Source organism: Oryctolagus cuniculus, chromosome 7 (assembly GCF_964237555.1).
Source record: "Oryctolagus cuniculus chromosome 7, mOryCun1.1, whole genome shotgun sequence".
Classification (NCBI taxonomy): Eukaryota; Metazoa; Chordata; class Mammalia; order Lagomorpha; family Leporidae; genus Oryctolagus; species Oryctolagus cuniculus.
The window spans coordinates 42,040,207-42,171,184 of NC_091438.1; the positions used below are offsets into that span (position 1 = coordinate 42,040,207).

Sequence of the window (130,978 nt, forward strand, 5' to 3'; positions counted from 1 at the left end):
GATCTCCTCTGAGCACCTGCGTTCCAGGCACAGCTCGAGCCCTGGCTCCACTCTGCTCCAACTCCCTCTCGTGTGGCTGGGAAGGCAGCAGACAATGGTCCAAGTGCTTGGTTCCCTGCTACCCACGTGGGAGATACTGATGGAGTTCCAGGCCCGGCCTAGCTCTATTCTCGCAGGAATTTGTGGAGTGAACCAGTTGATGAAGATTCCCTCTTCCTCTCTTTCCTCTCTCCATCCCCAACTTGGCCTTTCAAATAATAATAATAATAATAAAAGATAATACAACTATCCATCCTCTGCTCCTCTGTTGTAACTGGAGCCAAGAAGCTGTGATATGAGGCCGGCGCCGCGGCTCACTAGGCTAATCCTCCGCCTAGCAGCGCCGGCACACCGGGTTCTAGTCCCGGTCGGGGCGCCGGATTCTGTCCCGGTTGCCCCTGTTCCAGGCCAGCCCTCTGCTGTGGCCAGGGAGTGCAGTGGAGGATGGCCCAGGTGCTTGGGCCCTGCACCCCATGGGAGACCAGGAAAAGCACCTGGCTCCTGGCTCCTGCCATCGGATCAGCGTGGTGCACCGGCCGCAGCGCGCCGGCCGCGGCGGCCATTGGAGGGTGAACCAATGGCAAAGGAAGACCTTTCTCTCTGTCTCTCTCTCTCACTGTCCACTCTGCCTGTCAAAAAAAAAAAAAAAAAAAAAAAAAAAAAAAAAGAAGCTGTGATATGAGTTGGTTACCTGGTGTTGAGGGCCAGAGCCCTGACTGTCTTGGAAGTTAAAGGCTGGTGTTGTACGTAGCAGGTTAAGCTACCACCTGCAACTCTGGCATCCCATATGGGCACCTGTTTGTGTCCTAGCTGCTCCACTTCCCTTCCAGTTCCCTGCTAACATGCCTGGGAAAAGCAATGGAAGGTGGCCATTCTGGAAGTGAACTAGCAGATGGAAGATCTCTCTCTCTCTCTCTCTCTCTCTCTCTCTCTCTCTCTCTCTTTCTCCCTCTCTGTCTCACCCTCTCTCTGTACCTCTGCCTTTCAAATAAATAATAAACCTTAAAAAGGGGGGGGGGCAGCATTTCCTTTGAATCTACCAAGCAGGTGAGCTTTGCTGGTCTCATTTAAAAAAAATATTTATTTATGTATTTATTTGAAAAAGTTACACAGAGAGAGGAGAAGCAGAGAGAGAGAGAGAGGTCTTCCATCTGCTGGTTCACTCCCCAAAAGGCCACAAGGGCCAGAGCTGCACCCATCGAAGCCAGGAGTCAGGAGCTTCTTCCAGGTCTCCCACGCCGGTGCAGGGGCCCAAGGACTTGGGCCATCTTCTACTGCTTTCCCAGGCCATAGCAGAGAGCTGGATAGGAAGTAGAGCAGCTGGGACTAGAACCAGCGCCCATATGGGATACTGGCACTTCAGGCCAGGGCGTTAACCTGCTGCACCATAGCAACCCCCCCCCCCCCCGTGGTCTCATTTTTACAGTGGAAGAAAATTATGTTGGGAAACTCCAGTTACATCATGCGCTCAAAGCTCTAAAGCCATTAAGTAGCCAACAGGACTCAAACCCAAGTCCCCTGACAAGCAAAACCAGTTGCCTCCGCTGCTCTAACTTGCATCCATTGTGCTGCTATCAACTCCTCTATCCTGACAGGCACAGAGCTAAGTTCACCATCCCGTGCCTTTCTACCCTGGCTCCTCCAGAGCTCACCCCAAGTGCCCCAGCTTCTGCCCTGACCTCCTTCCCTTCCCAAATGTAGAATCTTGCACCAGCATCCCGGAAAACACTTGACTGCAACATTTGTGAACTGCTTCCAGCTGTGCAGGTGGGCTGGAGGCTTGTGCCTGTGTTGTTTCAAGCCCTTGCTCTTCACATTGTGGCTCTAAGCCGCAGCAACATCTTGGAGCTTGTTAGAAATGCACACGCCCGCCCCAGCCCCACATTGTGGCATAGCAGGTAAAACCGCTGCCTGCAACCCTGGCATCCCACATGGGTGCCGGTTCCTGTCCCGGCTGCTCTACTTCTGATCCAGCTCCCTCCTAATGCGCCTGGGAAAGCAGCGGAAGATGGCCCAAGTCCTTGGGCCCCTGCACCCATTGTGAGAGACCCAGAAGAAGCTCCTGGCTTCAGCCTGGTCCAGTCCTTAGGAGTAAACCAGCTGATGGAAGATCTCTCTCTCCCTGTCTCTCCTCTGTGTAATTCTCTTTCAAATAAATAAATAAACCTTTAAAAAAAAACACACATTAAAAAAAAGAAAGAAGCACCCCCCAACCTACGAAATTAGAGTCTTCTTTTGACAGAAGCTTTCCAGGTGATTTGTTTGCACATTAAAGGCTGCAAACACTGAGACTGGAATCCCAGGGGAAGCAGGCTTGCGCCTGCCTGCCTTGTAACTGACCCTCTGTAGCTCCTGGCTTGGCTAGAAGAGGCAGCTGTGAGGTGGCTGATGATGTAAAGAGAACTTGGATATTAAACCGCAACCAAGGCCTGAGTGATTATTGCAACAGAAGGAACCCTGGTTGTATTACAGCAACCAGCATCTGTGTGGTAGACATTTGAATGGGAGGCCCAAGAGATTTGTTACGGCAAGAATTTTGAAGTCTCCTGCCTTTGCCAACAAAGCGGAAAAGTACATTTAGCTAAATTGCAAATAGTGCACTGGCACTGTGCATATGTGTAATACTGACCAGGACACTTAAGGAAACCTGTTGTGACACTGAACTTACTCTTGACACACCTTCAAGGGGCCAGTGTTGTGGTACAACAGTTTTAAGCCACTGCCTGTGAGGCTAGCATCCCATCTGGGTGCTGGTTCGAGTCCCGGCTGCTCCATTTCCAATCCAGTTCCCTGCTAATGGCCTGGGAAAAGCATCAGAAGATGGACCAAGTGCTTGGGGCCCCTGCTACCACATGGGAGACCTGGAAGAAGCTCCTGGCTTCTGGCTTTGGCCTGGCCCAGTCTCCAACTGTTTCGGTCATTTGGGGAGTGAGCCAGGGGATGCACTATCTCTGTCTCTCTCTAACTCTGCCTTTCAAATAAAATAAGTCTTAAAAACAAACTGCTTCAAGAACTTGTGACAAGATCCTCTCCAACAACAATAAGCACAAAGAAAAGGATCAGCCCGACAGCCTGGACTCCTGCACTGACTGCCTTTCAAACTGGAATGCATCTGTCAACACCAGCTGGAATCTAGCTGCTCTGTTGCAACAAGTTGGGATTTGCTATAGAAACAAATGGACAAGTCTGTGACCCAGCGGCCTCTATGGCTCTTTTATTGCAAGAGGACCTTGCCCAATGCCCCACGGTGCCCAGGGCCCTGCACGCCTGTGGACAGGGCCAGAGGGACTCCTACAGCAAGGGGGAACTACCCTAAGAGCCCACACTGTTAGAAAAGCAAGACTTGTGAAATGCATGACCACGGATGTTAGGACAGCCAACGGTGAGGCCGGCCTCTGCTGAGGATACTCGGCCTCTGCAGGTCCCCCAGGTTGGCAGTGCAGGCTTGTTATCCCACCTTACGGGGAGGGAGCAGAGCTTCAGGGTTCAGGGAGCCATCAGACTCTCCCGGGGATGTGGACGAGGATGTGGACCTGCAGCCTTTTGGCTACATCCTGCAGTCCTTGCAGGGAGACTTTGCATATGCTTGGAGACAGGATCAGCAACCTTGTGAAAAGGAAAACATGCGTATTTTTCCTATGCAAATCTAGCAGCATATTTTGTTACAAAATCTGCATATTTTGTTACAGAATCTTAAGGATCTGGATATGCTACAACGTAGGATCTGGGATCTGGTCCTTGTGTGGGTGAAGCCACAGCCTGATGCAGGCATCCTATACGGGTGCTGGTTCAGATTCCCCACAGCTCCACTTCCAATCCAGCTCCCTGCTAATGCGCACAGGAAGGCTATAAAACTGGCCACAAGTGCCAGAGCTGGGCCGATCTGAAGCCAGGAGCTTCTTCCAGGTCTCCCACGTGGGTGCAGAGGCCCAGGGACTTGGGGGGCCATCTTCTACTGCTTTCCCAGGTCACAGCAGAGAGCTGAATTGGAAGAGGAGCAGCTGAGACTAGACTGGCATCCCATATGGGATGCCGGTGCTCCGTGCCAGGGCATTAACCAGCTGCACCACAGCGCCCCCCCCCCCTTTTCACATAAATAAATCTTAAAATAAAAAAATCCAAATGCCTCGTTTCTCAGAGACCATAGGTGTCTGGAATTAGAAATAGAATGACTGCAAATCAAAGATGTAATTACAGTAAATTTTATTTGGCTTTATGGGAAGAGACCTCAGTTCAAGTGTTAGCGCTACCGTTTTCTTAGCTTATAACCTAGGCCAAAATGTAGTCTCGGATTTTGGCAAAAATCTTACTCTTTAAGGCTCAGCTCAAAGTCACCACCTCGGTGGAACCTTCCAGGACTCTGCCCCACCTCCAACCCGCCCCCTACTCGCAGGGTAGCACGTGGCTCCTCGGTACTCAAGATCTGCTGCAAGTGTTGGGTTTATAGGCATTCTACTGCCTTTTCCTACTATAACGGAGCTAGCGAGGCAGGCTAGGCACAGAGCCCGGCCCTTTGGCTGGAACCGAGAACTAATGCATCCGGAAGGTGGCCACTTGGTGCCACAACCCCCACGGACGCCTCTCCTGCCCACTGAACTCCAGCCTTTCCTTCACGGCAAAGGCCGACGCAGGGCTCCAATCCCCGACGTGTCCCGGGCCACGCCACAGTCTGAAAAGCAGGCTGAGGTCCGGGGCGGACCCCTTGTGGGCACAGCCGCGCGGTACCCACGCTTCTCGCCCCGGAAACCCAGCACGCTGCCAAGAACCGTGGGTGCCGAGCAAAAATATTCGTGGATTGGGATGGCGCAGAGGGCACCGAGACGCTGCGCGTAGACAGCCACACTTGACTGCCCCGGAGCCGGGGGAGGGGCCGGGACCGCTCAGTCCAGCCGCGCGCCAGCTCCTCCCGGGCGGGCGGGCGGGCACCCACCGACAGCGGGCACACAAAGCCTGCTCGGCGAGCTCGGCGATCGGCTCCTCCCGCCTGTGTCGCCGCGCGCCGCCAGGCGGCTCCGGATTGGGCATCGGGCAGCGGCAGGCAAGGGACGTCAAGAAGCCGCACGCATCAAACCGCCGCGGGAGGGAGCGCGCGGAGGGGGGAGGCGGAGGAGGAGTGGGCCGGAGAGGAGGGAGGAGGAGGAGGAGTGGGGAGCGGGCGGGGGGTGGAGGAAGAGGCCTCGCGCAGAGGAGGGAGCAATTGAATTTCAAACACAAACAACTGCACGAGCGCGCACCCACCGCGCCGGAGCGTTGCCCGCGATCCGCGCCCGCCCCGTCTGTGCGGCGCGCGGGCGGAGACGCCGTGGCTGCGCCGGAGCTTGGGCCGGGGGCCACCATCGAGGCGGGGGCCGCGCGAGGGCCGGAGCGGAGCGGCGCCGCCACCGCCGCACGCGCAAACTTGGGCTCGCGCTTCCCGGCCCGGCGCGGAGCTCGGGGCGCCCGGAGCCCCGCCATGTCGCGATCCAACCGGCAGAAGGAGTACAAGTGCGGGGACCTGGTGTTCGCCAAGATGAAGGGCTACCCACACTGGCCGGCCCGGGTGAGCAGTGCGGCCCGCCGCCCCCCTATTCCCCTGCGGACTTGGGTTGCATAACACCCGTGAGGGCACAAGGGTTCCGCGCGGAGCCGGTGAAGGTGGGGGGAGAACGGGGGGGGCATTCGGGTCCCCGGCCCTGTCCCTGTCGCCTTCAAGCCCACCCGCCGGTTATATAATGGTGGAGGCGGGGGAGGGGGCAGACACCTGGCGGCTGCGGCGTCGGCGCGCAGAGGCGTGTGCGCGGCGTGTGGGCTCCGGGCGCCGGTCACTGCCCGGGTCTCCGCTCCTCGTGCTCGGGTCCGCCCCCAGCCCCAGCACTCCGGAGCTTTCGGACGCGCAGTTTGGGTCTGGGCCAGTCGTGTAACTCCTCCGCCCCACCCACAGGCGCCGCCGCCGCCACCCCTCTGGGGACCCCTCAGAGACCCCCAGTGCCGCCTGTGGTTGTCGCTGCCCCGCCACCCCCCGCCAACTTCAGACTCCTTCCGTATAAACGGTTAGGAAGGGTCCCGGGCCAGAAGGGGATAGATGCAGGCGGAGTGCGCTCCTGGGAAACTTTGCTTTGGGGCATCCGAGAGAGTTCTGAAGTTGGAGGGTCGAAGAATGGTTGGGGGGCAGCGTAAGAGAGGATCTGCCTGGCTTAGAAGTCACCCGCCTGAGCCCATCAGCCTTAAGCTCCACGAGAATATTCCCCCATATGCTGCCAGGTCAAGTTGGAGACCTCGGGTGCTCCGGCCTCTAGTGGGATTGGAAGGTCCAGCGCCGACTTCTCTTAGTGGGGGTGGGGGGGGCCTCCCCTAAATGTGAGCCGTCTCCCGCCACACCAGCCCAGACGGCCATGTGGTCGACTCAGCCCGCCAACGTGAGGGCTTTTCCTCTCTCCCAGCACCTGGCCAGGTGGGAGGGTGGGGCCCCAAAGCCGATCTTGTGGCGGTTGCCTGTTTTCCCTAAGGATTGAGACTGATAAGTCAGGAGGCGGGAGAGGTGGCCGGCGGTGGGGGGTGGGGGAAGGGATGCCGTGCCTTTGGCAACTTATTTCAAAGTTGGTGTGTGGAAGGGCCTTTGGTATTGGGTTAAGGGCATGACTCAGTCTCTACCGTGTAGGACTCCCGCAGAGTGAAATCCAAGGGCAGAAAGGGGTGGCGGGAGGGGACCAGGTGCTGGAGGACGGCCTTATGGCTTTGGGTTGCTCTAATCAGGCATCTGGCCCAGACCCTGCTCTGAGCTTCGGAAATTGCCCCAGGCTTGCCTGGGTCTTACTCAGCGTGCCAGGGCAACTTTGGGGCCAGTCTCTGGAAGCCCAGGAAACCCCTCCCCACTCTGTAACCCTCTTCTGAGGAGTGTGCCTGGGGTCCTTGTTCCCTGAAACTTAGATGGCTCACGAGGCCTCGGCCTGTGGTGTAGGAAACCAAGTACAGAGCCGAGCAGGGCTCTTCCCACCTCCACAGCCTCCCTAAGGGGCTGGGGCAGGGACACGTGCGTGCATTTGCACATATGTGTGGGAACACTCATGTACTTTACCCTGCACCCTTTGATCCAACTGGCTTCTTGGTCCAGATGCCAAGGCCCAGGTGGGCAGGGCAAGAACTGAACCCAGATCCCTGCTGCTGCTGCTACCTCCTGGGGGGTGGGACAAAGTCCAGAGGCTGGGCTAAGGCCTGGGAGGAGCCCTTTCTGGATCCGGTAAAAGAGAAAAGGGGCAGGGGCACACAGGACCCACGTTGGCCCCGGTGGAGGGCTCTGGCGCCCCCCCCCCCCCCCCCCCAGCAGCGCTCAGGATAGACAGCAGTATCTAGTTGCTCTCCACACCTCGGGCTTCCAGACAGAAGGGTGGGATGCCCAAGGCAGCGGTTCTTCCTCTGTTGAGGCCTGGACCTTTTAGATAAAGTTAGAGTGGGGGTAGGAAGACCAGGCTGGATCTCAAAGAGACCATGTGCCCTGGCTCTGGGGTGTGACAGCCAGGGGGAAGGGGTACACTTAAGTCCCCTTAACCCCAGACCGTCTTAGTCCCTAGAGTGGCAGAGCATGAGGGGTACATCCCCTCCCTCTCCTGAGAGGGCTGAGGGGCCGGAGTCTCACTGACTGCCCCCTCCAGTCTTCAGCCACAGCGGGGGGTGATTCGGGGAGGGGTGATTAGAGCACACCGCGCGGGCCACGTGGTAGGCAGGGCCCGCCTGGAGGGATGGTGTGACTCCATCTTAACCTTCCCCTTCCCCTCTGCCTCCTGCCCAACTTCCCAGGGGATCTCCAAGCACTTCATTAGCCTCCAAACTCAGGGATTTCCCCCTCAGGTTCCTTCCTCCTCACCCTGCTTCCTGTTTCACAATCCCAGAAAACCTGAGCAGGCCAGGGACACCCCAGCTTTCCTCCCTCTGCCCCCCCCCTTGCCACACTTTCTTGTCTTCTGCCCCAGATTTTCCGGTCCTGGGTCAGGTTAGGCTCGGGCCCTGGGTGTGGTGGTCAGAACTCTGGCTGGCAACCAGCGTGTGCTCAGCCCTTCCTGGGGCCTTCCCAAGAGGTGATCCTGGACGCTGTTGACTCCTCTGCCCTCACCCCTCACCTGGAAACATCTGGTTCCTTCTCAGACCTGGGGAGGGGTCAGTGGGCTCTGGAGGAGGCGACTTTCTGCAGGAGTCAGGCAAACTTGGAAGAGTAGGGGCGTGTGGGCTGGGGCCTGCGGGGCATCCCTGCAATGGCTGCGAGGTGGCACAGCCCTGGTAGAGGGGGTACAGTGGGCTCCCCAGCACTGTCTGGCCCCGCCCCACCCCACTTAGCCCTGACTCACTGGTTCTGAGTCACAGCCTGGCTATAAAGACACCGCCTGGGAGATGAGTGTATTGGGGTACAGGGCTCCCTTGAGACCCCTTATATCCTCTGCGTCTAGGAGGAGCCAGACCTACCTTGCACTTCGAAATGCAAGAAAAAAAAATGTTTCCTTTGTAGCTTGAGGGATGGAGCTTCCACCCCTGAAGGGATTTCTCCCCCTTTGGGGTAAGGGGTTAGGGGCCCCCCAGGCCTCTTCCCTGAGGTGGAGGCAGGGGGTAGAGGCATCCTCTGGGGAAAGGGGCCCATGTGCTCAGGCCCTGCGGGCCCTCCCCTCCCAGACCCATCCTTTACGAAGCCAGAAGTCAGCAGGGCGGGTATATCTGGTATGTCTCATGCTATTTTTACTTCCATCCGTCCTTTTTTCTCCCCCGCCCCTGGGGCTGGGCAGCTGGTGGCCTTCTGGGTCCCCTGCCACACCTTTCAGCTCTCTGTGGCTGAGTTTGCTTTCCATGCAGACCCGGGCTGGCAAGAGCTGGCTGGTCGGGTAGCTGCTTTGCGGTCTGGGCTCCCAGAGCTCATGGCCGCTCATTTCTGACCCTTCGCTCCCCGCCCTCCACGCCCTCTCCTTGAGCCTCAGTTTCGACTCTGGCCCCACACCGACTGCCAGCGTGTTATGCCTTGGCTCAGGTGTGGGCGCCGAGGCCGCGGGGACCTGAGTTCCCTGCCGCCCTCCGAGCCGTATCCCCGCCCCCACCCGGCTCCTTCCGGGTGCGCACGGATCACCGAGAGGCCTGGGGAAGGGCCTTTGCTGTTATTGTCCTGGGCCCGTCTCCTGGGATCGCTAAGCCCTGGAGGCCCTCATTTTGTTTCTTGCTCCCCCCACCAGAGGAGGGTGGGGAGCTAGCTGGTAACAGGACCCAGGTGTCCTGCCCTGGGCCGGCTCCGCCCCCACTGCCCCTACCAGGTCTGGCTTCTGAGAAACCATCCCCCCACCCGCAGCGAGGTCCTCCTGCCCTAGCTGTGGTTTCAGGCGCAGCCTGGGACCCAGGTGCCAGACTCTAGGCCTGGGGGTGGGGTGTGAGTGTCCCCTCCTCCCCAATCCGGAGAGAGGACCTGGCGGGGGGAGGGGAGGTCACATTCCTGGTTGCTGAGTGGCCCTGGGGGCGGGGTTGGGTTGTCATGGTGATAGGGATCCTGTTTGTGGGGGGAACTGCGTGCCTTTCCACCCCCTGCTTTCACACCCCAGCGTCTTCTGGCTGTGGGGAGGGCCCAGTTTGTGCTGGGCCTTCCTGGGGGGAGGGGCTGGACCTCTGTCCCCAGAGGCCACAGGGCAAGGGGGGAGGTGCCCACACTGCTGAAGACGCAAAGACTAGGGCAAGATGCCCCTCAGATTCTTGCCCAGGGCCCCGCCCGGCCTCCTGGGTGTAGCTCCACTCATTCCTATCCACCCGGCCTGCCTGTCTCCTCAGGCTCCAGTCGAGCCCTCTGTCCCCCGTCCCTCTCTGTGTTAATCACTGCCTTGGCCTGACTGTCTCCTGTCTGCGCATGGGGCCCCAGTCAACATGGCCACCTGGCCTCTGTCCGGCGGGAAGCCGGGCTGCTGGGGCTGCTGCAAGTGTTGCTGGGAGTTGTAGTCCCCACTCACCCCACCCCACCCCCAGCTCAGCTTGGCCCCGACTTCCAGGGCCTCATTTGGAGAGGCTGGCTGGGCCAATTTCCCCACGGACCTCTGTCCCTCAGGGGTCCCCACCTCCAAGACATGGTGGGCAGGGGGTGAAGGCGGGAGATGTGATCTTCCCTAGCTTGCCCCGTGGTTTTGGAGGGATCTCTGGACTCAAGTTTCCTCATCTGTAAAATGAGTTTGACTATTTCAGTGGCTTTGAAAAGTGCTCCCCAGAAGCCTCTGGGGACTGCTGTTGGAGCGGGGTGTTGAACAGGCAGCCCTCCGGCCTCTCTCCTCCACTTCAGCCAGAGCAGTCTGCTCTTCTTTGGTTCATGGAGGCATTCAGCAAGTGTGTTGTGCACCCACTACGTGCTGGGCGCGGTGTGGAGGATAAAAGCAAGAGTGTGCACAGGCACTCATCGGGTGATAAGTAAAACCAGAACCCAGAGCGCTGCAAGGAGAGGTGTCAGGAGAGGTCTCCCGGGAGCTGAGGTGGGAAGGCTGGTGACAGCAGGTGCGCACAGGACGCACCGCAGGCCGGCTCACAGCCATTCAAGCCTTCCAACCCTGTGACTCAAGTACGGTGGCTAGCTCCACTTACAGATGAGGAGACGGGGGCCCAGAGAGCTTCCCGAAGCAGCCCATGCTCGCACACATGGTGACGGTTGGGATTCAGACCATTGCTGTCTGAACAGCTTGGAGCAGCTCCAAGAAGCCCACCGTGGCCACACTGGGGGACAGGTTATCGTGGGGGCAGGAACAGAGTCCAAAGCTATGGTTTTGGACAGAGCAAGAGATGACGGTGGTGTGGCCGGGACCACGACATGTCGGGAGGCTGGTTTGTGAAGGAGCAGTGAGAGCTCCTGGGTTTCTGATAGGCCTTTGTGTCTAACTTCACTTAGCAAAGTTCCGCTGACAGTGGCTCCGGGACCACGTTGGTGGGCTGGGTCCCTGTGTCTGGCTTGCTTGGCTACCGGTGTGTACCAGAGGATGCCGGCCCTGGGCTCACTTCTTTCTCCCTTGCCCTCCCCAGATCGACGAAATGCCTGAGGCCACCGTGAAGTCAACAGCCAACAAATACCAAGTCTTTTTTTTCGGGACCCACGAGACGTGAGTGAGGGGCCCCGTGGGCTCCCGTAGGGAGGGCCCTGGGAGGACGGCTTTGGGAAAGGAGGTGGTGATGGTGCCCCCCCTCCCCCCCTCGGGGCGGGGCTGTGCAGCTCGGCGAGGGGCCCGAGAGCACAGTCTCCCATCTCTCACCAGGGCATTCCTGGGCCCCAAAGACCTCTTCCCTTACGAGGAGTCCAAGGAGAAGTTTGGCAAGCCCAACAAGAGGAAAGGGTTCAGCGAGGGGCTGTGGGAGATCGAGAACAACCCTACTGTCAAGGCTTCTGGCTACCAGGTAAGCTGCCGTCCGCCCAGAGACCCCCTGGAAAGCGGGTGTGCTGGCCGTGGGCTCCCGGAGCCCCAGGTCCGCGGGCGACGCTGAGCGTTCAGAGACACCAGGGCATTCAGGGTAGGAGCAGATGGGGCTGGGGGGCCGGGGCGTCCTACAAGAGACATGGGGGTGTGGGTATGCCGTGTAGTTGTGTTTGGGGGCAAGCACACAGCATGGAGGCGGTAAGTGGGGCCAGGCCTCTGTTGGGCCCAGTGGGAGTATAGGACATGGCCTTGACTCTTTCCACGAAGGCTTCCAGGAGGAGGTGCTCGTGAGCCGGGCAGGATGAGGCGGGAGGGTGGGGGGCGGGGGTTGGCGGGGAAAGGGTCCCAGCTCCCTTTGGGAGAAGTTGACCCGAGGTTTTGCCTCCTGCTCCAGCCCTCCCCCCTCCTGCACAGAGCCCTGCCTGCCCGGCCAGTGGGTTTATCCCGGGGCTAATCTGCCAGAGGTGGGTCTCAAATCACTTGTGAGACTGGGCACCTGGGTGGGGGCGGGGGCGAGGTGGGGAAAGGAAGGAGTGAGTGGCCGAGGGCGGGGTCCGGGGAGGGGGCCCGGCCTGAGAGCCGCTGGTGCCACTCAGGCCCTGCTGTCTCCCGCCGCAGTCCTCCCAGAAAAAGAGCTGCGTGGAAGAGCCGGAGCCGGACCCCGAGGCCGTGGAGGGCGACGGGGACAAGAAGGGCAGCGCGGAGGGCAGCAGCGATGAGGAGGGCAAGCTGGTCATCGACGAGCCAGCCAAGGAGAAGAACGAGAAGGGGGCGCTGAAGAGGAGAGCGGGCGACCTGCTGGAGGTAACGGCCCCACCGCCGCATCCGCCTCCTGCGGGCGTCCCCAGCCGGGCAGGGGCGCAGGGGCCAGCACTGGCGCTGGAGAGGCCAGGCCGGGGCAGGACCTTGTGGAGGCGGCTCGGGGCCTCCCCCCAGCCTCAGCCCCGCCTTGTCTCTGCCAATCCTGTCTAGGACTCCCCTAAACGTCCCAAGGAGGCAGAAGACCCTGAAGGGGAGGAGAAGGCAGCAGCCACCTTGGAGACAGAGCGGCCCCTGCCCGTGGAAGTGGAGAAGAACAGCACCCCCTCGGAGCCGCCTCAGGAGGAGGAGGAAGACGAGGAAGAGGCTGCCAAGGAGGAGGCTGAGGCCCCCGGCGTCAGAGATCACGAGAGGTGAGCGGCGGGCCCCTGGGCTGGGAGGGCCTGGCCTGGGAGCCCCTGGGGACGCGGGCTGGGCTGTCCGGGCCCCCCAGTAACCTTCTCTCCTCCAACCTCCCCACAGCCTGTAGCCACCAGTGTTTCCAGAGGAGCCCCCGCCCCCTGTTCCTGCTGCTGTCTGGGTGCTACTGGGGAAACTGGCCATGGGCTGCAAACTGGGAGCCCCTTTCCCACCCCAGCCTGCTCTTCCCTTCCGCTCACTTCCCCCACTCCACGCCCAGCCCCTGGAGGTGGACCTGGATGGGGCAGGCCACCTGGCTCTCACTGCCAGGGCTTTCCACCCCTGAGATCAAGGCAGGGCCATGTCCTCAGCTCCCTAGGATGAAATGCGGCCATGTGTCCCATCCTGCTTAGAGCTGTTTCCACCTCCTGACATCCCTCTTCCCCTCCCCCAGGCATTCTGGGACCTCTGGGTTGGGATCAAGGGTAGGAGTGGAAGGGACAGAGCATAGATAACAGGGTGGGCTTCCGGGGCCTGGGAGAGGCAGTCCTCGGATGGGGGTGGGGCCATTGTTTGAGTGCAGGTTCCATCCTCCCACACCTTTAACCAGCTGCCTAGATTCAGGGAAAGTAGGACAGCTTGTGGCGGGGAGGGGGGGCCCTTCCATAAATCCTTGATGATTGACAACACCCATTCTTCCTTTTTGCTGACCCCAGGGACTTCTGGGAGTTGTAGTTTATCAGAAGATTTGGGGGCTACCAAGTTATTTGGGCCAAGGATCTGAGATCTGAAGGGTGGTCGACTTTACCCATGTGGGTGGGATGTTGAGCATCCTTTAGATCTCAGGGGCCAGAGATGGGATGCCCTGGGGAGACCCCCGGCTGCCCTTTCCCCTCCCCCACAGTGCTCAAGGCCAGCCTACAGTCATATTATATATCACCCAGACAAAGGAAAAGACACATTTTTTAGGAAATGTTTTTAATAAAAGAAAATTACAAAAAAAAAATTTTAAAGACCCCCCCCCCCGGACCCCTTTGTGTGCTCTCCATTCTCCTTTCTTCTCCACTGTTGCTCCCATTTTTGAGGTGCACTGGGAGGCTCCCCTGGTATTCCGGGGCTTGAAGACTTTGTTTCTGTAGCCGGGCTCTGGTGTCCCGGTGTCACTTCCCATCCACATGCCCCACTTGTCTCCCTCGGTGTTGTCACCAGATCTGATCTGTAAGCCACTGAGAGGACAGGGAAGTGAGTGCCTGCTCCCAGCCTCTTGCTAGTGGTCTCTCCATGCCTCCCTTCTGTCTCTTCACCCTTGCCCCTCCCCCTTGGGCTCTGATGAAAAATTGCTGACTGTAGCTTTGGAAGTTTAGCTCTGAGAACCGTAGACAATTTCAGTTCTAGGAAAATAAAACCCGTTGATTACTATATTGGATCCTGACTGATTTCCTTGGGGCTGAACCGATGAACTGAAGGGAGGTGGGGGAGCAGGCGAGGGGAATGCGAGTGGCTGCCAATCTTGGATTTGAGGGAGGGGTGTCCTCCCCCATTCCCAGGTGTTGGAAATCCAAAGTTCTATGTGAGGCCGGAATCCCAGAATACATCATGCCATCCACTCTTACCTCACATGCCCGGCCACTCTGCAGTGTGGGTTTCCCCCATGAGCACCAGGGAGGGTTAAAATAAAGTAAGCATGGGGCAGGCCTTGCAGCACACCAAGTAAGTACTGCAGCTTGGGACGCTTGCAGCCCCCATATTAAAATGCCTGACTCAGGTCCCGGCTACTTCGCTTCTGATCCAGCTCCCTGCCGACATGTCTGGGAGGCAGCAGATAATGGCTGGAGTACTTGAGTCCCTGCCACCAATGGGGCAGACCTGGATAGAGTTACCAGCTCCCCGTTCTGCCCGGGTGGTGCAGGCATTTGGAGGAGTGAGCCAAAAGATGGAAGATCCCTGGCTCTCCCTGTCACTCTGCCTTTAAAATAAGTTTGCACAGGAAGTGGGGTGTATGAGGGTACATACCAGTGTTGGCCACAGCCCATTATGTTCATGGTCAGTGGCTGTAGAAACCAGGCTGATCTCAGAGCAGACCAAAGAATGGAGAGAGAATACCGCTGTAGCCCTTTCTGCTTGCTAATGTTAGGAATGTCTGCCACCTTAATTGGGGGTGGGAGGCAGAAGGTTAGGCTGGAATCCTCACAGTACTCCCCAGTCACATGGAACCAACTCCACCAGCCCATCCCTGAGTTTCCTTCCAGATCTGACATTTTGTGACTGGATCATCTTAACAAACATCAGAAAAGTCCACGTTTCATCCCTTCCTCTGGAAAGTCGAGGAGTTTTTTTAATCAGCCCTTTAGCAGAGAAAGGCGAGGAAAGTATTGGCTGTGGTCTTGTCTCCAGCGAAATTTCCTTAGCTTTGAGCAGGAAGCCACAGGCACCTAGAAAATGGAGCCATCCTCTCTAAAGACTACAATTCCCAACGGCCCCCATGTAGAACATGCGCAGGAATGTGCTGATCGCTTCGGCCTATCCTGATTTGCCTTCAACTCCCGACATGCTTCACGGTGCTCTCAGGATTTCCTACTCGGGTTAGAGTTCCTGTTTTCAGCTTACCTCGTAGTGGCGGACTACAACTCCCAGCATGCGGAGAGGCTAAACTCGTTGAACTTCCGTTCTGCAATTGGACTACATTTCCCAGAAAACGAATGGGTCAGGTGGGTGGGGCTGAGGACCCATGTGCCAAGGTGACGGGCGGAGGCGCCAAAGTGCAGCGGGAAGCGGAGGTGAGGGCTGCGATACCCAGAGGTGTTGCACCTCGTGGGTTCGTCGGGAGGCGGGTGCGGGAAGGGCCTGCCTTTTCCCTGGCTGTGGCTTAGTGGTTTACCCGGGGTTTCTCTGTGCTGGAAGCTTGGAGTGGGTGGGTACTGAAGATGGCCCCGGGGTGAAGCTCGCGGCGGGAAGCCTTTGGAGCTGTGACCTGAGGGCGCAGACGTGCGACCTCATTACCTTGCCTGGCGCCTCCTGAACACGCAGTGAAAGCCCCACTGCGGAAGGCGGGGCTCCGGCCTCTTCCGATTTGGGGGAGATCTAGGGGCGTGCTCCTGAGGTCTTGCCGCAGCCTGGGACCTCTAGTGACTGAGGTGGAAGGACTGCTCGCAGCAGCCGCGCTGGAAGCCTTGGGGCTGGCCCCGCTAGGGCTGCTCATTCCCGCTGCCAGGCGTTGCGTTCCTTGTCTGTAAAGCGGGCCTTACCGTGCTTGTATCCAGCACCTTCGTTCCCTGAGCAAGGTGAAGCCCAAAGCCAGGAATACTGAAATCCCCAACACTAGGTTTGTCACATAGCAGGCCCCGTAGCACTTACCGGTTCCTTGTTTTTTCATTCTCTTCTTGCTTGTCTTACGCTCTTACCTCAACCAGCACTAATTAATAATAGAATCAGAACTTTTTTCATACTGAGATATAAAAAGAAGAAAAGTGACCCCCTATCTCTATTTAAATAAACCAGGTGATACTTTTATTTAAGATTTTATTTATTTATTTTTATTTTTGACAGGCAGAGTTAGACAGTGAGAGAGAGAGAGACAGAGAGAAAGGTCTTCCTTTTCCATTGGTTCACCCCCCAAATGGCTGCTAGGACTGCTGCCCTACACCCATCTGAAGCCAGGAGCCAGGTGCTTCTCCTGGGCTCCCATGTGGGCACAGGGCCCAAGCACTTGGGCCATCCTCCACTGCCTTCCTGGGCCACAGCAGAGAGCTGGACTAGAAGAGGAGCAACCGGGACAGAATCTGGCGCCCCAACCAGGACTAGAACCCCGAATGCCGGTGCCGCAGGTGGAGGATTAGCCAAGTGAGCCGCAGTGCTGGCCTATTTATTTATTTGAAAGTCAGAGTTACATAGAGAGAGGTCTTCCATCTGCTGGTTCACTCCCCAACTGGCCGCAACAGCCGGAGCTGCACTGATCAGGAGCCAGGAACCTCCTCTGGGTCTCCCACGCAGACCCAAGTTCTTGGGTCATCTTCCACCGCTTTCCCTGGCCATAACAGAGAGCTGGATCAGAAGTGGAGCAGCTGGACTCAAACCGGTACCCATATGGGATGCCGGCACTGCAGGCGGCGGCTTTACCCGCTTGTTCCACAGTGCCAGCCAGGTGATACTTTCTTTAATGCATGTGGTTAGACAAATGCAGACGTTGTGAAAAGGAACAAAAATGGAAATTAACAGTTTCTGAGAACAAGTACATTAGTTTGTTGTTTCCTTCCCATAAATATTTATCCCTGTGCCAAATACACACACAGACACATATAATTTACCCAAAAGAGAATACTGATGTTGCTGTGGTCACACGGGACAATAGCAGAGCAGGGATTAGAACCCAGCGGCCAACAGGGAGGCAGGTGGGCTGACCCCAGCCTGGGGCCCTTTATGCCGTGACGGTGCACTGTATTTGTACTTTGTAGTTGGGGTTCGTTCTGGCCTGAAGGATGAGATCAACGGTACCTTTGCTCATCTTCAGGCTAAGTTAGATGATACAGGAAGGCACTTAGCCCGGCCCCCGGCATGTAGCAAGTGCTCAGTCGACAGAAGCACTTTGTAATTTGCTCTCCCTTCTCTCACTGCCCAATGAGGTTAGTCTATCACCTAAAACTGGCAGGCTTAGAACACATATTAGTTGGGAATTGTAGGGCCCAGTAATCCTTGAGCCTGGGGTCTTGTTCCTTTAGAACAGCTATCTGCAGGAAGAGTGCTTATTTCCTGAGGATAGGGGTTGAAGTGAGATACGGACTTTAAAAAAAAAAAATTATTTGTTTGAAAGGCAGAATTACAGAGATGCAGAGGCAGAGAGAGAAAGTGAGAGAGGTCTTCCATCCGCTGGTTCACTCCCCAGATGGCCACAACGGCCAGAACTGTGCTGATCTGTAGCCAGGAGTCAGGAGCTTCTTCTGGGTCTCCCACGTGGGTGCAGGGGCCCAAGGACTTGGACCATCTTCTACTGCTTTCCCAGGCCATAGCAGAGAGCTGGATCAGAAGAGGAGCAGCTGGGACTCGAAATGGGATGCCAGTGCTGCAGGCGGCAGCTTTACTTGTTAAGCCATAATGCCGGCCCTGATAGGGACATTTTTAACCCGTTTTTATCTCTACTGCCGTTGGTTTGTTTTGCCTTATGACTGCCTTTTGACCCTGTGCCTGTATTTTTGTTCCCTCACCTACTCCTATCCAATCCTGTTGTTCATGCTTTCATTTCCTAACTTTATTGAGTACCTACTATGTGCCAAGCACTACTGGGATGTGCTGGCTTCAGGGTGAGGCAGGTAACATGGCCCCTGGCCTTCATGAATAGAACTTTGAGGTCAGCTGTGTGTAGGTTCCGACGCTGACTCCCTTTGTGGTGAGGTACTAGCCTGTCCCTTCCTCTCTGAGGTGGAGTAAGTGTCATCCTGTGAGGATTCAGTGAGATGAGGCCCTGAGGAACGTCGGCCCTGTGGCTGTCCATCCGCCCGAGCTGAGGAGCCTTCCACTGGTGGGGATTTCTCACAGCCTCCAGCCATGCGTCTCTCTGCCCTGCTGGCCTTGGCATCCAAGGTCAGCCTGCCCCCCCACTACCGCTATGGGATGAGCCGCCCAGGCTCCCTGGCAGACAAGAGGAAGAACCCCCCAGGCACCAGGAGGCGCCGAGTGGCCGTGGAGCCCATCTCCGATGAAGACTGGCATCTGTTCTGTGGGGACACGGTGAGCGCCTCAGGCAAGGGGCAGGAGGACTGGGAGGCTCGTGGGCAAAGATCTCCTCCCTGAGCCTCGCGTCTTCCCACAGGTGGAGATCCTAGAAGGCAAGGATGCTGGGAAGCAGGGCAAAGTGGTTCAAGTTATCCGGCAGCGAAACTGGGTGGTCCTGGAGGGACTGAACACAGTAAGTGAGGAGCGGGCACGGGGATGCTCAGAAAGCCGTCTCCACTGGGAGCCACCCAGGTGGCGGGAGGCTGGCTGAGACCACTGAACCATCTACTTTCCAACTGGGGCTGGACATGCCGAGCGGCGGCGGCGGCGGCAGGCCCTTCACAGCTGCCACGTGCTGACGCTCGCCCTCTCTTGGACAGCATTACCGCTACATTGGCAAGACCAAGGATTTCCGGGGAACCATGATCCCGAGTGAAGCCCCCTTGCTCCACCGCCAGGTCAAACTTGTGGATCCCGTGGACAGGCAAGCACACGGGGGCTCTCGTCTGAGGGTTTGTCAGCATCCGAGTCCACCAAGGCGCTGTCTGTAGCAGCCATTCCTCCACAGGGAGTGGGGGGTTTGGGAGCTCTGGAGACTGAGGGAGGCCGTCTCCTGGACATGACTCTGAGGCAGCCCCAGTGGAGGGGGAGAGCACCAGGTGGTGATGTTTCCAACCCCTGGCTCCACGGGGCTGGAGGGCGGCAGGAGGCCTGGCTTGCAGGCCAGGCTCACCTCTTTCCACCAGGAAACCTACTGAGATCGAGTGGCGATTCACTGAGGCAGGAGAGCGGGTTCGAGTCTCCACAAGATCAGGGAGAATTATCCCCAAACCTGAATTTCCCAGAGCCGATGGCATCGTCCCTGAAACATGGATTGGTGAGGCTGGGCGAGGGCCGGGGAGGCGGGTGCTGGGAGGGTCGGGTGTGAAGAAGCTGGCGAGCCTCCCACCCATCTTTCCTCGGACTCCACAGATGGCCCCAAAGACACGTCGGTGGAAGATGCTCTAGAAAGGACCTATGTGCCCCGTTTGAAGACGCTGGAGGAGGAAGTGATGGAGGCCATGGGCATCCGGGAGACCCGGAAACACAAGAAAGTCTACTGGTACTGAGCCGAGGACGGCGGCTGCCCCTCAGGTGCCAATAAAGAGCCAGGAGGCCTCGCGTGCATCGCTGTTGTCTCTGGCAGGAGGGCCCCCACTCCCCACACACCCATCTCGGGGCTCAGGGAAAAAAGCCTCTTCTTCCCGATGCTGTGACAGAGCTGATGGAGTCAGGCAACCTCGGGACAGACACCAAAGGCAGAGCCCTCTGCCGCCCGTCAGAGGGCCGTGGGGAATGGCGCCAGACCGACGGCACTTCTGCAAGCCTGCCTCGGTGGGAGGAGGGGGGCACAGCTCTCCTTCCCACAGCTTATGCACACAGAAGGGAAATACAGTCTTCCATTTTTTAATAAGTTAAAAACAAGATTTTACACACTATGATATCACACACAGAGGGGGAAGAAGTTATGACACACAAGCTGAGGGGCAGCAGGATTCCGGGAGGAGGCGGGGAGCTGGCTCCTGTGCTAGGTGCGCTGGGCCACGCCAGCATCCGGGTGCTTTCCTGAGGGACTGCACATGTCAGCTGTCTTCAGTCTCCAGGACAGAGAAAGCCTGACCCAGGGGCATCTTGGTGGCCACCAGCACCAGGTTTCTGGGAGATAGCTCAGGGCTGAAGATGGGCAGGAGCTCAGCATGGAAGCCTGAGGGAAAGGCAGGGCTAGTCAGAGGCGGAAATGACCTGACCTGGATACCGCCTCTTCAGCTGACTGCAGGCACAGCTCCCCGCAGGCAGGCTGTCCGTGGAGGAACACAGGTGCCTGAGGCACTAAAAGCGGGGTGAGAGGGTCGGGGGTAGCTTCCTGCAGTGGAGTGGAGGTTCTCGGTGCCTGGGATGGCTGCTTGGTAGGAATCTGCATTTTTTGTTGTTAATATTTATTTATGGAGGCCAGTGCCATGGCTCACTTGGCTAATCCTCTGCCTGTGGCACCGGCACCCTGAGTTCTAGTCCCGGTTGCCCCTCTTCCAGTCCAGCTCTCTGCTGTGGCCCGGGAAGGCAGTGGAGGATGGTCCAAGTGCTTGGGCCCTGCACCCCATGGGAGACCAGGAGGAAGCACCTGGCTCCTGGCTTTGGATCGGCGCAGCACGCCAGCCATAGCAGCCATGTGGGAGGTGAACCAACGGAAAAAGGAAGACCTTTCTCTCTCTCTAACTCTGCCTGTCAAAAAAAAAAAAAAAAAAAATTATTTATGGAAAGAGCGACGGAGAGACAGAAAAAGATCTTCCATCTGCAGATTCACTTCCCAAATGGCTGCAACAGCTAGGGCTGGGCCAGGCTGAAGCCAGGAACCCAGAACTCCATCTGGGTCTCCCATGGCAGGGGCCCAAGAATTTTGGCCATCTTCCACTGCTTTCCTAGGCACATTAGCAGGGAGCTGGATTGGAAATGGAGCAGCCAGGACACCAACCAGCACCCATATAGAAGGCTGGCGTCCCAGGTTGTGGCTTAACCTGGTTTGCCACAGTGCCAGCCCCATAAACAAATAATTTTAAAAAGAATCAACACTGTGGCAGAGCAGGTTAAGCCAAAGCCAGCATCCTGTCTCAGCGCTGCTCCACTGATGAGGCAGCTTCCTGCTAATGCACCTGGGAAGGCGGCGCAGGTGACCCCACTTCCCCCTGCCGTCCCCAGGAGAGACCAGAATGGAGTTCCTGGTGCTTGCAATCATCTGGGGAATGAGCCCACAGATGGACAATCTGTCCATCATTCTGCCTTTCAATTTTTTTTAAAGATTTATTTATTTACTGATTTATGATAGAGATTTTCCATCTGTTGGTTCATTCCCCAAATGGCCAGAACAACCAGACCAAAGCCAGGAGTGTCACTGGGGTTTCCCAAATGGGTGGCAGGGGCCCAAGGATTTGGGCCATCCTCCACTGTTTCTCAGGCACATTCAAGGGAGCTGGATTGGAAGCACAGCAGCCAGGACTCAAACCAGTGCCCACCATAGGATGCTGGCATTGCAGATGGCAGCTTAACCTGCTACGCCACAGCACCGGCCCCTTAACTCAATCTTTAAAAACAGTATCACCACAGTGATAAGACGAGCCGACCAGAAGCGGCAAACAGGACTTGAAGGAACCCCAAGACTACCCATGTGGCCCCGGGGCCCTACTGAGTCCACCCTCACCGTGCTCCTGAAGGTAGAGCAGCCGGTCCAGTAGGATCAGCGTCTCCACCAGTGGGGCCAGCAGCAGGGCCAGGCTGAAGAAGGCGACCACGCGGTTCTCCTGGGCCTGGTGGGCTTGAAGGGCAGCCAGGTTCAGCGGCAGCTGGGGGTCCAGGCCTACTCGCTGTAGTCCCCTCTGCACGTATCTGTGAGGTCCACCATGGACAGCACTCAGTGTGGTTTTAGGAACCTCCACCTCCCACTTAATCTTTGCCTGTTCCTAATTCAATCCCAACTGTGCTGATTCTCCACCCAGAAGTGCATTTGCGAACATTTCCATGTGAGCTGACTGTCCGGTAGTAAACCGGTCCAAAGTGTATTATCTGCCAGTTCTGTCCCATTAGTTGGCCACGTTTAGTATTTTAAAAACTCTGTTAGCCTCTTGGTGAGATGGGCAGCTCCCTTTTAAGGAAACTCTGAGAAGCTGCCCATGTCAGAAAACTCCGAACCGGCCCACTGACATTCTCTCTGGGCCAGGCTAACAAGGCAGAAGGCAAGCCTCCCAGACCTGTCTCCAGGCCCCCACTCCCCAAGCTCACTCTTCAATCTTGAGCTCGTGGACCCTGGGGATGCCCTGCACTCCTGGCCGCCGGAGCTCTGGCCGGGCACGTCGGATGACTGTCTCCAGGGCCGCTCGGTAGCAGTGGGTTCGGAGGCCGGGGCCGGCTTTCTGCAGCCGCACAGCATACTCCTCCAGGGCGTGGCAGGCCCCCTCACGTAGCCGGTAGGGCAGCGTGTGGCCAGGCAGCCCAGCCACCCACTGACTCAGCGGGTAGCCGCCCGGGTCGCTCAGCTTCATGTAGCAGCAGCCCACAGAGGCCAGTGCCACCACCTCAGGGCAGCAGCAGAAGTGCCTGAGCAGGGTGGCGCTCAGATCCCCGCACGCGTGCAGGCCTGTCAGCAGCAGGCGGGCTCCACCCCGAGCCGGCTTCTCCAGCGGACGCAGAAGCTCCTCGCACAGGGCCGTGGGGTCAACCCACCTGACCACGTGGTGAGGGCAGTGGCGAGGGCTGCTTCTGACCTGTGCAGGAGGAGAGGAGAGAGGAGGCTGGGCAACCTCAGGCCACAGGAAGGGATCTGCCCTCTGTTGCTTCCCAGAGAGGAACATGGGCAGGGAGGCAAGGCACGGGAGAGAGCTGGGCCGTCAATCAGGAGAACGTTTGGGTCCACTATGACTGATTGTCCATCTTTTCCTCCCGGATACCCAGTTTTCTTTTGTGTAGTGAGTCTAGTACCTGACTGGCACCTCACAGTGACAAGATACGGTGACAAGTCTGTATGGGTGGAAAGCACTTACTAACTAGAAAGTGCCGTGGAGACATGTCGGGGGGGTTAGGGAAGGGGAACCTTGGGAAGAGGTGGCAAAAACCGGGACCACGTCATCTCAGCTGAGAAACCGGAAGGCGGCTTTCAGCCTGCACGCCCAACTCCAGCCAGGCAGCCCCTGCTCCCGCAGCCCAGCCTGCAGGAAGGGGCGGCCCACCTGTGGGTTCCTCCTCTCCTCTTTCTCCAGCGCTTGCAGGAGCTCCTGGTCCAGGCGCTGGGCTCTCTCCACCAGTCTCTGATCCCCCTCAATGCTCTTCACTGTCAGTCCTAGCCCCAGAGCCATGAAGCGCGACAGATGGCCCTGGAGTCAAGAGAGGGAGGAGGGTGTTGTGGCACAGTGGGTTAAGCCTACATGTGCGATGCCACCATCCCATATCAGAGCGCCGGCTCAAGTCCTGGCTCCTCTGCTCCTGATCCAGCTCCCTGCTAATGCCACCTGGGAAAGCAGCAGAAGTCGGCCTAAGTGTTTGGGCCCCTGCCACCCATGTGGGAGACCCGGATGGAGTTCCCGGGTCCTCGCTTTGGCCTGGCCCAACCCAGCCCTGGCTGTCGTGGGCATTTGGGGAGGGAGCCAGCAGATAAAAGAGAGATGGCTGTCTCTGTCTCTCTACCTTTCAAATATATAAAAACAAATAAACAATTAGGAAAAAAATGAATTCAACAATGAACTCACCTGGCCTGAGCCCACGTCCACGACCTGGGTACAGCCCGTAAGGTCGCTCAGCTTCTTCACCAACTGAAAGAGGGGGGAGCAAAGGTGTCCTGGCCATGGGTTCTTGACTCCTGGGCCAACGCTCATAATAAGAGTGGAGGAGCTGAAGGTGACGGGGAGGGTGGACAGAGGGTGCCATGGAAAAGACAAGAGACGCAGGAAGCAAAGCAGAGGTGAGGGTCGCTGCTGACCCCAGGTGTAGGCCACTCTCCTGGCCCCTTGAGTCCCAGGGGACAAGAGCCCTGCTGTGGAGCCGTGAGTGGACTGCGGAGATGTGAAACAGGAAGAACACCAACTCAGAGCCGCCAAAGAACCCAGCCACAGGACGACGAAGCCAGGCGTGCAGCTCCGAGTACAGCAGCCTCTGGGCCTGCGTGTGAGCTCAAGGGGCACCTAGCTCGGTCACCCACGGGCTCACGGAGTCCCTTGCGCTTCCAGGTACCAGCTGCACTCCAGCCACCTCCTTACCTCTCCCAGCCTCCGGATCTCATGCTGCTTTTTAGGCCTGACATGTTTCCGGAATGGAGCTGTGAGTCGGGAGCTCTGGCTGGGGTTCTCCAGGAACTCTGAGGGGGTCTGGAAGCCAGGTGTCCGGGTGAAGGCCAGAGCACAGGCTGTGGACTTCAGGGCCAGCAGGGTGAGTGGCCACACTGAGCTGTACCTGAGATAGTCCAGTCCAGGCCTCCGTGAGCAGCCCTGTCGTATCCCAGGCGAACCAGCTTACAACCCAGGGGCCCCGGAGACCTTGTAAGACCCTCTGCGCCGTGGCTCACTCAGCGCCCCGAGCTCCCCAGCCCAGGGTCCCCGGAGCGCATACCTGGCCACCTCCCCTTCCCTAGGCATCCCCAGCAGCAACGTGGCCAGCTGTGGTGGCTCTAATCCATCCAAGGCTTCCTGCCATGAGCAAGGGAGTGTGCCCCACAGGTTGTCTGTGAAAAACTCCTGCAGGAGAGAGAGAAGCGGTCAGCAGGCTGCGGCCGAGTAACATCCCCATTCTTCCCACCACTTCAACGCCTCACCTCAGCACCTGCCTCTTTCCAGTACCGCAGCCACACAGGGCCCTGGCAGCGACCCGCGGGGACCTCCTGACCATCTGAATAGGCTCCTCCCTGAGGCCTCCTCCAGCTCCCCCAACTCCCAGGAGCCCAGACAGCATGCTGGGAACACAACCTCCCTTCTCATCTCTCTCCGTTTATTCCACACACTCCGAGTTTCTTAAGGGGAGGGATGGCGTGGTGTTCCGTCCCATGTGCACCCCTAGCACAGCTCCTGTGGCTGCCACCCCGTATTGGCACGTTACCGTCCAGTAAGCTGCCCTTACGTGTGTCAGGCACTTGTGTATTTGTGGCCTTCTCTGGTTTCTCCCAAATGCTGGGGCTATGTTCTCTTACAGGGCTAGCTCTCTTCTAGGCCCAGGCGATACAACGGTGAGGCAGACAGAGAAGGTTCTTGCTCTTACAGAGCTTACATTAAGAAACCCTTCACATGACACTGACACCACGTAGACAACAAAGCACCAATGACACAGTAATGCCATGAGCAGTGTGTGGGAAAACTGCTTCAGGTAAGGGTGAGGACAGCAGACTTTCTGAACAGCCGACATGTGTGAGCTGACACTTCAACGACGGCCAGGAATCAGATATGGAAAGAAAACACAGGAAGCCACAGATACACAATGCTTTCTATGTACTACTGTGAATATCTGACACGTATTCATACACTTTATAATCACCCCAACCAGGGAGGTGCTACTTTCTCTGGTTTTACAGCTGGGGAAACTGAGGCACAGCCATTAAGTGACTCCTCCATCAAAAAGCCAGCACCTAACAGAGTGGGCACGTGAAACCCATTTAACTCTAGAGTCCTTTACTCTAAAGGTGTAACCACCCCAAGGCGTTGCCTTTCTCTGCCGATCAGCAAGTGCAAAGGCCCGGATGCCCCCCGGGTGTGTGGAACAGAGACCGGGTGAGCACAGGCACAGGCCAGTGAATGTGGGAAGTCAGCAGCGTGATGAGGCTGCCAGAGCACCCACGGCCCTACAAGTACAGCTTACGAGTTAGGACTTCATCAACGCACCTAGGAAGCAAGGCCGTATCATGACAGGACTGACATTTGCAAGGCTTCAGCCTGGCTGCTCTGGGAAGAACTGCTTAAGGCAGGGCGGAAGTTAACATGGACAGACTGGCTACCTAACCAGCTGGGGGACTGATGACGGCAGCTTGGCCCAGGGCAGTAGCCGGAGCCAAACAGAGGAATCTGGGATCTACTCTGAAGGCAGAGCCAACAGGACTTGTTGACGGACTGACCATGAATCAAAGGAAGAGCTGACTCAACGCTTCTGGGCTCTGAACAACTCAGTGGGATAATTTATGTATCATTAATTCTTCACAATGATCCTTCAGATCAGGATCCATTTCACAGCTGAGAAAACCAGAGCTAGGAGAAGTGAAAAGAATGAATGAATAAATTTGAAAAAGCCTGAGGTTGGGGCCGGCGCTGTGGCACAGCAGGTAAAGCTGCCACCTGTAGTGCCAGCATCCCATATGGGCACCGACTGGAGTCCCGGCTGCTCCACTTCCGATCCAGCTCTCTGCTGTGGCCTGGGAAGGCAGCAGAAGATGGTCCAAGTCCTTGGGCCCCTGCACCCACGTGGGAGACCCGGAAGAAGCTCCACCTCCTGGCTTTGGATTGGCCCGGCTCCAGCCCTTACAGCCATATGGGGAGTGAACCAGCGGATGGAAGATCTCTCTCTCTCTGCCTCTCTGCATTTCAAATAAATAAATAAATCTTTAAAAACACAACAACAACAAAAAGCCTAAGGTTAACGACGCAGGGGAGACAGGATTGTAATCCAAGTCTGATTGCACAGCTGGAATGGTCTGCCCCACCACAAAACCAGGAATGCACTCAAAGCTTGATGAGCAAAGGTGTCTTCTCAGAACATCTCATATGCTCCTAAGAGAGCTCCAAGTAGTTGCAACCTGGCTGCTCTGTCCCTGTGTTTCTGTCGCCTAAGTATTTCTAAATATTAAGTGTATGCTCGAAAACAAGGGATCGTCCCAGTTTTAACCCCTCCCTGTACAGACCGACAGAAGAAAAGAGATCAGAGGCTAACTCTCTCCCCGCCCACACCCCTGTGGCCTCACGATGATGTAGGCGTCCAGGATGGAACGGTAGAGCGCCAGGACACGGGTGAGGTTCACAGCTAGCTGCCTCCTCTCCTCGTGAGAGAGGCCCCGGGCGGAGACGCCTGGCATCTCGGCGTCCAGACGGCGGCGCAGGGAGCCAGTGCGCCGTGAGGAGGGATCCAGCGTCAGTACCACGCATGTGCAGAACCCGGACTGTCTTCCTGGGAAACCATGCTGGGCGCCCCTCCGACGTCACAGGTGGCGACGTCCCACAGCGTCGGCCGCACGTGAGGCGGGGGTGGAGGCGACGGTGCCGTGACGCCACAGAGGCGTGGCGCGGCACCACCCCCAAGGGGAGGGGCGGGCCAAGCTCCAGGTCCCGCCCCTTCCCGCACACTGCTCCTCCTCTCCCGGAAGTGGAGGCTGGGGTCCCTGGCGCGCTGTAGTTCCGGTTTGTCGCGGCCTCACCACACCTTCAAGTTGTACCTCCACGGGGCTAGAGGGGCCGGGGAGCGGATCCCGCCCCCGCCCCCGCCCACGCCCCCGCCGCCGCCGCCGCCGCTGCCGCTGCTCACACACTCCGAGTCCTTGGCCTCGCTCCCGGAGGTAGGGGCGCTGCGGGCGCGCGCACGCCGGCCCCCGGCGCGGTCCAACCCGCGCGCCTGCCGTCCGGGGCCTCGGCGGCGCGCACCGATTTCCGCATCCGGCTCCGGGCGCTTCCGGTCCTAGCGGGGCCCGCCTAGGAGGTAGGTATGTGAGCGTGGGAGGACGAGGCGCGCCACCTCGGTCCTCGTGTCCTCGGCCCCTGGTGTGTGGTGGCAGGGGTCCTCGCTCTGGAAGCCTTGGGTGAAGTGTCCCTGGCGACGCCGCCTGACCTGGAGACGAGGAGGAGGGGTACCTGCACTTGTGTCCTGGCGGGCCCGGCGCCGCGGATGCCTGGGTCATCCTAGGGCATCCTGCCGTGCGTCTCGCTGCCATCAAGCGTTCCTCGACATTCTTAGGCGGGTCCGGAGCTCCCCCTCTTCGGCTTCCGAGACTCTCCCGAGTTCGAGGGCCATCGGGCCCAGTGAGCCTTCCATTTTACAAAGCTGATTCCTAGAGAGGGAGCGCGGACTTCCTAAGACCGTACGGCTGGCTGGTGCGCTGTGGGCCTTCGCCAGAATCCGGGCCTCCGGGCTCGTAGCAGTTGTTCCCTCACGGCGTGTCACAGATTGCTGCCCTGTATCAGAGGTTGCGCTGATGTCTTTCCTCCCTTCAGTCCCCCGTGGATCCGTCGTAGCTCATCCTCTCCCCCAACCCCCGAGACCTGTGGGCTCCGTTACCAGGGTCACTTTCTTCCCCAGGGCCCTACCACCAACCTCCACATGTTGGGGAGTGGGATTCGGCGGAGAATGAGCCCCCCATCTTGTCATCCATAAGTCACGCTTCCCAGCTCCTCTCCTACCGTCTGCTGTCCTCATGTCTTCATTGCTGCTGAACCTGGACTTTGGGGAACCTCCTCCCAAAAAGGCATTAGAAGGCAATGCCAAGCACCGAAGTTTTGTCAAGAGGCGGCGGCTCTTGGAGCGGAAAGGCTTTCTGAACAAAAAGAACCAGCCCCCTAGCAAGGCCCCCAAGTTGCACGCAGACCCTCCAAAGAAAGGAGAAGCTCCTAAAGTGGATGGCGCTTGGCAGATCCCTTCCCTGCCAAGAAAGAAGACAGGGGCCCCCAGCACCGGGGCAGAGCAGCCCCTGGGGAAGAAGGCTGCAGTGTCTTGGCTGACCCCTGCGCCTTCCAAGAAGGCCGACGCGATAGCAGCACAGGTGGATTTGCTGGGCGAGTTCCAGAGTGCCCTTCCGAAGATTAAGAGCCACCCCACCCGCCCCCAGAAGAAGGGCTCCCAGAAGAGTGCCGCCCCGACCCCCGCCCAGGCCCACTCCGAGAATAAGCTCTCCCGAGCAGCCCAGAAGGCTCCGAGCAAGATGGTGGCGATTGACTGTGAGATGGTGGGCACAGGCCCCAAGGGGCACGTCAGCTCCCTGGCTCGGTGTAGCATCGTCAACTACGACGGGGACGTGCTGTACGACGAGTACATCCTGCCCCCGTGCCGCATCGTGGACTACAGGACCAGGTGGAGTGGCATCCGGAAACAGCACATGCTCCATGCCACACCCTTCAAGACTGCTCGCAGCCAGGTACGGGGCGTGGGACTCGCTGGAGGCCGCAGGTGGGTGAGGAGAGGTCCAAGGCCAAGCAAGGGTGTTCTGGGAAGGCACCAAAGAGGGAAGGAGGAACTATGAGCTCCTCCTATGAGGAGGCCTTCTGTTGGGGTAAGGAGTGGCTGAAGTCCAGAGAGTCCAATTAGGGGGTGCAGCAAGTATTGTCAAGGCCGACTTTAGGTGCCAAGTTGGGGTCCTGACCTGGGGAACTGGGACTGTGCATAGCAGACCGCTACTGATACAACTAGACAGCAGGCATGGGTGCTGGGAGAGAGGGCTCAGTGCCTTGTAGGATTGGATCCCAGGGTTGAGAGCAGAGAGGTGGAGATGAGCGTCTGAAGCAAAAAGCCTGGAGCAAGTGCGGAAAGCAGTGGAGGAGAGCAGAATGGTGGGGACCTGGCGCACGTTTAAGTGGAACAGGTAGGGCATGAAGGACACGGTGGGTGTGATGAGTCTCATCGCACTCGTGAGCAAACCCACTCATCCTGTCCCTCTGAGACCACAAACCATCAGGAAAGGAGGATGAGCTGAGCAAGGCCTAAATGAAAGCGCGGGAACAGGGAGCCGGCTGGTCTTGGAAGGCCACCAGAGGGCGCTCTTAGTCCAATTTTGGCTCCGCATTGCTCGCCTTTGCTATAGACATCTCAGAATAATTCCCTCTATGCCAGAACCTTCAGTTTCAGGAAGTTCAGCAGAGGTGAAATGGCTGGTTGTTAGGGAAGACTGGGGGGAGGGGTGTTTGGGCTAATGGTTAAGACACCCACGTCCCATAGCAGAGTGCCTGGGTTTGTTTCCCAACCCTAGCTGCTGATCCAGCTTCCTGCCAACGCATACCCAGGGAGGCAGCCAGTGGTGGCTCAGGTTGTTGGAGAGGCAGGAGGTGGGATGGGACTGACGGCAGATCCGCTCCGCTTTAACGCGGGCTGTGTTGAGGGTAACGAGAAGTTAAGCTGGCGGTGGACAGCGAAGCCAGGTGGTGAGGAGCAGCTAGGTGCACTGTTCATTGGAGTGCGTGTAGTTCTGTCATAAAGCACTTCCCCGGTGCCCATGCCCCAGTGCCCTTAGGAAGCTGAGCCTGGCCTCTGCTGGGGGGCCGAGGAGGCCTGCGCACGTGTCTATGGCCAGCACGCTGGGAAAGCTGAAGGACTTCAGGTAGCAGGCAGCACTGAGCTGGGCAGTGCAGCGAACATCCGAAGCGTGAGTTTTATTTAAGGCTGAAGGCAGGGCCTGGCGCCATGGCTCACTTGGTTAATCCTCCGCCTGTGGCGCCGACATCCCATATAGGCACCGGGTTCTAGTCCCAGTTGCTCCTCTTCCAGTCCAGCTCTCTGCTGTGGCCCAGGAGGGTAGTGGAGGATGGCCCATGTGCTTAGGCCCTGCACCCCATGGGAGACCAGGAGGAAGCACCTGGCTTCGGATCAGCATAGCTCTGGCCGTAGTGGCCATTTGGGGAGTGAGCCAATGGAAGGAGGACCTTTCTCTCTGTCTCTCTCTCTCTCACTGTCTAACTCTACCTTTCAAATAAAAAAAGTTTTAAAAAAGGCTGAAGGTAGGTGAGTCGTCATGGGGGCAGAAGTTGATGAGAAGGAAGGGAGCCTCTGGCCGCCCAGGTGTAGGCAGGGTCCCACCATGGGGGTCACGTGCTTTATCCCAGGGAAGAGGAGACGGACTGCAGGGGAAAGGAAACCGGGAGAGGGCGTTTCGAGGACGGGCAGGTGGCCGTGGGTGAGAGGGACCCGGAAGGACCGTGTGGGGCTCTCAGGGTGCCAGGGCGCCGCCTTCCTCTCCACTTCTCTCCACGCCCTTCCAGATCCTGAAGATCCTCGCGGGGAAGATAGTGGTGGGGCACGCCATCCACAACGACTTCAAAGCCCTCCAGTACTTCCACCCCAAGTCCCTGACCCGTGACACCTCCCACATCCCCCTGCTCAACCGGAAGGCCGACTTCCCGGAGAATGCCACCATGTCTCTGAAGCGCCTCACCAAGAAGCTGCTGGACCGGGACATCCAGGTGCCCCTCCCGTCCTGACCCCGGAAGTCCTCTGGCTGCACTGGGCGGGGGGGGGGGGGGGGGTTGGGCTGAGTAACCCCAGAGGAATAATAATTCTCTTCTCTACCTCCCGGCATGTTCCAAAGGCTACTTTGGAAAGCGGAGAAGGCCGCAGTGGATAGAAAATTGTGACTATGGGGCAAGAGCAGGTGGTGGAGGTGGAGGAGCCCGTGGGGAATGCCGGGGCCGCTCCTCTGTTTCACGTGCCTGGCGTGTGAGGCGGCCCACCTGGTAGGAAGCTGCGTGCTTAGGTCTCCCACGTGGGACCCTTAGAGAGCTGGGAAGGTAGAAGACTTGCAAGGCCTGGCTTTGGTCTGGCATGTTCTGTGGCTGCAGGGTTTAGAATATGGCATATACACACTGCCACAGAAAGGACCGAGGAGACAGTGGGAAAGCCTTCCCAGGAGCTGAGAAGGGGCAGGGAGGAGGGCCCGGCCAGGGTTCTGGTTTCGTGGCCCACTAACTGCAGAAGAGTGGCGCGTGGGGAGCAGAGGGAGGAGCAGCCTCTCGCAGCCTCACGCTCTTCTCTTCCTCCCGTTCAGGTGGGCAAGAGCGGACATTCCTCCGTGGAGGATGCCCAGGCCACCATGGAGCTTTACAAGTTGATTGAAGTCGAGTGGGAGCAGCACCTGGCCCAGAACCCCCCGAAAGACTAGCAGTGGTGGGAACACTGGTGATGCGAGGGGGCAGAGGGAGAACCAGGGCGGTGGGCCATGGATGGGCACTCCACCAGCTCCACGCCGTTGGAAGCTAGACTCGTTGGGAAGAGAAAGGCTCGCCCTAGACTTAATACCCATTGAAACTTCACCTGAGCTGTTGTGTCTGTGTCTGATTGAGCATCCCACGGAAGGGGAAACGCCCGTCAGAACCCAGCCCCACAGTGTTTACCTTCTTAAATGGTGCTAACCGCAGGTCCCAGAGGACTTTGTGCCAGTCGGACGTCTTGACTCTCAAGGGGCAGGGCACACCGGGATGTGTAGTGTCCCTCACGGCCTTCTCGCTGGGCTCTCGTGTTTTATGCCTTTTGTTCTTGAGTAATCAGCAGCACCTTCCTCCGCTGTCGTCAGTGTCCTGGTCGGATGATGAAATGCGCAGTCCCAGTACACATGACAGACCTCACTTCCGGCTCCAGGTCTACCCCAGCCTGTGTCAGGTATCACCTGTTTCCTCCCCTTGATTCCACGAGAGCCATGCTGGTCAGGCGTAGTTCTCCGTAGCGTTCCAGGGCAGTGAGGCAAGAGTGTAGCTTGGAAATCAACTTCTGATTGAGAAAAGCAGTCTCTTATCCAAGATAATAGAGGCTTTATTTAATGTGGGTCGTGTTTAGTGGGTTTAAAAAGAATTTAATGGTTTTAATCTTTTACTTTGCTAAACCAAGCCTCTCAAAAATTCCCTTGATAAATTTTTATAATGGAAAAGCAATGGTGTTGGTGGCTTCTTTGTAACTGTACATTGAACAGCTTTGTCACAAGGCATGAGGGGGCCCTGGTTCTCTAACGGCATTCCCAGGGTGTCACCTTTGTGAGTGCATGGAGAGACACCAGCGAACCTTTGTTTCACACTTGACATCTCGTCCTCCGCCCTCCCACAAATCAAGCACACCTAAAAGGATGCCCCAGACCACGTGGAACACCTCCACAGAGGGTGTGTGACCGGGAGAGTGTGGTGTGGTGAATCAGAGAGTAGGCATGAGGGAGGGGCGGCGGGGGAGAGGAGCGCTGGGTGACGCCAGCCTGCTCACTGCTGCCAGCCCTTTGGTGGCACACACCCTCACATTGGGAAGGTGAGTCACGCCTCTGACTGGTGTCCAGGTCAGTGTCTGTCCTCTGTCTTGAGAGGATGCGGGCTCCATACCGACACCAGGACTTACGCCCTCTCCCAGGGGCCAGTCACAGGCATGGCTGCCTGTAGAAAGGCATTTCCTGTAGTCAAGTCAGACCCCAGCTGGCCTCGTCTGACTGCACTGCAGGGTCTGCTTGCACAGGCAGCGGTAGCCCAACAGCTGTAGTGTCCGTGTCTGCTCACAAGGAGGCGCCAGGCGTCCTTTCACAGCTCTGGGTGGAAGGGAGCCAGGAAGGGACTACACATAGAAGCAAATTTTAGTTACATTGTGGTTGGCAAACTGGAAGATTCTCATTGAGCTACTTTTTTTTTTTTTTAAGATTTATTTAATTATTTGAAAAAGTTACACAGAAAGAGGAGAGAGACAGAGAGAGAGAGGTCTTACTTACATCACTGGTTCACTCTGCAATTGGCTGCAGTGTCTGGAGCTGCGCTGATCCGAAGCCAGGAGCCGAGAGCTTCCTCAGGGTCTCCCATGCGGGTGCAGGGGCCCAAGGACTTGGGCCATCCTCCACTGCTTTCCCAGGCCATAGCAGAAAGCTGGATTGGAAGTAAAGCAACCAAGACTCAAACCAGCACCCATATGGGATGCCAGCACTGCAGGCGGCGGCTTCACCCGCTACACCAGAGCACCAGCCCCTAAGGTACTTTTGGTAAAGTAGCTATCAACTGTACGCTCCACTGCATGGCTAGAAAGGCACCTAATCTCTCCAGTCCAGTGAGCTCACCCTCACTCTCGGTCACCAAGAAGAACCAGGAACTGGGGTGCTGGGGTGGTAGGATATTTGGAGCAGCAGTTACGATACTGCTTATAACGCCCACATCCCGTATCAGAGTGCCTGAGCTGGAGTCCTGGCCCCGTTCTCCATTGCAGCTTCCTGCTAATGTGTACCCTGGTAGTTAGCAGGTAGTGGCTCAAGGAAGAACCTGGGACCTTACAGACATTTCCTTGACTGTTTATATTCATGGTCTTTTCTAGTCGGATCCCAGCTCAGCTTGCAAGGGTGCCTGGGAATCTTCTGCACTTCCACCCCCTTCCTTCTCAGTCCCTGTGTCCCCAGGGTCCTGGCTTCAGTTGATTCAGGACAAAGCTCATAACAGATTTCTGCCTGAATCCCCATCAACCTGGGACACCCACATCCCATGTTGGAAGGCCTGGGTTCAAGTCCTGGCTCTGCTCCCCATTCAGCTCCCTGCTCGTGCACAACTCTGGGAGGCAGCAGGTGATGGCTCAAGTAGTTGGGTCCCTGCCACCCTCGGGGGACACCAAATTGCCTTAAATTGAAGGTCCTTCAGAGTGGAGCTGTATGCATGATAAAATAAATACAAGCTCGTGTCCATGTGCGTTTTCATAGCATCAAGAGATTTTCTAATGCTCGGAGACCCTCTGCTGCAGGTGGTGGTGAGACGGTGAGAATCGTAACCTGCCAGTCGTACTTGTGATAGTCTAAGGCTTCAGGTAAGGAAGTGGCTCTCATGGCCTGTGTTTGGGATAGCGCTGCCCTTCCCTCTGCCTTAAGAACCACTGATAATGAAGGCTCCAAGGAGAATCATTTGACTCCTGAGTTTAATAGATGATTACAGCCAACAATAGGGAAGATCAGTACCGTAATTATGAACTTGCCTCAAGGCACATTAGCCCAAGTTCAAGTTTACGAACCCCTGTGCATGTAATATGCCTGGTGCAACTGTGCATATCCTACATCTACAGTAGATAGCAGTACGATAATCCTGTTGTAGTTCACAGAGCACTTTCTTGTACCCCATACCTCAGTCCACCAATAGCTGACGGCTTAACAGCAAGTTACATGGCATCGGGACTGGGTTTTAGGTCCGATTTTTACCTGAGTAAATTTGTGACAGTGAGTCACTTCTCAGAGTTTCAATGGTATAGTGTGAAAATCTTGGAATTCTTTTGTAATCTTGATTTTTTTAAAAAAAAATATTCATTTGAAAGAGTGACAGGGAGAGAGAAATGTTTCATCTTCTGGTTCACTTCCCAAATGCCTCTTACCAACCAGGCTGAACCAGTCTGAATCCAGGAGCTGGGAACTCCGTCTGGATTACCCACGTGGGTGTCAGAAACCCAAATACTTGGGCCATTGTCTGCTGCCTCCCAGGCATGTTAGCATGGAGCTGGGTCAGAAACGGGGGGTAGCCAGTACTGGAACCAGGCCTTCCCATGTATGATGCAGTTGACGCAAGCTGTGGCTTAACCCGCTGCACCACAGTGCCTGTGATTGCTGTCAGTAGCCATGATGGCAGTAATTTATTGAATGTTCCTCTGTGCCAGGCATCGCACTAAACCTTGTGCCATCTCATTCTCTGTGAGGTTGGTGGTAAGGAAACTGAGGCCGACAAAATGTAATGAATTTCCCAGGCCAAATAGCTGGCGGTTGCCAGTGCTGGCACTCAGACCTGCCAAGTCTGCCTGTCTGAAGTCTGCGGTTAGCACAGTCCAGGCGGCATCTGGTGAGACTTGGAATCCTTCCACTGAAATAGTTATTAAGCACCTGCCCTTTGCCAGGTACTGTGCTGGCCACTGGGGAAACAGCACATTGCCTTTGCCCACATGTTTATAGCAACCTGAAGACGACAACAGTAAGCAATTTTCAGTGTGCTGTGGCAAGTGCTGGCCGGAGTGACACAAGGATTTAAAGCAGGGGAGTGATGTGAGCAGATCTGTTTTTGGATGATGATGCTGGCAGCCAAATGGACGCTAGATTGGAGGAAAGCCAGGAGATGAGCTTTGCTGGGGTAATTTGGGTGAGCAATGATTGAAGCTTGAGTCAATGAAGTGGGAGGAGGCATGGGAGCATCACAGAGGAGGATCAACAGGACTTGGAGGCTGGGGCAGGAGGAGAAGAGATCGACTTGCTAGCTCTGAATTAGGGTACATAGACCGAAAGCTGCATTGGCGGGGAAGAGAGCAGATTTGGGGGCAGATGAGTTGAATCTTGATCTGTTGACTTTGAGCTGCCTGGAGAGGCCTAGTCAGCAGCTGGATTTAGCAATCAGAAGCTTCACAGAGCAGAGACCTGGGGCTAGAAACGAAGGCTTAGAGACGGTGCAGCGGTGGGATAGAGGTGTTGGGTTGGGATGTGGGCTCCTAGGAGGGTGTATAAAGACCAAAAGGTCAAGATCAGAATCTTGGGAAATACCTGTACCTACAAGCTGCTGGAGGAAGACAGGACTACCAGACAGGTAAGGGGACAACCAAAGAGGAGACTCCAGAAGGGAGATGACAATGTTGGGAAGGCCAGCAAGATAGCAGCACAGCAGACAGGCTGCTTGTAGCAGTGTGGTGCCCCTCATCTGAGCAGTGCCTGTGACGGGTTGGTGGGGTGGCAGAAGCTCCATTGCAGTGGACTGGAGGGAGGTGAGGAGAAGAGGGTGTGGGCTGCTCCTCCTTGACTCCCAGCGGAGGGGAGTCCCTACAGAGTGACAGCTGTGAAGATGCTGAAGGAGGGAGCCAGTGGATCTTAGTAAAGTAGCTGGGGAGGAAGGACATGAGTGGCAGAACGGACTCTGACAGTGTGCGGGGCCTGCAGTCCTGAGCTTGGCCTTGGCCGACATCGGGGACAGAAAGGGAAGAAGGGCAAATGGATATGAGAGGTCATCAAAAAGTTCATGGAAATGCATGTCATGGGGGCTGGCATTGTGGTTTAGCAGGTAAGGCCGCTGTCCCACAGGGACCCTGGTTCGTGTGCCAGCTACTCCACTTCCTATCCAGCTGCCTGCTAATGGTCTGGGAAAAGCCCGAGTGCTTGGGCCCCTGCCACCCACGTGGGAGATCTGGAAGAAGCTCCTGGCTCCTGGCTTCAGCCTGGCCCAGCCCTGGTTGTTGCAGCCATCTGGGGAATGAACCAGCAGATGGAAGATCTCTCTCCCACTCTCTCCTCTCTCCCTCTCTGTAACTATGACTTTCAAATAAATAATCTTTTGAAAAATTATGTATTATGGAAAAAAACTACACGTGGATTTCAAAACTCTTTTGCATGAAAATAGTTGCCTTTTAATTGTACTTTCCATTGACTTTTTTTTTTAAAGATGTATTTATTTTACTTGAAAGAGTTACAGAGAGAGAGAGAGAGAGAGATCTTCCACCTGCTGGTTCACTCCCCAATTGGCCACAATGGCTGGAGCTATGCCACAGCGCCGGCCCCTCCATTGACTTTTATGATTTATAAGCAATAGAGAAAGGATCTTCTATCCACTGGTTCACTTCCTAAATGACCCTAACAGCCAGGTCTAGGCCAGGCTGCCAAAAGCTAAGAATTCCATCCAGGTTTCCCACGTGAGTGGCAGGGGCCCAAATATTTAAGCCGTCTTCCACTGCTTCCCCAGGTGTATTGGCAGGGAGCAGGACTAGAAGCAGAGGAGTTGGAATTTGTATCTGTGCTGCTATGGGATGCTGGTGTCACAAGTGGTGGCTTAGCCCACTGTGCCACAATGCCGGCCCCTTCCATTGACTTTCCAAAGTGCCCTTGTACGTGTCTGGGTGGCTGATGGTGGAAGAAAGGGGTTAACGCCTGGTGACCGCGATCCTGCTCCTTACAGTGAAGGCAGAGTGGGCTGCTAAGTTTGAGGCGGTGGGCCTGAAGCTGGGGAAGAGGAAGTCTGGAGAAGCCACTGAGGAATGGGAAGGGGGGAAGCCGAGGAGCCGTGGCAGAGTTACCGACTAAGCTCAGAAAGTGAGCTCGCAATGGCACTGCAAGCTGCTTGTGATATTTTTTCCCCTAGCATCATTTGACAGCCCAAATATAGAAGTGGAGACTTTAAATGGCTGAGGTTGTGCAGGCTGCCGTGGGAGGCCAGGGTGTGGTCCCGGAGGCCAGTGTCTGAAGGGATGGGGACACAGACGTTGGCGTCTGTGGAGTCAGGGCCCTCGAAGGCTGGTGGGTGAACAAGTGTTGGAGGTGCCCCGTGGCTGCCAGGGGAGAAGCAGAGGAAGACTGGGACCCGCGATGGGCGCGTGCAGGAAAGGAGGAGAGGCCGGGGCCAGTCTGTGGCTCAGTTTGTTAACGCCCTGGCCTGTAGTGCCAGCAGCCCATATGGGTGCAGGTTTGAGTTCCGCCTGCCCCACTTTAATCCAGCGCTCTGCTATGGCCTGGGATAGCAGCAGAAGATGGCCCAAATGCTTGGGCTCCTGCGCTTACGTGGGAGACCCAGAAGAAATTTCTGGTTCCTGGCCTGGGATTGGCTCAGCTCTGGCCTTTGCAGCCATCTAGGGAGTGAACCAGTAGATGGAAGACCTCTCTCTGCTCTAGCTCTCTCTGTAACTCTGTCTTTCAAATAAATAAAAAATGAATGTTTAAAAAAAAAAAAAGAAAAAGAGGCCACGGCAGGTGCCAGGCACAAGCCTTACAGCTTTTGGGTGGGGTTTCTTAGGTGCAGTTGAGGCGGATGGATGCACTGCCTGCATTGTGGAGAAGCCTGAGGAGTCCGAGCTCGCCCTGCCATGCTCTGCTGCTTTCCCAGGTGCGTTAGCAGGGAGCTGGATTGGAAGGAGAGCAGCTGGGACTTGAACCAGTAGTCATATGGGATGCTGGTGTTGTGGGGCCGTGGCTTAACCTGCTGCACCACAAGGCAGGCCCCAGGCCATTTTTACTCTGCATAGAATGAATATGTCAGCTTTGGCCTAAACATTTAAACATTTACTCTGCATAGAGGGGTGGGGGGAGCATCTGACCTAGCACTTGAAGCCCCAGATCCCATATTGGGGGGCCTGGTTTGAGTCCCAGCTCTGCTCCCCATGCAGCTTCCTGCCAAGGCACACTCTGGGAGGCAGCAGGTGACGGCTCAAGTCCTTGGGTCTCCGCCACCCTTAGCTCTGGCTATTGTGGCTATTTCATGAGCAAATTAGCAGATGGAAGATCTTTCTATATTTGCCTCTGAAATGAAAATAAAATGGGAGCCACGGTAGAGTTCTGAGCAGAAGAGTGACGTGAACTGATTGAGGACACCTGCGGCTGCTGAGAGGGAGACAGTGGGAACAGAGAAGCAGTGCAGGGGGAAGAGACGATAAGCCGTGGTGGCGGCAGAGGTGGTGAGGAGAGGCCCGACTTGGACAGATGTAACTTTACACACACAGATGATCATTGTGTGGTTGCTGCTGCACGGCTGCTCCGTCTGGGGCAGGCATTTGGCCCGATGGTTACGATGTCTGTGTCCCACGCTGCAAGGCCTCAGCTCAAGCCCCAGCCTGCTCTGGACTCCCAGCTTCCTGCTAAGGTGCACCAGGCAGCAGCGGTGGCTCGAGCAGTCGGGTCTCTGCTGCTCACATGGGAGATCCAGGTTGAGTTCTGGGCTCCTGGTCCAGCCCTGGCTGTTGTGGGCATTTGAGGAGTAAAGTAATGTGAATGGAAGAACTCCCTGCCTTTCAATAATAATAAAAATAAAAGCAAAAAAATGTTTTAAATGTTTAAACCAAAGCTGACATATTCAGCCATTCAGCTCCCACTGGAGCCCCTGTACACCCTGGCCCACCAGCAAGTACTGAGAAAGTACACACACCCTGCGAAGTGGGGGACCCCAGTGTGCTGGGGGGTGGGGTCTGACCTCTTGTGGGCAGTGAGTCTGTAAAAGGATAAGTGATCTGCAGCTTCCCCCACCCCCGGGCTGAGGGGGGATCACATGAGCAAGGGCTCTCAACCCCTACCCCTCCGCCCTCTGTGGACCTGGTCTTGCATCTCCCCCATGCTCTGTGCTGCTAAGCTGTAGTGTTTGCTAGTTTGTTTTTTCCTATTTTGCACAGCTCCCTGCCTGCTAAGGGGCACCACCAACTCTCTAACGCTTTCTTTGGAAGGCTATATAAATATGTAGGCTTTTGAGAGAGATAGGACAGGGTGTGGAAAGGAATTTTTTTAAAGAGTTTAGCATGGAAAGACAAGCACACCTTAATCCTCTTCCAGGCTCAACCAGATTCCACTCTGAAGAGTTTAAGAGCAAAGCTTGGGAGGCAGACAGGCCGAGAACAGCACACAGAAAGCTCTAAGCTCTTAGACAGTGGTGGGCCCGGAGTCAGCCCAGAGCTGTACCAGGCCCGTGGCAAATGAGTCGTCCGGCACCCCTGGCCCCGGCAGCTTCCCCACACACCAGCCTCTTCACTCCCTCCCACCCCGGGGAATCCTGCTCAGTCGCTCTTTTGGAAAGACTCCACGAGAAGGATCCAGCTCCTAACTGAAGGAGGAAGAAGGCAGCTGACCGGGTCCCTGCCCTGGGAGCTGGGGAGGGAGCCGGGGCCCACACCCAGAACCCAGAGGGAGTAAGAGGCAGACAATCCCGCTTGGCAGCTCTCAACCCCAGGCCAGGGCTGGGCTGCAGGAGTGGGTCGTTCCTGAGAAGGGTTCCTGAAGGGTGGGAGGGTGGAGGTGGGTAGGAGCAAAGGCCTAGGACTGGGCCAACGGCAGAGCAGTCCGGTGTCTGCGTCCTAGGCTAGGCATACACAGGCCTCCACGCCGCCGGGGCAGGGACAGCCTCCTCCCTGCTCCTCCACCACCTGGGGTCAGGGAGTTTATGGGACCACAGGTGTCCACAAGCAGCAAGAAGGGCACACAGGTGAGTGTCGGGGGCCAGCACAGCTCCTTCTCCAGGCCAGTCCTTGTGTGCTCACTGGGAAGACTGATCCAAACCCCAGGTCATCTGGAAGCCTGGCCCTGATGTCCCTGAGCTCTAGGATTTAGGAGGCGTGAGACTGTGGCTGGGAGCTTGAAAGCCGTGAAATCCAGGAGCCACCGGTGCCTTTCATCCCCCAGGGACATGTCCCTGCGGATCCCACTTGGATGCCTTGCCGCAAGCTGGTAGAGGAGCCGCAGACGGGGAGGCCGGCGACTTCAGGGTGCTGTGTGTCCTCCGCCTGGCCTGCTGAAATCCAGGCAGGCTGCGGGGTGGGGGGCTCGGCGGGGAAGGAGGGGGAGACTGCTCAGTCTCTTTCTTTGACAGCTGACATTTTCCAGAGCTGGCGCCCGCAGGGGAAAGGAAATCAGAGCTTCCCACCTCACACATCTTTTTCCCATTTTGTTCATGCTGCCCAGAGACAGCCATTAGGGCTAGATCAGTCTGGGGCCTCCCCCCACCACTGCCCGGCTCTCACCAGCCGGAGGGGTGGGGACAGGGGGTCATTGGAAGGACAAGGCCCTAGCCTGGCTGAGCGGCCAGACTCTGAACTCTGGCATCCCTCCTTAATTCCGAGCCTGCTCAAGATGGCAAGATGGGGGCAGGGACCAGGAACCTTGGCTCCTGGGGCCCTCCCTTACTCTGCTGAAATCTCCCCACACCTCACTGCCACAGGGAGTCTGGCCCCACATCCCAGAGGACAGGGCCTGCCAAGCAGCAGTCCTGGCTCTGGCCTGCAGCAAGAGGAGCTCTGGGGTTGGGGAAGCTGGCTCTTACCACCAGACCCCTGGGACTCCAGCCTCCGGCCTGGAGCCAGCAGACAGTTCCCATAGGCCCCTGGGAGCCAGGCTGGGGGCTGAACTGCTGGGTCCCCTTGCCTGGAGACAAGAGCTGCACCGGGGGGCTTGTCAGGAGAGGAAATGGGAGCCTCAAGGAGCCTGACCAAGAAAAGCCACCGAGCAGCTGCCTGCTGTCAGCGCTGCCCATCAGCCCCTCCTGCGAGGCCCCCAGAATCAGGGGGCTCAGGGGCCTCTCTGTCCCCAGCCAGAATCTCAAAGCCCAGACCTGGGCCCCTCTCTGCCTCTCTCCTCGTCAATCCCAGAAGCCGCTTATCTGGCCCAGTGCCCACCCCCATCTCCTCTTTCTGCAGAAACTCCAGATCATGTCAGGGCTGAACGGGAGGTAGACAGGGAGGTCCTGGGGCCCCTGCTTTTCTTCCATTTGCCATCCTCAGACAGTGGGAGAGGAGGTATCTGAGAGCTGTCTCCAGACCCAGCACCCGGGGCCACATGGCAGGAACGTGGGCTTCGCTGCAGGCTGTGTGGCTCTTCCAGAGCTGGGCCCCCTCCCTGGTGCTGTGCAAACCCTGGCTATTTGGCTGCAGTCTTCTCGCTCCTGCCCTGAGCTGCCAGGGGAAGGGGCTGGCGCAGGCCAGGGATGGGAGTGGCAGAGGGGTCTTGCCCTAGGAGTTAGATTGTAAAAGCCAGGAGGAGTTTACCTGCGGGTCACGCTGGGGCTGGCTTCTCCATGCTGGGGACTGAGACTTCGTCTGGGCACGTCCTCAGCCAGTGCATCGCCACCTCCTCCCTCCATGAACCCAGCCCAGCCCTGAGGAGAACGCTGGCAGCTGGGACTGGGAACGAAGGGGCAGAGCCAAGAACAACAGGGCGCTGCCTGGGTGTTGCACAGAGCAGACGCTCTCCTGGCCAGACTGATCCCTGCCAGTCAGAGGTGATGCTGACGCTCCCCTGCACTAACTGTATCCCTCCTGCTCTGGCCTGGGCTGGCTCCAGCCCTCTGCACCCTCCCCTCCTCCTGGGCCACACCTGCTTCCCTTTGCGGGGCTCAGATGCTGGCTCTGGAGGTCACTGCCATCTCCCACCTTTGGGTCCCCAGAATCACTTGGGATTCTCTGCACTCGCGCTTTTTAAATCTCAGGGCTTCTGTGCACCCAGGTGTGTCTGGGAAAGGCGTTGGCCTCCCGGGAGCTCTCTGACCTTCTCTCCCAGCTTGCACTAGAGTTTGCAGGAAGCTCTGTTTGGTTTGCCTTCCATCCATTCTGCCGCAATGGCGGTTGAGTTGGGGGCAAATCGGGGCCTGGCCTTACCAGATTCGAAAAGGGCTGGATCCCTGAACCCAGGGAGACAGATAGGGACACATCACTCCCCTCTGGCCCACCAGGGCTCAGATGGGACGGGGAGGCAGGACGCTGTGTTCCATGCTGCATGGACGCTGAGGACACAGGGAAGCCAGGAGACACAATTAACTGTCTTGCCCCTGTGACTCCCAAACCCCCCTTCTGCTCCCAGTCCTCCCCACGGTCTGTCCATGGAGCTCCTGCTAGCTTTGCTGCTTCTGCACTGAGTGCCAGAGACCCAGGTGTCCAGCCCCACCTGCATTTAATTTCAACATGAGTCAGAGCCAACAAACCCTCCAACTGGCAGATGCAATAACACAACTCAGGGAGCAGCTCTTCTCCAAGTGCTGAACTTGGCCGGAGAATCTCCCAGGTCCCGGTTGGGGGTGAGGGTGGGGGCCTCCGTGATTCCCCTACTCTTCCCATCCTGTCCCCCTTCCAGGCACTCCACCCTCCTCTCCCCCCTCAGCCTCAAGGGAGTGATAGGGACCAAGGTTTTCTCTTTCCAAGCCTCCCCACCCCCGCCCCTTAGCTGTGCACACATCTGTACCCCTCACACTCACACACAGTCCTCACCTCCCAAAGATGACCCGGCCACCTCTCTTTCTCCTGGTGCAAAACCAGCCAGTATCCTCCTAGTCCCTAGTTCCTCTCTCAAGTACATCTGCATTCTCCCACCCCACTCCCACCCTGCCTTGCTCCCCCTGCTTTTCTCAGCAACTCTGTGTACCCCTACACACACACTTGAATCCCCCAAATCCTGGGGAAACCCAAGGAGGTTCCTGGAAAGGGGGAAGGGGTGGCCCCAGGCAGATCTGTAGCAGATTTGGTCATAATTAAAAGGGGGAAATTCCTTCCCTTATTGATCCCAGTGGGAAATTAAAGCCAGTTGTTTGTGACTCAGTGGCTGATGGTCGCCTGGTTCCAGGGTCCTGGTCCCTGCCCCTTGGCCCCGGGCTCCTCCATCCATCTCTCTTTGTCCCTCTCCCTGTCCCCTGAGCCCTCTCCTCCTCCACCCCTCCCTGTCCCCAACCCCCTTCCCCAGCGTCTTCCCTCACACCATGCCCTCACACCTGCCACTCCCCTGGGGTAACAGGACTGCTAGAGGCGGCCACCTCCACCCCCAGACCTTCTGCCCACCTCCCTCAACCGGGGTTGGGGTGCTGGGGCTGGAGCTCGGGGCCCAGAGCTGCCAAACCGCAAGCCCTCACATCTGGAAAGAATTCCCCTCCTGCCGACTTCCCTTTGTCTTACTTCTGTCTCTTTGGAAAAGCTGGTGGGGGAGTGGGGAAGTGGGGGGGGGGGGCGAGCCCGGGCCTCCCTCCCCCCACCCAGGGGAGACTCCCTCCCTGGCCCCCGCCTCCTCTTTATCCTGAGCAAGCCGTGCAGCCTGTGCTGCCCCCACTCCAGTGTCAAGGGACCAGACAGGGAGGTGACCCTCAGCCTGGGACCCACGCAGTCCCCAGGCTGCTGTGGGAGAGGGCCCGCGCACTAGCCCTTTTCTTTGGCAGTAGGAGAGGTGTCTAATGAACAGGAGACTCTAATGAGCCGGAGCCCAGCTGGAGTGGACCTGGGGGGAGAGACAGGGGCAGGGGCAGGGAGGGGGGAAGAGAGGCGGCAGGGATCTGCTTTCTGCCTGTCCCCTCCTCCAGCCTCTCGGCATCCCTTTGGCCAGGAGCCCGATTTGGCTGTCAGAACCTAATCCCGGTCCCTTACCTACAGCGCAGCTGAGCAGGGGCGGAGCTCTGGCTGCAGCCGGCGCCCTCCCTGCGGAGCCCCCTTCCTCCCTCCACCTCTGCTTTTGTCTGCGCTTCCCAGCAGCCCCCAGCCTAAAGGCATCCCCAAACAAGCCCGCCACACAAAGCCTGGACTCCTAAAGCGGGGCTCGAGTATCCGGTTCCCTTCCTCCAATCTGCTCCCCGGGCGGCCCGGCGAGGAGCCCTTTCTCCAGCGTCGGGGCCATCCTCTTGCAGCCCACTCAGCCCAGCTGCTTTATATTTCCTACACACCCATTCTTTAGAGACTTCCCTCTGCACTGCCCAGTGGCCTGGTCCCCAGAACATCCCCCAGCCTGGGGTTCTCGACGCAACCCACGTGAACCCTCCAGCCCACCCCCTCTCCTTAGGCTCCCTCCCTCCAGGGACTGGACGGCCCCTGGGCTCTAAGGGTAAGAGCTCTGAACGTCCGAGAGCCCGCGGCTCCACCCTTGGCCACGCTGGCAGGGAGGGGCCAAGGAGAGGACCCAGCGCCGGGACCAGATGTGGGGCTTTTCGTCCCGCCTCAGGAGGAGCCGGAAGGGCAAGTCCGGGGAGGATGCGGGGTCGGGGTGGAGTGCGGACAGCGGGGCCACGTGCACCGACTCGCCGAGGACCACCCGGCCTCAAGGTCCCCCCGCGCGGGGCAGGCCGGGACGGTTCCTCCCGCTCCGGACACCGCATCCCGGCCGGCTGCGTTCCCGGCGGTTTCCGGCTTCTCGACTCCCAGCCTTTCTGCGGGGCTCCCCGCCCGCCCGCGGTTCCAGTTTCTGCCTCCAGCCGGGTTGTGCCCACTCCCACCCGATCTCGGCGCGCAGCCGTGCCCTACCCACCCCCCCTCCTTTGATCACCCGCTTCAAAGCCGCTCCGAGGGGCGGCCGCTCCTTCCCCGCTTCTACAGCTCAGGAGGGTGACACCTGAGACCCGCTCCGCCCCCTGCCCGGGCACCCACCCTCCGAGCTAGGGGGCCGCGCGGCGTGCTTGGGCTCGGCGTCTCCGTCTCCACAGCCCCTCCCTGACGCCTGCCGAGACCCCCTCAGGGTCTGGGGAGAGAAGCGACAGAGAAAACGCCTTAATAAAGAGCTCGTGTCAAGTGAGTGGCTGTGACCTCTGCCCTCCCCAGCCGCGCGCCCCAGGCTCCTGCTTAACCCTTCGATGTCCGCCCAGCTCAGTAAGGGGAATGAGTCGCCTGGCGCCTACCTCCCGCGTCCCCTGGCATCCCCCAAGCCCAGAGCGAGGTCCGGGGGTAGGGGGACCGCGCCGCCCCCTCCCAGCCTCTTAGAGTCGTTCCAGCAGGGGGCGCCGTTGCCTCACTTCGTGCCCGACCCCGGGAACCCCCGGACTCCCCAACTTCGGAGTCTGGAGCCAGTCCCTCAGGATCCAGTCAGGTTTCTGTGGAGCCCAAGTTCGGTCGCCTGTTCCGTTCCCCAGCTCCTGCTCCAGATCTGGGGTCTCCTGTGTCTGGTGCCAAGGAGTTGAGTGCGGGTGGGGAACGGGCGAGGCGTGATCTCGTGGCCCTCAGAGGAGCGAGACCGGGACATTGGCGCCCGAATTCAAGCGCTCGCCTCAGTCTGTCCCCCTCCCATTCATTCACTGGCGCGGGAGAAGCCTAAGTTGTTGCCCTGCAAAACCCTGGACCCACCCATGGGGGCTTAATCCAGAGACTTGGGAAAGGGGAGGGTGAGGGTTGGTGGCCGGGGCGCAGGGCCCCCCAGATGGGGGGGCGGGGCGGGAGGCGGGGCCACCTCATTCCTGGGCAGGGGCGGGCTGCACAGGGTATAAAAACCGCCCGCGCGGGAACCCAAGCCAGCTTTGGCGGTGCCCTCAGACGTGTCCCGGTTCCCGAGTTTCCCGATCCGTCGAAAGCGGCGGCGAGGGCTCCTTGAACGAAAAGACTCAGAGTCCAGTGCTCCAGCCGAGGGGTCTAGGGGACCGCCACCCTCCTCGCCACCATGTCCAACTTCTCTGGCAACTGGAAGATCATCCGCTCAGAAAACTTCGAGGAATTGCTCAAAGCGCTGGGTAAGGAGGTGTTCCAGCTCCCAGGAGGGAAGATGGGGCAAGTTAGCGTCCTCACAGGCAGGCACAAGAAGGAAAGGGGGCCTGGGGTGTGGGGAGCTGGGAGCATGCATCTCCAAGAAGGGGGCCGGTCTCCTGGGTCCCGGGGCACACTGCCGGGCGCCCACCGGTGCCAGCCCCAGCTGTGACTCAGAGCTTGTGAGTCAAGTAGAAAGAAACCAGAAGCCTGAGGTCGGGAGGGGGCAGGGGCTAGCCTCAGCCTTGGCCGGCTGACCAGGGCACCTGGCTCCCTGCAATTCAGAAGCTGCTGGCTGGGAGAGCGGGGAAGGGAAGCGTGCCTGCAGCCAGGGACCCCTTGGAAACATTCCAAACTCCTTCCCTGTGCTCCGGCTGTAACCCAATCCCTGCCCAGGGTCCTGTGCCCTGCCTGCCAGGTGACCTGCATCCTGGGCCCCCCGACGCCCCTCCCCCCTCCTGCACTTTCCATTTGGCTCTCCCTATTCCACTCCACCCCCCCACCCCCGTCTGTGAGACAAATATTTTCCGACCGTGAGCAGCTCCAGAGTCCTAAAATCACTTGGGATAATTATCACTTTCTTGGATTTCAACAGATGGCTTCGTGTGAAACCCCAATCCCACATTTCCGAAAACCCAGGTTTCTCCTGCCTCCTTCCCTGCCCAGAGACTGGCGGCAGCCCAGCTGGGTGTGCTGGTGTTGAAGGTGGGGGAAGCTGGATGAAGTCAGGCTGCCCTCCAACTTGCCTGGCCCACCTCCTGTGAGCTCTCTGGGGTCCCACTGGGCTAAAGGGCCTGGGGAAGGGGCCAGGCCAGGCTGTGATGGCTGGGAAGACCCTGTAGATGGAGGTTAGTAAGGACCTCTGCAACTGGGAGAGACTGTGGCTGGCTCAGGAGCGGGGGGAGGGCATCCCACATGGGACAGGAGACCGGAGGAATGGATCTGGACATAAGAAGAGTCTGGAATGCCATGGGGAGAGCAAGGATTGTCGTCGCTCCTTGTTAGCTCTTCCTGCAATGTAACTACAATATTTCTTGCAGTCATTTCAAGTCTTCCTTGCAGAAATGAAAGACCAAAGGCTATACACCTTCCCTTCCGAAAACTGAATAGCCATTCCTTCCCCCACCTGCTGTGGATTCTGGCCCCTCTCACCAGGGGATGAGTTGTGGCTGGGCACACCCCCAGGCCCAGCTGCCTTCAAGATCCAAAGCCCAACCCTGTAATCGGTCTTCAGTCTGTTTGTCCTCTCTGCAGGCTCTCTCACAGAGCCACGTGCCCTCCTCCAGCCCTGCTAGGGGGCAGATTGAAAACAGACCCGTTAGACACAGTGCTGAGCCAGCCAAGGTTGGCGGAGCAGCTCCACAAGAAGGCGGTCTCCGGCGAACCCAGCCTGGCCTCTGCAGGACCCCCAGTCCGTCCTCACACGCCCCACCCCCACACTATTTACGGATCCATCTCCTGGTGAGGGAGGCCCTGGTGTTTGGGGGATGTCAGTCCATCAGGTATGATGGTCACACAGCAGATTCTGTCTGAGAACAACACATGTCTGCCAAGCTGGGTGAACTTCCCAGCTAGCAATGGAGTGCAGTCGCTTCGGTTCTCTCTCTCTCTCTCTCTCTCTCTCTCTCTCTCTCTCTCTCTCTTTCCTTCTAAGGTTTATTTATTTATTTATTTATTTGAAAGGTAGAATGACAGAGAGGGGAAAAAGAGATCTATCTGCTGGTTCATTCCTCAAATAGCCACAACAGCCAGGTCTGGGCCAGGCTGAAGCCAGGAGCCAGGAGCTCCATCCTGACCTCCCACCTGGGTGACAGGGACCCAAGCACTTGGGCCATCTTCTGCTGGTTTCTCTGGCATGTTAGCAGGGAACTGGATTGGAAATGAAGCAGCTAGGACTCAAACAGGCAGTTCAATATGGGTGCTGGTGGAAGATGGCCCAAGTGCTTGGGCCTCTGCACCCATGTGGGAGACCCCGAAGAAGCTCCTGGCTCCTGAATTTGGATCGGCGTAGCTCCAGCCATTGTGGCCAGTTGGGGAGTGAACCAGTTGATGAAAGATCTCTCAGTCTCTTCTTCTCTCTGCCTGTAACTCTGCCTCTCAAATAAATAAATCTTTAACATATATATGATGCTGGTGTTGTAAGCAGCAGCTTAGCCCAGTGAGCAACCACACCAAACCCTGCACTATCTTCTTTGTTCAAGGAGATGGGGCAGGGTGGGCTCCTGTACCAAGAAAACTGGGCCTGGGGACCTCAGTTCTTTCTCAGGAGATCAGCAGTCGTGAAGTGGGGCTCCTGGGTTTCCTGAGGGCTGGGGCGTCTGTTTGGCAAGAGGCTCTGTGCCCCAGGCCTGGGGGAGGACTGGGAAGTGGGGGTCAGCTTGGCCCTATGGCCCTCCCCATCACAACCCTGCAGGAGTGTCCTGCAGCCAGGACAGGCAGAGTGTGCATCTCAGACCCTGGCCCATCCACAGCCGCCTGCCTGTCATCCTGTCCTGAGACAGCACTCTCCTGTCTCCGCCACCCTCTTACCGGCTGGGGAGCAGAGGGGAGGGGTCCCATCTGAGAGAGGATACAGGGGCACACAGGGAATTCACAGAGGCTGAAGGAGGCCTGGCTACCGAGGTGGTGTGGGGGACCCTGGAGTAAGGGGCGCCTCAGGGTGGCAGGAGGGAGACACTGTTCCTGGCTTCTTTTCCTGGTCCCGTTCCCTCTGCTTGAGGGAGAGGGACCCGGGAGTCTGATGGCGGGAGCTTTGTCTGAACTCCAGCTCTGGCTTTTCCTTTAGCTTCCTTTTCTCTGTAAAGGCAATAAGAGCAACGGCCGCAGCTACTGCTTCCTGAAGCCCTAACGGGAGGCCTGGCACCACACAGCAGCCCCTTGATGCTGAGGAAGAAGCTGTCGCTTCCATTTGACAATTGAGGAATCTAAGGGGCAGAGAGCTCCGGCCATTTGCCCAGTTGCCCAGCCTGAAAGGGGGCAGAGCCAGGAGGGGGCCACAGCCTAATGGCCCTCACTGCAGAGCCTCTGGCTTCCGCAGGCTGTGGGCCACTCCGTGGAGGGGAAGCATGGCCTCATCTCTTCCCCGCTGAGGACCCCTGGTCCCCATCTGTGGGAGGGGGAGAGATTGGGCAAGCAAAGACCTACCTAGCACCCCCATGGCGTGGGCAGATAAGGGACAGGGAAGTGGGACCTCAGTGGTGAGCCCCTCCCAGCAGAACTCCAGGCAGGAGGATAAAAGGCCAAGAGTAAGGTGAACAGAGCCGAGGTGAGCCCAGCCCATGGCAGGAAGCAGGTGGGAGGATGGGGAGAAGCCACCCTTGAGAATTCTGGGAGTGCAGAATTGAGTTTTGGGGAACCCAGTCCAGGCTGGGGCTGCCGCTCGAGCAGGGCCCCTGGGGGCTGGGCACTGCCTCTCTGCCCCTCCTGCCTAAACCCTATCATGTTTCGGGACTGTAGAGCCCTGTCCCCCCTCCAAGGTACCCTCCAGGACAGCCCAGGCAGCCGCCTCCCCCGCCACCAAGCCACAGATCAGTCTGCTCCGACTGTGTCAGGGGCAGGAAGAGGTGAGACTGCTGCCTGGAGCCATCCCCTGTCCCCGCAGGGGTGAACATGATGCTGAGGAAGATCGCCGTGGCCGCAGCGTCCAAGCCAACAGTGGAGATCAAACAGGACGGAGACAATTTCTACATCAAAACCTCCACCACCGTGCGCACCACGGAGATCAACTTCAAGATCGCAGAAGAGTTTGAGGACCAGACTGTGGACGGGAGACCCTGTAAGGTGGGTGCCAGGAAGGGGGTCCCTCGTGCTCATGGCCTCTGTTGCCTGGCCTCTCAATATGCCACCTGCCAGGCCTTTCTAGATTCTTCCCTGCATTCCCATGGGCTGGGGGGCAGAGGCAGGGTCTGTGCTGTGTGCGCCGGGCTCACTCAGCCGCCTGTTCCTGCAGAGCCTGGTGAAGTGGGAACGTGAGAACAAAATGGTGTGCGAACAGAGGCTTCTGAAGGGAGATGGCCCCAGAACCACCTGGACCAGGGAACTGACCAACGATGGGGAGCTGATCCTGGTGAGTCCCTGGGGGACTGTCCAGGGTGTCGGAAGTCCAAGGACAACCATGGCTGGTGTCCCCAGCCTCCTGCTGGAGCTGCCTGCACAGGACTAAGCAGTCGGCATAGATTAGCAGCGGGTGCCCTTTTAGTGTGGAGCAAAAAGACACACGCAGCGGGGCCCCAGCTGCGTTCCAGGGACATCTTCCCGGCTTGGGGAGGGGGCTTTATTTCCAGCCTCCCTGTAGTGAGGCTCGGGCTCTCTGGGAGCAGCTGCCTGCCCTTCAGTTCTGAGCCAGGAAGCAGGTTTCCACCTGGAGGCCCAGCAAAGTACCTCCCCTCGACCCTCCTCATCCAGAGGCCCCCCAGGCTGACCATGACCTCTGTCCTTCCAGACCATGACGGCCGATGACGTCGTGTGCACCAGGGTCTACGTCCGGGAGTGAGCGGCTGTGGGCTGAGAGCTGCCTGAGCCCACCACCACCCACGCCCCCCACGCTGCTTCACTGCCCCACGGCTGCCGGCCTCCCCGCCATGCCCAGCTAGGTAGTTCCCCCCTTACCTGACTCACGTCCAGGGGTCGCTGGATGCCTCTCACGGGGTCTGGCTTTCTTGGACCCCTTGCCTCCTCGCACGTGTCAACAAAGAGGGCTGGATTGTGAGAGCCCAGATGGCCCCTTCCGAAATCACTCCCCACCCCCGCCCCGCCCCACCCCAAGTTAGCAGCCCCAGCCCCAGCTGTGTCTCTCTTTCTGAGACCTGAGGGCCTGAGTGGGGAAGGCTGGCTCTCTGGCTTCCACTCATTGTCCCTGAACCCTTTTCTGTTTAGAATATTTATTTGTAATTTTATTAAAATGTTAAAAAAAAAAAAAAAACACCTTGTTCCTGGCTTACTGGATCTCCCAAGTTCCACTTCGCCTCTGAGGCGGGGTGAGGAAGTTGATGCTTCAGCAATGAGCGGGGCCAACAGCGTGGAGCGGGCCTGCCCCACGCCCTTCCGACCATCACCCCCCTTCTATGCCGCTGGACCCCCCAGCCTCCCCCTCACCGCCTCTCCTCCGGCCACCACGGTCCCCTGCTCTGGCTTCCAAGGCCACCAACTCCCACCTCCTCGTCGATGGTGACTCTTCCTCCTCTCTCCAGCCTCAGTCTGTGGGTGCCCCCAGGCCTGCCCATGGCCTCCCACCTGCTTCCACGCACAAGCCAGCCTGCTCTTGCCAAGCTCTCGGGCAGAGGTCTCTTCCGGTCCATGGGTGAGACAAGCCTCTCTCTGCCACCACCCAACCTCCCTTCCTTGAAACTTCCCAGGCGCCCTTCCTGCCTCTGGCCCCGGGGGGCCCCGCCCTCCTCCCAGCACCCCCACACCCAGCTCCATAACCAAACTTCCCAAACTCCACCGTGACCTCAAAAACCTTTGCCTCCTCGCCGCCACCGCCCGTGCCCAGACCTCCGCTCACCTGGTCTGAGAAAGCAGCCGCTCCTAACAGGTTTGCTGTGGGAGTTAGTGAGTTTCCCTGAGCCTTAGTTTGGTGTCTTAAGAACACAGAGTGTAACTTAAAGGCTGAGTCCTCGGGGCTTTTAGCTGTGTCTGGCTTCAGGGCACAGAGCCCCCAACCCCCGTACCTGCACTGGCCACACTCAGTCCTGTCCCATAGTCGTTTTCTCCAGCTCATGACACTCACATAATCCCAACTTGCAACGCGATCCAGATATGCTCTTCCAGGCTCCAAACCTCCAACACCCCAAGATACTTTTGGGTTCTCACTGGGTCACATGGCTGCTCCTGGACCAGCTGCTGTTAAGAGGTGGGCCAGCACTGTGGCGTAGCAGGTGAGGCTGCCACCTGCGGTGCCGGCATCCAATATGGGTGCCAATGCACCCATGTGGGAGACCTGGAGAAGCTCCTGGCTCCTGGCTTTGGATCGGCGCAGCTCCGGCCATTGTGGCCATCTGCAGAGTGAACCAGCTGATGGAGGATTTCTCTCTCTCTCTCCACCTCTGCCTCTTTGTGACTCTGCCTTTCAAATAAAATAAATGAAAAAAAAAAAAAAAAAAAAAAAAAAAAAAGAGGACAAGAGGCCCAACGATGGGTCAGGCCTGGATCTCCTGCTCCCTCCACAGCCAAGTAGCAGCAGGACACTGACAATCCTCCGGGATCCCACAGGCTGGGCAGGAGCAGTCTCCCAAGAACGAGGGGCGCTGTGAGTCTTGGGTTTTTTATGTATGAAGCAGCAATACTAACAGACAACAAAGCCGAGCCTCCTCTTTGCCACAGTCCCTCTTTATGTCCAGAATAAAGTCACAAGCGAGAGTAGAGGCCCCTTCTTCGCTCCAGGCCTCCCCACTGGCTCCCTGCCCAGCCCAAACGGGCTCTCCCCCGACTCACACTGACAGCGGGCAGGGGGTCTCCTCCTCTCCCTGCAAGACCACCGGGCCGGGGCCAGGGCCTCCTGCTCCTGCCCCAAGAGGGGCCGCATGCTGCAGCCAAGGGCAGGGGCCAGGGGGTGGGGAGACACCAGCCAGGCCTTTGCACAGGGGACTCTGCTGTTTGAGTGTGGGGTGGAGGAGGTGAGGGGCTCTCTCACTGGTTCATCCAACTATTGTCTCCTGAGCCTCCCCCCACACTCACCCCTGGGAGCTCTTGGGGACACAGAAATGAATAAAATGAACCAGCTGTCTGCTTTGATGAGGCCTGGGCCGGGGTAGGGGGGCGCGGAACCGGCCTTTAGAGGGGAAAGGTGGACAACGAAGACAGGAGTGCCGCAGTAACACCTAACCGCATTGTGGTGAGCGCTGTGAAGGCAAGGGGCAGGGACAGGGAATCACTGTCAGAGCCGACCTCAGTCCCGGAGGGCAGAGGGGGGGAGGGTGCTCCAGGAGGAACCCCAGGGCCCGGAGGCGCTTGGCTGTCCTGTGCAGATTGTGCAGGACCCCGAGGGTCTGAAGGCGGTGCTGAACATTTCTGTTTCTTACTTTGTGTTTGAGAGGGAGAGACAGACAGTGCTCCCATCCGCTGGTTCACTCCCCAAATGCCCACAACAGCCAGGCCTTGGCTGAGCTGAAGCCAGGAGCCCGAAGCCAGGAACTCAATCTGGGTCTCTCATATGGGTGGCAGGGACCCAAGTACTCGAGGCGTCCGTCCCCTGCAGCCACCCAGGGTGTGCATCCGCAGGAAGCTGGAATTGCGAGCAGAGCCAGGACTGAAACCCAGGCCCCCGAATGTGGGACACAGGCATCTTAGCTGCGGGGTGAACGCCCGCCCTAGTCAGTTCTTACTTTAAGATCAACAAAAAGCCAGCAGAGGATCTTCTTAAAGGGGGCAGCCTTCCTGTGTGTTTTTGGTTCCCTGTGGCTGCCGGCAGAGACGGACTGGGGAAAGGGGGAGTGGAGACTGACCAGCCTAGGGTGGCGCGGTGCTGAGACGAAGCAGAGGGTGGGGAGAAACATGGTGGAGGGCGCACAGCTGGGGGTGAGGGGACGAGACAAGGGGGCGTTGAGAATGCTCTAGGCTCCTGGTGTGGGCACCGATGGCTGCTGGTGGTGTTTGCAGAGATAGGAAAATGCTTCAAGCTGGGTGGCCGCCATGAGGGTCCTTCTGGATGCAGCTGCTTGTCTGAACCCAAGGGAGCTCACCTCAGCCCGAGCCCTGGCACCCCCTCCTCTTTTCTGCATTACCTCCTTCCACCCCACCCGTCACTGGCTCCCAGCCCATCTGATCCCCGCCGGGTCTCTGGCTCCCACTCCCGGTGGCTGGAGCTGTCATCTGCCTCGGCTTCTCAGCCTCGCTCGTCTCTTTCTGGAAGGAAGTTGTTAAAAAGGGTCTCCTTTTTCCCAGGAGACCCCTAAGGGCAGAAGTTCCCTGGTCAGAGCAGGGGGTCCCTGAAGGCTGGGGCTGCGTCTTTCCCCAGAGACTGAAGCCCCTCCGGGACTGGAGCCAAGTCTGGTGCCCCTCCCCTCCCCTCCAGGTTCCTGGTGCTCTAGAACTTTCCTTCCCACCACCCCCCGGGGCGCAGGAAGTTACAGTCATGGACTGGGAGCCGGGATCAGGGAGGGGCCGCTCACCCTGCTCCTCCAGTCTGGGCCAGCCGTGAGAAAGTCCCTCCAGGTTCCCCTCCCAGCCTCCTCTTCCCGTTACCCAGGGCTTCCTTTCTCAGCAGTGCACCTGGGAACTAAAGCACGGGGCCCCCCCACCCACCACCGTGCCCAAATTCTGGAATGTCACCCTGGGCACAGCCTCCTCTTGTCTGAAGCCCAGGCCCCTGGGAGCCCAGCCACGGCCACGGGAGAGGCTGAAACACCTTGGGTAGCAGAGGGCCCTGGGCCTGAGAGGCTGGACCAAGGGCGGCCAGAGAAGGTGGAAGCGAGGGGCATGCGCAAATAGCTCCACGGTCCCCACACTTGGGGGCATGATAGAGGGGGCATCCTGGAGGAGGCTGCTTGGGGAAACTGAGGTAGAGACAACCCCCTCCTTCATCCCACCTCCTTCCGATCCCCCGCTGCCCACCCCTACCAAGAGAGAAGCATGGAGCTGAGAGAAAGGCGACATCGAGAGACTGAGGGCACAGCTGGGACCAGCGGGGACAAAGCCCAGGAGGAGGTCAGAGCCCAGAAGGGCCAGGAGAAAGGGGGAGGCACAGCCAGAGGAGGAGGGGGAACAGCGAAGAAAGGGCCCCCGGAGCGGGGGTCGGAGGAGGGGCGGCCCTGTGACCCCAGCCCAGACAAAGAGCTGCCTGAGGAGCCACAGGCACAAGATGGATGGGCCGGGGTGGGGGGGAGCTCCTTCATGCTGGGGAATGAGAGGGAGCCGGCTCTGAGGAGGGGCCCGGGGGTCCCCTGCCCCTTGTTGGCTCCCCTGCCCTGCCTCTAGTGACCTCGGGAGTCCCCAGGGTGGGTCCAAGGGGGGAGGGGAGCTGAGTCCAACCAGGGCTTTCTCCCGGCTGGGCCAGTCCTACCTGAGCACCACGGGGCAGGGTAGAGGGCGGTGGGGACCCGGGGGTCCTCCCTGTGGAGGGTCAGTCCGTCGGGGACCAACAGGGTGGGTGCCCCCCACGCAAGGCCCAGGGAGGCCCAGCCGAGCCGGGCACGAGGTGGCTGTTCTCGCCCCCCATACAGGGGGCCCAGGGCCAGGTCTCCCCGCCTCTCCCTGGGGCCAGGCACCACTCTCCTGACCCCTTGGCTTCCTCCTGCCCTGTCCCGCTTGGCGCTGCCAGTCGAGAAACCAGTTCTGTTCCTGCCCTGGATAAGGATCTCGGGGCTGGGCTCTTCCCAGGCAGCCGCAGAAACCTGGCAGACAGACAGCCCCCGCCCCGCCGGCTGCCGAGGCCTCCCCCCTGCAGGCGGCCCCTTCCTCCCCGCCTGGCCCAGGGCCCACGACCACCTTCCTTCAGGCCCAGCTGGCCCCGCGCGCCCTGCGTTGCTCTTCAGGCGGCGGGACCTCAGGGAGCCCCTTCCCCTCCTGTTCTGGCTGCAGTGCCCCCCACGCCCCTAGCCCCAGAAGTGCGGGGGACCCTCTGCAGTGCTGCGCCCTGGGAAGTCTTCCTCGCCCCAGCGAGGCCAGGGCCCCTCCCCCGGCTTCTTCCTTGTGTGCCCCAGCAGCTGGGGCCTGCTCCCCACCCCAGCCCCCCCTTTCCCAGGAGCGTGCGCCTGAGCCGCCTCTGCCCCTTCCCCAGCCCCCCCACGCCTCTGCCCCTTCCCCAGCCCCCCCCCCACGGCTGCTCTCATCTCTTGCTCTCTCCCCCCACAGCAGGGTCAACCCCTTGCCCAGTGACCGGCACCGAAGGGGGGCCGGGTGAGATAGGGTTGACCCCACTTAACCCCAGCCCCCGGTCCCCTCCTGAGTCATCCTTTACTCCGGTGACATTTCGGTCTCTCTCATCTCGTGCAGGGGTAGCTCCCTGGAAGGGCCTTTAAGGGTCATCCCCTCCGTGCTCCCCCTCCTCACAGAAGCCTGCCTGACCCCTGCCCCTGCTGCCGCCCCAGACACGGCACGCACACCCATCCTTCCCGTCCCAGCCTCTCCCAGCTGGATCCGCAGGGATCCAGCCACAGGCGGGGGTGAGCAGGGAGGACCCCACGGTGAAGAGGAGGGCAGTCCTGGAAGCCGCTGAGAGCTGGGGGTGTCGCGAGGCGCCTGGACTGGGCCTCGGCCGCCACCCCCGCCCCTTGAGGTGAACAGGTGTGTCAGGCCAGGCTGGGACCCAAGCTGGTGACTCAAGCCGGAGCAGCCCGCCAGCTGCACAGTCCCCGCAAGGAGCCCTCCCTTCCGGCCGCCCCAAGGTGGAATTTTAGAAGCTGGGAACTCTAGAACCAGAGAGCCAAGGGCTGCGGATGAGGGGGCCGGGGCAGGCGTGCGGATTGCAGGCTAAGGTTTCAGCGGGAGAGCAAGGGCAGGGCGATCCTGGGCTCCTCAGAGGCCCGACCCAGCCCCTAAACTCCCCTCACTGAGCGGACCCAAGAGGAGCCAGGCCTAACCCCTCGCTGGGCTGTATCCGGGCACCGGAGTCCCTGCTGTTTTCACAGCCAGCTCTGCCGGGCTGGGTGCTGGGGAGCCCCCGCTCCTGGCCACCAGCCTCTGGCCGTCCAAGGGCTGCCAGGGTCCCAGCTCCAGCCCTTTTTTCACGGCTAGAAATGCAGGCTAAATCTTTCAGTGAGCACTTTCCTGCCATTGTCCTTCTGTCATCACCACCCTCGACTCAAATCAGCCAAGGAACTATGGAAACACAGAGGCAGAGATCTAAGGTCACAGTGCCCAGGACCCAGTCCCAGGGCAAGAACATGGCCCGTACCAGCTGAGTCCCAGTGCCCGCAGGGAAGGAGAGCATCCACCTGGCCACAACCCTCACTCACTCCTTCCCAAGGTTTGCCCCCGGTTCCTCCGGGGAAGTCCTTCCTGAAGGCTAACTTAAGTACCTCCTGCTGTAGCTTCAGGCACACATGAGAATGAAGTCCCAAGGACAGGCTCCTTTCTTCCAGGGGCTCTGGGACAGGGAGGGGGAGGCGTGTGGGCTCTTAGATGGGGGAAAAATCCTCCTTGTCTCTCTCTTTCCCCTGCTCCTCCCCTCAATCTCTCTCCTTCCTCCTCTCTCCTTAGCCCCCCACTCAGCCCATGGCTCCTGGCTGGCCGCCAGCATTGTTCCTGCCTGGCTCCCCTCCGCCTTCCCTCCCTGGCTGCCCCCAGCTCCCCCCGGCAGAGAGGCAGGGCGGGAGAGGAGAGCTGTCTTGCCCCATCCTGGCCCCCTCAGCGCTCTGCCCCTCTGGTCCCCACGGACGGCCCCCACCCCGGCAGGGAAGGCCAGGAGCTTAGGTTACCCAGGGCCCCTGGTATTTTGAATGCCACCAGCTCTGGAGGTGACTACACTTCCTCGCCCCCACCCAGCTCCCTGGAGGGACCCATGTCCCTTCTAGATCCAGTCTGTCCCCTGCCGTTCACCCAGTGTCCTGAGTCTTCCCCTCACACACACTCCCAGTCTGCCCCCCCCACCCCCCACCCCCCGCCCGACTGCTGGCAGAGCCCTGCTAGACTCAAGTCCTAGAAATGGGGTAGTTCGGAGCGCCTTGGGGTCCTGGCTCCACCTGGTGGCTTCTTAAGACATCGCACCCAGCGAAGGGGTCTGGTGGTGGGCCCAGAGCTGGGCAGGACCTCAGGCAGACTGAAGCACTCCTGCAGGCTGGCAGGCCTGCTGGCCCCAGACTGGATCCTGGGTCCCTCTCCTACTCGGCCAGAGGAGCAGCTGATGGTGGAGAGCCCCTGCCTCTTCCTCCTCATTACCCTCCAAGAGCCCTCAAGGCAGGGGTGTCCTCAGAATGAACTTCTAGGCCAAAGAATTCTCTAGGAATAGCTCAGGCAGGAGCCAGAGCTCTCCAGAAAGGACAAGAGGCGGACCTTAGGCTCCAGGTGGACCGCTTATGTCCAGATTGTTAGAGTCCTGGGGGTTGAAGAGACCGCCGAGGTCCTCGGGAAGAAATCCCAAACCGAGTCCCCAGAGAGTGGCCATGGTCCTGTGTTTGACGCCCTCCAGGGGCAGGGCACCCGCTCCCCCTGGTGGCAGCCCTCTGCACTACAGAAGCTGGAGCAGGCGCTGGCTCCCTGGCGGGCTGACACCCTGGCCCCTGCAGCCTCCACTCACTGGGCCTGGGTCTGCTCCTGGACCCTCAGGAGAAGGCGCTGGGCCCTTTTACCGGAGAGCCCTTCAGACACTTAAGATGACCCTGCCCTGCGAGTTTATGACGTTCTCGCTCAGCGATGCGCCTCCACCACCCCCACCCCGCCCACAGCCTGGGCCGCAGGCTCGGCTCCCAGCGTCTTCCTCCTCCTGACCCCGAAATGCTGTCTCTTATCTCCTTTTTTCCTTCCATCCTCCCTCCTTCCCTACCCTCCCTTCTTCCTACCTTCCTTTCTTTTTCTCCTTTCTTCTTTCCTTCTAATTTGAAAGGCAGAGTAACAGAGACAGGGGGAGAGAGAGAGAGGTCTTCCATCCGCTGGTTCATTCCCCAAATAGCCACAATGGCTGGAGCTGGGCCAATTCGAAGCCAGGAGCCAGGAGCTTCTTCCAGGTCTCCCATGTGGTTGCAGGGGCCCAAGCACTTGGGCCATCTTCTGCTGCTTTCCCAGGTGCATTAGCTGGGAGCTGGATCAGAAATGGAGTAGCCGGGACTCAAACCAGTGCCCATATGGGACACTGGCACCACAGGCAGTGAGTTTACCTGCTACGCCACAGCACTGATCCCATGATCCCTTGTTTTTAAACTTACCTATCTATTTATCTACCTATTTAGTTTATTTGAAAGGCAAAGTGACAGAGACAAAATTCTTCCATTTGGTTAATTCCTTAAATACCTACAATGGCTGGGACTGGGCCATGCTGAAGCCACGAGCTGGGAACTGAATCCAGGTCTCACACATGTGTGGCAAGGGCCCAAGTGCCTGAGCCATTGTCTGCTGCCTCCGATGGTGCAGGAAGCCGAAGTTGGGAGCAGAGCCGAAGCTTGACCCCCGGCACTCTGATGTGGGAGCGGGCGCCCCACAAAGCCTCTGCAGTGCTGCTCTGAACGCTCCTCTGTTTTTTAAAGATTTATTTATTTGAAAGACAGAGTTACAGAGAGACAGAAAAGGAAGGGTGGAAATAGATCTTCCATCTGCTGGTTCACTCCCCAAAAATCTGCAACTGCTGGAGTTGGGCTGATCTGAAGCCAGGATCCAGAAGCTTCTCTGGGTCTCCCTCGTGGGTGCAGGGGCCCACGCACTTGGACCATCCTCCACTGCTTTGCCAGGTGCATTAGCAGGGAATTAGATTGGAAGTGGAGCAGCCAGGCTGCAAGCTGGTGCCCACATGCCAGCACTGCAGGCACTGGCTTTACCTGCTCTGCCACGGTGCTGGCCCCTGCTTGTTTATTTTTAAAGATTTATTTATTTGTTTGAAATTCAAAGTTACAGAGAGAAAGATTTTCCACCTGCTTGTTCACTCCCTAAACAGCTACAATGTTTGGGGCTGGGCCAGGCCAAAGCCAGGAACCCAGAATGCCATCCAAATCTTCCATGTGGGCGGCAGGGACCTAGGCACGTGGGCCATCTTCTGCTGCTTTGCCAGGTGCGTTAGCTGAGATCTGGATCAGAAGTGGAACAGCTGGAACTCAAGCCAGTGCCCATATGGTATGCCAGTGTTGCAGGTGGCAGCTTAACCCGCTGTGCCACAGCACCGACCGTGTGACCACTGTTTAAACCAGGGTGGCATCACCCAACGAAGTCAAAGATGTGCATTGTTCCTTATAACCAGAGCTCCTCTCCTAGCGTGCCCAAGAGTACGGCAGGCACCTGTGCACCGGAGACACAAGCGAGAATGTTGGCAGCAGCACGGGTGGTCATGATCCACACACACACACGCACGCAGACGCACACACGCATGCACACACACTCACAGGGTGAACATTTTGTGCTCTCATGAGGTAGATGTTACGTCCCATTTCCTAAAGAAGCGGAGACTCAGGCTGGTTAAATGCCTCACCAAGACCCAGACCCAGATCTCCAGAGCCTGTGCCCCTAACAGGAGCACGCATGTGCGTGTGTCCATGCGTGTGTGTGCGTGCGTGTGTGTCTGTGTCTCCTCCAGTGGGGTGCTCAGACCTAGACTCAGCTCTGGGGATGTGATCAGACCAGCTTGAGGCCGGCCACTCGGGCAGCAAACACCTCGTGGGAGCCGAGAGCGGCAGGGCCTCCGGGGGCAGCCAAACACAGGCCTGGCCTTCAGCGCCTCCCCGGCGGCCCAGCCCCAGCTGGTGTTCAGTTCTCTTCTGCTCACCTCTCCCCAGAGCTGGGCGTGTGCGTGATGGTAGCGGAGGAAGAGGGGTTTTCAGCAGGGAGAGGGATCTGGGTCCAGAGTTGCTCGCCTCCTGGCTCCTAGAGGGCTAAGCTGGCCTTGCATGAATGACTACAGACGTCTCCGCTGGTTCCCCTCTGAGCGCCCCAGCCCCCAGCATCTCCTTTCCCAGGAACCATGGAGCCTGAGTAGGACTGAGTTAGGTTCCAGATGTGCAATCGTGGACGTGTTACTGAGTGGCTTCCCCAGACAGAAAACCAGGAATGATCGTGGTGATACTATGACCTGCTTTACTACATAAATGTTAGGGTTTTTTTTAAAAAAATCCTATTTTGGGGGGCCGGTGCTGTGGTGTAGTGGGCTAAGCTTCTGCCTGAGGCACCGGTATCCCACATGGGCGCCGGTTCGAATCCCAGCTGCTCCACTTCCTATCCAGCTCTCTGCTGTGGCCTGGGAAAGCAATAGAAGATGGCCCAAGTCCTTGGGCCCCTGCACCCATGTGGGAGACCTGGAAGAAGCTCCTGGCTCCTGGCTTCAGCTCAGCTCAGTTCTGGCCGTTGCGGTCATTTGGGGAGTGAACCAGTGGAATGGAAGACCGCTCTCTCTCTCTCTCTCTCTCTCTCTCTCTCTCTCTCTGGCTCTACCCCTCTCTGTAACTCTTTCAAATAAATAAAATAAACTTAATAATAATAAAAAAAAAGACCGAGAACAGAACTCCCCGGGGTGACGGGTAGAGCCTGCTTCAGCGTGCTCTGGGGATGGCTGGCGAGTGGACTCTGTATCCAGCACTGCAGTGTTGCATGGCCCACCTGTCCAGGGGCCCACAGCCATAACCAGAGGGACAGCCCCAGGCCACACAGAGATGCCGGTGACTCTGTGGGACCACAGAGAAAGACAGGATGTCACCTGGCAGCCCCTATGGGGGCCTCATTTTACTCCAAGTGCTTCATAAATTTATTTTCTGTTTCCAGTCTGGTAAACATTGACGTTGGCCCCACCAGGCTATGGGTGCCTGCTCCTTGCCTGGGACCCATGACCTCTTGGGGTGTCTAAGGGCCCAGAAGAGAAACTTTCCACCCCGTGCCCACCCCACCACTCAGGGGACACCCCCAAGGACCCTAGGGATCTCGGATATTCGGCATCCCTGTCCCAGAGACCCCTCCCCCCCCACCTGCTTAGCCTTTATTCCACTTACCCCAGGTCCCACTGTGCCCCCGTGAGCGCCCTGCCGCCTGGACTGCGGGATCCATGGAGGCCGTTTGGAGAGTTACGTCAGCCCATGGAAGGGAAATATTAGAACACAGGCTGACCCACCACCCACGCTCAGCAAACTTGGACTTCCTGGGAGGGAGGGAAGAGCTGCCTCTGGGACTTCTGGATCGCATCTTTACGCCACCAGGCGGTGCTCTCTGCCTAAAAATCCCTGGAGCCGGGAGAAGATGGGGGCCCGTCCCTGAGAACTGGGGTATAGGAACCAGATGTAGGAAGGAGAGGGTGAAACAGAGAAAGCATTCCCAAGTCCGTTCCACGCGTTCCCTTTGTCTGGTCTCTCCCGTTCCTGACAGGAGCTAGGCAATAGTGTGTGCGTGTGTGTGCGTGCGCGTGTGTGTCCCCCAGTATCAGATATCTGATCCTTTTGTCCTCCAAGAAACCCCATCTCTCTCCAGGGTCAGCTTTTGCTATTTATGAAAAGTGTGGCCACGCCCTTTCAGAGGCCCATGGAGCTTCGCCTTCTATGGATGAAGAAAGTAAATCTTAGAGGAATTCGGGAACTACTGCTCTTTTGGGAGTGCTGAGTAACGGGATGCTCGCACCCCGGCCTCGGCGGCCCCTGCGGGCTCAGTTCTGTGCCTCATCTGCTTTTCTGGGCGTTGTGATCCTTCCTCACCGCGCCGCACCCGTCTGAGAGCCGCCACCGTCGCATAGGGTTCCTTGCGGCAGGGTGTCTCCCGTGGTCCACCCTCCGGCGCCCCGAGCCCGCAGGGAGACAGCCCCGTGCCGAGGCTGAACTCTAAGGGGTTAAAGCCTGGACCCGCCCCTTTCCCGCCTGGCTGGCGGGAGTATGAATAGCCTCGCTCCCACTCCCGACTCTCAGTCGCTCGGGCTTCTCCCCGCCCCGCCCCGTCATTGTCCCCTCCGGTCGCCTTTTTTCTCTTCCGTCCTAAAGGCTCCGAGGGCCGCTCCCTTCTCCCGGTGCCCCGCGTCCGTCCACCCTCGGTGGGTCAGACGAGCAGGATGGAGGGCTGCATGGGAGAGGAGTCTTTTCAGATGTGGGAGCTCAACCGGCGCCTGGAGGCCTATCTGGCTCGGGTCAAGGCGCTCGAAGAGCAGAATGAGCTGCTCAGCGCGGAGCTCGGGGGTCTCCGGGCGCAGGCTGGGGACTCCTCCTGGCGGGCCCGCGCCGACGATGAACTGGCAGCCCTGAGGGCCCTCGTGGACCAGCGCTGGCGGGAGAAGCACGCGGCCGAGGTGGCGCGCGACAACCTGGCCGAAGAGCTGGAGGGTGTGGCCGGCCGATGCCAGCAGCTGCGGCTGGCCCGGGAGCGCACGGCCGAGGAGGCAGCCCGCAGCCGGCGCGCCGTCGAGGCGGAGAAGTGCGCCCGGGGCTGGCTGACCAACCAGGCGGCCGAGCTGGAGCGCGAGCTGGAGGCTCTGCGCGCCGCGCACGAGGAGGAGCGCGCCAGTTTGAACGCGCAGGCTGCCTGCGCCCCCCGGGGCCCCGCGCCGCCCCGCGCGCCCCCCGCGCCCGCGCCCGAGGTGGAGGAGCTGGCCCAGCGGCTGGGCGAGGCGTGGCGCGGGGCCGTGCGCGGCTACCAGGAGCGCGTGGCGCACATGGAGACATCGCTGGGCCAGGCGCGCGAGCGGCTGGGCCGCGCGGTGCAGGGCGCCCGCGAGAGCCGCCTGGAGCTGCAGCAGCTGCAGGCGGAGCGCGGCGGCCTCCAGGAGCGCAGGGCGGCGTTGGAGCAGAGGTTGGAGGGCCGCTGGCAGGAGCGGCTGCGTGCCACTGAGAACTTCCAGGTGAGAAGGTGGCAGACCTGCATGAGACCAGGCTCCAGGAAGCCCCCAGGAGGCTCAGACTCCTTCGGGAAAGGAGTAGGGCATGAGTGACTGCCAAGTCGGGAGCCGAGCCACTTCTCAGAAAACTCGAACCTGGGGACAGCCCGGCTCAGTGGGCTGTCAGAGGCCTCTGCATATGCTTGCCTGGATAGGCAGGCAGGCCAGGACCCCTGGCAGCAGCCCCTTCCCTCCCCGAGGGCCCCTGCCTAGGTTGTGTGGTCGCTCAGCAGACGCCGGGCACACCCCCTCCGTGCGTCACCCCTGATTTGGCTCTCCAGGGTCCTTTGTACCCTCCTCTCCCTGCAGGAGGGCCGAGGGGCCTGGATCAGGGCCCAGCAGCCCCTCTCCCCTGTCTGGGCTCCTTGGCTCCTGGGAGCACATTCCGGAGGCCTGGGACAGCTGCTCCCCCTCACCCGGCACAGATGTGACCAGCAGCTGAGCAAACAGCCTGTTGCGTGGGCCAGACAGAGGTCTCGCCATGGCCACCCCCCCCCCCACCTCCTCTCAGAGGAGAAAGATTCCAGAACTTGTGGGAAGTGGAGGGGTGGGGGCCTGCTGACGGCCCGGCCATGCGGCTTGCAGTCCTGCAGGCTCCAGGCCTCCTGATTAATCGTTTTTCCTTCTGCCTCCACTTTTTTCTCCTCTTCTCTGTAACCCATCTCCTCTCCTCCCTCACCTCCCCCTTCCTGTGGGAGCTGAGTTCCCAGCATGTGCTACCATTTAATCAGCCTCCTCAGAGGAGGAGCCGGGCTGGGGGAGAGGGGGCCGGGAGAGGGGCTCGGCTCTTCTCCACCAGCACAGCTGGGGTTCCCTGGGTGGGGGTGGGGGTGGGGGTGGGAGTGGGGTGGGGGAGGGGGACGGGGGTCTGCTGTAGCTTCAGCAAACCAGAGAGCTGGAGACGCTGGGGCTGCTGCGGGCGGGGGCCACTGCGGGGCGGGGGCTGTAGGTGAGTGGCCCGAGGCCCCCACCATTCACTGACTCCTCTGGCTTGCTCCGCAGCTGGCCGTGGAGGCCCTGGAGCAGGAGAAGCAGGGCCTGCAGAGCCAGATCGCCCAGGTCCTGGAAGGTCGGCAGCAGCTGGCACACCTCAAGATGTCTCTCAGCCTGGAGGTGGCCACCTACAGGTACGGGTGGCCCCGGACCCACCCAGGCCCCCGGATGCCCACGCGCTTACCAGGGCAGGGGCCCCTTTGCTGAGGGGACCCAGAGGCATGAGTGGGGGCAGCTCTGCCCTCCCTGGGTTCTGTGATTCGAGGCCGGTCACTCGTGTACCAGCACATGTCCCACCTGAGCCCACCTGCTGCTCGCTGGGTCCAGGACCAGAGAAGTGGCCAGTGGCCAGCAAAGTGCCGCAAGCAGAGTGAGATGGCCTCTGGAGACGGGGCTGGGCACCCAGGGGGCATCTGCATGGGCCCTCGCCTAGGGGGGGGCGATGCCAGTCTCTGCGTGTGTGCGCACACCTAGGGAGCCTGTTCTTGGGCAGCCTCAGTTAGGAGACTTGCCCCCTCTCCGGGCTGCGGCCTTGCCTGGGAGCTAGGAGCTGCGCTAGGTGACTTCCAAGACCTTTCCTAGCCTGAACTTCATGGAGCCGGACTCCTCTCCAGCCCAGTGCCACTGGCCCTGCCCAGCCCTTTGCTGACCGCATTTCCTGTTGCCCCAGGGAAAACTGAAACCCAGGACCTGCTGGCCTAGCGTCCGTCTGAGCCCCCGGAAGGGGTTTTGCGCCTTGTGAAGGGTGGGGGCCCGGCTGTTAGGGGCACCCCCCTGCCAAGGCCTCTGCTCCCAGAGTCCATGGCAAAATAAAGGCAGGGGTGCTGGGGCATGTCCGGGAGGGGAGGGGCGGCAGGGTCCAGAAACAGGAGGCCAGTGAGGACCTGAGGAAGAGGAAGAGGAGGGAGGCGTGGCCCCGCAGCACTGCTGCTGCCCGGGGAGGGCTAAGGTGAGGCAATGGCCTCAAGGACCAGCCAGACCCAGAAGGCGGGAAGGGTGGAGCCCACGGTCAGCATCGCCTGGGATTCTTCTGTCCCCTCCCCCAGGGCAGGGGCACAAAGACCTCACCTCCCTGGAGGGGCTTGGGATCCCGGGTGCTTAGAGACCCCCTGACCCCCGCGGAGGGGAGCCCCTTCGGAATTTCACTGCTGGCTTCTGAAGCATGAAAAGGATTTGGAGAGCGGGAGCTGAATTCATTTCCTTTTGTCTGTTACCAGCTCTGGGGGCCCCCCTCGAGAGGGGGAGGGGGAGGAAGCCCATCCCATGGGAACGGCTGAGAATTCCCACTTTCTCTGGGAAGCCCCCCTTCGCAGACCCTCCAGATGGTAGTGTGCACAAAGGCAGTCATTAGCATGAGAATGGACCCCCGCTCCCCCCCCATGGCCCCAAGGATGAGGTCATCATCTTGCGGGTGCGGGTGCATGGAGGGGGTGGGGAGCCCAGTCCCAGCGATCTGTGCCTGCGGTTGTGGCACTGTGTCCAGCTGAGTGGAAATCTGCTGTGTGAGGTCCCCTGTGTGTCCCAAATGTTTGTGTGACTCTGCGTGCCCAAGTGTGTGGCGCCCGCGGATGTGTGACCCTGAGTGCGGCTTTTGTGAGATAGTGGCCAAAACCCAGCGGGAGCTGGACAGGCCCAGCCGGCGAGCTCTGGCCCGCTGGCTCTGTGCCCACGGGCTCGGGGCAGAAGGCTGAGCTGGCTTCTCCTCCCTCATCCCAGGACGCTCCTGGAGGCTGAGAATTCCCGGCTTCAGACACCTGGCTGCCGTGCCAAGGCTTCCCTCGGCTTCCAGGGTAAGAAGGGCGGCTGGCTCCCTTGCAACTCTGCCCCTCTTTGTTCTCACCCCAGACCTCCCTTTCCTGAGAGGCACCGATTTAGGCCTTAAGCCCTTGCCCCGGGCACTAGCGAGTGAGCATACCCTCTCCCAGCTCCCAGCACCCCGCACCCCACCAGGCCAGTGGGGGCCCCCTCTGTGCCAGGACAGACTGACCTGTTTCTTTCCTCTCTGCCTTTCCAGACCCAAAGCTGGACCTGCGTTTCCCGGGGACTCCAGAGGGCCGACGTCTGGGACCTTCACTCCCTGTCCTGAGCCCAACGCCCCTCCCCTCCCCTTTGCCCGACACCCTGGAGACACCTGTGCCAGCCTTTCTGAAGAGCCAGGAATTCCTCCAGCCCCGTGCCCCCACCTTGGCCAGCACTCCCATCCCCCCCACCCCCCAGCCTCCTATTGCTGCTTCTGATGTGGAGCTCAGGGCCCAGGATGCCCCTGTCTCCTTGCTCCCACCACAGGGGGGGAGGCAGCAGGCTGCGGAGCCCCTGTGGGCTGAAGCCAAGGTGGCCGTCCCTGCCAGCATCCTGCCAGGACCCGAGGAGCCTGGGGGTGAACAGCGAGAGGCCACTTCCGGCCAAGCCCCTGAGGATCCTGGCCCCTTGGCCCCACCCCTCAGCCCTGACCACCCCAGTCCAGAGGCTAAAGACAGAGAGCCCAGTGGGTCTAGAGCATCCAGCCTAGCCCAGGAGGAAGGTGAAGGGCAGATTGATGGGCTGGTGGAGGAGGCAGCAGCCGTGGAGGTCCAAGTGGTCAGCCAAGTGCAGCAGGCGGCACAGCCAGCCGGTGACCTGGACGTGGAGGAAACCGAGGACTCTGAGGGTCCTTTGGGAAAAGAAACCCAGGAGGCTCTGGGAGAGGAGATCCCGCAGCCACTGATGTCCCCAGGAGACCAGCACCAGGAGGCCCTGGAGGAGAATCAAGAATTGCTGGGGTCTTTGGGAGAAGAGAGCTCAGGCACGTTAGCAAGTGTAGAGACAGAAAATGAGGAGCCGTTGCAGCCCGTGGAAGAAAAGGACGTGGAGGTGGCGAGGCCTCTGGGAGGGGAGGCCCCTGAGCTGCGGGAGCCTGGGGGGAGAGAGGACCCACGGGCACCGCAGTCCCTAGAAGAGGAGAGGCAAGAATGGGGGGTGCCCCTCGCAGGGGGTCCTGAGACATTTCCAGGAAAGGAAGATGGAGAAACGGTGACGTCTCCAGAAGAGGAGGCTGCGGAGTCATTGGGAGCTCCAGAAGAGGAGAATCCGGAGCTGCATGGATCTCAAGAAGGAGGAGACCCCGAGCCACAGAGGCCCCTGGGAGAGGAGAGCCGGGGGTCCCTGGGGTCTTCTGAAGAGGAAGACCTAGAGGCGTTGCGGCCCCCACAAAAGGAGAACCAGGAGCCCCCGACGCCGGCAGAGGAGGAGGAGCAAGAGACGGCGCCACCTGCGGCAGAGGTGGACCTGGAGCCACTGGGGTCTCCTGGCAAAGATCAGGAGGGAGTTAGCCCTCCCGGCAGGGGCAGGGAGTTAGCCAAGTCGTCGGAAGAAGACAATGCGGGGGCAGTGAGAGCTGCAGAAGCAGAGGACCTGGGGCCGCTGACGTCTGCAGAGGGAGACCTGGAAATACTGAAATCCCTAGAAATGCAAGAGCCACAGTGGTGTCTAGAGGAAGTGGACCGAGGGATGACGCTGCCTCTCGGGGAGGAGATCCAGGAACGCTCAGGCTCTCTGGAAGAGAACCAGGAGCCACTGCAAGCCCTGGAGGAAGAGGAAGACGAGGGCGGCCACAGGGATGCAGCAGAGGAAGAGGACGAGGAGCAGTCGCCGTGGTGCCTGGGAGAGCAGAGGCAGGAGCTGCCGCGGCCTGCAGATCAGCACACAGGGGAAGAGGAGGAGGAGGAGGAGGAGGAGGAGGAGGGGAGCCAGGGCCTGGGTCAGGAACACCCGGGGAAGGCCGCAAGGGCAAGTGAGGAGGAGGCCGAGCTGGACCCCAGGCAGCCAGATGGCTGTGCTGGGAAGGAGGAAGAGGCAGTGCAGGGAGAGCTGCAGCTGGGTGCCAGGGGGACAGCCTGGGGGCCTCCTGGGAGCCCTGAGCCCAGAGAGCAGGGAGTCCCGGCTGTGGGGGCCAGTGAGAAGGAAGGCGCTGAGGGCCTGCAGGAGCCTGAGAGGCAACCAGAGCAGCCCAGAGCCCCAGACCTTCGAGCTCCCCAGGGGGTCCCAGAGGCGACAGAGCCCCTGTCGGAAGGGGAGGCTGCAGCTCCCGAGGGTGACCCAGTCTCCCCAGGAGTCACCTTGGCATCAGAGACAGCTGTGGGTGAGGCTGCTGTGGGAGCCGTGGAGGACCCAGGCCATCTGGCCAGAGAGGTGATGCAGCCACTGTGTGGGGAGGGGGGTTTGGAGGTCAGGAGGGTTCAGGGCTTGGAAGGCCCCCGGGAGGACCCAGAGGAGGCTGATGTTTCAGAGGTAGAGCCTCCAAAGGCAGAGCCCCCGCAGCCACCCGCAGGCAGGGAGGCCTCAGAGCCCGAGACGCCCCGGGGAGCAGGGGAGGGGTCCCCTGCTGAGACCCCAGGCCACACCGGAGGAGAGGCCCCTGAATGCAGGCCCCTGGGGTCGGAAGCAGATGAGGACGACTCACAGCTGGTGCTGGGCGCCCCAAGCCCAAGACCCCCTGAGCCCAGGTCACCCACCCCCACCCTGGGAGGTGCCCCTGAGCCCCAGCCCCAGGCTGAGGGGAGCCAGGAGGTCAGCTTCGGGCTGGAGGGCAGGGTTGAGGCCACAGGCCAGGTGGAAGGTGAGCAGGAGGAGCTGGGGTCTGGGGAGATCCCTGAGGGCCTCCAGGAGGAAGGGGAAGAGAGCAGGGAAGAAAGTGAGGCTGATGAGCTCGGGGAAACCCTTCCCGACTCCACCCCCCTGGGCCTCTACCTTGGATCCCCTGCCTCCCCAAGGTGGGACCGGGCTGGAGAGCAGAGGCCTTCCCCTCAAGGGTACGCCCCAGAGGAAGGCTGGGATCCTGCTGGCCTAGCCTCCCAGAGCCTCGGGGCCCCGCCCCCGGCAGAGGAGGAGGGAGAAGGGGACGAGGAGTGTGACAGGGACTCCGAGCTGTCCGAGGAATTTGAGGACCTGGGGACTGAGGCTTCCCTTCTTCCGGGGGCCCCCAGGCAGGCAGCAGAACCTCTGGGCCAGGTGCCCCAGCTGCTGGAGCCTGCAGCCTGGGACCGGGATGGGGAGTCTGATGGGTTTGCAGATGAGGAAGAGAGCGGGGAGGAGGGGGAAGAGGAAGAGGAGGAGAGGGAGCCAGGGGCTGGGCAGTGGGGGCCAGGGTCCTCTGCTGGCAGCCTCCAGAGAGGGGACTTCCTGGAGTCTGAGACCGTGGGTGTCAGTGTCCCCTGGGATGATGGCTCGCAGGCTGCGGTGGCCGATGCCCCCGTGACTGCCCTGGAGACCGAGTCTCAGGACAGTGCCAAGCCTTCCGGCTCAGAGGAAGAGTTTGACTCTGTTCCCTTGGAGAGGGAGGACCAAGGCCCTGGCCCCGTGGAGACCCCCAGGAGGGCGGAGGGCACGAGCCCGGGCACAGCGGACACCCTTGGGATCAATGGCCGAGGCCCCGACTTGGAGGAGTCAGAGCATGTGAACGGGGGTGTGGTGAACGGGCTGCAGCAGCCTGAAGAGGTGGGGCAGGGGAAACTGGGGGCCCCTGATGGGGACCGAGGAAGCCCCTTAGCAGAGGAGGAGGGGGCTGCCTTGAAGACCCCATGGGCAGGGGTTCCCTTTCAACTGGGTCCAAGCCCGTTCCTGAAGTTCATGCAGAGGGAAGGCGAAGGAGACTCCTGGTCCTCGGGGGAAGACTAGAAAAGCAGCCCTGGTCCCCACGGCAGAACCCAAGCCCTTGCGGCTCAGGGCGGCACCCTTAACTTATGATCTCCTGACCCCTGGTTTCTGTCCGAGAGGCCTGGCTGGCGAAGGTGAGACGGGGTTGGCCAAGGATCCTGTTCCAAGGCCTTGGGGATAAGAGCCTCGGACCCTGCCAGGGGCCATCCTGCCTGCTCTGTCCCGTAGGCTTCCGGCAGCAGAATCCCCATAGCAACAGACCCCTCTCCTCTGCACCCCACCGACTGGAAGAGGCCTGGGTTCCTCCTGCACCCCCCTCCTCTCTGCAGCGGCACCGCCCTCACTGGCTGTCTGGCTTGTGCCTCACGGAGGTGAAGGCTGCTCCTTTGTCTTCATCCCCTACCCCTGCCCTGCAGCTCGTCCTAGCTTGAATAAAGGATGCCTCTGCCCACAGAGCCTGGCTTCGTCCTTTCCCTGTCCAGGGGGGTCATCATGCAAGTGCAGAAGCCGAGAGAGTGGGGGGAGTGTGGGGAGGAGGTGGGATAGCCAGCCTTGGGCAGGGGGAAGAGCCCCCCTTCTTGTGAGGCCACTGCGGGGCATGGAGGCTCGGGCACCCAGAGAGCTGGGGGCTGCTCTACACCTGCCTGCGGGACACCAGTGCAGGTGACCTGGGTGCCTGAGAAGCCAGGCCAGTCATCATCTCGGCCCCCAGCACTGATTACAGGGATAAGCCCTTGGGGCCACCCCCCGCCCTTACATGTCCGCCCCCTGGCCCCTCGGTGCCGCCAGCATAATAAGCCCCCTTGTTCCCAAACCCAAACAGTTGTCTGCCTGTGATGTCTGCCTGGCTGGGTCAGAGCTGGGTGAGGGGAGAGAGGCCTGTTTTGCCTTAGTCTGGCTGTGTGGCCACGGGTCAGTGTGGAACCTCTCTGAACCACACAATGAGGGAAGCTGGGCCAGAAAGCTTGGGGCGACCTCCCAGGGCGGGGAGAGCGGGAGGGGGTTAGGGGAGCTGAGGGCTGCAGCTTAGACCTCCAGCAGGACACTGTCAGGAGCTGAAACAGGAGGCAGGGAAGAAGGGAAGTGGGGGAGGTGCTGGACAGAAGCTGTCGGGCAAGAACCAGCGGTTTGCTGCCAGTGAACTGGGCCCTTGGTCCCCCAACCCCACCCTCACTTCCCAGGAGTTCTCTGGGTCCCTCTGTAAGGTAGGGAGGGGACCAGGGATTCCTGGAATAGGTGGTGCCTGCAGGCCTTGAAGTCAGGATACCTAAATAGAAACCACTCCTGAGCTGAGCTCCACAGGGAAGGAAGATCTGGCGACATCTCTAAATATCCCAGCTGGGGGTGGGTTGGGGACTGCCAAACAAATGTCCCTCATTTGGAGACCATCCCAGGTCCGGGAGCAGCCTCTTCCTCCCCCTGTGCCCAAGGCTGGGGGCTGGGGAGGGGTAACAGGATGAAGTCCCAGCTCCTCCGGCCCCCACGGCTGTCCGCTGGCCAGGGAGCAGTGGCGGGGCCTCCCAGCAGACACACTGTCTGCCTCTCTGCTCCTCCATCCGGGTCTCTGTTTCGGGCACACACCCCTCTGCCCTAGGGCCTAGGATCCTGTTCCTTCCACCCCACCCTCCTGGCAACAAAGGCCCGCTCTCCTTCCTGTACCCAAGACCCTGTTTGATCCTGCCAGGCTGCCAGGCCTGGGGCCAGCACACTGGCCCCTGGGCAAGTGAGGGCCACTCCCCGCCCCTCGAATGGAACAGAGGCTCCCCCTGCTTGATGTCCCCAGGCCCTTGGGCACACTTCTTGAGCATGGGCTGAAGACAGAAGCTGAGCCAAGCAGCCCTTCCCTGGGGCCCTGGTCCCTTTCAACGCTGCTCTAACTGGCCATCGCTGCCAGTCACCCCCAATAGGAGGAGGGGTGTAAGTCAGACAGGGGTAAGGACTTCCCTGAAGTAGGAGAAAGTGCTGGGCTGTCCATACAGCAAGAGAAATGAAGTCTGGATGGTAGCAAGGACATTTCCAGTGGTGATACGAGGGGTGACATTTGCCAACAGCCATTTCCTGAGCAACCTACTATGTGCTGGCTGTTGCAGGCCCTGGGCATCCAGAGACAAAGAGCACGGCTCCTTGCGTAGGAATCTTTGCCTCCTAACTGAACAAGGACTGCTGGGTGGAAATCACATCTGAAAATGAAAATGTGCCCGAACGACGTCACGGCAGCAGAGAGCAGGGCGCCTCACCTGCTGTGGGTGGGGTGGGGTGGGGGATGGGAGTGGCGCTCAGGAAGGCTGCTCAAGACCAGGAGGGGCCGGCGGGGGAGGAGGCGGAAAAGCATTCCAGCCGGAGGGAACAGCCTGTGCGTGTCCCAAGGCAAGAGGAGGGAGTCTGGACTCTTCAGGGAGGGCAAGAAGGCCTGTGTGACCGGGAGCTGGGGGATGAGAAAGGAGAAAGTTCCCCAGGGGACCGAGGAGAGAGTCGGGAGTCTGGGCAGAGGCCTCGCCAGGACACAGGAAGCTGCTTCCCAAGGGAAGGAAGTGGGGAGGGCTTCCAAGGAGAGGTGACTTGGCCAGGTTCGCATTTGCGCACTGAGACAGGCAGCGCTCCCCGTGGTACCCGACGGTGGTGGCAGCGGGGATGGGGAGGCGAGCTGTAAGGGAAGCAGAGTCCCAGGACTCGGTGAGCCATCCTGGGAGACAGAGGGCAGCAGAAGTTTCCCGGCTGTTAGCCTGGGCAGCTGGGAGATGGAGACTGTGCAGGGGCAGAAGGCCTGGGGCAGGGTGGGAGAGGGGGCCTGGAGCTCGGGGGAGAGAGGACCACTGGCCTAGAGATGACCCAGAGGAGAGCGCATGGGATGAGGAGAGCCCGGCACAGGGCCCCTCCGGGGCTCCCAGCGGAGGAGCTGCGGGAGGACAGGCCTAAGGCAAGAGCAGGACCAGGGACTGGGATGTCTCCGGCAACCTGTCATGGCAGAAAGCCCCAGGAGAGCGAGGACTTTTGTCCTGTTCATCCTCTGGAGTCTAGCACAGTGCCCCGGAGCCCAGGGGGTGTGCAATAGACTCCTACTGAATACAGAGGAAGTGACTGGAAGGTCAGGACCCACTTCCGAAGGTGGAGTCCCTGGGGGTGGGGAGGGGTTGGGGAGGGAGCAGGAGGGGAGGCCTCCCCCTCCCGCCACTGCACACACACACACACACACAGAGGCGCAGGAGGAGAGGGGGGTTATTCTGGGGCCTCCTCTGGGTAAATATAGCCTCGGAACAGGGTGGGGCGGTGGGGGGGGGGGCGCCGGAGGTGGCTTCCCCGTTTTGTTTGGGACCTTCCCGTATAAGGCTGTGCTGGCTGAGGCGCCTGGGAGGTTGAGGTCAGGGGCTGAGCTCTCCATTCAGCCCAGCCTGAGGCTGGCCCTGTTGCTGCTGCTGCTGCTACCACCGCCGCAGCTGCCAAAGCCTTGGAGGAAATCAAAGGCCCCGGCTTTGGGCTTCGGCCAAGGGCGAGCGGAGGGCGGCCCCTCCTAAGGCTCCTGGCCTTCACGGCTGTGTGGGAGCCCAGCCCGGGTATGGGGGGGGTGGCTTCCAGGGTCCTCTCAGGAGGTGACAAGTCGGGGGGAGGATCTCAATCTCCTAGGGTAGCCTGCTGGCTAGCTGGGATCACGCCCTGACACCCTGCGGTCTAGCCTTTACCCCTCCCATGGCAGGTCTGCCCCCCCACCCCGCCCCCGGCTCTGGCCTCCAAGGTTACAGAATCAGAGTCTACTCACTGCCCACAGAGAAGGGCCCTGGCCCCTCAGTGCCCCGCAGCCCCCGGCCTCTCCCTGGGGAGGGGGGACCAGCTGCTGCCACTTGACCCTGCGGTGTCACAGCTGCTGTCAGCCGTGCCATCCTGTCTGCAGCCGCGGAGGAGGAGTGTGATTTCATTTCAGCTGGAATGCGCCCTCCGTGGAAGGAGGGGGCGGGGCAGCCAGGCCCACCCAAGCCCAGGAAACCCAAGAGGACTCTGGGCTCAGGGATGGGCCCCTGGGCGCCTCTTGGACACCTACTGCCACCCCACAGGGCAAGACCAGTATCAAAGCGAGTTGTGCAGCAGGGGGACAGAAGCAAGACTCGGGGATCCTCTGGGTGGCAAGAGGAAGCGTCCCCTGACACGGTGCTGATGGTAAAGGAAGGGCCTTGGTGCCCTGTTCCCGAGTCACAGGCCACCTTGGGAAAACCTGGTGACACAGTCCAGCGGCCAGGCCCTGGGAGGGTTGGCTTGGAGGACAGAATGGCCTCAGGTCTGGGTCAGCAGCCGACGGAACCAGGGGGCAGGAGGACCCCCCACCTCCCCTAGGGTCCTCCCGCCCCCTGCCCCACACCCAGGCCAAGTGGACCTGCCTCCTGCTCCCTGAGCCCTTCCCCAAGCCCTGCTGTCCTTGGGACTCCGACATAGATGTCCCACCTGTCCTGATGCTTAGTCCTGCTAGGGTGGACCCCAGGTTCCGGAGCCACAGCTCTTGGAGCAACCCCCCCCCGTGCCCCGCCTCCCCTTCAGCTTTTCCCTGTCCGGGCCTCATCTCCCCTCTCCCCAGCCCCTCTTACTCTCCCCACCCCCGGGACTCAGCTGCGGCTCCAGAAATAAGCCTGGGCAGGTGCCAGGAGGCCTCTGTCGAGGAACCCCTCTTCCAGCAGCTGCGCGCTCAGCTGCTGAACAAGCGGAGCCCCCGGGCCCCAGAGACCGCGGGGGCGGGGAGATGTCCAGTTGGCTCTGGCCCCTCCAGGTCCCCCAGGCCCCCATCCTCCCAGCCCCACTCGCCACTCAGGGACACAGCTCTCCTTCCAGGCCCCCCCTTCGCCTCTCCTCTGGCTCGCACCTACTTTCCTCTCCCCTTCCCGGCACCTCCCCCTGCCCCTGCATCGCTTGCTGTCTCCAGGATTCCTTCCTTTCCTGTTCACCACATCTGGCAGGCAGAACCTTAGCTCACTTTGATGGGGAAACTGAGGCACGAGCACTGGGAGTCTGCAGAACATGGGCTGGGGGCCTGGGGGCTGCCCCCTTGCAGACTTCAGTCCAAAGTGGTCAGCAGCCGTCCCTCTGTTAACCTGCTATCTAAACACCAGGGAAGAACCAGGACCAGGAGTAAACACTGGGGCCGCAAATCCACCCACTGGACCATTAATTTGAGTCTAGTCTCCAGGGGATGGAGGCTGGTCCTCACATCCTCCCCGCCGCCCCCCCCCCCCCCCCCGCCCCATTTGCTTCTCTCTCCTCTCCGTCTCCATCCCCTGCCCAAGCTCTGTACTGCACCTGCCAGCTCTCCCTCCCCAGGACGAACAGGCTCAGGAGGACTCGGGTCTGGGGAGCATGGGAGACAGGGTGCCTGTGTCCCAGCAGCAGGCAGGGGTCTGGCTGCAGCCCCCTGGGGAAAGCCCTCCCACCCCGTGGGTCTGATGGGCTGAGCATTTTTGGAAGTGTTTGGGAGCTGCTGTGTCAGGCAGGCGGCCAGGACAATGGGGCCCTTTCTCTGCCGTGTGGGCTGGCACAAAGGCCCCAGGGAGGTCAGGGCAGGGCTGTGGGCGCTGGGAGGGGTGGGGGAGGAATGAGGCGGTGGGTGTGAGTCGGAAGAGCCCAGGGGAAGCTGGGGGCCTCCCCGCAGAGGGGAAACCATGGAAGGCCATCTCAACAGGCTCCCAAGCCGGGGGCACGGTGACCTCCCGCGTGCCTGGGAGGGGGCGCCCTTTGGGAGGACCCCACTGAGACTGCGTGGGAGGCAGGCTGCGGGCTTAGCACATTTCCAGGAGCCTGGATGTGGTCAGATCTGTGATCCAGTCCATCCTCCTGCATGAGGGGGACTTCTCCTCCTCAGGACCAGGGTAGGCCCCATCACACACACACAGACGCACGCACACACGCATGCACACCCTGCACACTGGGCCACGGCTTGGGTTCTGTGCAGGGTGCTGCTGAGTCATCCCTGGACCAGCTCCCCCTTCCCCAGGAAGCTCAACAAAGCCAGGAGCAGACTTCCGTTTCCGCCCCAGCAGCCCAGCAGGTGTGGGGAGGGGAGGAGGGGAGGAAGGATTCTGGTTGCAGCCCTCTCTCCCGCTGGAGGCCTCCCCATACACAGAGCAGAGGCCACGGCCCCCCTGCGTCCCGTCCGTGGAGGACAGAGCGAGCAAGCGCAGAGCTGCAGCGGAGAACGCACAGTCCCTTCCAGCTCATGGCAGCGGGAGCTCGCGTGAGGTCTGCCCCCACCCCGCGCTCTGGGAGGGGGCACTGCTCCAAGGCCCGAGCCAGACACAGCCTCCTCCAGGCCCCTCCCTTTAAGGCGCACCTCACTCCACTCACATTCCAGCCAAATGCCCTGGTATCCTTTAAAATGCGTGGAGTGAGCCTCCACATAGTACTGCAGGATGGGGGCCAGGTACCCACTCTGGCCCCAGAATCATGCTCTTCCCTGTAGTGCTTTCAGAAACAGCCGCCCCCCCCACGCCCACCCCAGCCATGCAGGGCTGGGTTGTGTGTGGGGAGGACCGAGGTGAGGAAGGAATGTGAGTCTAGGGGCTCAGCGCTGGCATCTCAGACCAGCTGGTGCCAGGTTTAGATACAGGGTGGGGAAGGCAGGGACAGCCTGCGAGAGCCCCAGCACAGCCCCCCCCCCCCCCCGCAATGTGCACCTGTCTGGAACCTGCCTCTGTCTGTCTTGTGTCTTGCCTCTCTCGCTCTCTCTCTCTGGGTCTTTCTATATCTCTCTCAGCCACTTGGCTCCTCAGATCTGTCTCCCTGACCCTTAGTTTCACCAACTTTCCAAAAAAAGGACTAAGAATTTTTTTCACCATGAGGGTGAATTGGGTATAGCTGAGTGGGCACAGGCAGGAGTGTGCTCACACGTGTGACTGTGGTGGCTAGGGCGAGGAGTCAGCCCAGCAGGGTAAGCTGCCTGGGACGTATCCGCCGCAGGTCCTCTGGCTGGAGTCCTGGCTGCTGCACTTCTGACCCACCTCTCTGCTGGTGCACCTGGGAAGGCAGCAGGAGATGGCCCAAGCGCTTGGGCCCCTGCCACCCACGTGGGATACCAGGATGAAGCTCCTGGCTCCTGGCTTCGGTCTGGCCCAGCCCCAGTCCTTGCAGCCATTTTGGGGAGTGAACCAGCAGAGGGAGGATCTCTCTTTGTGTGTCTCTCCTTGTCTGCTGCCTTTCAGATAAATAAATCTTAAAAGCTAGAACCACATCCCCATACACACTTTCCCTAAGGCACTGTGCACTGTGATGAGGGCCAGAGAAAAGCTTGCTACTTACACACACACACACACACACACACACTCACATTCGGTCATTCTCTCGCCATTTCTCAAAATGACCTCACCATGTCAACCTCCGCTGACTCACTGCCCGCAGGGCCAGCTCAGCCTGACCGGAAGTCTACCCCTCCCCCCGCCAGTCACCTCCCTCCGACCCCACCCCATGCTCCTCAGAAAGAAAAGACCGCGGCGCCCCCTGGTGGTGTCCTGGGGCTCCTGCCACTCCTCGCGCTGACTTCACTCACACAGGCGCACACGGCACTCTCAGCGCCCTCTTCTGGCTACAACCTGAAAGGCCCACGAGTCAGTTCCTAGAGGCCCAGCTCAGCCGGATGCCCCCCCTTCGCCCTTGCCTCCTTCCCTATCTCCTGCATCTCTGCCTCCCCTGCAGTCTAACCCTAGACCTGCAGGGCCAGCGGCAGGGTCTTCCCTTCCCCTCTCTCACACTCCCTGGGAGAACCCCTCTCCGAAGCTCCGCCTGCGTTCTTCTCCGGGACCTTGGCTTCTCTCCCCAGACTGAGGTCGCCTGGGACTGCTTGACTTTGGGCACGCTGGGCACTCCTCGTCTTGCCTTGCCGAGCATCCTGATGCCACGCCGCTTCTGCTGTGCCCCAACCCCTGAGGACTCCCTTGGCAGCCATTCTGGGCCAGGCACTGTTCCATCCATCAACACCTTGAGAGCGTCTTTGACCTTCAGCAGCGAACAAGCACAGACGCTCTGTCTTACGCTGCGAGGCCCTGCTCAACCTCTCCCTCTCACACAGGCACACAGAAGCATCAAAGCTGTTGAGGCTCAAATGCAGCTTTATTTCCTGCTGGTTTACTGGCGCTCCCACCCTGCTGACCCGTCCATTCTCTTAGCAACTCAAGGATGAGGGAGACAGTGCCCCCTAGAGGAACGGAGGGACTGCGTGGCTGGCAGGGAGAGGGCAGCTGAGGCACTTGGGGACTTTCTCCACTGCCCTGAGGGGAAACCCTGATGCCCGGGTTATGGGGTGGAGAGAGAGAGAGCCTGTGCTGTGCTGGAGCCTCCCAGGTATGTCCCAGGAGCCCCTTGCAGGCACCACCCCCCGGATTGTAGCTCCACCCCTCTCATGCCGTAACTTCCCGTGATGGGAAGACCCCAGGGTGTGAGGTCCGACTGGGGTGAGAACCCCGGCCCCCTAGGGACCTGGAGGGGGACTGGGAGGAGAGGCCAACAGCGCCTCCCAGCGTCCCAGCAGCCTCCTTTGCTGTGCTTCTGGGGCCTTCAGTGGGTGCAGAGCTCGGGCCTGGGGAAGACACAGACACTCACCTTCCGCACCCGGCTCCCCCTTCTCTCCTCAGAGCCCAGCCTCTGCTGTCCCTTCCCCTGACCCCTGACCTCATGAGAACACTTGCTCTGGCTCAGGAGCCTAGAGCAGGGGCCGGTGCTGTGGCACAGCAGGTTAAAGCACCTGCAGCACCGGCATCACATAGGGGCGCCAGTTCAAGTCCTGGCTGCTCCACTTCCTATCCAGCTCTCTGCTGTGGCCTGGGAAAGCAGTGGAAGATGACCCAAGTCCTTGGGCCCCTGCACCTGCGTGGGAGACCCAGAAGAAGCTCCTGTCTTCAGATCCGCTCAGCTCTGCCTGTTGCAGAGTGAACCAACAGAATGGAAGATCTCTCTCTCTCTCTCTGGCTCTCCCTCTCTGTAATTCTGTCTTTCAAGTAAATAAAATAAATCTTAAAAAAAAAAAAGAGCCTAGAGCAGGACCACGTGATCTCAGACATCAGCACCAAAGGAGACCCCAGCCCACCCCCTTCTCTTTGTCCCATAGCCAAGGGCAGTAGGACCCCCAGGTCACACAGCCGGTGACAGGCAGAGCTGGAGCCCCCTACCCCCACTCACAGGTCTGCGGGGCACACAGGAGATCTGGGGGGGCTCCCAGCGACCGTCCTCCTGGCAGCGGATCAGAGGCAGGTTGCGCTGGGCCAGCCCCTCTCGGCACCGGTATCGAAGCACTGTGTCCACCTCATAGCGCAGCCGTGGGCGGCCAAACACTTGAGCCAGGGGCAGCTCCGGTGGGGGCCCACAGGACACTGCGGGAGGGACACACTTAGGAACCAAGTGGGAGCCTGGCTCTGCAGGGGGAGGAGGTTCCCAGAATCACAGCATAGAGGAGGAGCTGCAAGGGGACAGCAGAGTCAGGGAGCCCCCCCCCCCCCACGGCTGGCACACCTTCTGGGTGAGGTCACACCCTCTGCCCTCACCCAGCCCCATCCTGCAGGTGTAGGGCAGGTGGTAGTTGCAAGGCACGTCGCTCCACTGTCCCTGATCGTGCCACACCATGACCACGCAGTTCTCTCCAGACAGGAAGTAGCTGTCGGGCTGCCCAGGGTTCCAGTTCTCATAAAGCTGGGGATGGGCAGCGAGGGGAGGGGGGTGAGGAACTCTGCGTGGGTGGAGTTCAGGGCACTTGGAGAGGGCAGGGCGTGGCGTGGGAGAGCCCCCGGGAGAGAGAAGGCTGAGGGTCTGGGGACTGGGGACTTCTGGGAGAGGGGGAAAGGGAGGGAGTCTGGGGTCTTCGCTGTGGAGGGCAGCAGTGCTTCGAGAAAGCGGACCAGAAGGCGTCAGCGCAAGGGCCGGCGGGAGCTGCTCACCAGGGGGACGCCGTCCGACCACAGGAAGTCGCCTTCGATGGTCCTGTCGTTGAGCCCGATCCACTGATACTCCCGGTATTGATCTGAGGACCGCGGGGAGAGGGCGGCGTGCAGTGAGCTCCGCTGCCGGCAGGTGGCGGCCGTTCCCTGTCGCCGGCGCTCCGGGAAGCCCTCGCCCAGCTCCCACTGGCGCGCCGCCCTGATGGCTCCCCCCTCTCCCTAGACTTTGCACGCGGGCCGGAGGGAGGCCGGGGCGTGGGAGTGGCGAAGACGGAAACCGGCCACCACCACCCCTGCCCAGGCAAGAAAAAAGAAAAACTGGAAAAAGTAAAACCTTGCAAGAAGGTCCGAACTGGGAAAGGCATATGGGGGGGGGGGGGCAGGGAGGTTGGGAGCAGCGGGAGGCGGCCCGGCTGGTGCAGGTGTGCGTTCCTGCCGGGAACCCCAGGTGTCGCGTGGGAAGCGAGGGAAGAGAACGACAATGCGAAGGAACGGATGCAGAAGCCAAGTCAAAAGAGCGTGAATGAATGAATGCACGGTTGAGGGAGTTAATGCGTTAGTTATGGAGCGCGTGAGAGGGCGGATGACGCGTCCCCCAGCCCACTGTTGACGAAGTCCTGCTCCTCGGGGGTGCTGATGCTGGTCAGGTGCGCGCCTTGCAGCCGGCACTGGGTCTCCGCCTCCTCCCAGCTCCGCCGCGTGGAAAAGTGCTTGTAGCAGGCGCCCTGGAAGGCATCCCAGCCCGGGCTGCAGAAGCGGAGGCCTGGGGCACAGAAGGGCGGGCACCTCAGGCCAGAGGACCCGGGAACCCGCAGGGGCCAGGTCTCCCGGGAGGGACTGCATTCCTCGCACGGCCGCAGACCGGGAGGGGCGGGGCTCCGGAGCAGGAGGGCGGAGCCGAGCAGCCTGCGGACCCCTGGAGGGGCCCGAGGGGAGGGGCTTGGTGCCGTCTCAGAGCCCTTGGGACCTGGATGAGGGCTGGAGCTCCTTTCTGGTCCCTAGGCTCCTCTACCCTAAAGGACGCCCTTCTGTCCTCCCTGGCACGTGCCGGCCGCCCACCCAGGCCCGGAGCGCGCTCAGCTCCCGTCTCACCCGGACCCCTCACAGCATTTCCGCGGCGCTTAACGAGAGGAAGTCGAGGGAAGAACTCAGGGGAAGAACAGAATGGCCTGGAACAGCGATTCCCTAACAACAGGGCCCCCCACCCCCCAACCGGAGTCCTCCCTCCCCTTCCAGAACTGACACGTGGAGGAGGAGCCTAGGCCTCAGACCCCTCCCCCCAGCACACTCACCAACATCGCACAGGTCCCCCCCATAGCCAGGCAAACACAGGCAGCGGGCCCCCTCCTCCTCCTCCAAGCATGTCCCACCATTGTGGCAGGGGCTGGGGACACAGTCACCTGGGGGAGGGAAGAAGTGAGGTGGGGGCAGCAGGGCAGTGTGCATCCCCAGCCCTGACCTCCCCGCACGGAAGCCATCATGGCTCTCAGAAGGGTCTCTGCAGAGCCTGCCTCTGGTCACAGCCTAGCCCTGAGGTCTGCGTTGCTCTGTGAACCCTGCCTTCAGTATCGGCTCAGCTCTGTGAAGGCCACTGTGCAACAAGGGACTGGGGGAGATGGCCAGGGAGGCCCCTGGGAAAGATCCTGGGCTGCTCAGGACTCTTAGCTGGCTCCTCCCTCTCCTGGGTGACACTGAGCGGTGCCCCACCCCGCCCCCACCCGTCCCTGGCTCCCAGGCCAAGTTTCCTTTCACAGCCCTTGTCTTGTGACAGACACCAGCACAGCTCTGGGGAACAGCGGGGTGGACCTGGAGGAGGGGACAGCACCACCCCGAGCAGCAGGGGTCTCTGGCCTCCCCTCACTGCTCCTGGGAGCTGATCAGCCGTGTGGTCCAGGTGAGGGCAAGCCTGCCTGCAGCTGTCCCCTGGGCCGGGGCAGCCAGATGCGGCTGTTGCTAGGGAGCCCACCGTGCTCATCCAGTGCCTGTCCGGTTCCCCCCAGCCCAGGGAGGAAGCTGCAGCAGGGTCAGCTGTCCTGAGGTGCTGGCTGGCTGGCCCCACCCCTCAGCTTCCTCTTAGCAGCACCCAGCCCCTCTGCATCCCCTTACTAAACTCAGACTCTTCCCCACTACCGGGCTCTGCTCCCCGCCCCCCCACCCCGACCCAGGCCTTCCCCAGCCACATGCAGCTCATCCTCAGCCTCCCTCTCCTCCAGGCAGTCCTCTTAGACTACCCTGAGGGCCTGCAATCTGTTGTCTGGGTCCAGTTCCAGCTGGCTAGGCCATCCACCTTTCTCTGGATCCTGAGGTGGGAGGAGGTGGCCCTTAGGCCACGCCTGCGTGTGGGAGGAGCTGTCAGTTTCCACTCCTTTCTGGTCCACCAGGCTCAGGGGAAGATGGCGCCACAGAACGTCGCTCAGGTCAGGACCCCCCAGAGCTCACCATCCACCCCCAGCAGCCAGGGCCAAGGCCCACAGTGCTCCACGCTGGCCTGGCCGGGATCAGTGCAGGGCTGGGGGAGGGGACGCTGGACTTGATTCAAGGAATTGTGCTGGAATGACCTAGATGGTTTGGGTAGATGAATCAGCTTTTCCAGTCCCACTGTCCCTGCCATCTCCCCTGCCAATGGTTTCTTCCCAGCTGGTAGGGCTGCCCCCCAGCCTCTAACGCCCCTCACCCCAGAGGGGGAGGGTGATTTATTTAACCTATTAAGTGCCAGGCCCAACAGAAGGTGACAGACCTGACTGCCCTCCCATTCCTCGAACTGTCCTGCCCTGCCCTGCCCGTTGTCCTGTCTGCTCCTTCCTGTCCAACTGTCAAACTCAGCCCTTGGTCCTACCCAGGCCACTTGTCCCTCCGCGTGGCTGGGGGCTGGCAGAGTCTGAACCCAGGGTAGGCAGAGCAGGGTGCGGGACCTCTTCTCACCACTTTCTTGCCTCCCTCCCTCCTCCTGTCGGTTCTGCACAACCAGAAACCTTGTTTTCCCTCTGTGGAAGCAGCAGGCCAGGGACCTCTCGCTCACCGTGCAGGAGGGTGGCTAAGACACTGCAACACCTCCAGTGGATCTCCTCTCCCCTACTGCCCTCCTCACCCTACACAGCGCTGAGCTCCAGCCCTGAAATGGGCGAGCCTGAGTGTGATGCACAGGCCCCTAACCTGCACTAGGCCATCTAGGAGAGGGTGGCGCTGGGGCCTGGGAGGAATCCAGCTTTCGCCAGAGGTCTCCATGGTGAAGCTTAACCTTCCAGGAATAGGTAGGGCTCCCCTCAGAAGACCCCAGACCCTAACTCCCCATCCCCCCACACACACTTGCATCCATCACCCTGACTTGTATCTTCTCCAGACTCAGGGTCTTTGCAATCCTTTGGGTTTGGGGTGCAGGGAACCATTCCTCCCGGGGATAAGGAGTTGTCATGAGTGCAAAAGGGTTAGTGGAGGTGAGTTAAATATCGTCCCCTGCTGAGGTAGGTGGGTGGGTGAGTGGTTAGGGCCCCTGGGTGCCAGGGAACTGGCCCTATGCAGGGGGGTACTTTTAGGTACTGCTCTATGAGCCACCCAGATGGCTCAGAAATGAATATAAATGTGTGGGTTTGTCCCGGTCAGGGGTTGGGGACTACAATTCTCAGCACCCCTGCAGACTGGCAGACCCTGGCTTCCCTGGGGTAATGCATGCAGTCAGATGTGGGGTCTCATCAGTCAGGAGGGACGCTGTCACCTGGCCTGAGAGGGGGAGGAGGAGGGGACAGCAAGGGACTGTTAGACCGCGAGCACAGGAGAGGGCGCAGACTGAAGACAGAAAAGAAGAAAGGCCAAGAGACACAGGGAGGCAGAGACACAGGCAAGAAGGAGAGACAAGGAGTCAAAGAGAAGCACCAAGGAGTCACCAGGGCACGGATCAGTGGCAGGAGAAAGGCAGACAGCTGGAGAGGGCGACAGAGGGTGCCAGCGTTTGGTTACAAAGCGGTTTAATAGAGGTTTATTTCCAAGGCTTGTTTTCCATGAAACAGTCAAAAATACTTCACAGAAGTAGTCTCTTAAGGCTCTGTGGGGTACAAGGTCTCTTGGACCCCAGAGGTGGAGGAGCGGGGGTGGACTCCCAGGCTTTCCCTGAGACCAGTGGGGAGTGGCTGCAGGAGATGGCACATAGGACGGGGAAGGGAGCAGTGGAAGATGGGCCTCACCTTGAAGACTGCAGAGGCGACAGGTGCGCCCTGAAGAGGCCTGGGCTGCTCTGTGGGGTGGGTGACATGTGAGCCACAGGCAGAGGGCCTGAGGGCAGGAAAGGGGCACAGGCGGTGAGTGGTGGGGCTGGGGTCACAGGGTGAGCAGAGTGCCGGGGTGGAGGTCACAGGTGGAGGGGGCATGAGAATGAAGGCGAAGGACAGGCAAGTCCAGGGAGATGGGGCCTAAAGGACCACAGGTCAGGGGACCCAGAGCCACAGCGGGAGGAATAAAAAGAGGATAAAGAGGGAGGTTGAGCCTTGGGCAGAGTTACCTGAAGAGGGGGCCACGGCCACTCCACCTCGGCTGGCGCTGTCAGTGGGCAGCACTGGCTGGGCCTGCACTGAGGTCCCTGCTGGGTCAGTTCTTCCAGAATTCTCTTCAGAGGGAACCTCCAGCTCCCTGGTACCCTCAGGGGCCCTTGTGGCTGGAAGCAAGGAAGGGGCATCCTCGGAGCTCCCTGTCTCTTCACTCTCTCCTCGAGAGACCCCAGATAGCTCAGGACCCCCAGTTTCCTCCCCAACTTCTCTTGCCCCAAGAGGAGTGGAAGGGGGCGGGGATGGCAGTTTCCCCTCCCTAGCAGTGGGCAGAGTCTCCGGAGGTGGTCCACGGACCCTGGGAGGCCTGGGAGCTTCCAATTCTCCATCAGGAAGAGATGATGCACCAGGCTGCAGGGTTGTTCTTGCTGGCAGGGTTTCCTGGGAGGGCAACTCCTCCAAGACTGGCTCAGTGGGGAGAGTAGCCTCAGGACCCGGACCACTAAGCTCGCTGGGCCATGCCCACAGGTCCTCATCCTCCACCACCTCCTCCTCCTTTTCTTCTTCCTCCTCCTCTTTTTCAGCCTTGTATTTCTCTTCTTTCTCCCATGCCTTGTCCTCTTCCTCTGAGGACTCCTCAGGTGTTACAATGGATTGGGTTTCGAATTCTGGGTAAAACACAAAAAGTTCAGCACCAGGGACAGCACCCAGCAGAGGTTGGGAGGAGGGACGGGGAAGGGGAGCAAGGGGGCACTGGAGGGGGGAGGTAGTGGGGGAGAGGGAAGAGATGATCTTTGTTCCACACTGGAAGAACTTCAATTTGAACTGCATTGTTGAGACAACACTTGAGAAGGCTCTATGAGCGGGCATGAGCCCGGGAAAGCTTGGTTGTCGCATCCCCTTCTCCAGTCGCTAGTCTGTTAGGGAAAAGCAAGGTGGGGCGGGTAGGGGGCAAAGAAGGGAGGCCTCTCTTTCCCAGAGGCAACTCCTTAGTCCAAGCATCTCCAGTCCCAGGGAGGTGGGTGTGGAATTTACTGGAAAGGCAAAAGTTGGAAAGGGATAGGAGCTATGCCCTGCACCACGTAGCTGTTGATAAAGGACAGGGAAGAATCTTGGTAGCTATGGGACCAGCATTAACCTGGGTTTGCCCCCTCTGCCCCCAACATCTCCCAGGCAGAGACGTTCCCAGCACAAGGGATTTGAGTTACCTAGGAGGGTCCTAGGGGCCTCTGCTGGGTCTTCTGGAGTCGAGCTTCCACCTGCCCCATCCTCCAGGATGGGAATGGAGTAGATGGCCCCACGGGACTCACTCTCCACAGCTTCCTGGGGCAGCTGCAGTTCCTCCAGGGTCTCTGTCACCGTGACAATGGCCTCCAGTCCATCAGAGGCCAGATCGGAGGCTGGGTTGGAGGTCTCAGGGACGGCAGAGGGCTGGACAGAGTCTGTGGTAGGAGTAAAGTGTTGATGGGAAGCAGAACAGGTGGCTCTGCCCTCCCAGACCAGGGCCTGCCCACAAGGGCTCTGGGTTAGATGGACAAAGACCATAGGATTCTTTCAGTTCTCACCCATATCCCCTGTGGAGCACTCACGGGGGCCCAGGGAGCACCTCGGAACTCTGTCACTCACTTCTCAAGCATTAGTCAGGGGGCTAAGCTTTCTCAGACACTGAGGACATAATGTAGAACAAGCATCAAGCTCCTGCTCTCGAGGGAGCTTATATTCTAGATATGGACACTAAACAAACAAGGAATGCTACAATATAAAGAGCAATTAAGCAGAGTCAGGATGATGGGGAGTACTAGTTTAGAGTAGTCATGAAAGGCTCCAGTGAGAGATGTTCCCTGGAGTAAGGGACAGAGGCAAACAGGGGGGTGGAAGGGCCTCAGCACCCTTGAACTTGGGGCAAGGTGCAAGGGATCCCAATAATCCCACAATTCTCAAAAGGGAGGAGAACAGGCTCCATCCCCACAGGATTGTGGAAGGGTTGAGTGAGGAAGAGCATCCAGCAGTCACCACCTGAGGATCTTAGTGTTGGGACAAGAGCCAAGGGAAGGGGCCACCTCATCTGGAATCTGCTCCCTTTAAATAATCCGGGGTTTGGAATGGATTATCATGTACTCTGGGAAAAGGAACCAAGAACAGAAAACCAACAAAGCAACACTGGAAGTGGGTTAGGAAAAACCCTGAGGACAGAGTGTGCTCAGCCAGGCAAGACCGGACAGTGCGTCCCCGCGCTCCGCTCCTGCTCCAGTGAGCCTTGCTCCACACCAGGCAAGCAAACCTGTGCTCTTGCTGCCTCCATCTGCTCTCAACTGTAGCCATGCTCCCCCCTCCTCCTACCTTCTCCTGATCCACTTCCTGCTTCCCAGAACGGGGCTCAGCACATAATCATAACCAACGAGTAGAAGCTTTAGCTGTTATTGTTGTTGTTAGCTGTTGTTGTTGCTATCCCTTTCCAGATGGACCCCTATGTCCCTATGGACTTCACATCCTCAATTCTCAGGCCAAAGATGCCCATAGATCTGTGCGGGCGGCTGCTTTCTCAGTCTCTCCTCATCCTGGGAGTGAGGTTGCTCCTCTTCCCTCATACTGGGGGCTCCCATGCCAGAAACTATGTCTTCCCTCTTCAGGGAGCGCCATGGTTACCCGAGAGTAAAGTCTATGGCTTCTCTCTTTTCTGCCCACAACCCTTGTGCTGAACAGGGACCCAGACAACCCATGGTGATGCCTCTGTAACTGTCAGCCACCCTTAGCTTGGGGCCTATGCCTTTGGGGCTCCAGGCACTACTTCCCCTGCAGCTCCCAGTAGACGATGCAGGCAGAAGCTGTGTCTATACCCAACTGTCCTTGATGTCCTGATCTTTGTGTGTATGTGTGGTGGAGTGGGGGCACTGTGTGTATCCATCTGTATGTGGTGGTGAGAGGTCTGACACCTTCTCTAAGCCACAGGTTCTGCAAACCCTCCAAGGGCTCCTGTGAGGGGATCTGGTCAACAGGAAGAACTTAAGCAGATAATTCATTGGACTCAGAACGTCTTGGCCATTTCTGCTCTGACAATAGGCTGACAGGAAACAGGAAGGTATTCGGCAGCCCATCATGGAGGGGCAGCTTTGCAACTGGGAGGGAAAGGCATGGACAACTGGTGGGGAAGCAAGAAAGGAGACACAGAGAGATGACCCCTCCTTGAGGTCACCCAACTGAGTGGGACCAAGCTAGGCCATGCCCAGAATCTTAACAAGCTGGGCACCACCCAAGACTTCTGCAGGCAAGTGGTACAAGAGGGACCGGTGCAAGCTGGGGTAGGACTTTCGGGGTGCAGCCTGCCTGCCTGAGGCTGGTCTCAGCCTCTGCAGGGAGCTGGGCTCACCTCGGAAGCAGTAGACGTTGAAGCGGCTGTGCTTGTTGGGGAAGCCGGTCTGATTGGGGAAGAGGAAGAGAGTCTTGACACCAGGCAGGCCCCCACCACAGCGCTGGCTGGGTGTGACAATGGGGTAGCGCACGCTGCCGTCGGCCAGCCAGCCTGGGCTGCAGCGGTCCAGGCCACCGTCCCAGGCTGCGTAGAGCTGGCCCGTGGTGGCAATCTCCGCACCCCGCTCCCGGCAGTACTCCCGTGCCTCCTCCCACGTCAGCTTGCCTGGAGGGGCACCTAGGAACAGTTCTCCTGGGTGGGGAAGACAAGGCTGGGTTATCAGGCAGTTGGTGGCCCCTTCCACCCTGGGCCCCCAACAGGGACTCTGGCAAGCTTCTCGTCTGTGACAAAGGGTCAAATACCCTACATCGTGGGATCCGAGTCCAGATAGAACCTTAGGATGGAGGAGCAGAGCTCAAGGCACCCAGCCCAGTGCCTCATTCTGCAGAGCCTGGCATTAGTGCAGAGCAGGTCCGGAGGGCGGGACCCTGGCTCGGTACCTGCCGCCCACTGGTGGCTTTGGGCATGGGCTGGCTCAACACAGTGCCCGGAGGGAGAGACACCGATCGTCTCTTCACCCCGCCTGCCCCCTAAGCGCATGAGGGACAAGAAAGTCCACCCGAGGCTCCTAGAGGACCTACAGAGAAGGGGCTGGTTCCCTGGTTACCGCTCAGCCCCACTCACCATTTAGGTCCTCAGCGTAACAGTAGACATCGTAGAGGTCATCCGGGTCCACCACTCCGTAGTTCCGGACCCCAGGGAAGCCATCCATGTCTCCATAACAGGCCTCCCGTGGGGTCTGGATGGGGTACCTGGGGAGAGAGGACGGGCGCCAGAGAGCTGTCCCTTGTGGACCGCAGTAAATCCCACTGCTCTCTCAGTGGAGCCCAGAGTGGCCAGACCGGCTGCCCCCCCCCCCCAGCTCTGCTGGGACGCACACCCCTAGGGCAGAGTCCTCACCACCTTCTGCAGAGCAAGGAGCCCTGCGTGCCCAGGCTGAAGCAGCAGGCAGCCCCTCCCCCGACCCGGGGGCCACAGCCCCATGACTGCTGACTGCAAGCCCCCGAGCCCAGCCCCAGCCCCAGCCCCCAGCCCACCTCACGGTCTGGTCGGCCAGCCAGCCGGCATCACACTGCTCATAACCCCCAAGGTAGGCGGCATACAGCTGCTCCGGGGTTGCAATTGCGGCTCCGATGCGGGCACAGGCCTCTTGCGCCACGGCAAAGGAGAAAGCGTAGCGGGCAGAGCCCTCTCGGTAGAGAAAGACGACCCCTGAGGGGGTAGAGAGGGCTCCTGAGCCTGGGCCTCCCCTCATCCTCCTTGTCACACACACACACACACACACACACACACACACACGGGTAAATTCCCAATTGTGCTTGTTCTACAGCATGTGGGACTTAAGTTAGACTATGGGTAGAATTTCCTCCACCTGAAGGGAGAAAAAGGAACCAAGGTCTGTGTCTCCTCCCTCTTTGCCCACCTGGCCCCTTCCACGTGCATTGACCACCCCCCCCCCCCGATCCCGGACGGTGGAGTTCTCCCCTTCCTCTCTGCTTCTGTGCCCTCTCACCTTTGACCTTGACCTCCACAGCATCACTGCTATCATCGATGCCATGCTGGACCTCGCAGCGGTAGATGCCCGAGTCGTTGGGCCGCAGCTCGCTCAGTGCCAGGGAGACGTCGGTGAGGGAGGCGGGATAGGCGGGCAGCGCCACGCGGAACCGGTAGGCCTCGCTCACCTTGACGCGGAGCCCCCGCGCCACCAGCACCTCGGCCTCCCGGCCCCCGGACAGGAAGGTCCACTTGACCCGCGGAGAGCCCAGCGCCGCGCGGCGGCTCGGCGGCCGCAGGTAGTGGACGTGGCACGGGATGGTGAGGGCGCCGCCCAGCACGCCCTGCAGCGGCGCAGCGCCGGCGATGCGCACGCGGAAGGCGCGGTCCTCTGTGGATGGGCAGGGTCGGCTGGCACTTTGTGCGGTGGGCCGGGTCCCACAGCGCGGCCTCGGAGTCCGAGCCGGGCTCCAGGCAGCCTCCCCGCACCCCGCCTGGTTCCCGGATTCCCCAGCCTCGCCATCGACCTCCCCTAATGCTGCCTCCCAGGCCTGGGTCGGCATCCTTGCGGTGCTTCCAGAGCCTTCCAGTCGCCCCCACCCCCGCCCCCACCCCCGGCCCAGGGTTCCCCGGAAGACCCTCCTCCACCTTCACCTCCTGGAGCCTCCAGCCCCGATACAACATTTCCTAATGTGTTCTTTTCCCAGTCTCCATCAGGGTTTCTCCCATTCTACTTCCTTGCCGCCTCCCTGTGCCATTCCTCCTGCCCCCCAGGGACCTGCAGTCCTGCACCTGCGCCCCTCCCTAGCCCCGCCCACAACATTCCCACCCTCCCAGGGGCCCACACCTCATCCTGTATTTCCAAGTGTCCAGCCAGAGCCCTTCCCCACAGTCCTAATTCTCTCCCCGCCAGGTCCCGGAGGCTGGAAGCAGTTGGTTCCGGCTGAGCAAGAGCCCCACCACCACCACCACAGGGGAGATGCAGGAGCCAGAGACAGCGGCCCTGACTGGGGTTGCTTACCTGGGCTGTCCCCTTCCAGGACATCAGCTAAGGCTGCAGGGACCTGTGCCAGGGCCAGGGCCGCCAGCAGGGGCAGAAGCTGTGGGGCCATGCCGCAGGCCGGTGGAGGGACTTGCGGAGGAAAGATGGGGTTAGACTGCAGGATGGACCGCCCCTGGCTTCCCACCATACACAAGCTGGCCCCACAAGCCCACTGCCCCCATTCACTGTTAGCTCTCTGTTTCTGATTCCTGTCTCCCTGCCAAGGGATCCCTCCTCAGAGCCAAGATCTGGGTCCTAGTCAACTCACTGTATGACCGAGCCAAGGGCTCTCCCCTTGCTGGGCCTTTGTTTTCTTATCAGAAGAGCAGCAGCATTACTATGTGCTTTGAGAGCGATGCATAGGTGATAGATAGCCAGATAGGTAGATAGTCTTTAAAAACTACAAATGCACATAGTAGGAACACAATAAATGCTTACAGCATGAATGGAGGTTGCAACTATATTTACAATTTCACCTGTCTCTCCCCGAGCAGGCCTCTCCCTTGAACTAGAGAGGGAAGGATTCCTTACCCCCACGGTGACCCCTTCCAACCTCTCCTGGCTGTCTCTCCTTCCCTGGGCACAGTAGCCACCCGACCTCCTCCAGGAGGGCCTCCTGGATTGAAGTCAGGCAATGCCCAGCCTCTCCCAAGCCCAGCCACCGCCTCCTTCCCATCATTACGTATAAGGAAAGTCTTCTCTTTACTCCCCAGCGTCCTCCGGCTCCCTTCCTCGGCTGCCTCCTCCCTTCTCCCTCCCAGCCTTTCCTTTCTGCCTGGCACGGGCTTTCCCACCGGATCTCCTGGCTCGGACACCAGCTGGGACAAAGCCCCTGTCTCTGCCAGTCTGGCCTCCTTCCAGCCTCTCTCTCTCCCCCACCCTACCTTTTGTGAGAGCCTTGGGCAGGAAGGGGAGACGAAGGGGGTGAGAACGAATAGGAAGGGCTACTCCCCCTTACGCCCAGCTATCAGCAGCTCTAGAGGCCAGAGGACTCTTCCGAAGATCTCAGCGGAGGGGTGGGGTGGGTGTGACATTGAGGAATGGACACTGGGGCCCACAGGGTCGGCTCTGGGTCCCCTTCAAAGCCCAGCCAGGGAGCGGGCCAGTGTGCACTCAGAACTGGGGCTCAACAGCATCCTTAGGGTTGGGCTAGCCTTAGAAAAGAATGGGGCTAGGTGGGGGAAGGTGGGTGGTGCTGTGATGTAGCAGGTAAGGCCGCCGCCTGCAGTGCTGGCACCCCATATGGGCACTGGTTAGAGTCCTGGCTGCTCCTCTTCCAATCCAGCTCTCTGCTATGCCCTGGGAAAGCAGTAGATGGCCCAGGTCCTTGGGCCCCTGCACCCACATGGGAGACCCGGAAGAAGCTCCTGGCTCCTGGCTTTGGATCAGCCCAGCTCTGGCTACCATGGCCATCTGGGGAGTGAACCAGAGAATGGAAGACCTCTCTCTGTCTGTCTTTGCCTCTCTGTAACTGCTTTTCTGCGATGCAGGAGGAGAAATGAGGGTTAGACTCAGGCAAGATCACTAGCGATCAGGCTGCTCCCTCCGTGGAAGCCTCTTCGCTCAGACCCTGTCTCCTCTGCCCTCTCAGACTGCACCTTCCACACGCCCTTTCCTGAGCCCCAGCTGACGGGGACGTCCCTCGGCCCAGGTCCGCCAGCCTCCCCTTGAAACTGCTGTTTTCCAAACTGAGCCTTGGCGTCAGGATCCGAGGTGGGGAGGAGTGGCAGGAGCCAGCCACTGACCCTTGGGAGGGAGGAGGGTCTTGATGGGGCCAGATCCAGGAGTGCTGAGACCAGGCTCGGCCGTGGGAGTGCCTGGGAGCCCTGGGGTGGAGACCCTCTGGCATGAGGGCCTGTCGAGTCGGTGCTGTTTGCCAGGCGTGTGAGCTGTGCCAGGCCCCTTCCCGGCGCCCTCCCTCCCCTCTCTCTGGGCTGGCGCTGGAGCTGCTCACAGACCTGGCTCCCAGCTCTCACAGGCGGCCCAGAAACCCATATAGTGGGAGTCAGCCTGGGCCCACCCGCAGACCACTGCCTTCACCTCTGCTCTGATGGTGTGTGTGTGTGTGTGTGTGTGTGAGAGAGAGAGAGAGAGAGAGAGAGAGAGAGAGAGAGCAGCGAGGGGCGGGGGAGCAGGGAGAGCCCGACTGCTCTGGGGCAAGCAGAGCAGCCCATCCCCACCTTCAGGAACGGGGGGGAGGGGGGCGCTGACCACAAAGGCCAAAGGCTACTCCTGTGCAGTCCTCAGAGCACTGTCTCTCCACTCCCTGCATCGCGCAGAGCTCGGCCCTTCCCTGCACCAGGCTCCAGACCTGGGGGCCGGGGGTCCCGGCCTCGGCCTCTCCATTCCACCCACCCCCGCTGCCTCTCCGCTTCCCCCACAGCTGACTCGGGAACTCCTTTTCTACCAAGGACTCCACAGCCCTCGTCCCGCCCCCTGACGCCACAACCATCCCTCTCTCTCGCCCCAGCTCTGTTTCCTGCTCTGGCCTCTGGCCATCTGCCCCTGTCTTGAGTTTCTCAAGCTGTTCAGGAAACTTTCCTGTTGCTGCGTTGTGGTCTCCTCCTCTGACCACTGACACCCATCTGCCTCACAGGCTCTGCAGAACCAATCCGGAGACCAAGACCAGGCTGCGTGTGCGCATGCGCACACACTCCTCACGCCCACCATCTCCACGCTGAGTGCCCACCAGCTGACAGCCCAAGGCCTCCCATGGCAACGGAGCGCCAGCACCAGGCAGGGTCAGCAGGGGAGGTGCAGGAGGCGCGCTCTCAGCTCTGCCCTCTGCAGCTGGGTGAAGAGCCACAAGAATCCACACAAAATCAGCGAGGACTTCCTGCCTGCGGGAGCCACCGCAATCCTCTTCGAAGAGTCCTATTTATTGGAACACAGCTAATAACAGTGTTAGCTACATCACCAGCTGAGCCACTGCAGATTCTCCCTGAATAAAATCTGGAAGGTGCATGACGTGGTTGGCAACGGCCAAGTTGGCCTTAACACAGGCAGGGGTAACGCTGTGGGTGGTGCCATCAGGGTAATGCCGCCAACAGCCATACCCCGAAACTGACGCGGGTCTCTGGGTCTGTAAGAACCATGTGGGCAGAGCTATTCTGAGGGGGTGGAGGGAGGGACGTGGGAATCCCCACAGGAGGAATCCCCAGTCCCCTGGCCATGCCCGCAAGGAAAGCGGGAGCCGTATTGCGTTTAGCTAACAGTGAGCCATCACCTAGCTGATCCAGGCCTCCTGTTAGATGCTTGCCAAGGATACCCTTCCCTGTGAGAAAAATACTGCTTCTGCCTCCTTGCCGAGGTTCAGCGAGGTCGGCTAACTCACCCAAGGTCACACAGCAAGTGAGTGGCAAACTTGGGATTCCAGCTCCAGAGTGGGCACCCGGCTACTGTGGGGATGCCCCCGACAGGGCTGCCGCCAGCGCTCCTCCCGCGGCGCACCGCGGCGCCCAAGGCGGGCATGGAATCGGGGGTTGGCCCGGATGGCCACAGCCATGCCCAGGACAAGGTCGGAACCCCGGGGCGGCAGTGCGGGGCTGGGAGCACGCAGGACCCAGAGGGGGCGTTCCCTGTAGCCGACTGGCCCGGGGGTTGCTGATGGCATCGGCCAGCAGCAGTGGGGGTACCCGTGGCGCAGCTGGCGAGTGTAGCTCGGAGCTCGCAGGAGCCAGGGACGCTCGGGGCTGCCGGCCGCGGACCTCGCGAAGGTGTCAGGGGTCGGGGAGCTGGGTGCCTGGGAGCGGAGGGCTGCGGGGTCGGGTCGAGGGCGGCAGGGGAGGAGGGGCGGCGCTCCCTTCTCTCTCTTCCCTCCCAGGACTGGTGGCCGGGCCGCGGTGACACTCACCTACCGAGAGTCGGGGCCGGGGGCGGCACTGCGAAGTTTGTCACCTCCTCCGGAGGGGCTTCTGGGTCCTCGGCTCGGATCTCCGGCTGCCGCGGAGACTGCGTCGGGGACTGCGCGGACGCGCGGAGAGGCAGGGCCCGCAGGATGCTCGGGAGAGGGCGCCGGCCCGCCGGGCGCAGCACAAAACCCCCTTTCTTACCCCCGCCCCCGCCCCGCCTTTCCCTGGGGCCGCCCCCGCCCCCTGGCCGGGAACGCGGGGGTCTCGGGACGGTCACGGGACCCACTGCCTTTTCTGTGTCGGTTCCCGACCGCAGCGGCGAGAGCAAGGACGAGCGAAGTAGGACATCGTTGCGGGGATGAGGAGCCGAGGACCTGGAGGAGAGAGGGAGGGCAGAAGGGGTGGGGAGGGAGAGCTCACCGAGCTCCGGGGTGATGTTGCAGCTGGAGGGATGAAGGTTAGACAGCCGGAGGGACTTCCCATTGGTCAAAGGGGGAAGAGGAGGGACTCGGACTGTAGGGAGGAGGACCAAGGGCTCCTGGAAAGAGACACACCCCTCCCCCATAAAAGTGGGAAGCTCCTGTTTGGAGGCAGGGATGAGGTGCAGATGACTGTAGCCACTTTCCTGGAGGGAGCTCTGATTGGGTTTTGTCTCCGGAGGCGCTCGCACTCCCTGCACAGAGGAGGAGCTGACTTTGCAGCGGGAGGAGTGGAGGTTAGACAGCAGGATCCCGGCTGAAGCAGAGCAAGTCCAGAGGTCGCCAGGCCTGGGGGGAGCAGGGGGCACGGGGAAGGGACATCGCTGGTCACGCCAACCAATGTGCAAAACACGGGCGTTGCTGGGAGCCCACAGGGCCAGGGCTGGGGCTGTTGAATGTGCAGCCTGGCGCCAGGGGGTGGGCGCTGGGTTCTGCCCAGTGTCCGGGACTCCTTGGTGCCTAGAATACCAATGATAGCCGCCTGCCTCGGGCTCCCAGGCCCCTGCTTCACTGCTTTCCCAGGCTCAGTTCCCTCCTCCCTCCTGGGACTCCTGGCAACCCCCTCCCCGCCCCCACCCAGGGACTGGACTATGGGCAGGACAGCCTGCTGCCTGAATTCTCATCGCTGGACGACAGTGCTGGCACCAAGGACAGCTTGTGGGAGGCCTTGATCCCCGTAAACTCCAAGAGCACCCCCAAAATACCCCAAGTCAAAAGGGGTGCCTGCAATGGGAACGCAGCCCCATGGCAGGCCCTCAGCCGTCTCTGCAGACTGTTCCCCGGGGGTTCTGCCATGCTCCATGCTGGAGGCTGCAGCTCCCCACTCCCCACTGCCTGGATTCCATCCCCGGTGCTGTGGGCATGGTCTTAAAAGGCTTTGTGGAGCTCACCATACCTGCCCCGCCCCAGCTCCTTGAGGATCTGGATGGAGGATTCCGCCTCCTCCCCAGAGGCCCGTCCTTCTCCTGTAGGGACAGGGCAGGAAGACCTGGAGGTGACGCCTGGTAAGGTTCTTCAACAAGAAAAACGCCCCGGGCAGGGATGCAAGACCAAGGGACAGAGCGAGGTGCTGGGAGAGGAGGAGCCCGCAGCTCGCTCATTTCATCCGACAGATAAGAGCCGAATGCCAACAGGGGCCAGGCACTGCTTCGGACTCTAGGAATGCAGCCGCAAGTCCTCTACAGGACAGAGAGGCTCTGAGAAGGTCCTTGGGGACAGGCTGGGCAGTGCCCGGGCAGCCTCCCACTTTGCGTGTCGGAGCTGGAAGGAACTCCCTCCCCCACGCGTCCAGCCTACCCCTGCAAGGACTCTGTGGAACTTGCCTCCATGTGGGCACCACAGGACCAGAGGCCAGCCAGGCTGAGCCAGGCACCCCCAGCGGCTGAAATCCAATCCCAGTGGTGGCTCAGCTAGAACCCCAGTTCTCATGTGGGAGAAGCCGGGCTGTGAGAGAGACACCAGAGAGAGTGACCTTCCTCGCCTCTCACCCTCGTGGCCACAAAGCGTGGGCACGCGCAGCAGCGCTCTGAGGGTGTCCAACCTTGGCCAAGGCCAGCAGCACAAGGGCTGGTGCCAGACAGTCTGTTCCACCAGGCAGACCCCTGGGGGGAGGCCAGACCCGGCGTGAGAACACGCAGCTGCTTCGGTGACAATGAGGACTCTGAAGCACAGGCGCTGGGGCCAGGCACCTGTTTTGCCACCAGCAGTGGCAGCCCTCAGAACAGGCTGTGTGTCTCTGGACCTGCCTTCTGCGCAGGGGCCTGGCTGAGCGCTGCCACGCTGGGCAGTCCCCAGCCCCTGCGAAGGGCTTGGGTTCAGCAAAGTCGGGTTCGTTTCCTTTGTGGGCCACACACATGCTTGAGCACAGGGACCCCCAACCCCGTGCGGGATCTGGCCAGCAGGTCAGTGGACCACTCCCCCGTGAGTGGTTTGGAAGCAGAGTCCTTTCCCATGGCTTCCTCGGACTTTCCTATGGCTTCCTCAGAACTCTTTCGGTGTTCCCAACTGGGAAAATGGATGCCAAAACCAAACCTGCGCTTTGAACTGCCTGTTACTGATCCGGAGCTTTCTTTCCAATGACAGAGCCTTGTGTCCAGACCCATGGCCATGACTCTCCCTCTGCCATTTGCTGTTGGCTTTCTGAGAGGAGGCAAGACCTCCCTCTGTCTGGCCCCATCCTCACCAAAGGGTCTCCAGGGACTGGCTGAAGGCAGCAGGACCAGGGGTAGCAGGGAGATTGAAAGTTGAGTTCAGGTAGACCTGAAGGCTCCGACACTGGAGGAGAAGGTGTCGGGAGACTTGTGTGTTTCTAGATGAGGAAATGGAGGTCCAGAGAGGCAAAGCGACTGTCCTGGGTCACACAGCACGGAACTGGACCCTGACCAGAGAGCGAGTCTCCATTCTCCCAGGCCAGGGTCCCCAGGCGTCTCTCCCAGGGGAGCGAGAGGAGGTGAAGTGAAAGGGAGGGAGGGCGAGCGTGGGTAGCTCTCCTCCCTCTCCCACATGCAGCCCGGCTGGCTGCCTCCCAGCCTCCGAGGCCCTGGAGACTTTTCCAACCTCTCTGGATGAGAACAATCCAGCTCCTGCCTCCCCTCCACCCCCCAGCATCTCATCCAAGCCAAAGCTGAGGCCATGACCCAAGTGGAGCAAACAGACTCTCCCTCCAAGTTCCTGCGTCCGGAGCTCCCCCTGTCTGCAGAGCTAGCCCTGGGCTGCTTGCCGGCTGCCCCTCCACAGCTGGTCCTTGCAGCCCCGGGAACATCTGCCCCTGTCTCCCCAGCTTGCTTGCGGGTGGGGGGCCCAGGCAGCTGAGACCCTGCACATCAACGGGCACCTGGGTCCTATACCGTGGGTGTGTGGGAGTGGGGCTGACTGGGGCGGGGGGTGTTGGGTGAATGCTGGCACAGCTGTGTGCAGAGAATGGGGGCTTTGATAGCTTCTGAAAGGGGCCAGGAAGCTCAGGACCCCAGGCTAGGCGAGGGAGGGGCCAGAGCTGGCTGGGTGTAGCTCTGAGGGCTCCTGCTGCAGGCAGCAGGGGCAGGAGGGGATGGCGGTGGATAAGGGAGGCCGCGCTGGGACCAAGTGGCTGAGCGGCATCGTGAGAGCCTGTGCTGCACCCCAGGAGCCGGCCACCCCCTGAGCCACTCGGACACTGGCCTTGAGGACTGCAAAGCCGTGAGTTCAGCGATTATCAGCCAGTTGCAGGCTGAGCAGCTGGAGGACCTGGAGGGCTTGACCCTGAACACATTCGCACCTGCTCTGGGTCTGTCCCCCAGGGAACCCTGCTGCCCCCTCCCAGCCTCTCTCCACTCAGGTATTACTCCTCCTCAGCTCCAGTTTCTTCACCTGTTAAACGCTAAGAACACCTTGTTGTGCCATTTTGATGTTGGAACCACGTAAATGTGGCTGGCACTGTGGCGTAGCTGGTAAAGCCACCACCTGCAGTGCTGGCATCCCATACATGTGCCAATTTGAGTCCTGGCTGCTCCTCTTCTGATCCAGCTCTCTGCTATGACCTAGAAAAGCTGCAGAGATGGCCCAAGACCTTGGGCCCCTACACATGCGTGGGAGACCTGGAGGAAGCTCCTGGCTCCTGACTTTGGATCAGCGCAGCTCCAGACATTGAAGTCATTTGGGGAGTAACCAGCAGATGGAAGACTCCTCTCCTCCCTTCCCCTCCCCTCCCCTCCCCTCCCCTCCCCTCCCCTCCCCTCTCCTCTCCTCTCCTCTCCTCTCCTCTCCTCTCCTCTCCTCTCCTCTCCCCTCTCTCTGCCTCTGCCTCTCTGTAACTCTTCCTTTCAAATAAATAAATAAATAAATCTTAAAAAAAAAAAAAAGACAGAGTTACATAGAGGGAGAGACATGAGATCTCCCATCTGGTGATTTATTCCCCAGATAGTGCAACAGCATTATGGCTAAAGCCAAGAGCTTCATCCAGGTCTCCCTCATGGGTGGCAGGGCCCCAAGCACTTGGGCCATCTTTTGCTGTTTTCCTAGGTGTGTTAGCAAGAGCATCAGCCAGGACTCAAATTGGTGCCTATACAGGATGCTGGCATTGCAAGTGGTAGCTTCACCCACATGCCATAGTGCAGCCCCCACCTTCATTTCAGGCTGAAATAATTTTGTCTTTGGCCATGGGAGTCTTCTCAAGTTGGCTGTGGCGGCCATTGGAGGGTGAACCAACGGCAAAAGGAAGACCTTTCACTCTGTCTCTCTCTCACTGTCTACTCTGCCTGTCAAAAAAATAAATAAATAAATAAAAATAAAGGACCAAAATGTTTAAATATGCTTTTTTTAAAATTTCTCCTGGTCTCCCATGCAGGTGCAGGGCCCAAGGACTTGGGCCATCCTCCACTGCACTCCTGGGCCACAGCAGAGAGCTGGCCTGGAAGAGGGGCAACCGGGACAGAATGTGGCGCCCTGACCAGGACTAGAACCCAGTGTGCCAGCGCCGCAAGGCGGAGGATTAGCCTAGTGAGCCACGGCACCGGCCTAAATGTGCTTTTAAAAAGAAAAAAAGAACGGTGACAGTAAGACACTGAGATATATCAAATATATAAAAAGTCTGTGAGAGGTGAGCTTTTTGTGTAGTGGCTGAGACGTGGCTTGGGACACCCACACCCCATATCACAGTGCCTGTGTTCAAGTCCGGCTTTGCTCCTGATTCCAGCTTCCTGCTAATGCACGCCCTGGGAAGTAGTGCTGATAGTTCAAAGAGCTGGGCCCCAGCCACACGTGTGGAAGGCCCACACTGAGCTCCCCAGTTCCCAGCTCCCGGCTTCAGCATCGCTCAACCTTAGCTGTGGCAAGGGTTTGAGAAGTAAATCAGGGGGTGGGAGCGCTCTCTCTCTCTCTCATAAATAAATAAATAGTTCATCAGGATACTAAAAAGTAAACGTGCTGGTCACCTTTGGACATTGAGAGTGCATCAGATGCTGGTTTGAAGTTGATAAGCATAGTAACACCCGCCTGTGCTCCACCCAGCCTCCCTCAGCATCCCTGCGAGATGCCAAAGGATGCTGGAGCCTATTTTCTACCTGTGGGTGTACAAGCATCTTCAGAAAGTTCATGAAAAAGTGCATGATGAAAAAAGCTCTACAGGGCTGGTACTGTGGTACAGATTAAGCTGCTGCCCACAATTCAGGCATTCCTTATGAGAGTTGGTTCGAGTCCCAGCTGCTCTACTTCTGATCCAACTCCCTGTTAATGCACCTGGGAAAGCAGTGGAAGCCCAAGTGCTTGAGCCCCTGCTGCCCACATAGGAGACCTGTATGGAGTTCCTGCCTCCTGATTTTGGCCTTGTCCAGACCTACCCCAGCCATTGCGGCCATCTGGGAGTGAACCAGCAGATGGAATCTCTCTCTCTCTCTCTCTCTCTCTCTCTCTCTCTCTCTCTGTAAACTATGTCTTTCAAATAAATAAAAAATTTTTTAAAAAGTTAAGGTGTCGTCTGCAGCACCTGCATCCCATATTGGAACGCCATGGGTTCGAGTCCTGGTTCTGCTCCTGATTCTGACTTCCTGTGACTTCTTTGAGGCAGCAGGTGAGAGCCCAAGTACCTAGGAGACCTGAATTGAGTTCTGACTTTAGCCTGGCTCAGTAGCAGGTATCCAGGGAGTGAACCAGTGGATGGGAGATCTTTGCCTTTTTCTTCTTCTTAATGAAATAATAGATCCAGACAGTGATCATTAGTCCCATTAGATTAAAAGCTCGTGGGTGGGGTGTGCATTGTGGTGCAGCAGGTTAAACCACCACTTGAGATGCTCAGATCTCATATGGGGGTGCTGGTAGGAGCCCCGTCTACCCTGCATCTTGATAATGCATTCTTGGAGGCAGCAGGTGATGATGGAAATACTTGGGTCCCTGCTACCCATGTGGGTGACCTGGTGGAGTTCTGGGCTCCTGTCTTTGGCTTGGCCCAGCCCTGGGTATTGTGGGCATCTGGGAAGTGAACCAGCAGATGAGATCTCACTCTCTCTCTCTCTCTCTCTCTCTCTTCCTGCGGGATTGGGGAATCAGTGGCTATTGTTAGGGATTTGTCACAGCAGCCACAGGAAACTCACACAAGTTTTGTGAGGAATAGACAGACCCACACTGCCTGGATCTGCATGTCAGCTTAGCATCGGTGGAGCAGAACAGTGAGGCACCAAGTAGTGTCTGATGCCAGGGAGGAGGAAGTATGCAGGGTTGCTCACAGAATATTCCCAAGGAAAACTTGACTGTGAATTTAATCCGACTTCTACATGGAATTATAGGGGACCCAAGAACATGTTAAATGATGCACCAGGATACAGTCAGATACAGAATGTGGGGAACTCGACAAATGAGCAAATAAAATGGCAGGGGTAGAAATATCATAGCTGGGGTCAGTGTTGTGGCCAGCAGCTTAAGCCTCCACCAGTTATTGGGCATCGCCTAAAATAGTCCCTAAAAACATGGCACCTGGCAGATGTTTGGGGGGGGGGCGTGTCTGGGGCCACTGCAGTTAAACCACGTGAGATGGGACCACCTGCAGGGATAGGTCCGATTTAGTTCTGGACTCGTGGACAGTGCATGATCCCTATACCTCGTTTAAGATGCTCCTGCATGTTCCAGGCGTGGTCCACCCATGCCTGCATGACCTTTTCGCTGACTGGCTCTCCTACTGCACATGTCTTTCGTAGGCTTTATAAGCCTGTACACTTCCTCAATAAAGTAGTCCCTGCTTCGACAGAACTCACCCGTGTTCCTCTCTCGTTCGCCTTGTCGGGGAGTGCTTGTACTGCCCCCTGCTGGTCAGGGGCCAGTCTCCGGCTTAAGACCCCAACACCAGTGATGCTGGCATCCCAAATGGCAGCACCGGTTTGAGTACAGGCAGCACCATTTCCGATCCGATTTCCTGCTAATGTGCCTGAGAAAGAAGCAGATGCTGGCTTAGACACTTGGATCCCTGCACTCATGTGGGAGATCTGGATGGAGTTCCAGGCTTCTGGCTTCAGCTTGGCCCAGTCCCAAACGCTGCAGCCATTTGGGGACCAAACCAGTGGATAGAAGTATTCTGTGTGTGTGTGTGTCTGTCTCTCTCCCCATCTCTATTTCTTTGTGTGTGTCCCTCTCTCTCTCTCTGTCACTCTGCCTTTCAAACAAAATGAATCTAGCATAGTTTAAAATACACATTAAAAGATTCACCACTATCACATGAAAAAGTAACTAAATGCAATGTATGGACCTTAGCTGGATCCTTTTTTGAGTAAATTAGGCACAAAATTATGTTTTTAGACATTTAGGGGAAACTTATTATGAACTAAACATTAGATGACATAATTTTAAAAATCTGTTTAAAAGAGAGAGAGGTCTTTGATCTGGTTTACTCCCCCCAAAACCCACAATAGCCAGAGCCAGGCCAGGCTCAAGTCAGGAGCCTGGGACTCAGTCTAGTTCTCCCCCATGTGTTGCAAGGAGCCAAGAACTTGAGTCTCCGCCCGCTGCCTGCCAGGGTGGGCGTCCGCGGGAAGCTGGAGTCAGAAGCAGAGCCAGGCTCTCAATACGGCACGCAGGCATCCCAAGCAGCTTCTTAGCCACCCAGGCAGCAAATGCCCACCCCAGACGACATGGATTTTGTTGGAGGAGTACAATAATGGAATTCTGGTTATTTTTTAAAAGATTTATTTATTTGAAAGTCAGAGTTACAGAGCAAGAGGGGAAGAGAGAGAAATGTTTTTCCTCCACTGGTTCACTCCTCAAGTGGTTACAAGGGCCAGCAGCCTCATCTGGGTCTCCTACATGGGTGGCAGGAGCCCAAGCACTTAGGCCATCTTTCACTGCTTTCCCAGGCACATTTTTGTAGGGAGCTGGATTGGAAGTGGAGCAGCCAGGACAGGAACCAGTGCTCACTTAGGATGCTGCTGTCACACAGGCAGCAGCTTCATGCACTGCACCACAACACCAGCCCCAGATATGCTTATTTTTTGAAAAGATTTATTTACTTATTTGAAAGTCAGAGTTACACAGAGAAAGGAGAGGGAGAGAGGGAGAGAGGGAGAGAGGGAGAGAGGGAGAGAGAGAGAGAGAGAGAGAGAGAGGTCTTCCATCCATTGGTTCACTCCTTAATTGGCCGCAATGGCCAGAGTTGCACCGATCCAAAGCCAGGAGCCAGGAGCTTCTTCCAGGTCTCCCATGCGGGTGCAGAGGCCCAAGCACTCAGGCCATCTTCTACTGTTTTCCCAGGCCATAGGAGAGAGCTGGATCAGAAGAGGAGCAGCCGGGACTAGAACCAGCACCCATATGGGATGCCGGCGCTTCAGGCCAGGGCGTTAACCTGCTACTCCACAGTTTCAGCCCCAAGTTATGCTTATCTTTTATTTATTTTTAAAAATTTTTTTTGACAGAGTGGACAGTGAGAGAGAGAGACAAAGGTCCTCCCTTGCCGTTGGTTCACCCTCCAATGGCCACCGCGGCCAGCGCGCTGCGGCCGGCGCACCGCGCTGATCCGATGGCAGGAGCCAGGTGCTTCTCCTGGTCTCCCATGGGGTGCAGGGCCCAAGCACTTGGGCCATCCTCCACTGCACTCCCTGGCTACAGCAGAGAGCTGGCATGGAAGAGGGGCAACTGGGACAGAATCTGGCGCCCCGACCGGGACTAGAGCCCGGTGTGCTGTTGCCGCAAGGCGGAGGATTAGCCTAGTGAGCCGCAGTGCCAGCCAATTATGCTTATTTTTAAAAAGCCATTATGTGGCCGGTGCTGTGGCTCAATAGGCTAATCCTCTGCCTTGTGGGGCCGGCACACCGGGTTCTAGTCCCGGTCGGGGCACCGGATTCTGTCCCGGTTGCCCCTCTTCCAGGCCAGCTGTCTGCTGTGGCCCAGGAGTGCAGTGGAGGATGGCCCAAGTCCTTAAAAATAGCAGGGCCTGTGCTGTGGCACAGTGGGTTAATCCTCTGCCTGAGGCACAGGCATCCCATACCAGCGCCGGTTCAAGTCCCATCTGCTCTGCTTCCGATCCAGCTCTCTGCTATGGTCTGAGAAAGCAGTGGAAGATGGCCCAAGTCCTTGGACCCCTGCACCCGCGTGGGAGACATGGAGGAAGCTCCTGGTACCTGGCTTCAGATTGATCCTGCTCCAGTTGTTGCAGCCATTTGGGGAGTGAAACAGCTGATAGAAGACCTTTCTCTCTGTCTCTCCCTCTCACTGTAATTCTCTCTCTCAAGTAACTAAATAAAATCTTAAAAAAAAAAAATAGGAATAGCAACATGCAGAGAAGTTGTAAGAACGAGTGGCATTGTGCTGTTGTGGTAAAGAAACGGGGCTTCCCAGCAAATGAGAAGCTCTCCCAAGGCCATTTCTTTTTTATATTTCATTTATTTTAAAGGCAGAGGGGGCTGGCGCTGTGGCTCAGTAGGTTAACCCGCCACCTGTGGTGCCGGCATCCCATATGGGTACCAGTTCTGGTCCCAGCTGCTCCTCTTCAGATCCAGCTCTCTGCTATGGCCTGGGAAAGCAGTAGAACATGGCCCAAGTGCTTGGCCCCTGCACCTGCATGGGAGACTGGGAAGAAGCTCCTGGCTCCTGGCTTCAGATCAGCACATCTCTGGACATTGTAGCCATTTACAGTGTAAACTAGTGGACAGAAGACCTTTCTCTCTGTCTCTCCCTTTCACTGTCTGTAACTCTCTCTCTTAAATAAATAAATAAAATCTTAAAAAAAAAGGCAGAGAGAAAGAGAGAGACAGAGGGATCTTCCATCCACTGATTCACTCCCCAAATAGCCACAACAGCCAGGGCTGGTCCAAGCCAAAGGTGGAGCCAAGAATTCCATCCACGTTTCCCACATGGGTGGGAGGGGTCCAAGTGCAGGTGCATTAGCAGGGAGCCAGGTTGGAAGCAGAGCAACTGGGACTTGAACCGGTGCTCATTTAGGATGCTGGCCTAGAAGACAGCATCTTAACCAGCTTCCCCACAATGCCGGGCCCCCTGGTCATTCGCTAATGTTTCTTTATCAAGGCGGAAGGCATCAGCCTCTTCCTGACTGCTGAGCTGCTGGGGCCCAGGATCTGACTTCATCACAGGCCAGACTTAGAAAATCAAGACGTGGGGTGGGGGTGGCAGGGGCCGATCCACATGCTGTGGGCTTGGACCGCCCTGCTTGGTGCTCGTGGTGTTCACCAAGTCGTTCCAGGTCCCCCATGTCTTGGCCCTAGGATTGCTCTTCCCTGGCCCCTGGTGGTTGGTGGAGCCCTGTGCTTAATTCTGGAGACTGAGTTGTGACCTGATGGCTGCCGAGTCACCTTTGGCTGTGAGCTCTTAGCTGCCTGGGGAAGATCCTCCAGAGCCCTTTGTATTTTTCCCCTCCTGGGTGGTGACTGACAGCATTTGAGATGGCGGCTGCTCTATCGGCCTAGACCCCTGAATGTTTACAATGAAAAGAGCCCTCTTGTTTATCACGGTCCCCATGTGGACAGTGAGATGGTTGTTCTAAGCCCTGAGATTTCAGAGCTGTTATCATAGAATATTCTAGCTGATCCTGAATAATACCATACTATACAGCACCCCGTCCCACAAGCTGCCTGTCAAGAACCAGAATAACAATCATTATCATTGTTGGTATTATATATATTTTTAAAAGATTTATTTATTTGTTTATTTATTTATTTGAAAGGCAGAGTTACAGAGAGAGAGGGAAAGGTCTTCCAGCCACTGGTTCACTCACTCCAGCTGCAACAGCTGGAGCTGGGCCAATCTGAAGTCAGGAGCCAGGAGCTTCTTCTGGTCTCCCATGCGGGTGCAGGGGCCCAAGCACTTGGGCCATCTTCCGCTGCTTTTCCAGACTATAGCAGAGAATTGGATCAGAAGTGGAGCAGCCAGGACTCAAACTGGCACCCATGTGGGATGCTGGCACTGCAGGCAGTGGCTTTACCCACTATGCCACAGCGTCAGCTCCAGTATTATATTTTTATAAAGGTATTAGTGCTATGCTTCTTGTGTGTCCCGGGCATGCACTACCCAGCACATGCAATGTCTCAACCATTACAACCACCCAGGAGCCAGACAGCATTAGCTCATGACCAAGATGAGAAAACCAAAGCTTGGAAACCAGCAAAGATTTCCTTTGCTGCTGTTGATTATTGCAGGTGTTGTTCATTTTCTGATTCTCTGTTACTTATATATTGTCCATGAGATGAATTCTCTGGCACTCATAACAAGAACCTTCTCAACATGCATCAAGCACCAAGCACGGTTAGAACACTTATACGTTTCGCTGCACACATTACTATTCTCTAGAACAGGCTATTAGTAGTGTAGACTGCCTGAAACCTATGAGAGTTCTTCAAAAAGTTCATGAGGCACACATATTATGGAAAAGTAAAGCACACGTGTTTACTTCACACAGTTTGTGCACCAAAATAAGCTGGTCTTTTAACTCTATTTCCCATGACCTTTTGGAAATGCCCTGTTTATATATCTCATGCATATGAATTACCAACGAGTTTGACTCCTGAACGCTAGTGGGTTTCCTTCTGGTGGTGGTGAGAGTTCCTGGTCCTGTGGCCCCTTTGGCCTTGGTGGCCACAGTTGCCTCCTTCAGGCAGGGTTGAGTTCCCACCTATTGTAATGATGTGTCTCTCCTGTCTTCAATTCTAACCCCCTTGGGCGGTCTTGTGGCCTAGCTGCCTGAGACCTTGGCATCCCATATGGGTGCTGGTTCAAGTCCTGGCTTCTCCTCTTCTGATCCAGCTCCCTGTTAACGGCCTGGGAACGCAGTGGAAGATGGTGCAACTGCTTGGGTCCCTGTCACTCACGTGGGAGACCCAGATGGAGTTTCAGGCTCCTGGCATCGGCCTGGCCCAACCCTTGGTCACTGTGGCATTTGGGGAGTAAACCAGCAGGTGGAAGAACTCTCTCTCTCCCTCTTGTTCTGTAACTCTTTCAAGTAAATAAATAAATCCTTAAAAAAAAAAAATCACAGTCCCCCGGAAACGCTTCTAGTAGACCGGCAGCATACAAACACATTTGAAATCTGTGCGGGTCTAGCTTACACTCTGTGGAGCCCCGAGGGTAAGCCCGGGGGTGTGGCGCGCTCCGGGTAGAGTGGAACCTTCGAGTAAATTTAAGTGAGTGTGCGGCGCCCCCGCGTGGCGCCTGGCGCAACCGCAGCCTTGGGTTCCCCCGGGCGGGTCCCGGGCCAGGCCCTGCACCATGTCTCTCCTTTGGCTTATTTGTGCTGTCCCGTCGCAACACCGAGTCTTCCGCAGGCCCACCCCGTAGCAGCACCCCTGTGTTCTCAGGAGCACAGTCCACACCGTGGGTCCAGGAACAGACTCCTCACGCGCTCTCACATACCCCGACGCCTCGCAGCGCGTGCAGCTCCGCCCAACACAGAAGGTCCGCGAGTTATTTTATTGCTGTACACAGAGAGTCAGTTAATGCCCCCCGGGAGCCCCTCTCGCCGCGTCCCCTGCTGGGGGCTTGCGAACCGCGGCGCCTCTGCGATGCGCGGCCCCGAGGGTCGCACCCGTACCCCACCGCCAGGGGTGCCACCACTTCCCCTCCCGGATGCCCGGCCAGCGGGGGTCCGTGGCCCGCAGCCACGGCTGGGAGGGCAGGTCTGGAAGGGCCGCTTTTCAAAGGGCTTGTGGAGACCCCGGTGCGACCCCCGAGCTCCGAAGCGGGAGCCCCGGTTCCTACTTTTCGGCGTAGCAGTAGGTCCCGTAGGTCGCCTGCTGCGGTCTGGGGAAACCAAAGCTGCGCACCCCGGGGTCTGGGAGGCCCCCGCAGCGGGGCCGCGGCGCGGTGATGGGGAAGCGCACGCTGCCGTCCGCCAACCAGCCGCCGTCGCACTGGTCCAGCCCCGAGAACTTCCAGGCGGCGTAGAGGTGCCCGACCTTGGCCACCGCGGCCCCGCGACGCCGGCACGCCGCGTGCGCTTCAGACAGCGTCAGCCGCCCGGGCACGAAGAACACCTGGCCTGGGAAGCGGAGCGCATCACCTCGCGGCCGGCTGAGGCACTGGCTGGCGGGGTGCCTGCGGGGCGCGGAGAGGCGGGCAGTGCCGGGGGGCGACGCCCCGATCGCCCGCCCGCCCGCCGCGAGGCAGCTCCGCTTCCCGCTCCTCCAGACCTGCCCCAGGGCCCTGCCTCCGTCCTCACCCGCCAGCGCCGAGGTGAAGCAGAAGGCGTCGTAGCGGTCGCGCTTCCGGTCGCGGGGCCCGTAGCTGCGGATCCCGGGTCTGCCTCGACCGCCGCACGGGGCGCGCGCAGTGAGCACGGGGTAGCGCACGGAGCCCTCGAGCAGCCAGCCCGCGTTGCACCAGTCCAGACCCTCGGTCCAAGCTGGCGGGAGACGGGGGTCGGACAGGCGTCACAGCAGGAGCCGGGTCCCCGGCCCGTGTCCTCGTTGGGTCCCCTGGGGCAGCCCCGCCCGCTCACCCTGGTACAGCTGGGCGTAGGTGGCCAGGCGTCCGTCCTGCTCCTCGCACGCCTGCTTAGCCTCATAGTAATTGAACTGGTACCGGCCCCGGCTGGGTTGGTAGGGAAACACCACACCTGGGGAGGGGTGGCGGCAAGAGCTGGGAAGGGTCCCCACTGAGCTGGGAAGGGCAGGAGGGGGCCGGGAGGTGCCGGGGAGGAACCCTGGGGCACCCGCAGCAGGGCGCCCCAACCCTGGCTAGACACACGCGGCAGGGCCTCACCCTCCAGGCTCAGGGTCAGCGCCACGCTCTCGTCCTCGAGGCCGGTGATGAGCTCGCAGCGGTAGCGGCCCTCGTCCTCCAGGCGCACGCCCGCGATGACCAGGGAGGCGTCCAGCCGGTGCCCCCTCCGCATGGTGGCGCGGCCTCCCAGGGGCCCGTAGCCCCGCGCGTGCAGCCCGTTGGTGATGAGGATCACAGTCTCCCGGAGCTCTCCGGGTTCCACCTTGCTCCAGCGCACCTTGTAGCTGGGAGGCGAGGCGCCCAGGACGCAGGGCAGCGTGGCCGTGGCCCCACGACGAGAGTGAATGACCTCGTGGATGGGGGGCAGGAGGTAGTGGGGGCCGGGGTGGGGTGCTGAGCAGAGGGGGCCACAGTGGCAGGAACCCCCTGGACCTCACTGCCCCAAGTGCCCATCCCGTCTGTCCCCAGCTGCTTCCCCCAGCTGCCCCCAGCCCTGAGAAGTTCTCTTACAAGGACGCCTGCTCCCTGGGTGCCTCCAGCTGCCACCCTGTTCGCTCTCCCCACCCTGGTCCGCGTTCTGGGCTGGGCTGGGGTCTTACCTGGGTCCCCCAGAGCTCTGTGGGTGACTGCGAATGCCCAAGGGAGAAAGACGCGCCAGAGTGTGCGGAGGGTGAGCTGGCCTGGCATGGCAGGGAGTCAGCCGGGCACTGCCTACAGGGCACAAGGGTAGGCACCCCCTTATGACTGTGGGGAAGGGGTGGGACTCCTGGAGGGGACTGTCCCTCTGGAAGCCATGGGGGCAGAAAAAGAGTGACAAAAGGAAGATAACTGGGTGTGTGTGGGTAGGGGTGGGAGGAAGTAACGCCCCCTTCTCCCCACCCTGGGCCCCTGCCTCTCCCTCTCTCACTTGTCGCAAGTCAGCAGGTCCTGACTTACCATCTCTTCTTCCTGTCCCCTGTCATCACAAGGGCCACTTCCCAAGGATGCCAGCCCTCGTGCAGCCTCCCGAGGTGCTGCTCTCCAGCCCCAAGTCAGAGTCACTGGTGCTGGCCACGCGGCTCCCTGCTGCCCTGCGAGAAGTCCTGTCTCCCACCCAGCTCCGGGGCTGTCCGCCGCCCAGCCCCTCCCCTCCCTGCCCTCTGTGCCCTGCTCCAGACAGAGCTCCTGGCAATTTTTTAGAAAGTTTTAAAAAATATTTAATTTTTTATTTATTTGAAAGAGTTTCAGAGAATGAGAGACAGACAAAAAAAGAGAGGGAGAGGGGGAGGGGGAGAGAAAGAGAGAGAGAGAGAGAATCTTCCATCTGCTGGTTGACTACCCCAGATGGCCGCAGTGGCTGGCCAGGGCTGGGCCAGGCGGAAGCCAGGAGCCTGGAGCTGGACCTGCTATGCCACGTGCCGGCTACTCCTGGCAGTCTGTAAAACAGTTCGCACCCAGGCTCACTTCCTTTCACAGGCATCTGCTGGGGGAGCTCCTCTGAGAAAGCCCCCAGCCCCTGGTTTATGACACTGTAGTCACTGTAGTGCTCCGTGCTCCACTGTGCTGGGCTGGGGACTTTCTGTTAGAAGCACTTTTAGGGGCTGCTTGCGCCGGCGGCATCCCATATGGGTGCTGGTTTGAGTCCCAGCTGCTCCACTTCCGAACCTGCTAACATCCTAAGAACAATGAAAGATGGCCCAAGTGTTTCAGCCCCTGCTACCCATGTGGGAGACCTGGAAGAAGCTCCTGGCTCCTGGCTTCAGCCTGGCCCAGCCCCAGCCGTTGTGGCCATTTGGGGAGCGAACCAACAGATGAAAGACCTCTCTCTCTGTCTCTCTCTGTCTCTGTCTCTGTCTCTCTCTCTCTCTGTCTTTGTCTCTCTCTCTCCCCTCTCTGTATAACTTTCAAATACATAAATAAATATTTTTTTAAAAAAGTACTTTTTTAGCACCTATACTAACTTCGAATTTGAAATTAACACACATGCATGCATAGATGATGTCAATGAGACCTTCCAGAAGTTATAAAGTGTAAAATTAGGCAGTTAGAAAGAAGTTTCAAATGCAGTTCTATCAATAGGTACTGTATCTATATCCATTCTTCTACCTTGATGCTTTTTAATTGGACTGAGGACTCTGACCTGACTTTATTCTCTTTATTTTTAAAATTTTCATCTACTTCAAAGGCAGAGAGAGAGAGAAATCTTCCATTCCTTGGTTCATTCCCCAAATACCTATATAGCCAAGTCTGGGCCAGGCTGAAGCCCGGAGCCAGGAGCTTCTTCTGGGTCTCCCACGTGGGTGGCAGGGGCCCAAGCACTTGGACCCTTATCCGCTGCCTCCCAGGGTGGGCGTTAGCCAGAAGCTGGGTTGGAAGCAGAGTAACCGGAACCGGAACCAGGAACTGGGTTATGGATTCAGGCGTTGCAGGCAGCTGGTGAACCGCTGCACCACAACGCCCAGCCTTTCTTCATTTTTCTCCTGACTGTACTCATTTTCTAATTGCATGATTTTGAAGAAGTTACTTAACCTCTCTGTACTTCAGTGTCCTTGTCAGTAAGACGTGAGTGATCCTAGCACACTCCCCTCACTGAGACGTGAGGATTAGATGAATGCATATATGTAAAATGCTTAAAATAATGCCTGCTATGTAAGAGGTGCCCTGTCTTTATTGGCGGTGGCTTCAGTTCTCAGCAAAGTTTCTGGCACAGGGTGGGAGCTGAATAAATGTGTGCGCATTTTAATGAACGAGCTCCTATCAAAGACCAGGAAGAGGGGGAAAACATCATCGGAGCCAGAGAACTCAGCCCTGTTCTTCCTGCAAATGAGGGCCAAGTAGGATCCGCCGAAACCACGTCCCGGTGGTTAAAGTGGACGGATCTGGGTGGGGAGGGGAGCTAGAGATCCGCTTCTCCCTCCCCAGGGAACTGGCCACAGAGGCGCTCCCGGGCCAACCGTCTTGACAGCTTGCGAGAGACGTTTCCATCTGGCAGCCTTGCGCCACCGTGAGCCCTCCACATTCACCCCTGTGAGGCAGGGCCAAGAAAGCCCCCTCTTGCACGTGCCGACACAAAGGAGCACACAGCTGGGAAGACGAGGGGTCTGCTGGGACCGGAATCCAGGTCTGAGAGTGGGGCTCAAGCTTCTTCTTCTTCTTTTTCTTTTTTTTTTTTTAAAGATTTATTTATTTATTTGAAAGTCAGAGTTACACAGAGAGAAGAGAGGCAGAGAGAGAGAGAAAGGTCTTCCATCCACTGGTTACTCCCCAGTTGGCCACAATGGCCAGACCTGCGCTGATCTGAAGCCAGGAGCCAGGAGCTTCTTCCGGGTCTCCCATGTGGGTGCAGGGGCCCAAGGACCTGGGACATCCACTGCTGCTTTCCCAGGCCATAGCAGAGAGGTGGATCGGAAGAGGAGCAGCTGGGACTCGAACCAGTGCCCATATGGGATGCCAGCACTTCAGGCCAGGGCGTTAACCTACTGTGCCACAGCGCCGGCCCCAGGGGCTCAAGCTTCTAATCACCAGTCTATATGAAGCTCCCTTAACAAGCTCATGGAAAAATAGAATTAAGAGATGTTGATTTTAGTGCACCAAAAATGAAATCTATGCATCATTTTTTTAATTTTCATAATACATGTTTCCATGAATTCTCTGGAGACTCCTTATATCCTTGTGTTTCAAAACAGGTGCACACAGGCCGGTGCCACGGCTCACTAGTCCCTGGGCCCTGCACCCGCATGGGAGACTAGGAGAAGCACCTGGCTCCTGGCTTCGGATCAGCGCGGTGCGCCGGCCGCAGAGCGGCCATTAGGGGGTGAACCAACGGAAAAGGAAGACCTTTCTCTCTGTTTCTCTCTCTCTCACTGTCTACTCTGCCTGTCAAAAACAAAACAAAACAGGTGCACAAGGGCTGGTGTCGTGGAGCAGTGGGTGAAACCACTGCCTGCGATGCCAGCATCCCGTATATGTGCCGGTTCACATCCTTCTGATCCAGCTCTCTGCTAATGTGCCTAGGAAGGCAGCTGGAGAAGCTCCTGGCTTCAGCCTGGCCCAGCCCTGGTTGTTGTGGCCATTTGGGAAGTGAACCAGCAGATGGAAGACCTCTCTCTCTCTCTCTCTCTCTCTCTCTCTCTCTCTCTCTCTAAGTCTGCCTTTCAAATAAATAAAATAAATCTTAAAAAAAAAAAAAACCACACAAATGCACACCTATCATCTTCATGCCCCTTACAGAAAATGGCAGGAAAAAAAAAGTGGGTAAAGCCTCCACCTGCAGTTCCAGTGTCTCATATGGAGTTCAAGTACCGGCTGCTCCACTTGGAAGAACCTGCAGGCTCCTGACTTCAGATCAGCCCAGCTCTGGCCATTCTGGCCATTTGGGAAGTGAACCAATGGATGGAAGACACATTCTCTCTCTCTCTCTCTCTCTCTCTCTCTCTCTGCCTCTCTGTAACTCTGCCTTTCAAAAAATAAAAAAGTAAGTCTTTGAGAAAGGAAGGAAGGAAGGAAGGAAGGAAGGAAGGAAGGAAGGAAGGAAGGAAGGAAGGAAGGAAGGAAGGAAGAATAAAGAAAACAGCAGGTGGCTGGCAGCCCCACTGCCTACCTGCTAAAAGCCGGTCTCTTCAGCAGACGGGAAGCCAGGCTTAGCAGCCCCCTGCCCTGTTTGCTGCGGAGGAGGTCCCGGTGAAGGAATCGCTTTGGCTCCCACGCGGTCCGAGCGCCTTAAAGGCCAGGAACCTGAGCACCTGATCAACACGGTTGCTCCTTTTGCACCTTGGAGGAAAGCCTTCTTTCCTGTGCTCAAAGAAGACGCCAAGGTGCCCAGACCTGCCCCCCACCCATCAGTCCACTGGGCCAAGCGAAGTGACCAGTGTCCAGCCCTGTGACTGAAACAGTGGGGTTCACTGTGCTGGGGCCAAGGAAGAGGCTGGACTTAGGATGAAGGACTGGAGCTCAGGAAGGGAGTAACGGAGGCCACCCAGGGATGGCTGCCCCGTGTGCTCACGGCGGATTCTGACTGCTTCGGGGTCGGGGCAGGGTGGGGAGGGGGCTGAGTGGTGGGTATGAGCGCGCATGGAGATGGGAATGGACTCCAAATGTGGCTCCAAGAGCCACAGCTGGTCAGCTGCAGCTACGCCTCCTTTCGCACACAGCTGCACCTATGCAACACCCCCCCACCCCCACCCCCGCCACCTCCGGAGGATCCTTACCTCCGCCCCCTGCTGCCTGGGTGGGCATCGCCTTTGGGAAGAGGCTCTCGACCTGGAAACCAGACCTCCAGCTGCTCCAAGAAACCTGACCTTCGGCCCAGCCCTCCGGTCTGTCTGTCTGTCCTTTCCTTCTCTGTCCCCACCCCGTCGGAAGCACAATTTCCCATTGTCTCAATGTTTCCCCCTATTGTTGAATAACAGGGCCCCTTTCTTTATCCCGCGGGTAATGGCAACGAAATGTCAACAGCTGGGGATGTGGGATGCGGGACCGGCTGGCACATACCACCGGAAAAAGGGCCTGGGGAGGGAGGTGGGCTTGGGGTGGGCGCTGACATCCCCAAGGAGAAGGGAATGGGGTGAGGGGGGGACAGATGGTGGGAAGGTTGAAGTGGGGTCCCCATCCATACTCCAGACCACGGGATGCTGAAGAGATCCTGTCAGAGGCTGTGGCTGGGCTCCGTGGCAGGGAGAGGGAGTAGCCAGTGTTACAGGAGGACAAATGGAAATTAGGCGGCTAGGATTTTTGTGTTCCCAAGTAGGGACGGAGGACATTTAAGGATGGAGGGACCTTGAAAAGCTCTCCGAGAGAGAAGCCATCGTCTTTGTTTTCTATCTCCCCGCCTCCTCCATCAGCACGGAGGGCACCCTGCTTCCATTAGTCTCCAAGAGCAGAGGATTTTTCGCCTCTCAGGGTGGAGGTTTGCATTCTCTGAAGTCTGTCTTGAGAGGAACTTGTCTAAACTCCTGCTGGAGTTAAGTCTGTTCTTAAAAAGAGGCATAGTTCACACGCAAGGAAGTGCATAATTGCTAAAACATGTATTTATTTGAAAGGTAGTTAGAGAACAGGAGAGAGAGAGAGAGAGAGAGAGAGAGAGAGAGAGATTTTCCATCCACCACTTACTCCCAAGATGGCACGCGGGTGCAGGAGCCCAAGGACAGGAGCCATCTTCTGCTGCTTTCCCAGCAGCATTAGCGGGGAGCTGGATTGGAAGTAGAGCAGCAGAGACTCAAACTGGAGCTCAAATGGGTTGCCTGTGATACAAGCAGCGGCTTAGCAGTGCCACATGTCACCCCCCAGTCCCAGGTGGATCTTCAGGGTACAGTTCCATGAATCTTCACCCTTGTACACACAGTCTACACGGCAAAATCCCCCAGATGGCCTGGGCACCTGCACCCATGTGGGAGACCTGGAGGAAGCTCCTGGCTCTTGACTTCGACCTGACCCAGCTCTGACCATTGGGGCCATTTGGGGAGTGAATCAGCAGATGGAAGGCCTCTCTCTCTCTCTCTCTCTCTCTCTCTCTCTGCCTCTCCTTCTCTGTAACTCTGACTTCAAAATAAATAAATAAATCTTAAAAAAAAAAATCTCCCAGATGAAGACGTGGCACATGGCCAACAGCGCGGAGCAAGCCCAGTTCTCTCCCACTCACTGGGGGGAGGGGGGACACATCCAGCCCTGTACATGGTCGTTTAGAAACAGCTTGAAGTCGCCTGGAGGCCATTCCTCCCTGCTGAGCAGCCCCACGCCGGCTGCCCCGCGTTATTAGAACCAGGTGCTTTCAGAACCAGAGGGGACCTCAGGACACTGAGGCCCCTCATTCACCCCACCATAAGGAAGGGGATCTGTCCAAGATGTCACACGACAGAGCTGTCTAGTCAAGCCTAGAACATTCTTTTTTTTTTTTTTTTAAGATTTATTTATTCACTTGAAAGTCAGAATTACATAGGGGCAGAGGCAGAGAGAGAGAGAGAGACAGAAAGAGAGAGAGAGAGAGAGAGAGAGAGAGAGAGAGAGAGAGAGGTCTTCCATCTGCTGGCTCACTCCCCAAATGGCCACAACAGCCAGAGCTGGACTGATCTGAAGCCGGGACCAAGGAGCTTCTTCCGGGTCTCCCACGTGGGTGCAGGGGCCCAAGCACTTGGGCCGTCTTCCACTGCTTTCCCAGGCCATAGCAGAGAGCTGGATAGAAGTAGAGCAGCCAGAACTTGAACTGGCGCCCATATGGGATGCCGGCACTGCAGCTGGCAGCTTTACCCGCTATGCCACAGCGCTGGCCCCTAGAACATTCTGAATGTTCCTACTAATCCCTCCCCTGCTCCTGTTCTTGACGCTCCAGGTCAGGTATGCTCCAGTCTGTATTTGGGCCATACCTAACACTAGTAGGGAGCGCTCTTACCCTGTCTACTCCACTCCTGTTTCTAAGCCCTTCCTTTCCCTGCCCCCCACCATCCCCCCGGGACTGTCTCTTATGAGAGAAGACAAATAGCCCCTGTCTCCTCGGACAGGACACCCTGGCCCAGCACATCTCATTGGCTTCCTCCCAATTCAAACAAACAGCCTCCGGGCAGAGGGAGGGCTGCTCGAAGCGGCTGCCTCTGCTTCCAGGCTCCCCACATCACTTCTGAGCAGCGGCTTGGAAGGCTGTGGTGGGCGCTTCCTGAGCTGCTGGGCCCTGCAGGGGGAGGCTGGTACTGTGTGACAGGCGCAGACAGAGCCCTATACACAGAGCCTAGCTGTGCTTGCTTTGCTCAAGGTCACTGTCACTTTCATTCTCAGCTTTCCCCAGGACGCCATGAAATGAGACAGGGGGAGATTGCTCATGCTTGAGTTGGTGTGTTTTCCCTGACTTGGCATCTTTTTTTGTTTCTAAATATTTTATTTTATTTTATTTTATTTGAGAGGCAGAGCTACAGAGAGAGGGAGAGACAGAGAGAAAGGTCTTCCATTTGCTGGTTCACACTCCAAATGGCTGCAATATCCAGAGTTGGGCCGACCTGAAGCCAGCAGCCAGGAGCTTCTTTCAGGTCTCCTGCATGGGTGCAGGGGCCCAAGCACTTGGGCCATCTTCTGCTGCTTTCCCAGGCCAGAGCAGAGATCTGGATCGGAAGTGGAGCAGCCGGAACATGAACTGGCACCCACATGGGATGCCGGCGCTGCAGGAGGAGGCTTAGCCTACTGTGCCACAGCGCCGGGCCCTGACCTGGCATCCTCTGAGGAGAGACCTTGCTGCTGCCACTGCTGCCCACTGCCCAGGTGACATGTGACAATCTCAGACAAGTACGGACCTCTATCTGCAACAGGCAGGGCCAGCCTCCGCCCCCCAGGCAGGGCCTGCTGGCCAATTCTCTGGACCTCTGCAGACAGTAAGCATGATCCCAGTCTACCACTGGGATTGTTGCATGAATGGTGGGAAGAGCTGGCTCAACAACACTTCCGGGAGGGCTGTACGGAGCAGCTAAGTGTGATGGACAGGGCCTCTCCTCCTTCCAACCAAGTTCACGTTCAGCTACTTCCCGTCCCACCGCTGCCTCAGGCTGCAGCGTTCTCAGCTCCACAGCTTCGTGCTCCCTCCTCCCTGGGACTCCCCAGGTATCTCTCTCCCTTGGTATAGTCTCAGGGCTCTGGTGTGGCTGGACCCTGGCTGTACAATGGGATGGTGTGTGGGCTGAGCCTGGGGCTACAAGCCTGGAGAGGCGTGGTTTCTGCTCAGGAGGCCTCGCAGGACCTCAACCACCTCTGCACCTTGCACTGAGTCAGGGATGGGAAGAAGGGGGAGGCAGGGTCCATGCCCTGGGGACTGGGAGTGCTGCCATCTAGAGGGAGCCTGTGGACTAGCAGGAGCACGGGATCACCAGCACCAATCCTGTTCCAGCCAGAGGCTAACTGCCTAAGGGATTCTATACCGCTTTCCTGGAGCGCCACTGTCTTTGTGAAACCAGCGCCATACTCATGGGGCTGGCAGGTGAGAAGGTAATGGAACAGCATCCTGCAGAGTGAAAAGCATGCCGTGAATTAGGGTCACTGCTCAGTGGCTCAAGTCAGGACAAAGTCAGAGAGGAGAGCAAGGCAGGAAGGACATGAGGCCCTTTCAAACCCCCCCCCCCCATAGTAGTCACACCCTAAGAACAGCAAGGCCTCTGGGGGCTGGGGTCTCCTTCTAGACAGAGAAGGTCACTCCCTGAGTGTCTGAGAATGCGATAGGGAAGTGGAGGTGGGCAAAGGCGAGAGATGCATGAGGGGGTTGGCGTGGTACAGGGAGTTGGCTGCGCCTATGATTCCAGCAGCCCGTATCAGAGGGCTGGTTCAGACCCCTGCTGCTCTGCTTCTGCTCTGGTCTCCTGCTGGTGCACCTTGGAGAGCAGCAGCGGGTGGCCCAAATATTTGGACTTTGCCACCCATGTGGGAGGCCAGGATGGCATTCCAGGCTCCTGGCTTTGGCAGGGATCTTCCCTGGCCATTGGGGCCATTTGGGGAGTGGACTGGTGGATGGACTATTCTCTCTCTCTCTCTCTCTCAGCTAGCACTGTGGTATAGTGGGTAAAGCCATCACCTGCAGTACTGGCATCCCATATAGGCACCGGTTCTAGTCCTGGCTGCTCCACTTCTGATCCAGCTCTCTGCTATGGCCTGGGAAAGCAGTGGAAGATGGCCCAAGTCCTTAGGCCCCTGATCCTGTGTGGGAGACCTGGAAGAAGCTCCTGGCTTCGGATCTGCTCAGCTCTGGCTGTTGTAGCCATTTGGGGAGTGAACCAGCAGATGGAAGACCTCTCTCTCTCTCTCCCCCTCTCCCTCTCTCTCTTTCTTTCTAACTCTCTGTAACTCTGCCTTTTAAATAAATAAATAAATCTCTTTTTTAACAGGCAGAGTTAGACAGTGAGAGAGAGAGAGAGACAGAGACAGAGAGAAAGATCTTCCTTTTCTGTTGGTTCACCCCTCAAGTGGCCGCCACAGCCGGCGCGCTTCGGCCAGCACTGCACCCATCCGAAGCCAGGAGCCAAGTGCTTCCTCTTGGTCTCCCATGCGGGTGCAGGGCCCAAATACTTGGGCCATCCTCCACTGCCTTCCTGGGCCACAGCAGACAGCTGGACTAGAAGAGGAGCAACCGGGACAGAATCGGTGCCCCAACCGGGACTAGAACCCGGGGTGCCGGCACCACAGGTGGAGGATTAGCCTCGTGAGCCGCAGCGCCGGCCATAAATAAATAAATCTTAACAACAACAAAAAAGCTATCTCTCAGTCTTTCAAATAAATAAATAAATATGGGGGGGGGCGGGAAATTAAAGAGGCCTGCAGAGGCCTGTTTCCTCATCTGCACACAAAACTGCCGCTCAGTTTAAACTGGCTTCTGAAGGGCCCCGTGTACAGAGGACTGGGGGAGGGGCGGAAGCAAAGGGCCTCGTGGGAGCCCTGATTTTCTGCGGGGCTGCGTCGCCGTGCAGGACGATCCCTGTCCTGCCTGCCTGCTGCAGAGTAAAAGGGTGCGCAGTGCAGCCGGCGGCGGCAGACAGACGCGGAGAGACGCTGCGTCAGGGTTACTAAGACGCACCAATCAGATTCGCGTATTAGGATGCTGCTCTCTGTCACTCTGTGGGCCACACTCAAGCACTGCTAGACTCACGGGGAGCGTTCACCTGCATCTTTCCTCAGTCAGTCCTGCAAATACCTTGAGACCCGACGCCTCTTTTCATCAGCCGATCTCACTTTTCTCAGGCTGCAGAGATTTCTGTGTGTGTGTGTGTGTGTGTGTGTGGATATGTGTGTGGGTGTGTATGTGGGTGTGGGGGGGTGTGGGCGTGCGTGTGTGTGTGTTGGTGTGTGTGTGTGTGAGCCTCTCTCTCTCTCTCTCTAGCTCTGCCTTTCAAACAAATAAATAAATCTTTTAAAAATAACTAAATATTTTTTTGACAGGCAGAGTGGACAGTGAGAAAGAGAGAGACAGAGAGAAAGGTCTTCCTTTTGCTGTTGGTTCACCCTCCAATGGCCGCCGCAGCTGGCGCGCTGCAGCCAGCGCATTGCGCTGATCCGAAGCCAGGAGCCAGGTGCTTCTCCTGGTCTCCCATGGGGTGCAGGGCCCAAGCACTTGGGCCGTCCTCCACTGCACTCCCTGACCACAGCAGAGAGCTGGCCTGGAAGAGGGGCAACAGGGACAGAATCCGGCGCCCCGACCGGGACTAGAACCCGGTGTGCCGGTGCCGCAAGGCGGAGGATTAGCCTAGTGAGCCACGGCGCCGGCTAACTAAATATTTTTAAAAAGAATAATTCTGGGGCTGGCACTGTGGCATAGCAGGTAAAGCTGCCGCCTGTGGTGCCAGCATCCTATATGGACAGCAGTTCGAGATCCTGATGCTCCGCTTCAGATCCAGCTCCCTGCTAATGCATCTGGGAAAGCAGCAGAAGATGGTCCAACTCCTTGGTCCCCGGAACCCATGTGGGAGACCCAGAAGAAGCTCCTAGCTTCAGTCTGGCCCAGCCCTGGCTGTTTCGGCCATCTGGGGAGTGAACCAGCAGATGGGAGACTCTCTCTCTCTCTCTCTCTCTCTCTCTGCCTCTCCTTCTCTCCCTCCCTGTAACTCTGAGTTTCAAATAATCAAATATTTTTATTAAAAAAGGAATAATTTCCTTCAAACAAGGGAAAAGGTAACAGGAGAGTGGCCAGGTTTTTTTTCTTTGTTTTCTTGGCATTTGGCTACAGCATTCTCCAGTCAGCTTGGTTGACACTTGTGTCTGAGTTGCCTGGGGCATGATGCTTTGCTGGGGCAGGAAGTGTGATAAACCAGCCACACCTGTATGGTTAGAGGTTCACCTGCAGAGGGTGAGGAAATGATAGGGTTTTATTACCGTGGGAAGTTAACCACAAAGGTGCTTTGGCTTTATAGTCTAGAAAGTTGGCCAGTCTTACGTCGTGAGCCATGTGATGTCGGCGAGCCTTTTCTTGCGGACTACATGAACCCCTGCTTCCCGCTGGCTCCTGGGAGCGGCTCTCTCTTCTGAGTTCCCTCATAAGAAGTTCCCTAAATCAAACTCCGATGTGAGTTAACAAGGAACTCCCCTCTAAGGAAGGCAACACACTAGCACCCGTTGCTTCTCCCTTCCAGCAGCTCCACTGGGGGAATAAAACACTGTGTAATTCCCGCAGAGGCCAAACCCGCTCCACGGAGGACCGTTTTGCAGCTCCGGCCCGCTGCAGCCTGGGCACCCGGAGGCAGTGGGCTTTCTCGCCAGGACTCCGCTACAGCGCCCTCTGGCGGTCAAGGACACCCAGGCTGGTCGCGCCCGCCTCTTCCGGGCTCAGTCCGGTTAACGTTAGCACGGAAGCTGGAGGCACCGACCTTTGTGCTTCTCCTTAACCGAGGCAAGAAGCCAGTCAACGGCTTTTCCCTGTGGTGTGTGCTGCGCACTCAGAAAATGTCTAGGGGACAAATAAGTAAAATAGAAGTCTCCCAATTTCTTCAAGCTTAACAAACGGTATGGCGTAGTGGTTAAGCTCCACCGGCTCCGGGATCTCAGTGTCTGGGCATACATCTCGGTCCTGCTACCCACGAGCTGCATAACACTCGGCAACCTACCTACCTCCTTTGCTTGATCGTTCTCATCTGAAGACGAGGGCAACACCAACAATGACAGCGACATCAGCAATCAGAACAGGAGCAGGTGTTCCCCAAGCACCTGCATCCCACCGCTAGGGTTAGAGTCCTGGCTCCTGACTCCAGCTTCCTGCTGATGCGGACCCTAGAGAGCAGCAGATGCTTAACGATTAAATGATAGTGGCTGGTGCTGTGACACAGCGGGTAAAGCCGCTGGCTGCAGTGCTGGCATCCCATATGGGCGCCAGTTCGAGTCCTGGCTGCTCCACTTCTGATCCAGCTCTCTGCTTATGGCCTGGGAAGGCAGTGGAAGATGGCCCAAGTGCTTGGGACCCTGCACCCACCTGGGAGACCTGGAAGAAGCTCTTGGCTTCGGATCGGCACAGCTCTGGCTGTCGCAGCTATTTGGAGAATGAACCAGCAGGTGGAAGACCTTTCTCTCTGTCTCTGTCTCTCTGTGTCTGTAACTCTGCCTCTCAAATTTAAAAAAAAGAGAGAGAGAGAAATCTTTAAACAAAATAAAGCCATAAAAATGCCAGGATAACATAGAATAGTATTTTATTTGAGAGGCAGAGAGAGAGAGAAAGAGAGAGAGAGAGAGAGAGAGAGAGAGAGAGAGTTCTCATCCAAAGGTTCATTCCCCAAAGGCCTGCAACAGCTGGGGCTGGGCAGAAGCTGACGCCAAGAGCTGGAAACTCCATCCAGATCTCCCACATGGGTGGACAGGTCCCAGTTCCTTAAGCCATCATCCCTGCTTCCCAGGGTGCACATTAGCAGAGAGCTGAGTCAGGAGCCAGAGGCAGATACAGAACCCTGGGGGCTTTGATGTGGGCACTGAATGCCAGCCCAAATGCCCACCCCAAGATATTACCTTTTTTAAAATATTTACTTTATTTGAAAGGTAGAGTTACAAAGTGGTGGTGGGGATCTTCCATCTGCTGGTTCACACCCCAAATGGTGGCAACAGTCAGGGCTGGGCCAGGCTGAAATCAGGAGCCAGGAGCATCTTTCTGGTCTCCTATATTGGTGCAGGGACCCAAGCACTTGGACCATCATCCATGCTTTCCCAGGCGCATTAGCAGGGGGCTGGATTGGAAGTGGAGCAGCCGGGACTCGAACCCATGCCCGTATAGGATGCTGACCTTGTAGATGGCAACTTAACCCATTATGCCACAGCACCAATCCCAACCAAGAATATTGTCTTAAATCAGAAGGCTTTTATTGCTTTTATGTTCACAACGATACAATCGTACACTCAGTTGTAGAATATTTAACAAACATAAAAACATTTAAAAGAAAACTCCCTTAATCCTAACACACAGAGAAAACACCTTTCAATAATTTTTTGTCTCCCCTCCAGGTCTTACAAGGCATTTGTGGGATTTGTATATTATGTGTATGAAGTTTTTAGTTATAATTTTTTAAAGATTTATTTATTTGAAGGTCACTGCCCAGATGGCCACAAAAGCCAGAACTTGGCCAGGCTGAAGCCAGGAACTTGGAGCTTCTTCTGGGTCTCCTACATGGGTGCAGAGGCTCAGGCACTTGGGTCATCCTCCGCTGCTTTCCCAGGCCATTTGCAGAGAGCTGGATCAGAAGTGGAGCAGCCAGGACTCGAACCAGTGTCCACATGGGATGCTAGCTTCTTTGGCTTTACCCACTGTGCCAGCACCAGTTCAGAGTAATTTAAATGGCAACGTGCAATACGGCGGGAGGCCAGCAGGTGGGCGAGAGAGCGGCCCCGCCTGCACCATGGGTCCCTGCAGGGTTTGGGGTGCCACCTCCCCTCGCGTCCTGGGCGCCCACGCTGGGGGGCGCGGACGTCTACAGCAGAGGAGGCTCACAGACGGAGAGGCTGGAGCCCAGCCCTCAAAACCCCGGCGACGGCCTTCAGCTTCAAGCCCTCTTCAGACCCCTGCTTTCCCCCGGCTTCGCTCAGCTCAGGAGGGAGCGAGGTATTCTTCCCGCAGTGCCAGGAGCCAGGACGGGGACCCCTTGGTGTTCCTGTGGCCCCCGGGCTCCCCTTCCCACCTCCGCCCCCACAGGTGTTGGGGTCTTTCCACCGGCCCCCCTCAGAAACTTTCCCACAGCACTTTTACCGATGTCTCTGGATACTGCTCGCATTAAAAATAATAATAATAATACAGTAAAGACACCACCACCACCCGCCGTAGTGCTGGCATCCTGTATGGGCACTGGTTCTAGTCTCGGCTGCTCCACTTCCAACCCAGCTCTCTGCTATGGCCTGGGATAGCAATAGAAGATGGCCCAAGTGCTTGGACCTTGCACCCGCCTAGGAGACCGGGAAGAAGTGCCTGGCTCCTGGCTTCGGATCAGCGCAGTTCCAGCCGTTGTGGCCATTTGGAGAGTGAACCAATGGAAAGAAGACCTTTCTCTCTGTCTCTCCTTCTCACTGTAACTCTACCTCTTAAATAAAACAAATAAAAATCCTTTAAAAAAGAAAATGGCTTACTGTAAGATCTGAAAATGACATTTTTAACCGTACACCACTGGACTGTAATGTTTAAGCCATTAGGAACTCAAATGGTGTAGGACACCCAGAGGAACCTGCCAAATCCCAGTGGGAAATTATCAGCGTCTAAGAAACGTCTGATGAGACACACACCGGTTTTTTCTCAACAGAATGAAAAGTAAATGCATTAGGCAAACCTTGCCAGTGTTTGTTCTTTGAGTTTCTTTTTTTTTTTTTTTTTTTTTTTTTTTTTTTTTTTGTGAGAGAGTGAGAGAGAAAGGTCTTCCTTTTTCTGTTGGTTCACCCCCTAGGATGGCCAAGCACTTGGGCCATCCTCCACTGCACTCCTTGGCCACAGCAGAGAGCTGGACTGGAAGAGGAGCAACCGGGACAGAATTCAGCGCCCCAATGTTCTTTGGGTTTCAAAACTCCACATTATAGTTGCAGCCACAGATATTTTTCTTCCCTGAGTTTCAGATTTCACTGACAGAAAACAAATTAACTGAGAAGAGGTGAAAGAAGAGGAATGGCATAGTTTATGAACCACAGGAATTTGCTGGCATCAATTTAAACCCAGTGTAGACAAAGAATCCAAAGCCTTTCGTTTTAGGGTTTCTTTCTCTCCAGAAATCTGGGGCGCAGCATCAGGGGATAGTAATCAGGGCCGGTGTTTCGGCGCAGCAGGTGAGCTGCTGCCTGTGACCCTGGCATCCCATACAAGTGTGGGGAATAAGTGCACCTGAGACCACCGGCTCACTGAGGGAAGACTCGAACACATGAAGGCGGCAGGAAGCGAGACTTCACTCATGGCCTTGAAGGGGTGTCTGGTGCAGGCACCCGAGAGGAGCTAAGCACCCTTTTATCTTCTAGTGCGCAGGTCCCGCCCCTAGTTCCTCACTGGCTATGTACTTTGGGAGTCACATCTTCCCAAATGTTGCCCAAGACAGGGCAGGTGTTTGGGTGCCCGGACTATTGCTGGACAAACAGGAGGGGCAGGGGATTGGCTGGGACTGTGACAGAGGCCTCCTATGGGAGGCCTTGTTGTCTTATTACAGTCCTACTTTGTCTTAAAAGTAAAGTGCAGCTGGAAGTCTATGTTATGGCTGACTGTGGCTGGTCATGCCCTTTGAAAATAAGCTGTAAAATGAGGCCAGCCCTGTGGTGCATGTAGGTTAATCCTCCACCTGCATCCCATGTGGACGCCAGTTCTAGTCCCAGCTGTGCACTTCCCATCCAGCTCTCTGCTAAGGCCTGGCAAGCAGTAGAAGATGGCCCAGGCCCTTGAGCCCCTGCATCTATGTGGGAGACCAGGAAGAAGCTCCTGACTCCTGGCTCCAGATCAGCCCAGCTCTGGCATTTGCGGCCATTTGGGGAGTGAACCAGCAGGTGGAAGACCTTTCTCTCTGTCTCTTCCTCTCACTGTCTGTAACTCTACCTCTCAAATAAATAAAATATTTAAATTTTTTAAAAAGAAAATAAGCTATAAAGCATTTTCTTTTTTTTTTCTTTTTTTCTTTTTTATTTTTTGACAGGCAGAGTGGACAGTGAGAGAGAGAGAGACAGAGAGAAAGGTATAAAGCATTTTCTTATATGAGCAATCTGGATGGAGCTCCAGGCTCCTGGTTTTGGCCTGGTTCAGCTCTGGCTGTTGTCCTGTTTGGGGAGTGAATCAGCGGATGGAAGATCTCTCTCTCTCTCTCTCTCTCTCTCTCTCTCTCTCTTCTCTCTCTCTCTCTCTCTCTCTCTCTTTCTCTCTCTCTCTCACTCTGTAACTACTTTTCAAATACATAAAATATTTTTTTATTTGAAAAGCAGAGACAGAGATGGAGAGATAGAGAGAGAGAGTTCTTCCATCCACTGGTTCACTCCCCTAATGCCAGTGACAGCCAACACTAGGTCAGGCCGAAGTTAGGAGCCTGGGACTCAATTTGGGTCTCTCCTGTGGTGGCAAGGACCCAAGTGCATAAGCCATCACTGCTGTCTCCCAGAGTGCAAATTAGCAGGAAACTGGAATCAGGAAGGGGCCAAGGACTTGAATCCAGGCACTGTGATATACCTGCAGGTGTCCCAAGTGATGTCTTAGTGTTTTTGTTGTTGTTTTTGGAGAGAGAGAGATCCTCCATCCACTGCTTCACTTCCCAGATGGCAGCAATGGCCAGAGTTGTGCCATGCCAAAGCCAGGAGCCCGAAGCTTCTTCCAGGTTTTCCACGTGAGCGCAGGGGCCCAAGCTCTTGGGCCATCCTCCGTTGCTTTCCCAGGCACATTAGCAGGGAGCTGGATTGGAAGTGGAGCAGCCAGGACTGGAACAAGCTCCCACAAGGAATACCAACATCACAGGCAGCAGCTCAACCTACTAGACTACAATGCCAGTCCCCCAAGTGATGTCTTAACCACTGAGCCAAATGCTTCCCCCAGGAAAAGTAATTTTTTAAATATTTATTTTGTATTTATTTGAAAGATAGAGTTAGAGAGATAGAAGCAGAGCGAGAGCGAGCAAGAGAGAGAGAGAGAGGTCTTCCATCCACTGGTTCACTCCCCAATTGGCCTCAACGGCTGGAGCTGAGCCGATCTGAAGCCAGGAGCCAGGAGCTTCTTCTGGGGCTCCCATGTTTTTGCAGGGGCCCAAGGACTTGGGCCATTTTCCACTGCTTTCCCAGGCCATAGCAGAGAGCTGGATCAGAAGTGGAGCAGCCAGGACTTGAACTGGTGCCCATATGGGATGCCGGCGCTGGAGGCTGTGGCTTTAACTCACTGTGCCACAGCGCCGGCTCCCATGCAGTTGTTTTATAATATGCAGTTACCATGGATCTTTTGAAGATTGCTTACATTTTATATTACATATAATATTAGATATAAGATCACACACACACATCTAACATAGACAGATGGGAGAATGGTGGAAATCAAAGACCTCTCTGTAGAATTTTCTCAGTGGTCTCTGAGACACTACCATAAAGCTCCAGTCTGTTAAAATGAATGAAATGGCCGGTGCCGTGGCTCACTAGGCTAATCCTCCACCTGTGGCACTAGCACACCGGGTTCTAGTCCCAGTGGGGGAGCCGCATTCTGTCCCGGTTGCCCCTCTTCCAGGCCAGCTCTCTGCTGTGGCCCCCGAGTGCAGTGGAGGATGGCCCAAGTGCTTGGGCCCTGCACCTGCATGGGAGACCAGGAGAAGCACCTGGCTCCTGGCTTCGGATCATCGTGGTGCGCCGGCCACAGCGTGAAACAATGGGTGAAACAATGGCAAAAAGGAAGACCTTTCTCTCTGTCTCTCTGTCTGTCTCTCTGTCTCTCTCTATCCACTCTGCCTGTCCAAAAAAAAAAGAATGAAATTTCCCAGTATTCTGTGACCACGAGAAGTGATCCATCTAAGACCACACAATCAGCGGGGAGTGGGACAGCCTCAGCCTAGCTCCTGCACAGGGCTCTCCTGTTGAACACAGTCTCTGAAGAACGCCTTGGAGGCTCCCCGTCCCTTCCGCAAGCATTTGAAATCCCAGCAACAAACATCCATTGGTGGCGTATTTTAAAGTCACATTAACTTGATGGGAAAAAAATGTGTGTGAATGAAGGCGTTTGTTCCAAGCACCTGTGACAAAGCCGCACTGTGAAATTGGTGATTTTTCTGTTTGTAAGTTTCCAGGAGATGCTAAGTACTGAAATATTGCTATGGGGGAGATACGGGGCGATGATGAGGGATAATTTTTTCAGATTTTTTAAAAAACATAGTATGAATTTGTTTACAGAAACTTGTTACAAAACAGACTATTCTCTCCTTTAAATATCCAAGGTAATTTAAGATTTACTTATTTGAGGGGCCAGTGCTGTGGCGTAGAGGGTAAAGCCACTGCCTGCAGTGCCAGCGTCCCAGAGGGGCACTGATTCGAGTCCTGGCTGCTCCATTTCTGATCCAGCTCTCTGCTATGGCCTGGGAAAGCAGTAGATGATGGCCTAAGTCCTTGGGCCCCTGCACCCGTCTGGGAGACCTGGAGGAAGCTCCTGGCACCTGGCTTCTGATCGGCGCAGCTCCGGCTGTTGTGGCCATCTGGGGAGTGGACCAGCAGATGGAAGACCTCTCTCTCTCTCTCTGCCTCTCTGTAACTCTGCCTTCAAACGAATGGGTAAATCTCTAAAAACAAAAAAAGATTTACTTATTTGAAAGTCAGAGTTACACAGAGAGAGGGAGACAGAGAGATCTTCTGTCTCCTGGCTCATTCCCCCAGATGGCTGCAACAGTCAGAGCTGGATCAGGTGGAAGCCAGGAGCCAGAAGCTTCATCCGGGTCTCCCAAATGGGTAACAGGGGCCCGAACACTTGGGCCACCTTCCGCTGCTTTCCCCAGGCCATGATTACAGAGGTGGATTGGAAATGAAGCGACCAGGACCTAACTGTACCTATATGGGATGCCAGCATCACAGGCAGTGGCTTAACATACTAGGCAACAAAGTCAGCCTCCAAAGTAAATTTCTATCCCTTGGGGCCTGCGCTGTGGCTTAGCCGGTAGAGCTGCCCCTGCAGCGCCAGCATTCCATATGCGTGTGGGTTTGAGTCCCGGCTGCTCCACTTCTGATCCAGCTCCCTGCTGATGCGCCCAGGGAAAGCAGTGGGAAATGACCCAAGTTCTTGGGCTCCCTCACCCACGTGGGCACCAGGATGAGGCTCCTGGTTCCTGGCTTCAGCCTGGCTCAGCCCCAGGCGTTGTGGCCACTTGGGGAGTGAACGAGTGGATGGAAGATCTCTCCGTTTCTCTCTGTCACTCTGCTCTTCAAATAAAATCTTTTTTAAAAAAGTGATGAATCTAAGGAAGCCTCTAATCTCTTAGCCTTTTCTAAATAATGTCCCCAAGGCTGCGTATTCATCCCCAAATCACCCTGAGGTTCCTCCTCCTGTGCCTTTCCTGAACCGCTCAGGCCAGACGCCCTGTTTCCTTGGAGTTTCCCTTCCTCATCTCTGGGCTCGGGACTATCTCTGGGCAGAACCCAAGCCTGTGCGCGTCATTTCTACAGGCTTGGCCTGGACTGAAGCCCTTTAGCCGCTCAGGGACCACAGGGAAGAAGCAAGTGGAGCGGCAGCGTCGGAAGCCCGAGAAGCCAGCGTGCTCCCGGAGCCCGTTTCCACGGCAACAACACTGGCCAATCGGCCGCCGCAAAGGTTTCTCGCGGGAGGACCCGGATTTCCGTTCCCGCTGGCGTCTCTCTGGTCTCGGCAGCCTAGAAAGACCGAAAGGGCACTTCCGGGAAGATGGCGGCTCACAAGTCAGGTAAGGCACGTGTTTCTGTGGGGAGATCCGACCCCGAAAGGATGGTTAAGGGGCGCCCTCTTCCCGAGTGGTGGCAATCGGAGCCAGGGCTCGGGACCAAATGTGAAGGCGGAAGAACAGCCATGCCCGCGTAGCACCGCGGGGGAGGGAGGCCGAAGGAAAGGTCAGCCGGCTCTACAGACCGCTGGCCCTGCACATTCTGACAGGGGAGGAGACAGTGCCGCGTAGGGTGCTGGCAGCCTTCACGGTGACTGGGGCACACAGGTCGGGACCTACTTGCTTCTGTGCAGCTAGCGACTGAACGCATTCTGGATTTCTGGCGCTGCACTAAGCGCGCTGGGGTTACATGAAGCCCGTTCTAACTTGGAGGGCACGTCGTTTTAAATTACTGCGCCAAGGGGTAGGCGGTGGTCAGCTTCACAGCGGGAAGCATAGTGTAGTGATTAAGAACAGCCATTCTGGAATGCCTGATTACCAGTCCTGGTCCTACTACTTGCTAGCTACTTGATTTGAGCAAATGCCTGTTTCTCGTTTGTACATCACCGATGATGACAGCTCCAAAAAAGGGTTGCTGGCAGGACTGAGCCAATCCACGTGAAGCAGGTGGCAGGCTGGCCGAGTGAAAGCACAGCAGGTTTTAGTTATGATTATTACCGTAATTACTGAAATCAGCACTGACAGTCCAGAGAGGACTTCTGAGAAGAGGCGGCTTTGAGGTGGCCTTGAAGGACTTAGAGTTTGAATTTTACTTGTCTTACAAATATCAAGAAGCAAGACCTGGGCATGTTGCAGTCAGCACGTTTCTGTGGGATCTCTCAAGGTGTCAGTTGAGGTTTTCAGGTTACCATCCTCCGTAGCAGCAGTGTGAGTGATCCTGAACTAGCGTTAGCTTCTCTTGGTTCTTGAAGAGATCGGCCACTGTTCCTAAGCCTAATATATAGTGGTTAGGGGAAGTGACTATACTGGTGTCTGGGTTTTTTTTTTTTTTTTTTTTTTAAGAATTTTTATATACGTTCTTAATTTCAAATGAAAGTTTTACCCTTCAGAGTCGTTGCTTGGGGAGGCCCCCACTGCAGTAATGCCGCTAGTCAACTTTAATGGTTGTCCACAGAGGACAACCTGAGGACAGGTTAGCTATAGTGGGTCAAGTCAGTGTGGGTACTCTTAGTTTGCAATGTCTTTCGTGATGAGCCAGCTTAACCATTTCAGAGGCCAATCAAGTTTCTAATTCGGGTAATGCCCTTCTGGATCCAAAAGGAGGAACTGGTGAGTCTGTGCTGAGATGCAGTGGATCGCGTTGCAGTTGGGCAACTTGGGCTCACATGCAGCAGCATCTCTTGTCAGCTGCGTAACCTCAGGCCTCTCACAGAAGCATCAGGTTGAAATGAGGTCCTGTGACAGTGTGTGCAGTGTATCTGTTAGCAGCAGATGCGCAGTGAGAATGCCCTTCCTAAGCTCGACAGTTTGCAGAGGGGAGCGCCAGCGAGGCTGACATGCAGCAGTGATGTGTGAGAAGTGTGCAGCCCCTCACCCAGGAGATGGTGTCAGTGCTGAAGCAGGGGCTAAGACAGGGGCTCTAATAAGTACCAGTTTCTTATACCCAGGTTAACAAGCTCCTCATAGCTTTGTTTTTGCAGGGAAGTATATTTTGGGAAATGTGCAGACAAGCTGCCTGGGTGTGAATTCTATACACTTCTGCCTTGTGCTCTTGAGCACGTCTTCGAACCTCTTTAAGCCTGTTTCCTCATCTGTAAATTAGGGATAACACCAACTTCCTGACAGGGCTGGGAAGTGCAGTGAAATCATCCACTTAAAGTCTTACACAGCTTGGCACATGGTAGCTCCGCATAAATGCAGGCATCAGCACCAACACAGCCCTCCTTGACTTCCTGTTAGGTTAATGTTGGCCCTCTGGCCAGACTGGGAGTTCCCCATGGACCTGGCCTCCTTCCTCCCTCTCCCCAGGGTTCATGAA

The 130,978-nt window shown here is 58.2% G+C and overlaps 9 protein-coding genes and 3 long non-coding RNA genes across 25 annotated transcripts in view; 7 read left to right on the forward strand and 5 right to left on the reverse strand.

The window, feature by feature from the left end:
* The first annotated feature begins 5,167 nt into the window (after nt 1-5,167).
* On the forward strand, nt 5,168-14,000 carry HDGF (heparin binding growth factor). 2 transcript variants are annotated; one of them, XM_017345787.3, is made up of 6 exons: nt 5,168-5,578; nt 11,035-11,111; nt 11,265-11,403; nt 12,042-12,227; nt 12,396-12,595; nt 12,705-14,000. In XM_017345787.3, exons 1-6 carry the CDS (start codon nt 5,492-5,494, stop codon nt 12,709-12,711), a joined length of 696 nt encoding a protein of 231 aa, XP_017201276.2. In that variant the 5' UTR covers nt 5,168-5,491; the 3' UTR covers nt 12,712-14,000. The 2 variants fall into 2 exon arrangements, with proteins under 2 accessions (XP_017201276.2, XP_017201275.2); XM_017345786.3 differs by lacking the exon at nt 5,168-5,578 and adding an exon at nt 8,567-8,721.
* A 1,131-nt stretch (nt 14,001-15,131) lies between these two features.
* On the forward strand, nt 15,132-19,454 carry MRPL24 (mitochondrial ribosomal protein L24). Of its 2 annotated transcripts, none has more exons than XM_002715365.5 (6): nt 15,132-15,358; nt 18,111-18,302; nt 18,385-18,480; nt 18,668-18,771; nt 19,034-19,164; nt 19,260-19,454. In XM_002715365.5, exons 1-6 carry the CDS (start codon nt 15,281-15,283, stop codon nt 19,394-19,396), a joined length of 738 nt encoding a protein of 245 aa, XP_002715411.3. In that variant the 5' UTR covers nt 15,132-15,280; the 3' UTR covers nt 19,397-19,454. The 2 variants fall into 2 exon arrangements, with proteins under 2 accessions (XP_002715411.3, XP_008262518.2); XM_008264296.4 differs by having other exon boundaries at nt 15,139-15,358; nt 17,994-18,302.
* A 263-nt stretch (nt 19,455-19,717) lies between these two features.
* Nucleotides 19,718-26,876, reverse strand: METTL25B (methyltransferase like 25B). Of its 2 annotated transcripts, XM_002715367.4 has the most exons (8): nt 26,743-26,876; nt 24,414-24,538; nt 24,065-24,257; nt 23,558-23,620; nt 23,042-23,185; nt 22,098-22,579; nt 21,520-21,704; nt 19,718-20,031 (listed from the first exon to the last, which is right to left on the reverse strand). In XM_002715367.4, exons 1-8 carry the CDS (start codon nt 26,851-26,853, stop codon nt 19,910-19,912), a joined length of 1,425 nt encoding a protein of 474 aa, XP_002715413.2. In that variant the 5' UTR covers nt 26,854-26,876; the 3' UTR covers nt 19,718-19,909. The 2 variants fall into 2 exon arrangements, with proteins under 2 accessions (XP_002715413.2, XP_008262522.2); XM_008264300.3 differs by lacking the exon at nt 24,065-24,257 and having other exon boundaries at nt 23,558-23,699.
* ISG20L2 (interferon stimulated exonuclease gene 20 like 2) lies at nt 26,781-32,391 on the forward strand. 3 transcript variants are annotated; one of them, XM_051858537.2, is made up of 4 exons: nt 26,781-26,908; nt 28,068-28,899; nt 30,734-30,934; nt 31,516-32,391. In XM_051858537.2, exons 2-4 carry the CDS (start codon nt 28,183-28,185, stop codon nt 31,627-31,629), a joined length of 1,032 nt encoding a protein of 343 aa, XP_051714497.1. In that variant the 5' UTR covers nt 26,781-26,908; nt 28,068-28,182; the 3' UTR covers nt 31,630-32,391. The 3 variants fall into 3 exon arrangements, with proteins under 3 accessions (XP_051714497.1, XP_051714496.1, XP_008262520.1); XM_051858536.2 differs by lacking the exon at nt 26,781-26,908 and adding an exon at nt 27,194-27,330; XM_008264298.4 differs by lacking the exon at nt 26,781-26,908 and adding an exon at nt 27,332-27,470.
* Nucleotides 32,392-35,665: 3,274 nt separating this feature from the next.
* CRABP2 (cellular retinoic acid binding protein 2) lies at nt 35,666-51,279 on the forward strand. 3 transcript variants are annotated; one of them, XM_070077512.1, is made up of 6 exons: nt 35,666-36,019; nt 38,207-38,296; nt 46,152-46,345; nt 49,960-50,138; nt 50,308-50,424; nt 50,800-51,279. In XM_070077512.1, the coding sequence occupies exons 3-6, from the start codon at nt 46,276-46,278 to the stop codon at nt 50,848-50,850; spliced, it is 417 nt and encodes a 138-aa protein (XP_069933613.1). In that variant the 5' UTR covers nt 35,666-36,019; nt 38,207-38,296; nt 46,152-46,275; the 3' UTR covers nt 50,851-51,279. The 3 variants fall into 3 exon arrangements, with proteins under 3 accessions (XP_069933613.1, XP_069933614.1, XP_002715420.1); XM_070077513.1 differs by lacking the exon at nt 38,207-38,296 and having other exon boundaries at nt 35,871-36,019; XM_002715374.5 differs by lacking the exons at nt 35,666-36,019; nt 38,207-38,296 and adding an exon at nt 45,037-45,416.
* A 1,387-nt stretch (nt 51,280-52,666) lies between these two features.
* Nucleotides 52,667-57,863, reverse strand: LOC138850527 (uncharacterized). Of its 2 annotated transcripts, none has more exons than XR_011390358.1 (2): nt 57,314-57,863; nt 52,667-53,580 (listed from the first exon to the last, which is right to left on the reverse strand). It is a non-coding gene; the product is annotated as an uncharacterized lncRNA (long non-coding RNA). The 2 variants fall into 2 exon arrangements; XR_011390357.1 differs by lacking the exon at nt 57,314-57,863 and adding an exon at nt 53,681-55,902.
* Nucleotides 57,864-59,460: 1,597 nt separating this feature from the next.
* Nucleotides 59,461-62,038, reverse strand: LOC138850528 (uncharacterized). Its single transcript, XR_011390359.1, has 2 exons — nt 61,913-62,038; nt 59,461-60,215 (listed from the first exon to the last, which is right to left on the reverse strand). It is a non-coding gene; the product is annotated as an uncharacterized lncRNA (long non-coding RNA).
* Nucleotides 62,039-62,803: 765 nt separating this feature from the next.
* On the forward strand, nt 62,804-70,848 carry NES (nestin). Its single transcript, XM_008264301.4, has 4 exons — nt 62,804-63,735; nt 64,774-64,898; nt 66,481-66,554; nt 66,779-70,848. The coding sequence occupies exons 1-4, from the start codon at nt 62,953-62,955 to the stop codon at nt 70,414-70,416; spliced, it is 4,620 nt and encodes a 1,539-aa protein (XP_008262523.4). The 5' UTR covers nt 62,804-62,952; the 3' UTR covers nt 70,417-70,848.
* A 7,604-nt stretch (nt 70,849-78,452) lies between these two features.
* Nucleotides 78,453-95,449, reverse strand: BCAN (brevican). 2 transcript variants are annotated; one of them, XM_070077514.1, is made up of 14 exons: nt 94,626-95,441; nt 90,748-90,858; nt 89,746-90,117; nt 89,270-89,444; nt 88,857-88,984; nt 88,131-88,424; nt 85,972-86,205; nt 84,781-85,431; nt 81,581-81,688; nt 80,893-81,051; nt 80,289-80,371; nt 79,899-80,043; nt 79,537-79,727; nt 78,453-78,937 (listed from the first exon to the last, which is right to left on the reverse strand). In XM_070077514.1, exons 1-14 carry the CDS (start codon nt 95,182-95,184, stop codon nt 78,830-78,832), a joined length of 3,318 nt encoding a protein of 1,105 aa, XP_069933615.1. In that variant the 5' UTR covers nt 95,185-95,441; the 3' UTR covers nt 78,453-78,829. The 2 variants fall into 2 exon arrangements, with proteins under 2 accessions (XP_069933615.1, XP_069933616.1); XM_070077515.1 differs by lacking the exons at nt 78,453-78,937; nt 79,537-79,727; nt 79,899-80,043; ... (1 more) ...; nt 80,893-81,051; nt 81,581-81,688 and adding an exon at nt 84,246-84,516 and having other exon boundaries at nt 94,626-95,449.
* LOC138850529 (uncharacterized) lies at nt 82,653-91,214 on the forward strand. Its single transcript, XR_011390360.1, has 3 exons — nt 82,653-82,705; nt 89,767-90,025; nt 90,640-91,214. It is a non-coding gene; the product is annotated as an uncharacterized lncRNA (long non-coding RNA).
* Nucleotides 95,450-107,453: 12,004 nt separating the features above from the next.
* HAPLN2 (hyaluronan and proteoglycan link protein 2) lies at nt 107,454-114,057 on the reverse strand. Of its 4 annotated transcripts, XM_070077518.1 has the most exons (8): nt 113,905-114,057; nt 113,298-113,439; nt 109,655-109,788; nt 109,318-109,429; nt 108,758-109,111; nt 108,495-108,611; nt 108,216-108,398; nt 107,454-108,035 (listed from the first exon to the last, which is right to left on the reverse strand). In XM_070077518.1, the coding sequence occupies exons 4-8, from the start codon at nt 109,403-109,405 to the stop codon at nt 107,752-107,754; spliced, it is 1,026 nt and encodes a 341-aa protein (XP_069933619.1). In that variant the 5' UTR covers nt 109,406-109,429; nt 109,655-109,788; nt 113,298-113,439; nt 113,905-114,057; the 3' UTR covers nt 107,454-107,751. The 4 variants fall into 4 exon arrangements, with proteins under 4 accessions (XP_069933619.1, XP_069933617.1, XP_069933620.1 ...); XM_070077516.1 differs by lacking the exon at nt 109,655-109,788; XM_070077519.1 differs by lacking the exon at nt 109,655-109,788 and having other exon boundaries at nt 109,318-109,502.
* Nucleotides 114,058-128,847: 14,790 nt separating this feature from the next.
* GPATCH4 (G-patch domain containing 4) overlaps nt 128,848-130,978 on the forward strand; it is a 6,395-nt gene continuing 4,264 nt past the window's right edge. Inside the window, exons 1-2 of one of the 2 annotated variants that reach the window (XM_008263944.4) lie at nt 128,848-129,003; nt 130,969-130,978. The exon at nt 130,969-130,978 is cut by the window's right edge and continues 204 nt beyond it. The gene's annotated coding sequence lies outside the window, so the exon portion shown is untranslated. Of the gene's footprint in view, nt 129,004-130,899 lie in introns of both variants that reach the window. The other variant, XM_070076623.1, reaches the window with a different exon arrangement.

What these genes read in the sequence shown, in the direction of transcription:
- HDGF (XM_017345787.3), top strand. Translation starts at nt 5,492, where the DNA reads ATGTCGCGATCCAACCGGCAGAAGGAGTACAAGTGCGGGGACCTGGTG. An exon ending in TTTTTCGGGACCCACGAGAC is followed by an intron (nt 11,112 to 11,264) that starts GTGAGTGAGGGG and finishes ATCTCTCACCAG; the next exon opens with GGCATTCCTGGGCCCCAAAG. An exon ending in TCAAGGCTTCTGGCTACCAG is followed by an intron (nt 11,404 to 12,041) that starts GTAAGCTGCCGT and finishes CTCCCGCCGCAG; the next exon opens with TCCTCCCAGAAAAAGAGCTG.
- MRPL24 (XM_002715365.5), top strand. Translation starts at nt 15,281, where the DNA reads ATGGGTCAGGTGGGTGGGGCTGAGGACCCATGTGCCAAGGTGACGGGC. An exon ending in AAGTGCAGCGGGAAGCGGAG is followed by an intron (nt 15,359 to 18,110) that starts GTGAGGGCTGCG and finishes GATTTCTCACAG; the next exon opens with CCTCCAGCCATGCGTCTCTC. An exon ending in TCCTGGAGGGACTGAACACA is followed by an intron (nt 18,481 to 18,667) that starts GTAAGTGAGGAG and finishes TCTCTTGGACAG; the next exon opens with CATTACCGCTACATTGGCAA.
- METTL25B (XM_002715367.4), bottom strand. Translation starts at nt 26,853, where the DNA reads ATGCCAGGCGTCTCCGCCCGGGGCCTCTCTCACGAGGAGAGGAGGCAG. An exon ending in TCCTGGACGCCTACATCATC is followed by an intron (nt 24,539 to 26,742) that starts GTGAGGCCACAG and finishes TCTCTCCTGCAG; the next exon opens with GAGTTTTTCACAGACAACCT. An exon ending in AGGAGAGGAGGAACCCACAG is followed by an intron (nt 22,580 to 23,041) that starts GTGGGCCGCCCC and finishes CCTCCTGCACAG; the next exon opens with GTCAGAAGCAGCCCTCGCCA.
- ISG20L2 (XM_051858537.2), top strand. Translation starts at nt 28,183, where the DNA reads ATGTCTTCATTGCTGCTGAACCTGGACTTTGGGGAACCTCCTCCCAAA. An exon ending in TCAAGACTGCTCGCAGCCAG is followed by an intron (nt 28,900 to 30,733) that starts GTACGGGGCGTG and finishes ACGCCCTTCCAG; the next exon opens with ATCCTGAAGATCCTCGCGGG. An exon ending in TGCTGGACCGGGACATCCAG is followed by an intron (nt 30,935 to 31,515) that starts GTGCCCCTCCCG and finishes CCTCCCGTTCAG; the next exon opens with GTGGGCAAGAGCGGACATTC.
- CRABP2 (XM_070077512.1), top strand. Translation starts at nt 46,276, where the DNA reads ATGTCCAACTTCTCTGGCAACTGGAAGATCATCCGCTCAGAAAACTTC. An exon ending in TGGACGGGAGACCCTGTAAG is followed by an intron (nt 50,139 to 50,307) that starts GTGGGTGCCAGG and finishes CTGTTCCTGCAG; the next exon opens with AGCCTGGTGAAGTGGGAACG. An exon ending in ACGATGGGGAGCTGATCCTG is followed by an intron (nt 50,425 to 50,799) that starts GTGAGTCCCTGG and finishes CTGTCCTTCCAG; the next exon opens with ACCATGACGGCCGATGACGT.
- NES (XM_008264301.4), top strand. Translation starts at nt 62,953, where the DNA reads ATGGAGGGCTGCATGGGAGAGGAGTCTTTTCAGATGTGGGAGCTCAAC. An exon ending in GTGCCACTGAGAACTTCCAG is followed by an intron (nt 63,736 to 64,773) that starts GTGAGAAGGTGG and finishes CTTGCTCCGCAG; the next exon opens with CTGGCCGTGGAGGCCCTGGA. An exon ending in GGCTTCCCTCGGCTTCCAGG is followed by an intron (nt 66,555 to 66,778) that starts GTAAGAAGGGCG and finishes CTGCCTTTCCAG; the next exon opens with ACCCAAAGCTGGACCTGCGT.
- BCAN (XM_070077514.1), bottom strand. Translation starts at nt 95,184, where the DNA reads ATGGGGGAGGGGTGTGTCTCTTTCCAGGAGCCCTTGGTCCTCCTCCCT. An exon ending in TTACGCTGAGGACCTAAATG is followed by an intron (nt 88,425 to 88,856) that starts GTGAGTGGGGCT and finishes TTCCCCACCCAG; the next exon opens with GAGAACTGTTCCTAGGTGCC. An exon ending in GGCCCCTAGGACCCTCCTAG is followed by an intron (nt 85,432 to 85,971) that starts GTAACTCAAATC and finishes TGTTTTACCCAG; the next exon opens with AATTCGAAACCCAATCCATT.
- HAPLN2 (XM_070077516.1), bottom strand. Translation starts at nt 109,405, where the DNA reads ATGCCAGGCCAGCTCACCCTCCGCACACTCTGGCGCGTCTTTCTCCCT. An exon ending in GCTGACCCTGAGCCTGGAGG is followed by an intron (nt 108,612 to 108,757) that starts GTGAGGCCCTGC and finishes ACCCCTCCCCAG; the next exon opens with GTGTGGTGTTTCCCTACCAA. An exon ending in CTACGCCCAGCTGTACCAGG is followed by an intron (nt 108,399 to 108,494) that starts GTGAGCGGGCGG and finishes GTCTCCCGCCAG; the next exon opens with CTTGGACCGAGGGTCTGGAC.